This window comes from Scophthalmus maximus, chromosome 14 (assembly GCF_022379125.1).
Source record: "Scophthalmus maximus strain ysfricsl-2021 chromosome 14, ASM2237912v1, whole genome shotgun sequence".
NCBI lineage: Eukaryota > Metazoa > Chordata > Actinopteri > Pleuronectiformes > Scophthalmidae > Scophthalmus > Scophthalmus maximus.
Window position 1 is genome coordinate 11246324 of NC_061528.1, and position 116433 is coordinate 11362756.

General features: G+C 41.9%; 5 protein-coding genes across 9 annotated transcripts; 4 read left to right on the forward strand and 1 right to left on the reverse strand.

Annotated features, from left to right (window-relative positions):
* Positions 1 to 21238: 21238 nt before the first annotated feature.
* LOC118320499 (potassium voltage-gated channel subfamily H member 7-like) lies at positions 21239 to 50993 on the forward strand. The gene is made up of 15 exons (XM_035651347.2): positions 21239 to 21529; positions 21882 to 22112; positions 30056 to 30211; positions 34026 to 34463; positions 35318 to 35529; positions 36469 to 36894; positions 38847 to 39246; positions 39448 to 39648; positions 40969 to 41223; positions 43069 to 43274; positions 43455 to 43566; positions 43717 to 43872; positions 45304 to 45460; positions 47935 to 48115; positions 48813 to 50993. The coding sequence occupies exons 1-15, from the start codon at positions 21454 to 21456 to the stop codon at positions 49113 to 49115; spliced, it is 3510 nt and encodes a 1169-aa protein (XP_035507240.1). The 5' UTR covers positions 21239 to 21453; the 3' UTR covers positions 49116 to 50993.
* Positions 50994 to 53706: 2713 nt separating this feature from the next.
* Positions 53707 to 63977, forward strand: ifih1 (interferon induced with helicase C domain 1). Of its 2 annotated transcripts, XR_004796333.2 has the most exons (17): positions 53707 to 54193; positions 54567 to 54738; positions 54988 to 55134; positions 55663 to 55728; positions 57559 to 57785; positions 58398 to 58608; positions 59617 to 59834; positions 60698 to 60799; positions 60902 to 61025; positions 61127 to 61342; positions 61737 to 61993; positions 62100 to 62249; positions 62376 to 62537; positions 62631 to 62824; positions 62952 to 63045; positions 63173 to 63335; positions 63455 to 63592. XR_004796333.2 is itself a non-coding variant. In XM_035651350.2 (16 exons), the coding sequence occupies exons 1-16, from the start codon at positions 53759 to 53761 to the stop codon at positions 63665 to 63667; spliced, it is 2988 nt and encodes a 995-aa protein (XP_035507243.2). In that variant the 5' UTR covers positions 53708 to 53758; the 3' UTR covers positions 63668 to 63977. The 2 variants fall into 2 exon arrangements, 1 of the variants encoding a protein (XP_035507243.2); XM_035651350.2 differs by lacking the exon at positions 63173 to 63335 and having other exon boundaries at positions 53708 to 54193; positions 63455 to 63977.
* A 305-nt stretch (positions 63978 to 64282) lies between these two features.
* On the forward strand, positions 64283 to 71510 carry LOC118320502 (fibroblast activation protein, alpha). The gene is made up of 26 exons (XM_035651353.2): positions 64283 to 64689; positions 64906 to 64987; positions 65368 to 65457; positions 65557 to 65651; positions 65763 to 65837; positions 65998 to 66050; positions 66166 to 66238; positions 66322 to 66442; positions 66529 to 66683; positions 66867 to 66964; positions 67092 to 67221; positions 67338 to 67376; positions 67486 to 67584; positions 67690 to 67760; positions 67861 to 67914; positions 68123 to 68247; positions 68465 to 68515; positions 68750 to 68848; positions 69151 to 69220; positions 69321 to 69515; positions 69633 to 69687; positions 69794 to 69893; positions 70328 to 70386; positions 70486 to 70558; positions 70731 to 70804; positions 71046 to 71510. The coding sequence occupies exons 1-26, from the start codon at positions 64687 to 64689 to the stop codon at positions 71145 to 71147; spliced, it is 2241 nt and encodes a 746-aa protein (XP_035507246.2). The 5' UTR covers positions 64283 to 64686; the 3' UTR covers positions 71148 to 71510.
* A 1124-nt stretch (positions 71511 to 72634) lies between these two features.
* On the forward strand, positions 72635 to 74672 carry gcgb (glucagon b). Its single transcript, XM_035603806.1, has 4 exons — positions 72635 to 72776; positions 72904 to 73009; positions 73769 to 73924; positions 74156 to 74672. The coding sequence occupies exons 2-4, from the start codon at positions 72915 to 72917 to the stop codon at positions 74274 to 74276; spliced, it is 372 nt and encodes a 123-aa protein (XP_035459699.1). The 5' UTR covers positions 72635 to 72776; positions 72904 to 72914; the 3' UTR covers positions 74277 to 74672.
* Positions 74673 to 76785: 2113 nt separating this feature from the next.
* Positions 76786 to 104857, reverse strand: LOC118282981 (sodium-driven chloride bicarbonate exchanger). Of its 4 annotated transcripts, XM_047337400.1 has the most exons (33): positions 104158 to 104857; positions 103800 to 103954; positions 103506 to 103627; positions 103107 to 103265; positions 102781 to 102842; positions 101386 to 102200; positions 98711 to 98767; positions 97570 to 97571; positions 97050 to 97112; positions 93634 to 93715; positions 90376 to 90528; positions 90063 to 90201; positions 89392 to 89552; positions 88933 to 89118; positions 87862 to 87950; positions 85727 to 85884; positions 85492 to 85579; positions 84828 to 84974; positions 84626 to 84729; positions 83799 to 83973; positions 83551 to 83684; positions 82975 to 83220; positions 82715 to 82820; positions 82150 to 82311; positions 81787 to 81900; positions 81518 to 81679; positions 81137 to 81388; positions 80960 to 81028; positions 80098 to 80271; positions 79061 to 79180; positions 78879 to 78946; positions 78641 to 78755; positions 76786 to 77780 (listed from the first exon to the last, which is right to left on the reverse strand). In XM_047337400.1, exons 1-32 carry the CDS (start codon positions 104850 to 104852, stop codon positions 78680 to 78682), a joined length of 5295 nt encoding a protein of 1764 aa, XP_047193356.1. In that variant the 5' UTR covers positions 104853 to 104857; the 3' UTR covers positions 76786 to 77780; positions 78641 to 78679. The 4 variants fall into 4 exon arrangements, with proteins under 4 accessions (XP_047193356.1, XP_035460482.2, XP_047193354.1 ...); XM_035604589.2 differs by lacking the exons at positions 97050 to 97112; positions 101386 to 102200; positions 102781 to 102842; ... (2 more) ...; positions 103800 to 103954; positions 104158 to 104857 and having other exon boundaries at positions 97565 to 97606; positions 98711 to 98956; XM_047337398.1 differs by lacking the exons at positions 93634 to 93715; positions 97050 to 97112; positions 97570 to 97571; ... (5 more) ...; positions 103800 to 103954; positions 104158 to 104857 and adding an exon at positions 91729 to 92043.
* Positions 104858 to 116433: the final 11576 nt, after the last annotated feature.

Here is a 116433-nt window from a genome sequence, read left to right on the forward strand (position 1 = left end):
GCACTCAAAGTCAAGTGGATGTTAATGCCCCACAGACCCGTCAGTCTGATTTCCCTCATAAAACAGGAGCGCATTGAGCAATAGCTCTCCTTACATCTTTTAAGAGAAAATTGTGGAGTTTAACCTCCTAATATTATCTCTCCTTTTTTCTTTGTGCAAGGGACAGGCGTATATCCACAAGGAATTTGGCACAGTCCACACAGTCAAGACGCTGATAATCCCAAGTCTTTGACTGGGGACTGATAAGACGGCCAATTTAACATAATTATAGACCAGTAGTATGAATAGTAACGATTCATTAATTCAGCACATAGAGCAAGATGATAATTCAAATCTAGCATTTACTCACAATTATAACTCATGGTAATGATTTCATTAAATCCAGCTCAGTTTTTGGCATTATAAACATAATTGTTACACAGTAAAAAACGGTTTAACATAATAAAATTGCGGAGCGTAAATTAAAGGATGTCTGTGCTGCATTAGAGAGGTGAGGCTGACAATTCCCTCTCTCAAAACAAATGCTGTTGACCAACACTATTATTACCTCCACACTTAATTACTTTTTGCTTTTTGGTTTAATTGCCTCAATAAAAATAATCTATAACGCTTTTTTAATTACACTTTGCAAGTGACCTATGTAAAGAGAATTTTATTATGTGCGTGCAGTAATTACCCTGTCACAGTCCAGTTAGGGGCTATTGTCTGGCGGTCCTTTGCATAGCTTTTAATGGCATGACCAGCATACCTAACTACCTATTTACTGAGATCGTAACTTTTTCTATAGTTGCAAAATATGTACAACGTGAGAACATTCGGTCTTGCTTTGTATTAAGTATTCTGTAAAAGAAGAAGAAAGCATCTAGAGACCATCTTGTGATGGGATCAGACCACCCACATCTTCTGTTTACACGTTCACATTGGGCATTAGTTACCTAATTGCATTATTATGCACATTGGTTATTAGTTACTTTAGGCATTACTACATTGGTGTAATCAGTGAGTTATCATGAGTAACAAATACTGCTGGGTAAGATCACACCCATGTCTTAGCTCAACCGAATTCATTTTGATCTCAACTACACATCTGTAAACTTTCTTGATTGATCTTGCACAGTTGTGACCACATTTTACAAAGATCACACACAGAGAGACTCACTGGGTGAAAACAACACCAGCGTTGCCGTGGTTGTCGGTGCAAAACAGCAGCTGCAGCTGCAACTCATACAAATTTAAACCCCATTAGTGGAAATTACCCAATGAAAAGTTTTTTTACTATGATATATTCATAATCATAATTATAGAAATGAAAAGATAAAAAAGAGGTTGCAATCACAGTATTATCATTCGAGGCTACTGTGCCATAACTGGTCCACACACAGTGATATATTTTGATGAGGACTGGTATAGTCGGTCTATAAATTAAAAGGGGGAGGTGTGGTTGATGAAATAACTTTAATTAAGCTGAGGGCATTATGCAATATGTTTGCTGCTAATGAGTTGCTAATGCATACACAGTAATTGTGATGTTTTGTCAGTCTTAGCGATGGCATGCTTACCTAAATATTATTGTGGCTCATAATTGCTTTCCGTTCACTTTGGCTGATCATGCGACTAGGAAGCCGCATGTAAGCTGTAAATGATTAAAGTTTTGTGACTGCTGCCTTGTCGGGGCAATGCTCTACGGTCTTCTACTGCATGGTTATAATTTTGAGAAATTCAAAAATGTTTCTTCAGCAGCACATCTCGACAAGAAGCATTGATTAACAGAGGCACCATTTTCTGCTGAATGGCTGCTGTTAGATGACAAAAATAAAGCTGCTTTGAGTGTCAATACAAATAAAAGAATACAGTACATACTATGGACAGAAAAGCAGCAAATATCAAAGTAATTGTGTGATTAATATTGTGGCTTTACCCACTCGTTAGCCTCCCCTCCCCCAATCACTAGGGGCTTACCCTTCCTTTGTATGGGTGGCCTTGTCAGTCCTCATCCATTTCCCAGCAACCATAGCCTCCCCAATTCTTCCAACTCTCACTGGTATGATAAACAGCAACTCCCCCAAATCTGTGTTTCTACAAGACAGAAAAAGAAATAAACTCACACACTGTGCCTTTTTTTCAAAGCTACATATGCAGCCAACAGATACATATACAGCATTTAAAAACGAATAGCTAATATTCTTGCAAGAACATCAACCAGATCACCAGCCAATATATTCGGATGCCTTAGCAACTGGGAAAAAAAATCTGTCTATGATTGTTTAGATATTTTAGATACAAATATTTTGGTGTATTTTTATGACAAAATATTTTTCGCTTTAACAGATCACACATCCAGTGGAATCTCTATGCCAAAATAAATATCTACATAAAAAATGCATTCAGGCAGTCCCTCTTAGCCAGTATTTTTAAAGATTAACACCAAAACAAACAACATTTAAACTTGCATGAGAAAATACTGAGTGGAATTAACGACGCATTAACGAACACAAATCAGAAGGATCATCTGAGCAGTGTGGAATAGGATCCTGCTGTAGCACTACACTGACCATGTTGAAAGCAGGCGTTCAGAGAAATTCACAATTTCCAGCTGCACTACAGGACAGTCTCAGAAACATAAAGCCTCAAAGCAGATATATCGTCCTCAGAATCTCTGAGCAAGGGCTGCGGACAGCCTTGGGACTGGGGGGCCTTCTTCATGCTGGCTTGCCAGAGAGCCGCCCAAAGCATGGACAATTAGAGGGGTCCCTGGTGCCTCTTTGCTCTCTGTGCGTCTGGTGGGCTGCTCTGTAAGGCACCGGGGGGCTTGAGGAACTGACTGGGATGGCTTGGCTGGCTGGGCCAGAGGCATAGAGCTGGGGGAGGCCTGATCTCAATAATCCCTTTGCCCCAAGAGGCTGTCACACCACTCACACTGCTGGAAGCTAGAATGGAAATGGACCGAGGGCTTTCTGAAGCTTTTACCTGCTAGTGGAGCTCATCATTGTGAGACAGACGTACTGGGAACTCACCGGGGTTCAAACGACCACAGACAAGTTGGTTTTATGGAATTGAACGGAGACCTTTTGATTTGACACGCAGCGATGTAAACACCTGTCTTCATATTCAGACACTCATGTGGCATTTCATGTACAAATCTGTAAATTGATTTCATGCCTAAGTAACACATTTTCATTTGGAAACAAAAGGGCATCATGAGTAGTTATTTTACACCCTATATGTAAACGTCTCATGAGGTCTGAGACTGCTTGACTTAAAAGATGGAGAGGAAAAGAGCAATAACCCCGTTGCGATTCTTCGCTGCAGCCATTCTCTGCTTTCATTAATGTACAATTTCTTCCTGAAATTCCCGAGACCATGTCATAATCTATTGGCCTGGTGGAGTATATATGATGTAGAATCACCTTGATGTACAACTTAAAGTGAGCTGTCCCATATGAATATGGCGACAGTCAAAACCATTGGCCTAATTAGACCGACATGCTGCTGAATGTGAGGGGAAACTTAGTGCAAATGGATAAAGGTCTTTCAGCACTGTGCCACTGGCTGTCTCAGTCCCTTAATGTATTACCACCTGCACCCGCAATCAGCACAGGAACATTTAAATGACTGCGATTCAGAGGAGACCAAGCTCCAAACTAGTGGGAAACACATGAGAGGTGATTTAAGATATTGGATGTAATGAAGCTGACCGTTGGCAGGTCTGCTCTGAATGTGATGGGGGAAATTAGGGGCGGGAACAGGTCAGAGACGTACGTATACTAGGGGCACAGCGGCAAATGAAATGCAGAGTGGAAGTCTACAGTCCACCTTGCTGTTTACTTCGTGTCAGGTAAACATCAACCGCGGTGAGCTTTGGGTGTCTGCAAAAATGATATAATCAATGTTTTGTGTTTGTTTTCCAGCAGGTAGAGTATATTGTGGTGTTCCCTTCTCATCACCTCTGACTGCTCTCTTCCCCACCATCAGCCCTCCCCTTTATAGACTCCAACACAAGCGCAAACAACCTCCCTTGAGGTTGAAAATAACTTATTTTCAATAACATACTTTTTTTTTTTTTCCTGCCCTTATTTAGCTGAAGGAATATATTTCCATCTATAACTTTGAACAATGAATTACACCAAACAAACACCAGGCACAATAAAATGATCAAAAGTGTCCGACAACATTAGTTTATGATGAGAGAACAACAAGTATCGGTGAAAGGACAGCCTAAGAACAAAAGACGAGAGGAGACAGGCAACATCTGGGTATGACTTCTCAGACTGATGGCTGCTAACTGATCCTTGTGATTGTGACTGACAGACACTGACCACCACTCCACTGGCCGCGGCTTCTCCACACTGCTGAGCACAGCAGGTAGTGTGAAGACTCGCTGAGATTCCCAATAAAATGGACATTACAGGGATAAACAACAGCCGGCTTCGCAGAGGTGAATGTTGGGCACGTAGCACTCCATCACACAATGTACCAGGGTTCACTGACTCTGCAGTGTTTCAGGATTGCAGAATACCGAGCTGCACCCAGACAAACATCTTATTGAAAAAGTTAAAAATGACCAGCGGTTCTCGCAAGATATGGTCTTCAAGATATGTGGACCAAGAGCTCACCACAAAAGAAGAGTGAAAATCTGACACGTCGTGGTGTTGAGCAACTATGCTAAAGATAGCGTGCATATTTAAACATGAATGGAATTAGGTTAGAAAAACCATAAAAGCCTTCTTGCTTCTATTTTTTTTGACAGGTGCTCTTGTTAAAAGCATGCTTTCAATTTGTGTTTAGTGTTTGTCCTTGAAAATGGTTGAGATCTATCCACGTGGTTTCAAAAAATGAAAGTATATGTATAATAAAGGTTACGTAAGTGTCGCCTTTATCCTGTAAATATTCCCACAAGCAACGGAAATAAAGGCTCAAAGCCATTTACATCCATAATTTCCACATCCATTAAAGAGATGGATGCTTTGATACCATTGCAGTGTTTATCTGGGGTCTCTGGGGATTCATTAAAGTGAGCACTCCTTTCAAAATATAATCTATTGCTTAATTAAACTTCCCAAATATGAAATTTGAACCCACATATCTGGGGGGGAGTAACTGTTTTGTTGTTCCCTAATTTGCGCAATATTTTAATGAACAAGTTGAGAAGATATATTGTCATTTACATGTAAATAAAGCACCTAACAGCTTTGATTTGAATCATTTTTGTCTCGTTTTTTGTTCTTTTTTTTTGTTCTTTTTTGTTCTTTCGTGGTGGACGAACCTCCCAAGAATAAGAATTCAAGCGCACTGACTGCTTAGTAAATTTCACAGCTTCTAGCACTGAAGCACATCATTACAATGTGTGAAATTTTAATCAGAGATGTTGTGAAGAAACAGCGATCAGCCAACGAACATAATTAATGTCCTCTGTCATAGAGATTATGATGGCAAATTTGAATGTGCAAGTGTTTTAAAGAGCAAGGGGAAATGCATTAACTAAATTACATAGCATGACGTGAATGAGCCATCGTGCTTTTCTGTCAGTTTATGTATGCACAGATATCCCTTATTATATAGGATGCCATTACTTTCCTTTTAATTGAACAGTGTTTTGTTTGGCGCAGGCCTACTGAACTTTTCATCAGCCATGCATAAATTTCATGCATGACTTCTTCATTCGTGTCTCAATCAAAGCAAATTTGCAAAGAGCCACATGCAACACATGACTTGGTGTATATTGAATAATATACAGTAAACCAAACGATAAAGAGAAAAAGAAAATAAGTTCATGTGCTCAAATAATTTTTAAATAAACAGTTAATGCAGCCAGAGTGTTTAAAATTAAATTATAATGATAACTGATCTACAAATGTGTTCATGAAATATTTGATCGCTATATCAAGCCATTGCTTTATTGTTAGGGTTACTCTTGCCAGCACAATTTGTTTTATACGGCTCGCCTGCTCATTAAAATGCAAATTGTGCATATGCTTTCATTTTCCAGTACAATAATCCAGACTCAGACTGTTTATCCAATCATCACCTTCACTATAAAGACAAGCTGGGGTTTACAGTGTAAGACCAGCATATGCACAGACACATGCACACTTACTTGCCCTTGCACACACAGATGTACAAACTTTAACACAATTTCACCACTTTCTTTCTTTCGCACGCATGCACGCACGCATGCCACACGCGCACGCACGCACGCATGCCACACGCGCACGCACACACACACACACACACACACACACACACACACACACACACACACACACACACACACACACACACACACACACACACACACACACAGAGACAGACAGACAGACAGACAGACTTTTGAAGCTCTGGCAAGAAGTGCTCAAAGCTATACTTGACTTAAAACACGATTCTGGATTCATTTTCATGGGAACATATTGACAATCTAGAATTTTTTTTTTATTGTTCCTTCTCATTTAATTTTTCCTTTAAAATAGAGATTAAAATTTGAAAGAGTACTGGCTCAGAAGCTTTTCTATAGGTGGATTTCAAGGCAACAAGCAGATCTGGTCCAATACATAATCACATGCAGAGAGACAAAGCTGCTAAGTTATCCCAGTGGTCACATTGTGCGTGTTGTTAATGTGTCACTAATGCATGTATGAGCGAGAGAGAGAGAGACAGAAAGAGAGACGCTGCATGGGAGAGACTGTACACCTGGCACTGTGCCCAACAGTTGCCAGGGCCGTACTCTCGTTTCTGTCACCAGTGTTTGTTTCACAAGCCTCCTAATCAATTGGAATGCAGCCCCTGAAATAGAACTTGGCACCGGACTCAACTCCACTATTGTGCCTGCTGGTCAATGCTCAGAGAATACCACCCGTCACTCACGTCACTTTCCAATTTCCCCCCTTTAACAGGGTGAGCGGGGGAAGACATTAAACAAATTTTACATCATTGGCCTGCCAGCTTGTAAGAGGAGATTTCCTACTGTACAATAATTTACTCTGGAGTTGTGTCCGCAGCGGGTGCTCTGCCAGGTGTGTGTCCTTTTGTGTTCCGCTGACAAGCAACGTTAATGAAATCAGAGCCGATGGCAGGGAGAATAAAGAGGACCAGTTAGGTTGGTTAGTGAACACTTGCAACGCGGGCGGCTGGAGGAACTGCATTCATTCTAATTTACTTAAGACAGCACTGAGAGGGATCAGCACCCATGTACAATGTCATTAGTCCGTTTGATACACTGTGAGGCACCGGGATGTAAATAGCTGATTTCTCTCATGATTGATTAAACAGTGGATGAACAACCCCCCCCCCCAGTAGAAAACTTGAAGACTGATAGACTAGTGCAGCCGTGACATGCCACTGCATCAGCCTCTGCATGTCGCCATGTGTTCCCCGACTAATCAAGGGCATCCTGCTTCTCATCGGCTCCGTCTTGGCCTGCCAACAGATTCATCACAGGCTGGGTTAAACAGGAATAAAAACACATTAGTGTCATGTTAGACTGATAGAGAGAAGTGCCTGGATAGGCGCTGCACAATGGTAAAAGTCTGACTGCGTATTGATTCGTGCTACATAAATCTTGTTCTCTGTCTGCGCCAGTGAATCAGTCGTGACCCCCAGGGTTAACAAACATTGTCGAGGCTTTCAGCTGGCGTGTGAGCCAACACCGCCCATGCATTGCAATAGCCGTGCCCCGTCTTGTCGTTCCTCAGCCTGCATGGCTTTACTAATTGCTGGCAATCAACAGACAATTTTATGGGGCCGAGAGAGGTGGCGGGTTTCTTGTGGTTTTTGGCTCTAACAAGGAGGTTTGAGGCTCCTGCAGCCAAAAACTATCAACAATGGATGTGAATTGGTCAGCAGGAGTCTGCGAGTTACAACCTGGATTAATTGGCATAAGGGGATCCAGCATGGCCAGCGCCAGATCACATTAAGCTGATGAGATTTGACTCAGTAAACTTTCACAAAGGCAAATCCCTCGTTACAGTGACTGAATGACACTATAGCGTGGAAACTTAACTACTTATCTGTTGCTCCTCCACTTAAAAGACACTGATATATTATATCCACTGCTGATTATACACTGCCACGTATACATTTACTGGAGAAACTCGGAATGAGCAGCTGTGTCCTTTACAAAAGGCTATTGTAAGCTTTTTGTTAAAATGAGCTGGAAGCCACAAGGTACACAGTATGTAGGTTGAGCAATGTAACGACTGCAATATTTTGCAGGTCCCCGATGGCCACTTTTCGTTTTAATAAGTCATGGAAACTTCAGGTGTTAAATTGTTTAATCTTTCAGTAGTATATGAAATCCATTTGTTTGTGGGCTTGGAAGATTACCATTGAGAAAGTAATTACATTATGACTGGAGCTATCATCAACATTTATCTTTCTGACGTTTTAAGACTCACTAAATGCCAAACTGTTCCTCGGAGACAAGAGGTTGATCTTGTGTGTCATTTCAAACACGTTACAGTTTACAATTACTGGATTTTTAAAATTCTAATAGGGTCCATCTGTAAACTTCAGGCATAACACACCATGGCTGTTGCTATGACAAAGTCTTGTATGCTCCAAATCTGAAACGGCATATTTTCTTCTCATTTGATCGATTAACCAAAACAAATGATCAAGTCATTTGCATCATATGACACACATGGGTCTTTAAGTCTTCATGTTCAGGAACTAAATCAGTTCACCTGCTGAGAGGGAGGTGGAGGTGTGTGTGTGTTAGTGTGTGTGTGTGTGTACGCACAAAGGGAGTAAGTTAAAGAGAGAGAGGGAGGATAACAGAATTAAGCTAGATATAGAAAAATTGGGATGCCGTGTCTCTGGAGGCCTCCACACCAGTGCTCACCCTGCTTCCAGGCACACTACACACACCAGAGACCTTATTTACCCAGCAGCCCCAACGAGGCATGGGCCCCAGATCTTATTTACTCAGAGCCTGGGCAACCTTCGGGTGCTGAAGGGATCTGGCCAGCAGCAAAAGCAAACACCCCAGATCAAAAACAACCAAGGAGGAAGAAAGGGGCGCTCAGCCAAAGTCCTGGTCAAGCGCTAATGTTTACACTTTGGTTTGAAGGGCTATGGATGGGCTCCATTTGAAGAACTCCAAACTGACACCCCACTCCAGCCCCCACCCTAAGCCCCCTATAAAAAAAGCCAAAAGAAAAATCTGATGGCTACTACTGTCTTATATCCATATGTCTAGAGTACCTGCGGTAATGTGGACCTCTCTCATCTTTTAAACCAGCACTGCCAACGGTCTTCAGGATCAGACATGGTGTCGGGGGGAAGAGAGATGAAGACAGAAAAAAAGCCCGGCTAATGACTAGCTCTTATGCATCAGTGCACTTACTAATGAGCTTCCAGGGAGAGGCTGGCAGAGCCGGAGCGAAAGCTAAGCCGGGATGTGAGAGGCCTGGGCCATCACTTCCCCGCTGTGATCCCTGCCTTCCCACTCGCAAGGAGCCCCGGATCCCAGCCACTAATGAGTGTTAGAGGGAGAGTCCAAGCTCGCGTCCACCTGCCAGCCTTCAGAGCCCAGCCTGCTGCAAGACAGTAGGGGTCAGACACATTCCTGAGCTCTTAATAATTTACATCATATTGATTTCCTCACTGTTAGACACTCTCACCTGCTCGGGCTCTCACTCCCACTTTCTTCCTCTGCCTCTCTGTCCCCCAAATAAGCACATTCCACCAGAGAGAGGAGTAAGAATGATACAAAAGCATGTAACTTTGCCCCGGCTCCAAACCAGTTAAATACAACATTCAATTTAATAGATTGTGCACAATGTCTGTGTCAGTGGGGACACTGGGCACACTGTGTATGTCAACTGCTGGAGCGTGGGCCTTGGAAATGGAAGACTCATATTGTACTTATTGTCGCAGACAAGGTTTGCTGCGCATAAAAGAAATTTGCACAATGAAAGTTGAAATATGTGTTAAGCTTAAACAAATGACACCAATTATCCCCTATTTCCATGCTGTACCTCACCATGATTCAGTTTAATAAGGGGTGGACTTTTCCGTGGAAAAGTTATCAATGTTAAAAAGAAAAAAAGAAAAAAAGAAGAAGAAACGCCAAATCAAAAGGTACAAAAATGCAAGAATAAAAATAAATTATGCATTTTGCATTCTGCTTAACCTCTAATCAAATTCAGAGAAGAGGACATTAGTATTCTCCCTTTGTCAATATGATGATCTGTATACTCAGCCCTTTAAATATTCATCAGCTCAGAACATAGAGTTCTCCTTACTCTGATTCATAATTCAAATGATATGAATGTTACATAGGTATGCCACCATTTCCACCTCACAAGCACAACTTTCTATCATCAGTGCCACACTTAAGAATGACTTTTAACACCAGCCACGTCTCTTCACTGGAGACGCAACTTCAAAGTATACTTACTCTGCTCTCTAACGCAGATGAGAGTTAACTCCACCAGGAAGGATTTAATGACATTTAACACCGTTACTTTAAAAATCCAGGGGCAAAAATACATGCAATTTCACTATCTATCTATCTATCTATCTATCTATATCTATCTATCTATCTATCTTCTTCCTCCTCTTTCTGCACATCTTTCGTCAGGTTATGTCTCTGGCTGTTTTTGTAGTTCTCACCCTGCCTCTGGCAAGCCCAGACAGCCTTATAACCTCCCTCTGTTAATTCCCAGTGTGGTAATCCACCACACACTGTGCCATAGGTTTGGCCATTCCTGTCGGGTCATTCGGAGAGCATTGGTCTGAGGCCATACAAACAGCATAATCACCATACGTTTTGAAAGGAGTGTCAAGTTACAGTGGGATTAATTGTTTGCATGCATCCACAGCCTCTTTCATGTATACTTACTGGTACAAATGTGATGAAAGTGGTCACGCTTCAGTTTGTAGGTCACAATAAAGTGCACTTAAGTGCTTTCACTGTGCCTATTAACATTTGGAGGATGTAACATAATAAAGCCTTTTTAACTAACTTGCAAGTGAACAGGTAAAACAAGTGAAACTGGCCAACCACTTATGGTTCTCTGACTTCTTGTTTTTGTCTTGGTCAACACTGCCCCCTTCTGTTCTACATGTGTTTGCAATATTTGTATGCACACAAGTTAGTTTTGGAAAATCTTAAATATCCCCTTCCCCGTGATTTTTTTGCAGATACTATCTGTGCCAGCCCATTTACTGAAGTTGACGGTAGCAATAAAGTTCAAGTAGAACATCACTTAATGGAGCAGAGATCCCACAGAGGACGGAGCTTAAATGCTGAAGAAAATTTATTCACCACAGTCTAGACAACTGATAATAAATGTCTAAAGACCATGAATATGTTAAAGAGAGAGTTTATTCACTTACTTTTAATGGACATCATCAAATCTTTTAAACCCATTAATTTTCAGTGACAGATAAACTGCTAATGACACTTTGTGTGCACCATCCATAAAACATGACTCTAATTGTTAAAGGAGGGTTTAAACTGCTTGTCAGCTGCATAAATCTGGTGATTTTATGTCTGACCAATGTTTCCAGTGTTTCACTTGAGGTACAAGAATAAAAAACACATACAAAACCTGTCCGCATAAACATTACATGGCAAATCTACCTTTGTCGTCCGGTCCCAATAATGAAAATGATATATTCTAATATGATATATATTTTTATTATTATTTGTTTTAAGCTGCAGTTCTTATGCAGTGAGAGCACAACAAATCAGAAACATCGCCACACCAAACTCTTTGCAAGATCACATGGAAGCTTTTTTTGATTTCACGTGGGATAATTATGACCACAGGTGAACTCGCACTATAGCAGGTCAAGTAAAACTGAAGGCAGCCTTATGTTCTCCATGTTGTACATGGAAAACCTCCAAGGTTACACATGATGAATGCATGCAAGCACGGGCAGAACCCTTGAACAGGCTCTGCATGCTATCAGCCGGACAGAGTCTGTGTCAGGCCAGCTGCCCTTCTCTAACTCACTCACAAGAGTTGGGTAATCTGAACAGAAGTGTTCAAGGTCTTCACTCCAGCACTGCCACAACATGAGGGATAATATGTATGCTTTTTTTTTTGGGGGGGGGGGGATTTTTAACTATAGATTATGAAAAAAATTATGGTAAATTGTAATGCAAATATGTCAGGCTTCAACAAACTCCATACTTTGATTTACCCACATCAGTGTTCAACTGACAAAGTCATATAGAATATAGAAATTGTGGGGCAAATTTTTCCTTCATCTCACCTGCAGTGAGCAGAATTTTTCCTTGTCATTAAAAAATGTTGGTCCCTTTACTGTCATGAGATCAATTAATAGAACGTGTCTAAAAGACACAGTCACGGTGGCACTGCACAGTCTTTAGGTTACATCAGTCTGCCCAAGTGTAAACGATAACAGATTATTAAACTGATCATGTACTGAGGGTAATACTGATCCTTATTCAGTGACCATCCGTATATACACTGAGTAGTCACTGATATACTGATATCATGTTTCACTGGTCAGGTAAGTTGTTAAAATATTGTGAATTCAGTCTTTGGTCTCTATATGGACTCTAGTTTTCATTCCACAGACACAGATACTGAAAATAAGGTTCATGCAGTACAGTGAATTGTCAATATTTACAGTGAGATGTGATGCCTCACCACCTATAGCATCACTTCGACATAACTTAGGGCGATGGGTGTCCTTATGTCATTGCACTAGAACAGGAATACACAAGGGCAATATGTATTCTGCCACATGAAGATCGTGAGCTTGTGTTGTGTGATATTGGTGCTTGGAAAGGAGCCAGGATACAGAAAAGGGTAGGACAGGCTGCATCTTAAATCTTACATGTGATATGACTTGGCAACCACATGATGTCAGCACAGAGCTATTAATCCCTGTTTACAAAAAAACGGTACATTCGTCAACAGTCAATTCTCATAACCACATAAAAGGATATTTGCAAGAATGCGAGATTTCTAAGTTAGTGAAGTGTGAAAGTGATACGATTCATTATAAACACTAAGATTATTCTAAAGCCAGGAGCCAATAACAGTGCAACGACCAGGACAGTTCCTCACAGCTCACCAGCAACTTGCACTTCTGCATCATTGCAACACAGAGTGAACAAAAAAGAGCATGGCAATAACTACATAAACTACAACATTCAATACAATTCACAAGCAGTAATACAAACCTTTATGAAGCCTAGACAGTCCAACTGTGGTTAAACAAAAAAAACAAAAAAGTACATACAGAACCACCCTCAGAAATGATAATAGGCGTGAACCAACACAACGCTTAAAGTTTAACAGTACTATTGCTAAGAGGTTGCATCCAATTGCACTACATTGAACAGGTGCCCCTTCCATTGCATTCGACTTAAAGATGATGAACTGAATTGATAATGGTGAAGGCAGGGAGAGACTTGCACCATGTTCGCTTTCTCCAAAGGGATTTATTAAGGAGGTCATCCCAAAGGGCCTCCTCCTCTTTCCTTGGACATCAAAAGTCTTAAACATTTGTTTCATAATTAGTCATCCCGGATAATTGCATCTGCATCGTTGACACTACAGAGGATAATAGTGAAGATCAAAGAGAAATACAATATAGCACAAGGGAATATTCATTAAAAATGCTTAGGTGGCTGGTGTTGCTGTACGAAAATAAACCTTTCCCCTCGGAGGAAAGAAGCAAAAAGGCAAAGATGCAAAGCGCCAGGCTCCTTTTTTTCCCTCTTCTTGAGTCGTATATGATTCATGACAGTTCCATGTCAAACGTGAAACATGTAGCATACAGAATCTCCCCAGTGAAAATACATGCACGTGTCCGTCTTCGTGATTTTACAGACTACTTCCTATATATTTTCATATATAATTCAACTATCTATTATGTATACATATTCTAAAGTGATCTGTCCAGGCTGTGTGCCGGGTGTCTTGAGTGGTGCATGACAACATCTGTGTCCATTAGCTTGGATGTGGTGAAATAACTTTTTCTTTATTGGCTGCGCCATTGACAGAGAGAGAGCTGCGGAGACTGTTTGCAGTGAGAGTCGCTCATGTGAGCACCGCCAGACAGACAGAGCACAAAGTGAAAGGTCTTCTCTGAAGCATCAGACAAACAAACCCTCAAACTGCTGTTATCAAGCACACAACGACATGAAGGGTCACATTTGATAATACAATAGTTTCCATATTAGCCACCGGGACCTGTTGCCTACAACAATAGTATAAGACATTTATTTAACCCTTTTCTCAGTCAAGTTACAGTGTATTTAGTGTCACAGGATTTATTTCACAGGTTGAAATGAAAGCTTTCACGAGGAAATCACCACCATAGAGCAATTGTATTCAAAAGTAGCGTGCAATAACGGGGGGGAAAGGAGCAGTGGCACATCTACTGGGGCACACCAGTTTCCATGGTAACATAGAAATCACAGTGGAGATGACTGAAATGAGGTAACGACTTTCATTGAGCCCTGCCAGCAGTTTGACAACTATAGTAATACAGTAAACTGCACCTCCGACAACTTGTCAAGACGACGGTAATAGCTGGAGCTTCCTTTATTTTTCCCACATCTTAACGACATCCATTGTGTGAGTCTCTCCCAAAAATACAGGTGTAATCAGTTCCTGGTCACAAGCATATTGATATTTTTTCCCTTATTATTATCCAAGCTACACAAAGCAGTAAACCAATTGAGAAAAATCCAGAGTAGAAAAGACATTTCCATATTTACTAATTTGTGATCGTGGATGAGTGAATCCAGCCTGCCTGCCAACATGAATGCTAACGATACGAATGTATGAATGCAACTAATGAGTAAGCTTCTCGGAAACAATTGTGTGTTCAGACTCCCTCTCCACTCCACGAGATGCAGTGCTGTTGGTTGCAGCAGGATACACAACAGTTGCTGTTTATTTCATCTTAAATGATTCATCTCCAGTTGGCTCGGAAGGTCAAAGGGATTTGAAATGGTGTTCTTTTTCACCGGCCTCCTATTTTAATTGGTGGCATTTTAATTATTCATGAAGGTAAACTGCTACTTGCTGGGTATAAGTTCAGTGATGGTGCCATTTGCACGTCATCTGGCATTAGGCTTTCCCTGAATAAATGATCTATAATAATGTTTTGCATAGACATAGAAGAGACATTTCCACTGGAGGATGAAAAATAAAGGTTTAATTCTAATGACCTCAGACCATTAGCAAAAGAAAGGTATTTTAAAGAGAGTGATGATTGATGATGGCTGGGAGTTACGTCAGATCTGATCCTAATTATTCAGTTTTTAAAAAATAGTTTCCTACATGTTCATTTCACATTACGCTCACAAGAATTTGGGTCCATGAAAAGCGCTTTATGAATTAAATATTATTATTATTATTATTATTATTATTATATGTAAGCCACACATTCCGCAGTGTATGGCTGACCTACAGAAGATGCATAACTTTGTGATGAATCAGAATCCACAGGACAAAGGCAAATGGCGAAGTAAACCACACAGGCGGTGGTTCACTGTCAGATGACTTTGTGGCCTATTTGCAGGTGGCAGCACATGGTTTCTGTGCCCAGAGACTGCAGCTGCATTCACAGGGGACCCTGCACTAGTTCCCTCACAGTAGTGACGCAGGGCACACATGCTGCAGTGTCTCTGACCCTGCAAATGTACCCTCCTATTGGACTTGTGTTGTACCGTTTTCAAGGTGAAAACGAGGCTTCGTGGCTTAATCATCAAGGGCCTACAGAATAATAAAGTAAAAGACTTTTTTTTTTAAGTGACATCTGTGGTGTGTGGTGTTATGTTGACCAAACTCCTCGTATGGTATCTGCTTGGTCATCAAAAGTATTAACATAAACATGCAAGTTAAATATTATATAATCTGATTGTTGAAGGGTTAAGCAATTAATTGTAGAACCAATGAACCAAAATGCCACATCACATTAATTTAGCATTTGACAGATGTAATTTTGAAAAACACGTCTTTTACACCACATCCTTTGCCCAAATGCGATGGGTCTAACATTTCCAATGGGGACTATGGGGCAAAGAACTGACCTCTGGCAGATTAAATTAAATTGTGAAGTCACATACTAAGCCAAAAGTGCAGGGTGGCTTTTTTTCCCCCTCTCTCTTTTATCTCTCTTTTTTTTTTTTTTTTGCTCACTGAGGGCAGATGGTGGAGAATGTGTGCAGAGGCATATGGGGTAAGGCACAGCAGCAACAGCAGCAACAGCAGCAACAGCAGCAATAGCACTCTGGTGTTTTGCACTAGTGGATTATTCTGCGAGACAGGGTGGTAATGGTTTATATGGACAATGAATAAGCTCTGCGATTGTGCTCATACATGCATGTGCCACAGTAGCAGGGACAGTAGAAGGGGCGAGAGAGGGGGCTACATTGCCGTGAGACCTGGATTAGGCTCTGGACAGTGAATGCTGCTGCTGCGGCTGCTGCTGCTGTTTTTCAAATCGCTCTAAATTCAAAGAGATTAAGTGGAATAAATGAAAGAAAGAAAGAAAGAATGAATGGATAAGTGCAACACCACCACACAGTATCCAGAAAGTGTCGTAAAGCTGTACATTATACTGTAAAACAGATGGTTTATTTTGATGATTTTGTTTTTGGTCTTACTTATGAAAAATAGGTACTTATGTTATGTAATGTGACATTGTTTTATGCAGATATTGTGTTTCCACTTTCCCCCTCCACATAGTTGAACTCGACAGTGAAACGGCAGCTTCTACCAGAGCAGGTATAGGATTCACCTTTATTGCTAAGAAGATGGATGTTTGCTGGCACAGAGGTTTGAATCTGGGTGTTCCTCCTTCACTAAAGCACTGTCCTCCCGTGTGGAATCACTCAAAGCTGTAAGTATTGTAACCCGACAGGCCAATTACTTGTCCTGCAGCCACAGAGTGATGAATGTCATCCAGTTGCTCACTCACAGGCACATCAACCTGCCATTGGCGAAAGATTTAATGCGTCGTTACATCGTGTTTGAGCTGCGTCATTTGAAGCTGAAAGATCAGGTACCGTGTCATTAGAATAAATGCTCCCTTGACATGAGCATAATAAGACCTGAGTGGCGCAGGTTTGAGGTTTCATTCACTTAATTCCATTCCACACGGCTGAGTGGAGTGTAGTGTGCTCATCAGATTTCTGACCTCACCTTCAATCCTCTTCATTGCAAAATTGAACAAAAGTCATATCAGATATAGAAGGAAAACTGCCTCTTAGCAGTACCTCATAAAGGATATGGCACTTTTAACATTCACAAATCATGTATAACATGGAGCATTCAATAGAGTAGAATTACAGATCAAGCCATTGCTCTTTTCGTCTCCACTACGTGAGATGGCAAAATAACTGTGGTAGAATAAAACATCTTTACTTCAAGTGAAGTTGTCGTTTTTTTCACGGCAGTTTATTTTTACCCAGGGGCGCATAGCTCTCCATGGGATGCAGTTTCCACTGTGTGCAGCCCTCAGTAAGCATCACCCCTCACCCACACATTGCTACCCTTTTCTTTTACCAGTCAGCATATATGTCAGTATTAATCTAGTACATTTTTAGAAATAAAAAAGCACTCAACAATTAGATTTCTCACATCCGTCAGGACACTATAAGTAATATTTTAAATTCTGGGTTGAAGAATTTTATCTATCCATTGTATTTTCATCCTAAAATGCGTTTGTGTGAAGTCAAACCACCTTTGATTTAAGGAAAAATAAAATGTTTTTTGAGCCATGCATGACCTGATGTTTGGCTTAGGTTGTGTTTTAGTCCCATACTAAACAATGCAAAACATTTTACAGTTGTTCCGATACAAGACATTTCATTTTGTTGTGGCAAATACACACAAAAGTGAGGTTAAGAAAAACAAAATATGATAATCTTCTAACTTAATTGTCAGTGAGTAATGGCTCTGCTCTGAAAGGTTCGACTGCAGCTGTGTTGTGAATAATGGATAGAAACTACAGATTGGCCTAATGCAACAGTGATTTAATAAAATAGAGCTGACAAAGCACTGTGCCCTGGGGAGGTCCGTGTTTATTGGTCCACGAGGAAAAACAAAAGATCATCTTGCATGTTGCTTACCGAGTAAAAAAAGAAAAGAAAAGCTATCCAAGCTGTATTAGCAAGCAAGCATAATCTTGCTTGCTAATAACCCAACAGTAGACATCATGACAATGTATGACAATTTGGATGGAAATTGGTTAAATACAGATAAATACATGAGGCATTTGATAATAAGGAAATGTGTATAATATTTTGTCTGACATGATCAGTGTGTGTGTGTGTGTGTGTGTGACAAGAATGTAGCAACTACACCCAAGTTGAATACATCAACTTTTCCCAGCTTCCGGAGTTTACAGAAAGTTGGCCTGAACCTGCAGGACCATGGACAGCGCCTCAGTCCAAACTCAACTCATTCTTCAATGAGTCTGACTTTTCGGGGAAATTTTTGTGGATCCCCTAAGTAAAGTTTTTTTTTTTTCTTCACATTTCACAAATATCCATCTATCAATTTTCTGTTGCTTATCCGGGGTCTGGTTGCAGTGGCAGCAGGCCGAGCGAGGTAGTCCAGGCGTACCTCATCGCAGCAACAGTTTCCAGCTCCTCCTGGGTTTTATTGAGGTGAAAGGAATAACAAGATCGTAATAAGCAGCGGAAATTAGTTTCCCCACTAGGGCGGCTAGACTAGGACTAAGAGATTGGGTAAAATCAAATGAGATCTATAATCTCTCCAGTGTGTTCTGCGTCTACCCAGAGGCCTCCTACCAGTGGAACCTCTGACGAAAGGCACCCAAGAGGCATCCTAGTCGTGCCTGCACCAGCTCATCCTACTCTTTTTGACGCAAAGGATCATTTAACTCCAAGCCGATCTCCACCCTGTACAGAAAACTCATTTTAGCTGCTTGCAAGAAACTGGTTATTTCTCTCCATACTCAAAACTCGTGACCATAGGTGAAGGTCGGAATGAAGATTGACTGGTAAACCGAGAACTTTATCAACTGGCTCAACTCAGCCATCACCACAATGGTTTTGTTGGAGCGACTGCTCTCCTGCAGATGCCACCAACCAATCCATCTGCCAATCTTTCGCTCCATCATGCCGTCACTCGTGCCGTCACCGACGCTCTGTTCATTTGATTCCAGCACACCACCTCAGAAAGCTGAACGGATGGTCCGGCCTAGGGCTGGGCGATAAAACGATAACGATATGTAAGTCTAGCTACGCCGGCACTCGTCCTCTGTTACCTAGCAACGTGTGGAATGACACGCCTAATAGCCAATCATGTAACAGTATCAAGTTTGGTTGCGCCATCTCGTTGGCTCGTGTTTCTTAGGTCATAAAAATGCTCAATAATTATCGATATCGACCGATATGAAACACTTATATCGTGATACAGTTTTCAGCTCGAGTCCGGCCACCATGGGCCAATAACAAACAATTGAAAGCTGTTTCTGGGTAGTTTGTGGATAAATCCTGCACAACCCTGTGAGGATCAAACCAGGGATAAAGCACCAGGTGATTGTAAATGTCATACTCGTGAAACAGTGACACTAAGCCTAAACTGAGCACTATTTTAAGTGTTATTTTTTGTGGCCATCTGCAGTATTTGTGTCAGCAGCCAACAGTAGTCACAGGTACACAGAGTAGAACAACTACACAATGAACTGAATCCACTGGAGAGCCACTATTTTCTTTTCTACACAGTTTTAGAAAAAGAGGATTGCCAAATGCCAAATTTCCATCGGTATCTTTCATATATCTCATCTGAATTTCTGTCATCACCTGAAATCCTTGTGACAATCCTCTTTAGCACCATGGATAGCAACGTTGAAAAGCTCCTACGAGTTAAATGTCTGTACTTGCTCTTAAGGGCTGAACAAACCGGAACAAGCCGTTTCAATTTGCCTGGCTGAATACATATCTCCTCAGGTTAAAGCCAAATCCTGTTATCTATCAGGTGAAATAAAATTAAAAATAACTGTGAGGGTGTTATAGGTGTATGTGTAGGGTTTTGGATTGATTTTTGTTATCTTTTACTTTTTTATTTTTGTGCCTAGAGTGTTCTTCAAAAACACCCTTATCTCATGAGATCAGAGAGTAGTCCACAATCAATATTTAATCTTATCACTGCTTTTGGCCGGATATATTTTACAAAACATCACAGAGTGCTAAATTAATTTAGTTTCCTCCTGCAAAACATCCAAACTGTTTAATCTATTCTTGAACAAATGATGTAGAATGCATTAGTAAAAATGCTGTGTTCGACACAGATGTTTCGTTCATATTTTGAACAGATGATGCATTTTATCATCCTCATTAAATGGTGGAAGTTTTACATTTTATGCAGTGATGGACATAATATTGTACATCATGTATGAGCCGATCCAATCTCGTCTTCAGAGCAAAACGCAATATCGCCAACATGTATAATCAATCATCCTATGAAGCTTTAATTAAAAGAAAACACAAGCGATCATTGATTCCGCAAAAGGTTCAACATCAGAAGTAATCGTTACACGTGTAGCTCCATCAATCGTGTCTTTCCAGGTGATGTACTGTAAGGCCACAGCCATGGGCAAGGTAGCCTATAGCTTGGCGCAGAGGCTGGAAATGGGGAAACAGCTATGTCCGGCTCGGCTCTCCAAAAGATCTGAGGCAGTGACCAACAAAATGACAGAGGATCACAGAAGAGCACTGCTGATGGCCGACGGATATAGTCCGCTCTACACCAACCTGGCTTACTCTCCAGTAATTTAGTTTATTGCCATGCATGATGCCTAGAATGACTCTCTGCCTAATCAGTACAGTAGTATTACACCCTGGTCTCTTTGGTCACATTGAATTGCGTACATTTCCACTTTAGCGTTCAAAATAGTCGGATTCACAAAACTAGAATAATGCTTTAATTGAAATGGCACTACTGTACACCATAAGGTCCATGTTTAGTCCTGCACTGTGGCGGGTCGCTGTGGGGGCTACCAGGAACGACCTCGTCCACTCGGGCTGGCATGTTGCGAAGCATGAAAATTCCAGATGAGCGCATGTTCCGATAACGGGCTCGGCGCGCAACAGGCCGTGTGACTTATCTCCCCCCCCCCCAGGGGCGGAGGGGGACTGGGCCCCCCGCGGCGGCCGACGTCACTCCCCCCCCCCCCGGTGCGTCACCCAATGTCCGCTGGATGCGCCCGGCACGCCCGCGCACGGGGGGACGTCGGGGGCGCGTCCGTGCGCGACCGAACGCGAAACGCTTGGCGCGCCGAATCCAAGTCAGCGTCTCGGCGAGGGGGCGGCCACACGCCCGGGCGCACACAAGTGAGCGGGTCTGTCCGAGTGGAGGGAAGCGCCGCGCGTCGAGCGTGGTCCGCGCTGGAGGAGGCATCGCGAGGAGCCAGCATCTGTGACTCCGCGGGGATTTCTACTCGCGAGGGCGCTTCCACCCGAGACCGCGGGCTACTCCGCGTGGAAACATGCCTGTGAGAAGAGGACACGTTGCGCCACAGAACACCTTCCTCGGATTGATCATTCGGAAATTCGAGGGTCAGAGTAAGTGTATGCTCCTGGTCGTACCGCTCCTGCTACAAAGTAAATGATCTGAACATTGAGCCAAGCAATTAGTGAATGGGGAAGTTTAACCTGCAATAGAATGTTTCCTTCTTATCAAAAAAACAAAGGTATTGCAATGATTTTCTTCCATAAGAACTCAAAAAGACAGGCTGAGTTGATGAGGGTTTTTTCCCCCCAATAGGATGCCTGATTTTTCCATACAGTATAGGTGAAATGTTTAAGAGGTGATTATGAAGTCATTAAACTTCATCACTGATTGGCTCTATTCATGGTCTGACACTCTCTGAGCAGCAGGCAGTACACAGTGCATGTACGTTTTCTTTTCACGCAGACCGGAAATTTGTGATAGCCAATGCCCGGGTGGAGAACTGCGCAATCATATACTGCAACGATGGCTTCTGTGAGATGACCGGCTTCTCGAGACCCGACATCATGCAGAAGCCGTGCACCTGCGACTTCCTCCACGGTGACCTGACCGACAAGGAGGCCATCGGCCAGGTGACCCAGGCTTTGCTGGGGTCCGAGGAGCGCAAGGTGGAGATCACCTACCACCGCAAGGATGGTGAGTGAGTAACCCGGCCAAACAGTCACACAGCAAGACCGTAAGCCAAGAGGAGTCTTTTGCTTTGAGTCGGTTGCTCCTGAGAGAGAACCCGCTACTCTCCTCACTATTTCCACTTCATGATGTCCACACATTATTGAGAAAATCAGTCAGGGTGGCCAGCTCTCAAATAACTCCTTTCTGAAGGTTCATGTCCCATGTACCTATCCACATTTTCAAAAACAATAATACATTACAAACATTGTTTTTTTTCCTCAATCCCTTTCTGATCCCTGCTTCATATTAAGTGGTGCGTTACTTTGTAAACGTGGCGCAGGTACAGATTATGGTGAGTACGTGTGAAGTGCAGAGGAGCTCCCACTGTCAGTCTGTCAAATGCAACGGTGGATTGCTCCACGAGAATTGTGAACCAGTGAGGTGGAATTGAAGGGCCCGTCTTTTTGGCACCTGCCTCGATCACAGCAGCATGTGCCTGGGTGACATTAGAAAAAAAGAGAAACTGTCAAAATGATTGGTGTGATGTTCTTCTTAGTTTTTGGGTTCAAAATTAGATCTGTAAACAATTGGTGCTAGCTCAGGCAATAAGATGAAACATGTGCTCGGACGGACAGTGACAGAGACAATGCTCAACTGCTGCCTTGTAAAGTCGACGCTCTCTGACTTTACCAGGAACACACCTGTGTTACATCTTTCAAATAAAACACACTCAGCGTGTATTTGGGGATCCATGATGCATTTAGCCATGTTATGGTTTGCGGCGGAAGGTGTCCAGTGGCTTTAGCAGGCAGTGGATCAATCCACTAATCTGAAAGAATTGCTGCACATGTGATAGGGTACAGCTTTGCATGAAATTGCTCTCCCTTTAATGCTACTCTGGTGATTGTCATGCATTTTGGGACCAATCCTAGTGCCTTGTGTGAATGGTGCACAGCAGAGGCAGCCATCCCGAGTCAGAGAGAATTAATACGATGTAACCGCTCAGTGGCATAAATCCCCAGACCGACCACCTCCTGCCATGCTCTCACATGAGCTTGTCATGGTCAGCGTGAGATAGCTGTACGGAGGAGTGCAACAAGAATAAGGCTTTCCCCCTTTGTATTTTTGCACCAGAGACGCCAACATGTTTTTTTCCCGTGTGTATTGTTTGATTTGAACTCATATTCTTTACTCTGTGATGACTACCGAGGCCTGTACAAACAGCACGACTGTATGTAAAGAATCTAAGGCGGGGGAAGAAAAAAAAAATGTAATATTTTATTTAATCATAAGGAGCCAGGGTTTTAATTTTTAATTGTGAGTTTGATTAGTTTCTAGGCCATTGATACATGTTTAATCTACTATCAGCAGCCATCATCTTAGCCTTTTATTTATTCATTTATTTTACAAGACATGAAGAAACCGAAAGCCAGCTGCCAAGCTGCTAAGATAGAGACAATAGACAATTACAGAAAACACTCTCGGGTCTATCTGTGAGAGCAAGGACAGCTTCGTTTTTCAAGCTACTTCATTTTGTTTCCCATCCTCTCCATCTTACACACATCTGCTGCACTCCTCCCAAATGTCATGTGCCTGTACTGTTTAAAGCGTGGTGGATGAGAACCACAGAAGCCTTCCGACATAATCGTCGCTCCCTGTCTCTTCGCAATCCCCCCTGGTCTTGCATCGCGGCTTCAAGACACAACTCTTAATACTCCTCAGAGGAATTTATAGTGAGCGTGTGTGCTCATGAATAAAGATGTCAGCGTTGACAGTGCAGTGACTGGGAAAGAGCGGCTTACAGGGTAAATGCATTAAACTGGTATGGAGGACACAATCCACACGCTCCCACCGCTATGGAGGAATGAAAGATTCATGGCACCGCCAGAGCGATGGCCCCATCGATTCAAGTCACTCTACAAATTGAGGTTGATGGGTGGAAAGTGGATGTATTCCATGTCTCCTCTCCTAACTCTATTTCAAGTTATCCATCCTCATGTTAATCAGTTAATCCGCTGTATTAAAGCCCTCCATTTAACGTGCACCTACTATGTGTCAGAAATCGCGCGGGCATGTTTGAAGAAAACAAAAAAACGAAATAAATCAGCTTCTACATCCCCTTTTTTTAAACGCAGGGGATGTTGTCACTCTATATATTGGTTTAATTGTTCATTTTACGTATATACCTCTACAGCGTTAAGAAGATTGCCATAGTGTCGTTTTGTTTTCCCCATCCCATCTGGAACTACAGCGGGAGATCCTAAAATGTAAGGTTAGGGTTTGAGGAAGCTGTGTGACATCAGGAGAAACAAAGCTTATACTCTTCACTGAAAAGGCCAAAAAAGTTAAGCTGCTTATGCGTATGCTTAGATATTAAAAGGAGTGGAACAATGGGGACTGCGAGAGCACGGCACAGGCACATGGGCATGTTCTTTTTCAATTTTTGTGCCTCCTCCCATGTGAACAACCAGGATGGGTTCTCTTCTCCAACGATAATACATAATCAATGAGATGAACACTTTCCCTTGCTTGATGGCTTTGTAAAGCTATCCTATTCCACGGGGTGTAATAATACTTTGTACCCGAATGAGTTTTAACAAAAGGAAGCTGACACCGTGCAGCAGAGGGAAGTTAAATGGATAATGGCTACACAACGGCGGCAGCTTAGCTAACCGCGCTGAATGATCGGGGACATGTGGTATGCGTGGGTGCTGGGTTTCATAGGTGACTCCCCACCGAGGGGACTGAAGGGCCGCATACCCCTGCTGAGGGTTTAGTGGCAGGGGAGCGGGGGAACAGGGGACACGGAGTACCCAACGTGCACGAGGTGTGCATGCTGCAGGACACTTGAATGACTTTAGCATCCAAGAGCACATCCATTTTTCATCACAGTCAGCCCCCTTTGGTGTCTCGCTGTATGAGGTGAAACATACAGAGCTTTGCTGATCAGGTTTCATTTGTTTGTTTTTTGAGAGAAATCAGCCTGTCCGAGTGAATGTAACGAAGCGAAGGCCTCATGCTGGTGCTTTCCACCTTTGTTCGGTGGAACGTATGGATGACATACTATACCTTGAGCTCATTTAAAGGAGAGGACAATTCATACCAGCTTCATTATTGCAAATGTCGCATAGTCATTCAGATCATTGATAGTTTGCTAGCCATAAATATGATGTGGAACTGTTTTACTGATAGTGAGGGGGAGCAGATGGAGCTCTGATCACAAGAAACAATACAGGTCTCACTTTGCATTGGACAGTAATGTTTATCCATGGGCTATTTCCATCTGATGGGATGCTTGCACTGGAGGTGTTAATATAATATTCCTCCCCATACCATCTGTGTTTTTTCCCTTAATCTGTTAATGTATGCTATCTTAGATCTTTCCCATCCATCGCATTTAATCTGCCAACATTTGTGCTGGAATTAAACGGAATAAAAGACCACGCAGCAAAATATCATGAACATTATTAATTGATAAACATAAACAAAACGGAAATGTAGTTTGAGCCAGAGCTGCTGACTCTGCCTGACGGCTCTGGAGACACTGAGTGAAGATGAAATTAGGCCAGGCTGTGTAGCTTACAGCGGTCTTTAGTCAGGCGAGATACCGCCACAAGGCCCAAGGACTCTAAACAAAGGGCTAGCTTGCATGGCCTCTCCCTACATGCCCTAGTCCTGATTGGCTATGCCCCAGTAACGTTGTGTATTGGCTTAAGCAGAATAGCCTTAAACGAGAAACATGTCAGATTTCATTATACCAGAGTTACTACCAGGCAGTAGTCTGGGGCTGCGCTGTTTAAAAGCTGCAGTTGCGGGATAGTACATTTGTAGGAAAATACAAAAACAAAAATCAGCGCTTAAATATATTACCCATGTTTCCCCATGAAAGCAGATCAGCTTATGCAGATTAATAGGAAGCCTCAATACATCCAAATCAAATAGTGAGGTTCAAATAAGAAAAAGCTCTTTGAAACCAGATTAAAAGATGTATAGCGGAATTGGCTCCACTATAAAAAAATATAAACACAACTACATAATATATTTCATGTATCTTACAGGCATCTCACATTTCACCTCCTCTGTTTGTCAATGTAATAGTGTCCAAAGGATCACTTGATTAAGCAGAAATGTTTTAATAATTGATGTTTGAAATATAATCTACAGTAATGAAATTTCCACCATGAAGAGGGAGCTAGTCGTAATACACGGTGCATTCATTCAAGCAGGTGTAAATAACAATTCTTGGCTCACAGGGAAACGCTGTGCGTAAAGGTCATGGAATGAATGAACAGCCACTCTTTCACCAAACGGCTTTACTGTCACCGATGTTAACTGTGTCCAGGAGCTGTGGACATGCGAGGCAATGTTGTGCCGGAATAGAATAGGAAGGCTGCAAGCTTCGTGGCAAAGGGAGAGCTTCAGAGAACCTTTGCAAATAGAAAGAAAAACACCGGAGAATGATGCAAAAAAAATCCTCACCAGTTTGACATTTGTCTCATTAAAGAAAGTGAACTGCTGAAAAATTCATAAGCCTATTAAAAGACACATTCTGCACTTTCACCAACAATCACAAAATTGTTACAACCCAAAATAAAATTTCCAGGAACACCAAGATCAGGTTAACACATCTGCACATGTGACTAGGTGTTATTCAGTTTCATGGTAATATTGCGACTGCAGGATTCTCTGATTACTACAGTTACTGGGTGAACCTACAGTACAAAGCATTTGCCTTTGACTAGCATATTCATTAGTGGCCCCCATTCTGTCTCACCTGCAATCATACAGAGGGGCATGACACAATGAATCATAGAGATGGGAACAAAGGTAAAAACTGTCTCTACTCAAAGACAATCAGAAAGAGATTTTGGTGTTTTTTGATCTGTGATCTGACAAGATCTTCATTGACTGAAGTTGTTAAATAAGATGGAAAGCAAACTTACAATAACAACAGAGAACAAAAAGCCAAGGCCAGTCCTCAACATATCTTCTACATCCTCCTGTCTGTCTCCATGACATGAACAAGGACAGGAAGATTGGAAACATACCCCGACCGATATGGCATTTTATTTATTTGGTACGTCATATATATATTTAAACTATTTTGCAATGATTCCTAAGATGTTGTTATGAAAAATGTAATTGTAACTGATTAAAACCAAACATCATAATCCAGAAAATGAGATTTCTCCTGATGCAGTTTTCAGTCACATAATCCATGACATGAGTTTGGTTTGACATATACAGTTTGTTTTTGATTGTAGTGAGTTAAATAATGGTATTTGGCTCAGTCTTGTAATAATAATACGTACGTAATAATAGAGAATATATCTTGAGAACCGCGTCAAATTTAGAAACCTCACAATCTCGATTCATGGCATTTATAATAAAGTGTTTGTTTGATCCATTGTGGTAGAGGTGACTTTCGGCAGGAGACCAGCTGAGAAAGGACCTCCATATGACTTCGCCTTTACGCATGACCAATGTCTCCCCATCTGGTGAGGGAAACTCCAGCCAAAAAAAATATTTCTGCTGAATTTACCATCTCGGCTGCACACAGACCACGGTTCTGCATGATGCACACTAGATATCTGTTGTTTCTCTTGCCAAGAGGACGGCTGCAAAACAGAGGATGCTTGTTTTGACTGTAGTAAAGAACAATATACAGTGTGTTGACACGGAATCACGCAAACTCTGGTAAGGAGACCCCAATGAATCAAAATCTTTTGTTTCATGTGCTCACTGCTGTGTTCAATGAACTAAAGCAATTCATATTTAATGCATGGGTTATCGCGTTCCTCAGAAAAACTGACAACCGCTGACATCCTTGAGCAATGGAGCAAAGACGACATCTGCAGGCACCGGAGCATTTTTGAAATCCCACATTTTCTTCTGTTGTATTTCTACATCTTACTCCCTTCATCTCTACCTTTATCTAGAAGGCACAAGGCCAAACATTTCACACTCTCTATACCATAACTTGGTGCTCCTCTGTATCTTAGCGGTTAAGACACCAACCTCATGAATGTTGCAGGTTTGACTCCAACCAGGACCCTTTCTTGATTCTCCTCATCTCTGAATCATTGTCTGTAATAATTGGAAATATAGCCCCAAAAAACTGGCATATGAGAAAAGCCATGTAATGTACCTGGCCATACAATTCCTAATATACGACACACACCTTTTGTACATTTTGGTGCAGGTGCATTCCAACTGTAGAACTTTTAGTCATGTGATGTCTTCTTCTTGTGAGAATATTGGCCCCCGAAAAATCAACAGAATTAAAAATCATGACTCTGATTTTGGAGGTAATAAGTTTAAGGCTTAATTGACAACCATCTTAATTTATACAGGGTTTGTCAGATCATTAAAAGTCGATGCCGAATAACTGTCTCGCTCCCTGACTTTTTTTCCTTCACTCTAAAAAATGAGCATGCTCTTTAATCACACAGATCAAAGTCAAAACCAAAAGTGTTCCCTTTTACAGGAGGGACAACGTGGAATTAGGTGCAGGATTTCTCGGAAAATGCAGGAAAGTGCTTTTTATGCAAAAGGGGATTTTCTGGGGAAGGACTGGCAGTTCCCCTGCTCTCTAAGCAGCAATCTCCTGCTCTAGAGCATAACATGCCCGGGTGTGTGTAGTCTTATCCACATACAATACAAGTGTCTCCTTTTTTTTTCTTCAGTTCAAATCAAGTCACGTGACACTGTTGAAAGACTGAATTACACCTCTATTTTCAAATAGCGATTCATACTCTGTCCACCATATTAAAATCTAATTATCATATCGACAGTGGTAACAATATGACATTACTTCTGGGAGTTTTGATGCAGAAATCCTTCCAACAGAACTCTGGCATGTTGAGGCGGACCGAGCTTGTTATATTTAGTCAGACAGCGAGCCTACTGCTAATGAATGCTGCTGGCAGGGTGTCTGTGAGCCCCGAGGAGATTACAGTGAGCAGCACTGGTAATATGTGTCCTCTGTGAGTATGGGAGCAACACGACAGGCCAGACAGAGAGACAGACTCACATAGAATGACAGAGGGACTATTAGACATTTTAAAGGCAAGAGCCAAATAACAAGCACCGTTGGCTTTATCATCCTCTCTAAAATGATCCTGGTATACTTTTTAGATATACCACATGTAATGTAGTTTTGAATTCTTGCTGAAAATTGGCATGATTTTTTTTTTTTTTTTTTTAAACGGGTGAAAACTCTGTTTAGATGACTTTCTCCTTCACCAGAAATCATCACTCGGCTGCTCAGTATCGAGTCCAGTGGGTAGAGATTTGTTATTTTTATTTGGCAGTTTCGCCCGCAGGCATCGAGAGCTTTTGCCAACACAGCTATAACCAGTGCATTTAAGAAATGCTGAGATTCCAGGCTCAAGACTTTTTTAAAGTTTAGATCATGGGTTCATGTCAGCTCCACTGCCTCACACGGCGATCAGGTGATTATTTGACTGTGAGCACATTGCGGTCTTTTAAATTGCCTCTATTTTCTGTTTTTATTCCACCAAACCATACTGTGTACACTATACTGTGGCTCTCGCATCATATTTGTCTGACTTCATGCTATGTACTGCGCATTAAAATACACTTAAACACAAGGCACTACTGTACTGGTACAAATAGTCATGCTTACTTATCTTATCCCAGCTATTTCATTGGCTCTGACATGTAACCATTGACCTTTAAATCAGATCAACTTCTCCTCCATTTTCCCAACATTCATGTGAAACCAGATGGAGGTGTTGGCTATTTTTAGAATTCTGTTTGATTAACATTTTTAAAACAATTACTGGATACTTTTTGATAAATTTCCATCATGCGTAACGTTCCCTGTATGCTTTTATTTTGACACAGTAAAGACCTCTTGGGACATGCCACCCCCTTTTAGAGATGACAGAGAAGGATAACGTTTGATTCAGCTTTTTGTCACTGACATTTTGTTTCTCTTTCAGGAACTGACTTTCAGTGTAACACTCACATTATCCCAGTGAAGAATGAGGAGGGCGTGGTGATGATGTTTATCTTAAATTTTGATTACGTTCTGGATGAGGGAAGTGACAGCTCCACAGAGAAGATAAGCCCCGAATCGCCTACAAAGTCAGACCAAAGTGAGTACTTGATGTATCATTCTCTCTTTACTGTAACAGTTTGTAAAAAAAAAAAAACGATTGCTGTGGAGCATACAAATTGGATTTTGTTTTGTCTCCCCTCCAGTGTTTTCTGGGTAAAAGCTGCTTTCAAAGCTAAATCATAACACGATGCCGTACCATGCCTGGCATTCGATCTGTTATAAATCGGTAAAAGTTGTTTCTTCGTTTGTTTTTTCTTTCAAATTAAACTTGCGAATTCTTTGTGAGACGTCACCATTCCTCCAGCAACTTACTGCTTTAAAAGGGGCAGTTATATAAATGGATGGCTGTAACCGAGATAATTCATTAAAATAGCTCTCTGCATCTAATTAAACAGTGGAGCGTTTGATTCGGTTGCCTGTCATGCTCAGTGAAACTTCCAAACATGCTGCCAGTTTTCATTACTCTGAAAAAGTGGAGCATTATTTATTTTTCCCCAGTACAATATATACTTCACATACAGCAGTAGGATATGTTGTGAGCGTGCAGGGCGAGCTTACATAACCTCATCTTGTTAAAACGGCTGAATTCCTTATATATGTCTTATGTCTTTTGAGAGAGCAGTATATGCACTCCTCATTTTTATTTGGATGTGTGTCAGGAGGTGTAAATGTCAGTGAGACTTTCCTGCTCCTCCCTGATTGGGGGCACTGAGCACCTCGTCTCTGACTGGGGCTCAACCATCCACTTCACTCAGCATGAATTCCTCTGAGGCACTGACATTCAGCTTGTGCTGTACTGTGTGTATATAAGTGTGTGCATGCATGCGCATGCATAGTGTGCATGTGTGTGTGTGTCTGTGTGCATGTGTGTGTGCGTGTGTGTGTGTGTGCGTGTGTGCGCGTGTGTGTGTGCGTGTTGCTTACGTTCCTAATCAGAGTTGATTGCTTGTGGCCATGGTTCAGCGAGGGGACACGTGGGTAGATGGGTAGATAAACATAGGATGTGACTTCAGTTTAGAAAAAGTCTTGACTACATGCACACATCACACTTAAAGTATGACCTTACCATTGTCCTTGTCTTTGAGCAGCCCCTGAGCGGGGTTGTGAAGTGCAATGTTCTGCTGAAGCTGCATGCTATCAAAACCACATGCGCACATACCGTCTGTCATATTGACCGTTTTCATGCCATATATTCAGTATTTCTTCAAATGCGTATGAACAGCATGTATATTATCAGCATTTAGACCATGAGTACATACTAATTATAGGCACTGGCACTCTAACTAATGCAGTTCTCCTCAGGTTTTCAGGTCATAGAGTGGAATGGCAGAGCCATACCATTTGTTTTCTCTACCGTCACAGATGTAAAAGAAGAAGTTATTTCTTAGTATGTGAACTGAAATGATCAGGGAGAACATTTCAACCTGGCCTGGTTCAACATTTTAGTGTAAGGGCATCTGAAAATCTGGAAGGCGTTACCTAGCACAAAATTTTACCTGCAAGAGACTAATCCCTCTTTCCCCGAGCTGCCATCAAGAACACCCTACTCAGCAAATTAGGTTTTTACAGTCAGTGACAAACCTAGGGAGAAGTACTGTAGGTAGATTCTGATAGAGTACAAAATGGTTTAAGCTGGAGAGCCAATATAGAAATCTGACCAAAAAAAAAGGTTTTCTTGAAAGTCTTTCAATATAAGGTCCATATCTAGATATTGAGCCTCTTCACTCTTTCCTAACATCCCTGTTTAATAGACAAAGCATCACTGTGCAATTAATACTGATCCTCAATCTAAGGCAGACACATTTTCACCCTACAACCATAACCCAAATACAGACACAGCATTAATGATATGCAGCTAGTGAACAAGCCAAGGAGGGAAGAGTGAACTTCTCGGGTTAAGCCTCAGCTTTATACCTATCGTCTATATAAACATACACAAATACAGAGAAGATAGATCCACAGTATTTCAAATTGGAAGCTGCATCATCACATGTCAACAACATCAGTTCTATCCTCCAAAGTGGTGCCAAGTGCCGTGTAAGTGTCTTTGGAAGTTTCAGACTGACGGTTGTTAATTTTCCCACCTGAAGAGCGACATTATCAAGATAGTAACATTTACATGCATACTGGAGGCAGGTGCACAAAGTGCACACACTCTGCTTGTTACACACACACAGAAGGTTTCTTCTGCAGAGAAGATTTCTCTCTCACTACCTGGCAAATTTTCCATTGTAATAGTAATTTGCCAAGGGGCAGGCTTTAAAAGAGAATGGGAGATGGTGCTCTGATTGATTTATTGCAATGTTGTAACCCCAAAATACAACACAATCAATCACGAGATGAGAACAACTACTAAGTACAAGGCTTTTAAACCATGCACCTGGCATCGCAACCTCTTTTGCACCGTAAACATGAGAAAAATTGGTTTTATGACAAGGCCTAAATGTACTTGTACTCCACCATGAGAGTAGATTGTTAAAATAGAGCCCTTTAGATTCCACAGGCATGGTTCAGAGATTTAAAAGTTTCTGTTATCTTAACTGAGACACCAACAAACCACCATTGCCATCCCAACATTCATGCCACTAATGTGGCTAAAATATATCTTTTACTACGTTTGCGTTCCACTAGATGTCGTCATTTTGATAGACATTTTAAAATGTGAACCGTAAGTTTGTATAATAAAATGTGTCTATGCAGCACCATAATATATTAGACCATACTGTATGCATGCTGGTAATGTTTATTATATATGTATTATCATTATAAAAGGGCTCATCTGTATCTTCTTTTCCTTAAGCTACTCCAACAACAAACTGCATCTTATTAAGTTTATATGAGCTAGACCTTTTTTCAAGCTCACTCTCAAAGGAAATGTCATAGTCTACCTGCAGAGAAAAGAGGGGAAGGTTGTCTAAATCTCATGCCAGCTCAGGATGTCATCAGGGTTACTCTCCAGGAAACTTGTTGAGTGTCACCTGTTCTTTTGGGAGCTGCTAAGTTGTAACATCAGCACATTTGTCCAGGGAATGGAAACAGATGGCAATGTCGTTATGTAAGGAGGGTTGAGGGGGATGAGTGCCACACGAGTGAGGCAGGGTTCACTTTCACTCTCTTCCTATTGTTAATGAGCCAAAACTTTCACTCTGTCCCGAGAGGTCATTAACATTTGCTACTGTGTCCATTCTGAAGATGTGGCTCAAATCAATGAGGCATAGAGAAGCGACTGCACAATCTGCTCCTCCTCATGCTCACAGGCACTAAAAAGAAATATGTTTCAATATGGCCACATCATTTGTTTTTCACTTTATCATCTTTTTAAAGTTTAGTGCATTAATCCAGATTGATCACATTAAATTAACACTAGCACATTGTGTGTGATGCTGTCAAAGGCTATTCTGATGCTAAGCCTCCCTTGCAGACATTACCAGACTTTTATGATCGGCACTTTTGTGACGTTATGATTTCAAATTGATTTGAGGAAAGTACATGGAGACCCAAATGCCTCAGAAACTAGAAACAAAATCTGTTAATTTCCTTATTTAATACCAAACATGTTTTAGCACCTGCCAGGACCTCTGTGTATAAATCCCCAGTCCAATAAGAGACTATCATAGTCAGGAAAAGATTTTTTTAAAAAATTTTTTTTAAATGTGACTGTACACACTGATACTGTATGATACTGCTGATACTGTATGACAGACATTATATATATATATATATTGCGTTTTTTATTTTCATTTTCAATTTTCCCTAATATGTATTTGACGGAAAACCCAGCAGTGACTGCATTCTTTCTGGATGTTTAATTTTTCAGTGCTTCATATCATTTTTTTTTTTGCAACTTTTAGGGAGGAGTAGATTCTTCCGCTTCCGCCAGGCCGCTTTTAGCCTAATGAATACAAAGCAGTCTCTTCCGCAAGAGGACCCAGACGCCGTGATGGTGGACTCACCCAAAGAGAATGAAGACTCAGTGGCCCTACAGACCTTCCCCTCACCCACCAAGAGCATTTGCAGTCCCATTGAGGCAAATGACACGCATGCCCTCATAAGCTCAAGTCACCATTCTTCCCAAGCTAGCGTCGGTCCTGAACCACTCGACCATTCATCCCCGAAACTCCCCTGGGAGAAGCTGTACCAGACAGAGACGCACCAGTCCTCTTCCTCCCTGTCAAACACCTTCCCCAGAGGCAGCATCAACAGCATGAGGCGAGCCTCATCTGTCCATGAGATTGAGACCTACAGCTCCAATTCCAAAGGATTATTCAGGGATCGGCACACGAGTGAAGGTATGTACCACAGTGTGGAGGTAAGGCTTAGATTCTGCGATTAGTCTACAGTGCCACGTGGGATCAACCCATCACATTATAAATGAGTTATCATTAGAATGCAGACCAATGTTAACTCAACCATAATGACACCGGGGTCAATTAGATATTGTATACAGATTCCAGATGCTGTAATAATCCATATCTATATTTATATAGGATTGTTAAAATATTGGCCCTTTAGACAATGGTAGCCATGTCAGAGGTAATCGTGTTTGTCTGCCCATGTAATAATTGCTCAGTGTTATTTTGGACCATGAACGCACACACGCCAACAATCAGCATCAATGCTCCCAATAGATTCCCCTTCTGTTTCTGGCATTTTTAATTGGTTTACTGCACTTAATTAATGCAAAAGGATTGTGCAGTGTATTTAGACCAATGTAGGGATCAGCAGTAAATCAAAAATCATTTAATCAAAGCAGCCTCATATCATATCTAACCATCTCACCATATATCATCGTTTTTAACTTAACCTGCATGAACAGAGGCTTTTATTTTGTGATAGCATTGTAGCCACCTCCTAGCTGGCTAATGTTCCTGTCTGTGCTATTCATTAAGCACACAGCATCCGTGGGAAGATACCAAACAGTTGATGTAATTTAATGTAAGGTTCCAGAAACGCTTCCTCTGTCCTCAGCAGTCTGCCGTACTGTGCATTAAAACAACTTGGGTGCTGCAATATTTCAAATGCATGTCATTGGATTCATTTAAAATATTGAGATGAATGGCCATACTTACAGCATGTAGTCAGTCAAGATATGATCACTTCACCATGGGCACTGATGTGACTGCCGTTTGTTCTAAACCACCAGGCCCTTTTAATCACGTCAAGTCCAGCCTGCTTGGCTCTACTTCTGATTCGAACATCAACAAGTACAGCACCATCCACAAGATCCCTCTGATTGCACTCCACTTCTCTGAGGGGACTGATAAAAAGACTCACTCTCCGCCGACATCTGAGCAAACCATCATCGCACCAAAGGTCAAAGACAGAACTCACAACGTCACCGAAAAAGTCACACAGGTGAGTGGGGAAGTTTGAGTTTTTTTTATGATATTGCAGTATCAAATTGATGAGCAAATTTGAAAACTGTGTGTAGGTCACACCACTACACAACACTAAACAATACTGTTATACCCCTGGGCAAACCGAGCATAAGATACTTCCAGAAACCTTAGATTCAAACTTTCTTTCAGCACAGCTTTCTCATTCATAAATGAAGGCAAACCATCGTCATGATTAAATACTCTCCCTCCCCGCTGACTTCAGTTTGGAGTTTGGAGACACTGCTGAGATGGGAACACTGCATCTACTTCCTGACTGCTAGCATGGGGAAATCTATAATTCATGTGTTGAACCAGCCCTCATCCCCACTCCTGCACTGTTTTCTGCCATGAGAGAGCCTCTCCCTTTGTCTGCTTCTGCTTATTAAGTCCAAAACGGGGGATAGCTTGGCCTTCCTTGGCACATTGAATCATTTACCAGTCAGTCAGGGTTCATGTGGTGAAATTAAAACAAGTGTTTGCTTAACCAAAATATATATATATATATATGAATAGAATATCTATCGGCATAGATCTTTTCTCCACCTCATCATCTGTGAAGTAAAGTGTTTACCGTTTTTCCAACAGTACACAATGTAAGTGAGCCACCAGTTATTATCATAAAAAGATATATATATATATATATATATATATATATATATATATATATATCTATATATAGATAGATATATATAAATAAATAAATAAATAACACAATCCACAATTTTTTTTTAAATAATACCATACAGCAATAATTAAGACAAATTACGGAAAATAAAACGTTCATATTATCAGTGATACACGGCGACTAAGAGGTTGAGCGTTGAAATTGAGCAGAATTTTCTGATATGTCATGAAAGTGTTGCATAACCCGCTGGTTTTCCTCACTGCTCTGCTCTGACCCCTCTCTTACCACCAGGTCCTGTCACTCGGAGCTGATGTGCTGCCAGAGTACAAACTCCAGACAGCCCGCATCGACAAGTTCACCATCCTCCACTACAGCCCCTTCAAAGCCGTGTGGGACTGGCTGATCCTGCTGCTGGTCATTTACACAGCAATCCTCACTCCCTACTCTGCTGCTTTTCTTCTCAATGACCAAGAGGAGCAGAAGAGGCGTGAATGCGGGTACTCCTGCAGTCCTCTTAATGTAGTGGATTTAATGGTGGACATTATGTTCATCATTGACATCCTCATAAACTTCAGGACCACTTACGTAAACCTGAACGAGGAGGTGGTCAGCCATCCAGCTAAGATAGCAATCCATTACTTTAAAGGCTGGTTCCTTATAGACATGGTGGCAGCAATCCCCTTTGACCTTCTTATCTTTGGCTCAGGATCAGATGAGGTATGTTATCTCTAATGCATATATTTTTTTCCTTTTTTTTTTTTTTCTCCCAGGGAGATTTACTGCACATCACCCTGCCATGCTTGCACAGTTATCCATTTACTAAGTCCAGACTTCTGCCCCTCGGCCACTACTTAAAGCCTGAATCGTCCTGTCTCGGCTCTGAAAGGATTACTTCAAATTGCATGTTGTTGTTGGGTTTTTTTCTTCTTCTTTTTTTGTTTTTCCTTTTTTCCTTTTTTTTTTTGAATGGCTCTCATTCTAGAATGCATTTACACGGATTAATGGCTTACCAAATGGCAATCAATGATGCATTTATGTGAGGAGCAGGCCAACAGGGCTGTGTGCACAGCTTACATGCAGATGTGAGATGGCCATTGGTAGGCTGGCTGCCAGGCCTCCTGGCTTGTTTGTTGGTAGGATACATCCCCTCAGGATCTGGACCCACTTCAGTGCTTTATCGTGCTTTGTAGGCACTCCATTACACCAGAAAAGCTCCTGATTATAAACCATAATCATCTTTTCCACCACTGCTGCTGCTGCTGCGACTGCTGAGTCAGTTCAGTGAGTGACAACAAATCAAAAATGTGTTTCTCTCACAAGACAGTAAAAAAAACAGTCCTGAGAATTTGCACAATATACATGTGGCAAGTAAAACGTATGCCTCACCATGGCTATTTGACACGATGACTTGATTTCCACTTGAAAAATGAACTGGAGTTGAGGACATGTCAGGTCTATAAATAAACTGCGACAACCTGAAGATGCATTGCTTCTATAAATAGCTTTTAAAGCTTGTTGTCTATAGTCCTGCTCGAGTGCATTCCCATTCAGAAAATAAAAGCAGCCGAGACGGCAGCAGATGGTTTCCACAAGGCTCATTTAATTTAGAGGCTTAATAAGAGGGTTTTAACCTACAAGCACTTAAGTAAACCTGTTCATTAGAGAGTGGAATACATTTGAAATCATTTTCAATCAATGTCTGGTTGCTTTAAAAAACAACGTCATCTTTGTTGCCGGTAGATTGAACATGCTGTGAGAGGCATTATGTGAAATTGGCACAAAGCAGTGTATTGTACATAATGATAAAAATCGTTTTAGAATGAAGTGAAACAAAAGATTTATTTCAAGCTGTTTCACTTTGAAAAAGGAAGTTGAGTGCTTTGTCCCCACTTGAATCCCTCAATGATAAATAATTCCCATTAGAGGAACAGAGACGGGGGCTGTGCAGCATTATTACAAAATTACTTGGGCAGGTACATTGAAGATATTTTGACTGGAGAGTGCAGTGTGCATGAAGCTATGATTAATATCTAAAGAAAAAAGAAAAATCAGTAACAAAACATAATGCGGAAACTATCATATTTTGTCTTCAGTTGTCTTGCAAAAAGCAAGATTGACGACAACATTAACAGACTTGTTAAGAAGGAGAGCTCATCCATGGACATTAACTTCATTTTTAAAGGTCATTCTGTAATTGTCAAGGGGATAAATGACCGCGCTAATGGGAACAGGGGGATAGTGTTTCCCGCTGACACAAAAGAAGCAACAAACTCCCAGGGAGCCGCTGAATGAGCATCACTACCTGTTCAGTGAGGATTTACCTGTGGGGCTGCTGGTTTCTTCACTTCTGTATTAATTTGCCACTATCCAAAGTGCTGTGTGGGGTTTCCACAATAAGATCTTTTCCCTTTTTTTCCCATTACCTTAGATTGTGTGCGGCTCTCGTGATTTTTTTTCAAGTCTTTGATTTCTTGTTGACAAAGAGAATGTGTCAGAGTCTGTGTTAGCTGTGCAACATTGATGATAGAACTGCATACCAGATTAAATGTGCAAATGAAATACAGATATTGCATTATAATACTGTAATAATATTGTTTTAGTTTGAAAACCACTATTACTACCACTACTGTTTTTACTAATACAATTCCTTACTGTATTTTTTTGCGTAGACTACCACTCTGATAGGCCTGTTGAAGACAGCTAGGCTCCTGCGATTGGTGCGTGTCGCCAGGAAGCTGGACCGCTACTCTGAATATGGAGCTGCCGTCCTCATGTTGCTCATGTGCATCTTTGCCCTCATTGCCCACTGGCTAGCCTGTATATGGTACGCCATTGGCAATGTGGAGAAGCCCTACTTAGAACACAAGATTGGCTGGCTAGACAATCTGGGCGTGTCCATCGGAAAGAGATACAACTACAGTGATCCGAGCTCTGGTCCCTCTATCAAGGACAAGTATGTCACGGCACTTTACTTCACCTTCAGCAGTCTGACCAGTGTGGGCTTTGGAAATGTGTCCCCAAACACCAACTCTGAGAAGATCTTTTCCATATGTGTCATGTTGATTGGCTGTGAGTATGTTACGATTTGTTTCCAGATTTCTTGGAGCAAAACATTATTTTGCTTTTATCTGGCACAGCACTTGATATGGTTAGAGACATAAACCTCTTTAAATCAGATCCTGCACAACAACAGTAAAAGGCAGTAAGAATGCAAAGTGGGCAGGAGATTTCAACTCACCCTAAATAACTTGAACACTATCTGTGTTTCAGCCCTCATGTATGCCAGTATTTTTGGAAACGTCTCTGCCATCATCCAGAGGTTGTACTCCTCTACGGCCCGTTATCATGCTCAAATGTTGCGGGTCAAGGAGTTCATTCGCTTTCACCAGATCCCCAACCCGCTGAGACAAAGGCTGGAGGAGTACTTCCAACACTCGTGGACCTACACCAATGGCATCGATATGAACACGGTAAATACAATTTTAATAAATCCACATATTAACAGTATAAGCCACAATGACTGGATGGCATATCTACCCCCATTGTTTTTGAATAATCGCTTCTCATTAATTTACAATATTCTAAAAAGAGCTTTCTTTCCCTTGTCTGCTTTCCATCTGGATTAACTTCTCTTCATTGGTAAGAACAGGAGGTACCTATTTTATTTCTTGTTATTCTCATGGCTAAATGGTTCACCGTTGTGCTACTCCCTCATCATTACATAAACATACAGCAATTATATCAGATATGTATGATTTCCAGCATAGTTTGAAGTATGTTCAGTATGTAAAGATACTTTATCTGCCTTGGGTACAATCAATCTATTTATATATGGATACACCAGCTTGAAAGAAACTTTTTTTTTTTAATTTAGAAGATAAACTATAAGAAGTTAATGAATGACAAATATAATTACTTTATAATTTTCTGTGGTCACCTTTTATTTCTAAAATATCTTGTAGTTATGGTGAGGTGTGACAGTTTTTCATCCTTGTAATGCATACCACATAACCATTAACCATATAATGTGATATATTTTATAAAGTGGGATAAAGCATGAACGTCTTACCTCTATTAATTGTGGGTACTCATCAAAAACTCTGATTTTTTAAAACTGTAACATGTTATGCCCATAACAATGTTAATGCTGTTGCATGCACTAAATTTTTTTTCCTTGAAGGTGGATACAACATCAAAAATCTGGATTAAATCCTTGACTCCTGCCAATGAATGGGTTTAGGGTATACGAATGGCGGCTTCGTTGTTGCTCGCATCTATCACACAATACACTTCCTCCTCACTGCGATTTTATGTGTTGCCAGTTCAGAAGAAGCGAGAGACTAAGCCAAAACAGAGCCCACATTGTGTTGTGTGTTCAGCTCAGGGGCGGTAAATCCAAGTGGCAGTTATTTAACCAACAACATTTCATAAGAAAATCACACAATACTAGCATTCTTTTTTTATCTTGATTGATTATTTATTTAAATGAGATTTGATTAAGAAACATAACATTGTCTCTTATGAAACAATTAAAATAAAATAAACATTTAATGTACTCAACCGTGTTTGATGGGTCAGTAACGCCTGTTAAATGCTTGTTTTCATACCATATCTTCATCTCGGTGCTGTCGTCAAGCAAAGTTACAACTTATCTTAGTAAAAGCACATCAACCCAAAACATTTTCTGCTCGCAGCGACCTCTGGGCTGCAGAACGAGTATCTCAATGCATCTCTTCGAGGATATGAAACCAATCTTTTGTGTATTTTACTCAGGGATTGTCTCTGCCTCACAGGTGTTAAAAGGTTTTCCCGAGTGCCTGCAGGCAGATATCTGCCTTCACCTCAACAAGAATCTCCTTCAGGACTGCAAAGCGTTCCAGGGAGCCACCAAAGGCTGCTTGAGGGCCCTGGCCATGCGCTTCAAAACCACCCATGCCCCTCCCGGAGACACGCTGGTCCACAGCGGTGATGTGCTCACTGCGCTCTACTTTCTGTCCCGCGGCTCCATCGAGGTCCTGAGAGATGACATTGTGGTAGCCATCCTGGGTAAATACAATCCTGTGTTGGTTAAATGTATAGTAAGCACCAAGCAAGATTCTATTTGTTCAACCCTTTGTCGGTGTCCGTCATCAGTATCATGGATGCAGTGTCTCTCGCACTCTTAACCTCCATCCATTCACTGATGTAGCTGATTGTGTGTTGGACTTAAGCATCAAACCTGTCAAGACACAGAAAATGTGACTTTAGAGAACATAGTTATGGATATGGTGGATTTAATTTGTGACTCTTGTCTCTTTACTGTTTATGTGCAAAGTGTATGCTTTACATGATGCCAGTATGTGTTAACAAAAAAACACAAAAAACCCCACCCCTACCACTCTGTTTCTGTCCTCCTGGCAATTCTCATGTGACAGGTTTGAGACTCTGACATTTCTATTAAGTGGCCCCGTGAAAGGTTGTTTGCCCATTCCAAAGACCAAGAAGACATAGCCGCTACTTTTTTTGACAGCACAGGGAAATGGGTTAAAGCAGCAAAAGAGGAAATATGAAATTTTATATTTTAAAAAAAGGGCAGAAAGAGACAACTCTGATAATGACTTCTGAATGCTCATTACTCTTATTGAAATAATGAGCATTTGTCTCTTTCTTCACGGGTGAACCACAACCAGGTGCTACAGGCCAAGCCTGGATTAAACCTGCCATTATTCATGAGACGGATGCTCTCCAAAGCTGCACCTGACAGAATGGGGTTTAAGCTTAGCAAAAGCTGCTGCATCACACAAAACCTATTATTAACAAACACACCGGAGCAGTCACTGATCTCATAGATCAGCCCATTTATATTTGATACTAACATAACGCTCCGTCAGCACCGTTTGCCCCAATGGGTTTTTGCCGAGGCCGTTATATCTGCTACCAAATTGCCCCAGCATGTACAGTAACAAGGCAGTGGTCAGTCGTTGTTCTCTTGAGATGATATCTGCTCCAGCAACGCATTGTTCCACCGGCGAGGAATTACGCTTGGCGCTGCCGTCCGTCCAAGCTAATGCCGATCTAAACCCTTGTGGTGAGAGCTGTGTGTGGAAGGAGATCCACCCCTCTGTGTGAGGTTGTCCTCCGTGGCAGAAAGGTGTCCAGTGCATGCTGTGAAAGGCTCACGGGCAGCCAACATATCATATCTCTTCCCCCCGAACCCCCCGCTCACAGCGATGGCCAGTGAACCCAGGGGCCGAAGAAAGGGATTTTTTCGTGACGCGTTTTGAAGAGAGCCGAAATGGCTCGATAGTTTTTTCCGCAGAGGAACCTCCGTTCATTTTTTTCTCTCTAGTTTGAAAACGCGACTTTATGACGTCCTAGGAGATTGCTGAAGAACGGGCTTCATTATGACAGCCATCATCAACAACACAAGTCCACTCCTTTGAAGTGCACGAGTAAAGTGTGTCAGTCACAATCAAACCCTCCTTCCCCTCCCACTTCAAAGTTGCTGTGCGTTAGCAGTTACTCCTCAGCATTAATAATGGATCAAAGATAGAAAGACAACTGATGCGTGGGCCTTGGGAGTGGAGAGTCTGTTTGATTTTCATTATCCACAAAAACAAACATGTATGCTGCCCTTCAGTGAGCGCCTGAGGAATTGATGCGTCCCCATAGAAAACACAACACAGATTCCTCTCTGTAATACGCATGACTACTTGTAGAAGTCATTGCAGGTAAAACTGACATTATCCCCTTTTTCCCAGTAACCCTTTTGAGATGATGTGTGTGTGTGTGTGTGTGTGTGTGTGTGTGTGTGTGTGTGTGTGTGTGTGTGTGTGTGTGTGTGTGTGTGTGTGTGTGTGTGTGTGTGTGTGTGTGTGTGTGTGTGTGTGTGTGTGTGTGTGTCACTACCAGGAAAGAATGACATCTTTGGAGAAATGATCCATCTGTTTGCCAAGCCTGGAAAGTCCAGCTCTGACGTGCGAGCTCTAAGCTACTGTGACCTGAGCACCATTCAGAGGGAAGAGCTGCTGGAGGTGTTGGACATGTACCCAGAGTTCGCTGACTGCTTCTTCAACAACCTGGAGCTCACCTTTAACCTCCGAGATGAGTCTGGCCAGGTAGATCATACTAGACTCATGATGAACTGCATTCAGTCAGTGACATTGAAGCATTTACATGTCCATGACCATGGACAGTCATAGAATAGGAAATTGAATCCATCCTCTGTCAGTTTGAGGTAAACAAACATTTGCTATTGACTGCGTTAACTAATAGATTTCAACTCTCAAATTTTGTAGCCCTCCGGCTCCCAAGACTGTGACTCAGATGGCGAGGGCCCTCAAACCATGAAAAGAAGAATCTCCTTCCCACCAGATGTATCTAAAGGCCAGTTGAACCTAATCTGCACAGGTCCAGTACAGTCTTGTTCAGCTTTTGCGGTTGTAAATGTGTTCTTTATTTATTATTGTTCGCAGAGCGCCGCTCGCTGAGAACATCTGTTGTCTGGGGAGCAGAGTGCAGAGTGTTATTCCACTAACTCTGTTAATTGCCATTCTACAGGGGAAAACGCGGATGAAGACGTAGGAAGAGAGAGGGAGTCTAACTCGTGCCTCAAGAGTTGTTCAGGAGTCCTGGGTCCCTCTTCGCCCAATCCCCCAGTCCTCAATTCAGATCTTATTGTCAGAGAGAAGACGGATAGAAACGCATCTTTTGAAGGTATTTTATCTTATTTTATTAATTCACATTCACTCTCTTTTCCTTTCTTTTTTGTTTGGAGCATCCTCGTTCAACGTACTTGTGCTTCCTGTAGCACTACTTAATCTCTTCTCCTCAGCTCTGGCAAACCAATCATTGCTGGTCGATGTAAAGGGCGTCGCTACCTGCGTGTGCCAACACTGGAAACCTCACCACAGACACCAGCCTTAAATCTCTGCTATACTGTGAGAGATTGAAACGTAAAAGTCCCCCACTCTAGCGTTAACATGGTAAAGAATATGGAAATCACGTTTCAAAGAAATCTACCTGGAATGTGTGCTAGAGAAAAGATACATTAGTCAACCTATTTGTAAAATGGGATTGAATGAGAAGGCTGCCACTGTTGGCCTGAACACAATGAGAAGTAACACAGTGCAGCATGGGCACCAGCCATTCCCAAGAGCGGAATCAAAACAATAGCTTGATATTATCATTATCCAGTTTTCATACACAGCCAAGAGAAGTTGAACAAAACAAGCTTCACAAAATCTGTTTTTCGTTGCATGGTCATTGCCATGGAGAGCTTCTTATTTTTTCTGATGTTTTTTGTGTGCACACCCATGCATATCAACAACAGCCAATCCACTGATGACAGGGATTGATTCAGCTATGTGCTAGTTTCAGGTCTACAGCATTCCTCCCTGTATTAGAGGGCCAATCTATAAAGACGTATTATATGCTTCATAGAGATGTGCAACCTTAGTTTTGTCAATAAAACGAACTACAGGAAGTGCTCAGATCAAAGATAGAAAAAGCTGCCACTGACCATAAGTGAACATTTGATTTGGAAATCCCAGAGGTTTGTATGAACATAGCACCTCCACTGACAGGACTCAGTAGACAGCTAATACGAAACGGACAGTGGGAGAAAAGGAGAGAAAAAAATTGAGTGACAGACTGAGGCTGTTGTTAATTTCTGCTGCTGAAGGCTACTGGAAATAAGGCCACGTGAGGAGAAAGTTAAGTGGTATCAATGGCGAAGGCAAACAGAACAGCCAACAAGGATGCTCATATCTATACGGCTCATCGTGGTTGTACAAAGCCTCCGGCACAGACTGCCGCACAAGATAGAGTAATCACAGAACTAACCATCTGTTTAAAATCACAAAAGAGGCTCAACTCTCGTCGCTGGACAACAATTTGAACACTTCCAGCTGCCCAGCAGAGATAGCAACAGGGTTAGTGTGCTACTGGAAAACATTGTACCGACAATCGCCACAGTACAAGGTGTGATAGATAACAACAGAGAGCCTACACCAGCTCTCATGTATAGATTAATTACACTCTAATTCCGTTGGATTTTTTTGGGTTGTTTTTTTTGTTAAGTGATGACGTTGGTCCGACCCACATGAGGAGGATGTAAACCGTGTGTGTGTTGGTTTGGCTTCCCAGATCTCCGCTGTGATAAATGGGCCTGTAAGAAGCCCACAGAATACCTGGATGAGTCAGCACAGTTCCAGGACCTGAGAGAGGACGATAACTCTGCCAGCGAAATCACCTATGGAGAGGTGGAACAGCGCTTAGGTCAGCTCCAAGAGCACTTAAACAGGTAAATATTGTAAGAGTCAGCATGCGGAGGGTTGGTCTGACCAGTGGTGAGTGGATTATGATGCCGCACTCCATTCTTAAAGCATCAAGTAACTAATTGAACTCAAACTTCAAAAAATAAATTCCACTCTTGAACATACATCAGTTTAATGAGAAACACCTAAATGACAGAAACCATCTTTGGGAAAGAATAGTCATTTCACGTGTACTCCATTTCCCATCTGCTAATATTGAAGCAGTAGGGTATATGACTGTTACGGCACCGAGCCACAAGGGGTCGCTATTTTCAAGTCTTCTTCAATACAGCATGATGTCAATTTTGTAAATTACAGCTCCATTTAGAGTAAAATAGACGATAAAACACCGTATGCATTGGAGCAAATGTGTGACTGACGGCTAGAACCGTCCGGTGCAGGTCGCCTGTGTAGGTTGACGTGCAGTGGACGAACTCTCAGTCAGACCCACCACCAGCTCCTCCAAATATGGTTGCTTCTGGTTTAAAAAAACAACGACAAAAAACAGATGGTGCTGGCCAAAAAGCCCAAACTCTTAAATTCTTCAAAATGGCTGTTCACAAACCAATGGGCGACTTCACTGCGGGTTGACACCTTAGATACAGTTGTTGCTTCAACTTGTGATGATATGTCATCCAGAAAAGTCATTCTCTGATTGTGGTTTGGAACATGTGTTGATTTGAAAGACTGGGGGATACACGAGCAAATGCTCCAGTATGTCCCGGGTGTTGTCTTTTAAGCTTCATCAACCACAATGGAAAAAGCCAGACGGCAGCGTTGAGTCCCGAAAACCCAGTCACGCTCCTCTGATTTGCTTTGACATAACTCACTTTGCTCTTCCCTCTTGCCATTGTCCACAATGTCATACAGTGAAAGCAGCACACAGAGCTTTACAAATCAAACAAATAGTAATGGTCCGAAATCAGACAAGGATCGAAAAGCCAGCCTGTGCAGACATTTGTCAAAGCACCTTTCAGGCTGGGAGGACAGGGCATCTTGATGTAACACAAGGAAATTTGTAATTATTCTTATTAATTATCCCACCATTACATTTTCAGTCGTGACTTAATTTTTTTTTTGTAAGTTGTCACCTCCCACACTGCTTAAAAAAACCAACTACTAAGCTACGTGTCCACTGCCATCGCTGGCAGCGTATAGTTCAATTGCTATTGTAGTGAGTAGGTGGAGTAGGGAGCTGGCAGAAGCTGCTGTCGGAGGCTGGATCTACTGGAAACAGGATGTACCGCCGTGGATCCAGAACATATCAAGCACGGGAATTAATTGGTCCAAAAGTTTTGCTTGTACGATGTTGCAGCGTAATGTTCAGAATCTGGAGGCGGCAGCGATGTGCCTGGCTATCTATCTATCTATGTATCTATCTATCTATCTATCTATCCATCTATCTATCTAAAACTGATTAGTAAGGACAAAGTATGTTTGAAACCTCATCCAAAAAAGAAACCCTATTCTGCAGCGGAACTCATTGGGATTTAATCAATATATATGTAAGTACACTATGCATTTCCAGAATTAATACTATACATTTTAGTCTCATTATTTGTTGTAGTTGTTGACTTGCTGGCCATAGTTTCCACGACACACCTGCAGCCAGCAGAGCACCCGAAATAGTCACACAAATGAACAGCGGGTGGTATTTTTAACTGGAATTATTACAGACAAAGACAGACATTATCAGTAGCAGTGCCTGAAATACTGGGCTGGCTTATTACAGTTAGCACAAATAAGACACTTTATCCACTGCACTCTATCCAACCTGCTTTTTTTTTGGGGGGGGGGGGGGGGGGGGGTTTCCCCCAATGCTAGCTGGCTGCAGGATGAGCAACACATCTGTCATTTTGTGTTTTTGTGGCTTTGACTAGTCTGAAAGGATATGACAGGGAAAAACATGCTGATGAAGCAGTTTCCTCAACAATTCCATATAAATAACCAAAAAAAAAAAATCTGTCTGTTACACCTGCGATGAAATATCTACCCCATGGCTGCTTTTACTTTGCCCTTAGACATTACCAAGTCATTACCTTGGAAACAAATGCTGCCTAACCGCAAACAAGAAATATGACCAATTTGACATGTATTAAATGGGATTCACATCATTAAAGGGATGATCAGCATTACCGGATTTTGCCTGATGGGCTAAATATAGAGCTTGGATGAAATCTAGTCATAATTAGATTGACCAAACCAGTGTGATACAGTCATTTCCACAGTAAATGCTGAAGTCACACCTCCCACACAAAGCTAATTATCACTCTAGCAGGAGCAGCGTCTTTTGTCTACTACCCTGGCAAAAATGTGTCCCCTCGCCCATACGTCTCTTTGTTTGTCCACTGTTGAGGAGCAGAAGCGCCATCTAGTGCTCAGTGCGGGTACAACCAAGTGTGTCATCAGCCCTTAAATGATTGATTGTCTCTCTGTGTGTCGCGCTCTCTTCCCTTTTGAGGCTGGAGTCTCATCTGATGTCGGACATTCAGACCATCCTGCAGCTGCTACAGAGGCAGCCGACTCTGGGACCTCCAGCCTACAGCACTGTGACTGCCAGCCCAGACTATCACAGACCTGCTGTGAAGGCTCAGCCAGTTGCACTGCCTGAAACCCACTTTTTCAGCCATACGGGAAATCAAGTAAGGATGTTCCCACTTTCTTTTCTTTCTTTTTTTGTCAGGGTATTTTCGCACATGAGGCATTGTATTTTTTTTTTTTTTCTACGCTGAAGTCGAGCATCAGTTGTCTGTTATAATCATCGATCGCAGTCTCACCAAGTCATTGGTGATGATCAGGGAGAAAAATCAGATAGTGTCTATCACCTGATAAGCTCCCACTGTTCCATAAAGCTTTGCTCCCGCCCACTTCACACTGTTACTGATGATGACGGTCTTGATTTGTTCGTTTGTCCGATAGTTTTTTTTTGTTTGATTTTTGCAATAACATTTGAACAATCCCAGGGAAGAATCTGAGCCAGAGTTACGTTTCCTCTGTGTCTGTCAACTTCTCTGACACATCTAAGTTTTTACTTGAGTAACACATGTAGTTTTTTTTCTTTTGTACGTTGAGACAGCTTAGCTTTGATACATAGCTTTGATTACATTTTTTGTACTGTTAAAAAGACAAAAGTCTTGTAAGCTTATTAGTATTTATTTACATATTTTTATAACCTTCTCATTCAAATATTTTACCAAGAACAGGTTACCGAGCTGAAATAGAACCTCAAATGAATACATATGTTGAATGAATTAACTTGATTCACTTTTAGAGGGATTACAAGTCTTTCCGTCCAATGCAGACTTCTAAGGTATGTTCATGTGCCACTCCTCTTGTTAGGGCTCCAACAACAAACTGGACAGCGGCATTCAGGAATCCAAAGACTCTCTGTCGAGCTTGGCCAACATGAATGCACCCATTGAGGACCGCCTTACAGCACTGCTTGTACAAAGACAGACAGAGCCACAACAGCAGCAGCAGCAGCAGAAACAACAGATCCCAGGGCATCAACAGTCTCCATTGATCCTTCTTCCAACTGAAATCTCTTCCACGCCCTCCTCCTCCTCCTCATCTCCTTCTGACTCGAAGCGCAACACCACTGGACTCCACAGACCCCCAGACCCAGATTTTCCAGGACAATAAACCTTTCAGCAGCACTTTGTTCTAATATCTGGGGTTGTAATGCTGTAATTACTAAGTAGCAACTTTTTTTTTATCAGCATGCTGGCACAGACATCTGTATTGTTTATTTGCAATGCCTTGGTAATAGAGATAAGATTTTTTTTTGTTTATTGTCATGATGCATGTGGTTTAAACACCGTTCTCTGCAGTGAACAGCGTAATAAGTGTTTCCTGCAGTTATCAGTGTAGTAACAGTGGTTACATATTGTAAAAGTAGTTCTAACACCACTGGAGCCCTCTGATCGAATCTATAACTCACTCATGTTTCTCACTGAAAATGTAGATGCCAGACCAGTCAGGGGGAAACCTCTTCAGCCCAATAGAGATTGACCTCATACAAGGATAAAAATTCCTCAATCACAAAGTACGTCTTAATAAAATCTGCATAATCAACAGGGGTGCTGGTTAAAGGGCTCCACCTGGCTGCGCTGGAGCCCTACAACACCTAAGGAAGCATTTAACCAAGCTTTATATTCCAATGGGATTATATTCTAATGGACTTTGACGTCCTTCCTGTGACTCTGCTCCAGCATTTAGGTCCCAACATACAACTGGTCACATTAGAGTGGACCACCATGATGAACACCGTACGACCCACTGGGTCTCAGTGCATAGCACTGTTACAGACACAAGCACCAATGCACAAGTCTTATCAACGTCCTTGACCTTCATAGAGATGTTTTCCTCTCTCAGTCATTTCTTGCAAAGTGAGAGGAGCTGACTGACCTACCTCACACTAAACTGGTATCAAGGATACAGGCATTAGTCCATCCTACCATGTGGCTTTCTTCCTGGTGTCAGCTGTGGGTGCTGGGCATGCTTGTTAAGGATCCAGGAAGAGACCAAAAACCATGGATTTATGGCAGGACTCTGCCTGATATGGACCATGCTCAACACCCTCATCACTGTTGAACATGGTAATTGCAGTTAGAGCTAATAAGAGTCTAAAGCCCACAAGCGATACATATACAGACGCTTTCTTTTGGGGGAACCTGAGCATGCATGTTGACATAGTACACAAATCATTTTCTGCAGCTTTTAGTGTAATACAGCATTATTACAAAGGTGTGAGAACAGTTTTTCTTATCTTTAGCTGTATGCCTGTCTTCTCTGAAGTGTGACTCAGGGGTTACGGTCAATTGCACTGCAATATACAGTTCAGTATCGAGCATACTGTAGTTCCTCTTTAAACAATGTGCATTATTTCTTCGGTCACTGTTGTGCACCTACTGTATTACATTAAGCCAACAGAACACACCATACATGCTTGTCCGGGGCAGACATAATAACATGCTCTTAGCCCAGGGCTCGGCCTCTGACGAACAAGTATGGTGTAGGCATTTCTACAAGGCAGTGCATTTGTTTTATGTCTCTATATTTACTGTTTTGCACTGCTTATGAGCCCAAAGTAGCACATTCAAATATAAAATGATGTCAGCGCACTCATTTAGGATGCATCTAGAGGGTGTGTTGGGGTGGGATTCTGAACACATGGGCAGTTAATACTTGCGCATATACAGGCCCCAAAGGGGGTCTCGTGCCTATACAAGCAATCCAAATGCTAATCAGCATCTTCATGTAAACAGTAAGTAACCATACGACGAGTCATTTTATTTCCCTTTACTGTTTTTTGTTGGCGATGTACATTAAAGATAATATGTTGTTAGACAGTTGTTAGGAAACAATACATCGTATTGCCAGATGTAAAAAAAAATGTATTTTTTTTTACTGAGTAAAATATATGAGAAACTCTTAGTTTACAGTAGTACATATGTTTGTTTTGAGGCTGTGGGAGCAATAAATTAAAACACGCATACAGTTGTGGCATCGTTTTTCCCCCCAATATCCCGGATTTACAATTGAAATACAACATTGTCTTCTTCAATGTGTAAGGAATATGAATATGAATTAACCAGGGGATTTTTCAGGAATGTCTTCAAAGGTAATAACTACAGCTGTAATAAAATGTAGTAAGTTTAAATAGTAAATATAATTCAGTCACATTTCAATAATCCCAATTAGTTATATTTGGCAGTTTGGCTCTGTTCTGGGACCTCCCTGCCCTTCCACGTACAAGATAGGGTGAGCACATCTCCCTAGTCCCTACCATTCCATGGGCCATCATGGAATGTGAGCTAGGGAATGCAGCCGCTAAACACCCCCTCAAATGACCATGTCAGGCAAACCACCCTGGCATTCCATGCATTGCCTGGAGTGCGGATGAGCTGATGCAAGTAAGACTGGAGAAGCACGCTTCACAAATTTTTGGCACCCTAACCGACTAAGTGTCTTCGTTTGGTGCATCTACTGCCATGTATGAAAGTTTATTTCTCTACATTAGAGAATGTTTTTGACCGACCACAGACATGCACTGTTGCACGGTTGCGAGAGACAGCTTGGGCAGCTCGCTTTTGAGCATGATCTCACTCAAAATTTGCACAAAAAAAAAAATAATGGGAATATAGGTTGATGAGGAGATTCTGCAGTGAATTCTTAAATCCACTCATGTAGGCAACCTTATGGAAAATACTCTGCTGATATGCACCCCATGCTATTTAAGAGTGCCGTTGTTTGTCTTATTGTTGCTATGTTTTTCATTAGTTTGCTGTGCACATATGTTGTAATGACCCATACTAACTCTTAAAATTTGCCAAAGCAAAATTATTATTTTTGCCCCCCTGTCAAGGCTGAATGCACGTTCGTGCTCATTCCTCTGGCACCAACACTGATGTACACTGAGTACAAGTGATAAGCAGGGTCCTTTTCCCATGGGCCGCCACAGAAACTGATTTCTTTTTGCAACCAGCGGAGTCGCCCTCTGCTGGTTATTCGAAAGAATACAAGTTCCAGGCACTGTCATCTTCTTCATTTTCTGGACCGTTCATTTTTATACAAAGCCTTTGGTTGGAGCCATGGCAATTCTAGCTGCAGCCCATTAGCAGAGGGGGCAAAGGCAAAAGCAAACCGTTATTTTATTGGATTTTTTTATTTGTATTTTTTGTGTTTATTTATTTTTGATAAAGCATCAACTAGTTTGGGTTCAATGGAAGCAGACGGAAAGTAGTGGCAGACACAAGTGCCTGTTCAAACAGCTGTATGAACCCTGAACCCTGAACCACGCCCTCCCGCAGCAGCAGGAGGAAGAAAGACAAACGGGTGACTGCGCTCACCTGCGTTCACTCCCAGCTGCTCGGGTGACGTCATCGTTCGGTAACGCCGGTGTCGGCCTCGAGGCGGAAGAGCTGCCGCGGCACGAAGCGGGGGTCGCTCCTGCTGGCCCCGCGGAGCCGGCTGCTGCTGCTGGGGGCAAAGCGGGGGTCGGTAGGACAGTATAGGACCGGAAGCAGGGTGCGAAGATCGGCCGGGAGCTGCTGGGGCGGATTGAACGGATCCATGTCCGTGAATGGATTTCGCTCTGCTTCAGATCACACGTCCTGATAATCCATGATGCAGTCGATCGACCAAGGATCCTCATGGAGGACGGGGGGGGCGAGGAGAGGCAGCAGGGTGACTTGAAGTAACCTGCGGGGTGGCGTGTAGTAAAAGCAAGGAGAACTGGCAGGTTGAAGCAGCTTGAATACAGCGCGCAAAATGAGCTTGGCCAATTGAATGCGTAAAAGGCAATCAGCTGATTAGTCAGCTGATGTGGGCCGTCCCTACTGTCAGCTGATGTGCTGCGTCGTGGCTGAGCGAGACTTCGTGGCCTGCCTGAACTAACGCTACGCTCGTTTTGTTCCCTCTGCGTGGAAATATTGCGGGACTGTCATATAATAATATAATATTACTCTGGATGAATAAACCAGGATGATTCTCATTCATCGAGGTCAAAGTCGGGGAGTTATCCACAAGGGTCAAAGGTGCAGGACATGGGAGTGAGAAGGATGAGACATCTTCGTAAACACCCGTGTGTGTGTGTGTGTGTGTGTGTGTGTGTGTGTGTGTGTGTGTGCGCGCGCGCTCGTGTGCGTGGGTACAATGGGTGTGTAAGGCCTTCTTCAAATAATTATATAATAGTAATATTATATTGATACAGAGAGAGGCAGTGGCGGGAATGCCAAGCCCTTATTACCAACGCTGTCACTGGATGTCACATTCAATCTGTCCTTAGTGTTTAACCACAGAAAAAACTGCTGTAAATGCTTCAAATATCTGAACATATTGTGTTTGAGTTTTAGTCTTTTAGTCTGAATACTACAGGGGTAAAGTAGATTGTACATTGCTGAAGTTGCTCCAAAGCTTTTAGAACAGTTGACCTTTGACAATGAAGTGCTCCCCCCTCCATAGAAATAGCATGGTTAAAGTGGAGACCCGCTGGTTTTCTCAGGCTTTCGAATGCCCTTAATTGCAGTACCATTTTATTTTATTATATTTTACTTTTATCCTTTTATATTTCATTCTTGTACTTTCCTTCTTGTTTTTATTTATGGCACAGCGCAACACTTCTAGGTCAACGCTGGCGCGTGACTCGACTCGTCTGCTGCGGTCCAACACTGCCACCTAGTGGCCACTTCAATTACCGACGGGTTCGTTGGAAACGAAAGTGAAGTGAGTTTTTATTTCCTTTGATATCAACCACATGAAGACGTTTGTGACCAGATGTCGCAATGGCGTCCCCCGCAGATGAAACATGTGAGAGGCTCATCGAAGACTTCCGGCCGCGGCTGCGGCAGCACATCGTGGTGGAGCAGCTCCTGGATCATTTAGATCTGATCAGAAGTGACCAGAGGGAGCAGATCAGACAGAGGGCGAGGGCCGAGGGGAACATCGCAGCCGCGGACCTCCTCATCAACGCGGTCACCGGGAGGCCCCATGCCCCTGGGTGGTTCCGGGCCTTTGTGGATGCGCTGTCGAATGCGGGCTGCGACTATGCAGCGGACCTGATGCAGGACAACCTCCCAAAACCTGAGGTGGAGGAAGAGAATGATTCATGTGTCCGGCTTATTCAGTTACTGTCCCCCAGTCTTGTCGAGATGAAGACTGACGATGTGGGTCTACACTGTTTCTCTGAAGGCCTTATTACCCAAGAGGACTCTGAGATTGTAAGTACACTGTAATAAAAAAAAGTGGGCAGGCGTCCCACTGCTCATATCCTGTGTAAACTAAAACAAAAAAAAACAATTCCATTTCGGGACAATCGGCCCCTTCAGCTATGATCCTAGAAATATACTGTAATTCAAATATGAATTGTATAATTTGAGTCTGAAATGGCCACGCAGTGCATTCAGAATGATCATGTGTACATACAGTAGGTTCTGCACTTTGTATGCAACTTCCGTGTGTGTACTTTACCCCTCATCCCACTTTGACCACAAGGTGGCAGACAAGTGCACTCACCTGGTCAGCAGAGCACTGCACTTCACTGATGATTGCACAACCAGTCTAATCCATTTGATTGTGTTCGTGGTGTTGCAGATTAAAGCCGAAGTGACGAGCAGGGGGTCCAGGTGTGGAGCCCGTGAACTTCTGAGATGCATCGTGAGAGGTCGACCGGGGTGGTTTTCAAAATTCCTCCATATTTTGCGGGAAACCGAGCACCAGGCCCTGTATGAGCTGACGGGAGGGTCACCTGGCAGTGACAAACAAGGTGACTTAACTTAACTGGCGCACACGCCCATCATAAGGAATATTATCATCCCGCAAGCTGTTGATTTAAAAACACGTTTTAGCTGCCGAGTCCTCATTCCAACTTTGTGAAAGCTCATAAACTTAAGACAGAAACAAGGATGGTGTTCTGAGTTTTATTAAAAGTTCATACACTCAGATCTATTTTCTTACTAATAGTTTAGGGCTCTTATTAATTCATTCCAAAATGTTGTCATTCGTTTACTGCTAGGCACGGATGAGAAACTTCCTCCGCCGAGAGATGAACCTGCGGGAAGTGAAGCGGCCACGGAGACGAGTCCAGCAGCATCTGAGAGCTGCCTTAGTCCAAAGTTAGCGGCCATCGGCGTAACCGACGATCCTCAGGATGAATCCACAGGTCTCACAGACACAGAGCACCTCAGCTCGATGATCAATATCAGAAAATATATATTTAGAGATGTCAGTTGTAACAGCTGGGACAGCAGTCAGGGGAATCCTGATCCAGTGCATGTTGAACACATTTAGTCCAGTAACCGAATTGGGACATTCACACCGCACAGTGGACATGTCACTTACACTTAATGGTGTCAGTCCATGTAGACCATTCTGAAAACTGTCCATATTTAGTTGTTACCATTAGTTGGGCATTGATGAAATCAAGGGGAATTCCCTTGTATCGTTCACCTCTCTAGTACTGAGGAGGCACCAGGAACCTTAGAGACAGAAATTGTATCTCAAATCTCCAGCAAGTAAAGCTGAAGCTAACTGCACGGTTTAGGATTAGAGGTGAAATATGCTTCTTCTCCTTTTTTGGGGGTAATTTGGATGAACTGACCCTTTGACAGCTGGTACTGCCATCTGGGCTCAGATGCATCTCCTGCCTTTCTCAGCTGTGATTTTTACATTCGCGTTGATGTCTTTTCAGACCTGTACGAAGGACCGAGCGCTGGATCCGAACAGCTGCTAAAGAGCCCGGACCCCTCGCAACCAGGTTGGAGATTCAACCTTCGCTCACCACAGATACTGTTGAAGTGTTAAGCGTACAATCTAAAAGAGATTTTGTTCTGCCTTAGTAGGTCACACACACAAAACAAGTACACGTTGAGAAAAATGTACATTGGATCAGTAGATGCCTCGTAGTATCATCAGTGTGTAGTTGGAATGTTGAAGTGGAACATTTTTCTCTCCTGCCTGCTTGACACCAAAGAATATGTTCCATGTGTGTACCATGATCGACCACATGGAGGTCAGAGAGGACAGCTCTTCAAATTCAAACCACATGCTGACTCCATATTGCCAGAATGTGGGGGAAATGTAAAGGGAAATTTTGTATCCAAGTTGCTGTGAAGTGGGGCTTTTTCTCCTCTTCACCTCTGGGTTTCTGTCGTTTTTTTATGTTTGGTGGATCATTTCAGTTAGCTGCTGCCTCCGCATCACGTCTCTTTGCACAGGCATCACATGAAGTGCTTTTCTGACATTGTGTTCACACGATGAATGATGCTTCAAGAACCCAGAATGGAAAAGTGGCACATGGTGTGGACCGACGAGACAGTTGAAATGAAAGAACAGATGTGAAGGAGTGTCTTTTATATTAATAGTATGCGGTTACAGTGGATTTTGTCTCATTAGTTTGAGTAACACCAGCCTGCTATTGGCCGGAGTGCATATTTCAAATAGGACAGATTACATGTGAGATTGTTCCACCGGTCTGTGAGAAGAGCTGCGTGTGCAGAATTATTTGTGAGCCCTCAGAAATTAGTTCCACTGGACCAAATCTCATTACCAAATAGGCCTGGGGGTTTCCGCTCTTCATGAATCACTATTAAACACAGCTGATTGTTGACTTCCCTTCTCCAATAAGTTCGGTCTCAGGGAGCTGCTGGCAAACACTTTGGCGGCTTCACCGGCCACTGTTTACTTCTTATTGTCTATCTGTCCATCAGCGCAGGCATCTATTTACTTTATATAGTTGCTTGAAACAGCACTTCAACCTCTGACATACCAAGTCTGAGAGGGAAAATTAAAAGCTGACTGCACTGAGAAAAAAAGAAAAAAGTGCCACTGTGGGGGTTTGAACTCATAACTCGGGGGAGATGTATAACTTAGAACCAGTAGAGCCGAAGAGGAAATGGTTGCAGAGAGGAGGGCTCATGGTTCCTTCATCATGATTTAGCCACAGCCTAGACAGCAAATGAGTCAGAGCTTCCCAGCAACTTAAAGGTTGAGAGAAGGGGATCATAACAAATCTGCTGTCCTTAAGAAAGTTAGCAAATTCCACATGGTGAAATGACAAACCCCGAGCAATTTGACAGAATCTAAACCATTAATAAATACATGCAGATGTTCCGCGGGTGCAAGGGAAATGGTCCGATCATCTTTGGAAAGTCTGAGGCAGTTTAATTGTCTCATGTCGCCGTTTGAATGCGAATTCCAGTTTTAGATTTGTTATGATGTTGTAAAAGGACAGACGACACATTTATTTGTACTTGGACAATGACATCGGTTGCACACACTGGCCAACTTTGGACCAGGACAGACCATAAAGCCAAATTTGGATTAGAAATTGTGCCACTGAGTGCAGAGCGTTCATTTCTTACCTACCGAAGACTTTGTTTTATAGGTGTTCCACTCTGTGCTTATTTCTGTTTTGTGAAGTATGTTTTGACTTTTCAATAGCAGCCGTAAGAAAACATTCCACTACAACACTAAAAACCACCAACAGTGGCAAGCGCAGTATTTTCCTGCTGGCAGTGCCTGTAATTGTGGGTTGCTGACACGGACAGAAGTTTTTGTCTGTGTAAACCTCTGCTCTGCATCACAGATGGGACTGCCCCGGCAGCCGCAGCTGGAGGCCCAGAAAACACTGATATTGGTCTTCGAGATTATCAGATGGACGTAGCTAGACCTGCCTTGGAGGGGAAAAACATCATCATATGCCTCCCGACAGGAAGCGGTAAAACCAGGGTTGCAGTTTATATTACCAGAAAACATCTGGACGGCAGGAGGGCCGAGGGGCAGCCGGGGAAAGTGGTCGTCCTCGTGAACAAGGTACTGCGACCTAAGTCTGGTACCTGACTTATGGCTTTGCACTGTTATGGTAACCTACTTCTGTCCTCTTTCACATCCAAAGAAAACATTTTATCCTTCAGTCAGTTTGCACATGTGGAACAAGCCACCACAAATTACAAACCGTAAGGTTTAGATTTCCCCTCCACTTATTTGGCACATACAGTTTGTGATCTACCCAGCCCTGAAAGGGAAAAGGGTTTTCTAGCTATGAAACTATTTCGTTGAGTGACTGTATGTGGATGAAACTCACCAGAGAACAGAAGCGTACTCGTTGTGTCTCTACTCTGACAATGAGCAATAAAAACTTGTAAATCATTGTTGTTTAACTCAATTGCAACCCCGCCCTTTTCAAAGTAAAAAAAACTAAAAAAAACCTTCAGGACATATTTATGTGCCCCACATTGTTGTTAACAAGTTTGCTTAGCGCTGCAGTTACTGTGGTCATGAGCAGACACACACTGAAATCATTTGTGCTCATAGAATCTATGCAGACATTTGTTTATCTTGGATGTATATTTATCTCTGTTTGTTGAATTTCTCGACTTCGCAGCACCGTCATTATAAACGTGAATTTGCACTGGTTTCTTGCAGATTCCTCTCGTGGAGCAGCATTATTCCGCTGAGTTCTTGCCTTTCCTGAAGCACTCGTATAAAGTGGAGAGAGTCAGCGGAGACTGCCAGCTCAAAATCTCTTTCACAGAGATTGTGAAGAAAAATGACGTCATCATTTGCACGGCCCAGATCCTGGAAAACTTCTTGGAGCGGTCCAACAAAGGGGAGGATGAAGGGGTGAACTTAAGTGGTAAGGTCTTATAAAAGTTAATAGAATCCAGCACACGATTTTCCATTCACTGATTTTTGTCAATTTTATTTTCATTTTATTTTTTGTTTCGGTAAACTTGATGACACAAAAAGACAAAAGCAAGGCTTCTTAAAACATTTAGCTGAAATCTGCGCGGGTTCAAACCTCAGACACTGACAGGTTTTGGAACAAAAAAACAAACAAAAAAACACTCGGAGGACTCATCTCCGCAGCATCTCCCCTGATGATACCTGACAGGATCTTGTCAAAGTATTCCAGCTCTGCTGTTCACTCCTGTTGGCACTCACCACTCCAAGGTGGAATAGCCACCTCAGTGGAACATATGCTGTTTGCTGAAACGCCTGAAAGCGTGAAGGTTTTTTTTCCTAGCTCCTGGTTTCCAGGCCACACGTCTGTTCAAGCCATCAGTGTGTGGCTGATCAAATTCACATGAGAGCTTCTATCACCCGCAATACATCAAGCTGCCACTCTCCGTGCTCATTTTCTCGAGGGACACATTTGTCTTACAATGAGTAAACGTGTGTATGTGAATGATAATAATCCACATACGCAAGTGGCTTGCACTTTTGTAAAATAGAGAAGGAGCTCGAGTCATTTTCGAAGTAAACTGTTTTCCAGCACATGGTATTGTGTGGCTTGAACTGCTGCGTCAAAAGTTCCAGGAAAACTCCTGGTGTGTGTGGGAGGATCTTTCTTACAGACAGATGCTATAATCTCTGAGGGACAACCACATTTATTTAATTTTTTTTTAAAACGTGAAAAGAATACAATTTGAGTAAAGGATTCAATGAGGTCAGCCATGGACATCTGGAAAATGTTACAGTGACTTACTAAAAAAGTCTTTGTGTAATTTAACCCTTTTTTTGAATCCAGCAGTCATGATGCTGCAATAAAGTCAACGTTTGTCCTTAAAAATGATTCAAATACTACTTTGCAACACTTGCAATGCATTGATGTATATTTTTGTTCTGTCTTCTGCTCATGTAGATCTGACACTGATTGTAATAGATGAGTGTCACCACACTCAGAAAGGAGACGTCTACAACCATATCATGATGCGCTACCTGAGGCAGAAGAGCAATAACACAAAGCTGAAGAAGGAGCAGAAGGAGCCCGTGCCCCTCCCTCAGATTCTGGGCCTGACCGCCTCACCGGGGGTCGGGGGCGCCACGAAACTGGAGAAAGCGGAGCAGCACATTCTGCGAGTAAATCCCTCTCTCAGCTCTCTGACACAAGTGTTGGCCCACATTAGCCCGCGCAGACAAAATATTAGTCGAATCAGTCTAACCAGGTTTGGCCTCGAAAATCAGCACCCAGGAAAGGAACAGATCCTCTCTGACATAGTCTGATTAACAGCTGAATATATTCAGATCAAACATAGAATCATAAGTACACTCTTTAAACAGATGTGTTTACAGCTAACTCACTAATGTGTCTATATAAGGACCACATCTTTTGTGTTACTACTGTGTTGGGAGTGGCCACCCAGTGGTTTGTGAACTGGCGTTTTGAAGCCTCGAGTTTAGTATTTTGACCAGCGCCATCTTTGTTTTTTGGAAACGGAAGTAACCATATTTGGAGGAGCGGGGGGGGTGGGCCTGACAGAGTCGTCCACTGCACGTCCACCTGCGACCTGCACCCATTGGACGGTACTGGCTGTCAATCTCGCTGTCTCTATGCCCAATGAGTATGGTGCTTTACTGTCTATTTTCCTCTATATTAGACCATAATTTACAAAATGAACATCATGCTATATTGAAGAAGACTTGAAACTATAATATAAACAATCTGATTTGTTTTAGTTTCAGTTTTCATATCTGTTCATCTAAACCGTGCCCCAGTTTCTCTGCCCTATTCATCAAGGATCCAGTTTATCCAGTCGCGCAGCTTCCAGTGTTTGACACTGCTCTTGATCACCTGGCAGCCATAAACGTTCCTCCTGCCACAAAAGAAAAGAAAAAAGATGCCCTTTTGTTTGAACTCAGTTTTACACGTGCAAAACTTTAGTTGAAACAGTCAGATCTGTTTTTGATTCCTTCACCACTATAAATCTGTTTTTGTGTCATAGATCTGTGCAAACTTGGATGCTTCCAAAATTATGACGAGGAGCCCTGGGAAATACAAAAAGGAGCCAAGGAAAATAACTTTAACTGTTGAAGACAGAAAAGAGGTACAGGAGATGTCAGAACCCTGTGGTAGCCTTTTAATACATTCTCTCTAAGGAATTGCAGTAACAGTCTTGTGTGTTGGGATAATCAAATCAATTTTTCAGGATCCCTTTGGTGATGTAATCAAGAATATCATGAATGCCATTCATACTCATGCCCAGCTGAGCCCCAGCTGTGACCTTGGTTCCCAGAATTATGAACAATGGATCGTTGAAAAAGAGCGAAAAGGTGAGCACAGCTTATAGCGTGAATTATTATCCTCACCTTCAGGGATACTGAGCCTTTGTCCATGTTAACAAACTCCCCGGCTGTTTCAATCCATTCTCAAGCTGCGACCGGGGAAGATCACAAAGTGCGGGTTTGCGCTGAATACCTTCGAAAGTACAGCGAGGGCCTGAATCTCAGCAACACCATCCGCATGTGCGACGCCTTCAGTTTTCTCAACGAATACTACGAGAAGGAGATAAAGAGGAAAACCTCCCCAGACGAGGAGCAGTTCATACAAATCACAGAAACGGAGCGCTTCCTCTTCAATTTGTTTAAAGGTGTAGTAATGTTCTGCCATAGTGACTTGTCGTACTTCCAAGAGAATTAAAACAAAACTGTTCTCTACTTAATTGTGACTATCAATACTGTTATATGTCCTTTAACATTTTAACTCAATACCTTGGCATTGTGGAGAATATGATTCCGCTAACATAAAGCTAGAAGCTGCTTGGCTTAACTTAACATAAAGACTGAAAACTCTAACCATCCAAAAAAGCTCTTTCATCAACATGTTTAACCTGGACAAAAAACACCCTTAAGTTGGGCAAGAAGTAGATTTACTCTCCAGTCGACACGAGAGGGGCGGGCTATTAATCTTCTCATCTAGCTCTCGATGTATTCCCTTAAATGATGTGATGAATTAACCTCCTCTTTGAAATCCATGTCCTGCAGAGAACAAGGAAGAGCTGCAGAGGCTCGCAGAGAATCCACATTATGAAAATGACAGCCTGTCGAAGCTCAAAAGTACAATCCTGCACGAGTTCAGCAGCAGGGAGGAGGCCAGGGGGATCATTTTCACCAAAACACGCCGCAGTGCCATTGCTCTAAGCCAGTGGATTCAGGGAAACTCAAAGTGTGCCGACATCGGAGTGAAAGCCTCATATGTCATCGGAGGAGGAGCCCAGAGTGTCGTTAAGCCAATGACCTCTGTGAGTTCACACCGCGCTCACTGTCCCACATTTGCTTTTCTGGCATCATGTGCACTTAAAATCCAATTTACACGTGACCTCCCTAACACATGCTCGTGTTTATCAGGCAGAACAAAAGGACGTGTTGACTAAATTCCGCAATGGTGACGTGAACATGCTGATCGCTACCACTGTGGCAGAGGAAGGTTTGGACATACCGGCCTGCAATTTTGTTATCCGGTACGGCCTTGTGACCAATGAGATTTCTATGGTGCAGGTCAGTGATGAAGAGTAAATGAGTAGGGACCAGTTGTGATTATTATTCATCATTGCTGTTGAGTAATTCAGGAACTTACAATGTATACCGTACTGTTTGTACTGACTCAGTCATAACCTTTTGCAGGCTGAAGGTAGAGGAAGAGCTGAAGACAGCAGTTATACTGTGGTCGACGTGAAGAACTCTGGTGTGACTGAAAAAGAGCGTGTCAACGAGTACCGCAAGATTATGATGGACAAAGCCATTGACAAAATCCGAGCCCTAAAACAAGAGGACTACGAGAAACGGGTATGTTCACTATTTGTCGTGTCTTTTGAAGTGAAATTCCCACGGTGCTGTAAGACTGTTCTCAGTGATGGCTTCTTTTCCCTCTTTCATCAGATCTATGAGTTTCAGTTTCAGGCGATAACAGAGGAGAAGGTGAGAAAGAAGAAGAAGAAGCAGAAGGAAATGAAGAGTGAGAATCCCTCCGATGTGAAGTTTAGCTGCCGAGGCTGCAGCAAACACGTCTGCACCGGTGAAGACATCCAGATCATCGAGAACATGCACCGCGTCAATGTCACATCACAGTTTAGGTACCCATTACAATTTAAAGTTCACTTTTGCATTATACCGAACTTTTCTGTGTATGTTAGTTGATATAAAACTGTATGTCCGTTTTGTGATTCTGCTCTGATTATTGATCATGCCATTTTTTTGCAGTCAACTTTACATTCAGAGGGAAAACACCTCTCTTCAAGAGCGACTTATTGATTATGAGACCAATAGCTTCATTGAATGCAAGGACTGTCGTCAGGTAATAGTATTTTAGAAAAGTTGGGGTTTTTATAAGCTGGTATTGTTTGGAGGGGCGGGGGGTTCTGAATCTCAAATAAGTAGTTTAATATTTTGGAAAATATATTAATTTGCTTTCTGGTCGATAGACATGTAAACTGCATATAGCATGGCAGAACTCCGAGGGACTCGTTTCAGTAATCAAGTACAACTGACTCTGAAAAGAATACGAGAAAAGTGGGACATGAGACGTTGTGAGAGAACATGAGTCATATGATACAACAACTACTGCAGAGACAGTAACTCCCTCATGTAACTACAGCTAATTTCTGCCTTAATTATATTTCAGCTGATGCAATGTGAGCCTTGATCGTTTGTGTTGTCAGTAGCGGACAGACCTTAATTGTTTTGACCTCTGTTCTCCCGTGCAGAGGTGGGGTGCGATGATGTTGTACCGTGGGATCGAGTGCCCCTGCCTCCACGTGAAAAACTTCGTGGTGACTCTCAGTGGAAAGAAGATCGCCAAATGCACCGAGTGGAAAAAGCTTGCCGTCCGGTTTTCTGCCTTTGACTACGCCGAGTATGCGAGCAACATGACCGAGAGCTCGGATGAGGAGGAGGAGGAGGAGGAGGAGACTGAATGAATGAATGAATGAATGAAAGCGGAGTAGAATTGTCAGTGTTCAGGGGAAAAACATGGAAAAGCATGAATTTGAACTGTTACTGCTATTTTTAATTTTTTTTTAACGGTTACACTGTCATAAGAACTGGCGCTTGGCACTTTTATCGTTTACTGTCTTTTTCCATAAATCTCGTACTTTTGCTGTTATGCTATGTGCTGAATGTACAGGTGAAACACTGTAACAGTCACAAAACATACAGTGTAAGTGTGCATGACTGGTAGAAAATGAACTTGGCGGAAAAAAGCAACTAATAAAATAATGAATAAATGTCCTCTCAAAGCCCTGAAGTCTCTTGAGATGGGAGCCAATGGGAGCCCCTCCGAGCCCACCTGTCACCACACATGCAGACAAACAGATGCTGATGAGTTGAAATCCAACTGTTAGTGAGTCACGCGGCTACTGAGCCAGTCAGGCCTATTTATAGAAGTAGTTTTTATTCTTTTAAAGAGGTTTTTTGTTTCCGCTCTTAGAATAGACCAGTGATCTGATTGTCACACACACACACACACACACACACATGAATCCTAAAGTGTCAAAAGTATCCACTTTGGCTTTTATTATTATTTCTTATACAATAATAAAAAAGTCCCCCTCTTAATTATCTTCACTCAAGGTTTGTCTCGGTCGGCGACATGAGAGTTGAACTGGGAGGTTTGCCGAGTGGCGAGAGGAGCCACTTCCTACAGACCAGCCACTCGTGCGCTCTTGGAGAGTCTCGGGCTGCTGCTGCTGCGGACTTCTCCTGAACTCCTCTCCGAGTCGGGCTCTGCTCAGGAATGCTGCGGGCAAGAAGGAAGAGGTGTTTTCTTGTATTGCCACATTAACTTCACAGTCATTGTGTGTGTGTGTGTGTGTGTGTGTGTGTGTGTGAGAGAGAGAGTATGTCAACTGGGCTGCGCGTCCACGACGTCACCTCGCACTTCGCCGATCTCTGAGGATCTCTGGACACTTGGGCTCTGCAGCAGGACTCCGTCTGCATCATGGTCAGTAATGTGTCCCGCATCATTTGGTTAAAAAAAGAGTTTTTGACACTCCAAAAAGTTATTTGCTCAATGGTGGGTCGCCTCCTGTTGGGAACGGGAGGCTCATTTTTTTTCCCCCCCTTTGAAAGAGAGAAATCAATGTGTTGCCGAATGGAAACCTGCAGCTCGAGGTGTGTGACATGGTGTGTGTGTGTGTGTGTGTGTGTGTGTCCGCAGGGCTGCAGCAAAGTGCTGTGGGGGGCCGTGGGGGCGGCTGTCGTCATCACCATCATAACGATCCCGGCAGTTTATTACAGCAGCAAGTCTCCTCGTTTCTCCCTCTGTGACAATGACCCCCATACAATGGCCAAACTATGTTTCTGTGCATGACTGATACATTTCAAGTATTATTATATACTATATATATATATTATAAAATCATAATTTTTTTTGCTGCTTAAATGTGTACATTTCTTAGTTATCACTTTTGCTTAAGTGACAGAACAGGAAATCATAATATGATTTATGTCTATCGTCAGTGTCACTGCTGGATGTTGCAAACAGCGCCACCGTGTGACGGTTTTTTATACATTTATTGTATTTCCAATTTCACAGCAAAACTTTGCCAGCCTAGTCTCTGACACTGTTATGAGCGACAGTCTGTGGTCCTGCATTAATGAGGCGTGCGCATCCTTTCAGAGCACGATGGCAACAAAAGGCCGTACTCCTTCGAGGATTACTTCAACGACTCCATACGGTGGAGATCCTACGATTTGTATTGGATTTCAGGTGACTCCTCCATTATGCCAGCGGTTTGTCGTTTGGAAAACGTACGATTCCTCGCGTTGTGTCTCTCACGTGCGTATTTGTCGCTCTTCCAACCTGCAGATGCGGAGTACCTGCATAAAACGGGGGACGGGAATGTCTTTCTCCACAACGCCGAAACGAAGGAGCAGTCCATATATTTGAGCAACTCAACCTTTGTAATTTTAGATTTTTTTTTTTGAATTTGCCAAATTTGCAACAAGGAGCTCAATTGTATCAAAGCTGAATAACACTTTATGCTTATTTTGCCACAATCCTTTTCACTGTAGGCCCAAGTGGATGCCACGAATTACATGCTGTCCGGTGATTACAAATACATCGCCTTGGAAAGCAATTACACGAAGGTCAGAAACGTGTGAATGTCCTTCAGTGATCTTTGTATGTCGGTTTAAAGCGAAACCTTTTCTCTTCTAGTCGTTCCCTGTCATTGTCGCCTCCAGCTTGATCTGAGCAATGATGATTACAAAGGCCTGAAAACAAGATTTCTGCTTTAACCTCCAACAGAAATGGAGACATTCATACACGGCCTCCTACTCCATCTATGACAGGGAGAGATCGTGAGTAGCCCATGTTTTACTGTGATGGCTTCACTCTTAAAAAGCAGGAATTGAGAAATTCTAATCCTCAAAAATTGACAGAGACGTGAGAACGTTTGCACGTATGTCATTGCAGAACATTTGTTACGCCTGTGACTCTTCCAACTGTTGTGCAGTACTTCACCTGGGCCCCAACAGGACACACATATGTAAGTTAACAAATCTCAGTACGTATTTGATATGTATTTGGAGATAAAGTCATCAACAACTGAAACTACGTTGTGTTTCGCAGGCTTACGTCTCAGACTTCAACATTTTTTTCAAAGCCGACGTCGGCGCTGAAGCTGTGCAAGTGACTCACAATGGGAAAAAGAATGAGATCCTTAATGGTGTCCCCGACTGGGTATATGAGGGTAGGTAACATTTATTATTTCAGAGCTGCGCATTTTTTCTTAAAGATTTTTTTTAAGTGGTTGTTTTTTCCTCTTAACAATTTCAGAGGAAGTGTTCGCATCAAACGGGGCAATATGGTGGTCGTCAACTGCAAAGTTCCTGGCTTATCTGGAGTTTAATGACACAGAAGTTCACAAAGTGGAGTTCTCTTGGTTTGGATCCGAGCAATATCCTCAAACAGTGTCTGTTCCATACCCGAAGGTGGGCTGTACTTATTGACAGGCAAAATATGAGTTAAGAGATCAGATGTTATACTTTACACTGACAGTCAGTGTTTATTTGAAGTATATTTGAATCCTTCCTGGCAGTTCTCTGTTATTCTTTTAATCTATCTTCCACACACTCGATTGTTCATCAAGAATGTATCTTGTGTGTTTTCTGCAGGCTGGATCGAGCATTACCAAGGTCAAACTGTTTGTGGTTGATACCTCGAATCTGTCCCGCCGCACACAGGTGGTCGCTCCTGCATCCGTTTCTTCTGGGTCTGTAGATTCTGCAGTTTACAGCGTAACTTAAAATCACGCCGCGTTCAAAGCAGAGGCAAATATACAATATCTTCACGGTCTGCCTTATGTGAAAGCCTTGTCACTTTCTGTTGTCTTTACTCAGTGATCACATTTTGTGCTCAGTGACCTGGGTTACAGACGAACGCGTCGCTGTGCAGTGGCTCACGAGGACGCAGAATCACGTGGTCGTACAGATCTATGACTTCGATGGAAGCAGCTGGAGAGAAAAGCAGGTAACTGTCACTTCCCTGGTCACCTGTCTGCCCAGGGAATCTTAACCGGTCTCCATTTAAATGATATAAATGATTACATTAACAGCATAGTGTCTTAATGGCTCCACTCTCTATAGAAATTCGACCAAACAAGCAAGACGGGTTGGGTCGGCCACGTGAGTTTCCAAAATGTTATCACCATCCGTGTAATTAATTGCTCCTCAGCATTTGATTTGATGCATGGCCATAAAATACTTCCGTTTTTGTTTTTGTTTTGTTTTCCAGTATGTGCCCTTACCTCTTTTCTTTGCTGAAGATAACCTCAGTTTCTACAAAGTGATGAGTGACCCTCAGGGCTACAAGCACATTCACTATGTGAAAAATGTGAGTATTTTCAGTTGAAGTTATTGAAAGAAGAAAAGTCCATCCAGTCACTTTTATCATGTATTTAGTTTTGAGTATTATATTCACTCAGGGTGTTTTGTTAAGGGCAAAGCCACACCTATTACCTCAGGGAAGTGGGAAGTCATCTACATATCCAAATTAACAAGAGATGCCATGTGAGTGATGATACCACACACTTCTAACTACACAAACCATAAAGAATATTAGAAAAAGAAATACGTGTATTTCTGACCCGTGTAAAATTATTTCCCACAGATATTTTGTGAGCAACGAATACCAAGGAGTACCTGTGAAGAGAAATCTTTACAAGTGAGCAATTTTCTTCTCGTTGACAAATTAATGTCAAGATGTGAATGTGGTCATGGACCCCAGGAGGACTATTAAACCCATTAACCGAAGCTGATTGGGATTAATTAACAATAGCAAGGACGGCCGAGAGCAAATGTACAAAATATTACAGCAGCAGCACCAACTGAAGGACATAACTGACGCCGGTCTCTGCTCGTCTGTTCATCAGGCTCATGATTGGAGGCAGCACCTCTGCCCCTCAGTGCCTCACCTGCGACCTGTTTCCGGACAGGTGTCAGTACAACTCAGCTTACTTCAGCTCTGACGCCTCTTACTACCGAATGGACTGTTACGGTCAGTTACACCCACCACCACGTGTGCCCCCCCCCCCCCCCCCCCCCCCCCCGCGCTCCTGAGCAATGATTCATCCATGGTCAATGTGTGGGAATTAATCTGTGGTGCGCAGCATCTGTGAACCATAATCTGAGCTAAAATAGTCATGGTTGAAGTCGTACAGAAGTGACTGATATGTAATCAGCTCTTTGTATTTCCTATTTTTTGTTTTGGCCAGGACCTGGATTGCCCCTCTACACACTCATGGACAACCGGGGCCCAGGTGCACGTACGTATACATACAAAATGACAAGGTTTCATGAACCCAAGACAGTTATGTGTATGTCATTTTTTTAAATTACAATTGCATATTTACAGTTCATTCATATCATCATCCAGTCAGCTCATTGCAGTCAACCAGTTTTTCCGTGTCAAAGTCTGGTGCCACCGGTGATGATTACATATGGACATATGCTAGTATGACTATAGTTATCATTCTTTTATGTTTTTTCTTTTTTTTCAGAGATTTCCATCCTTGAAGACAACAAGGACCTAGAAAATATTCTGACAGAATTCCAAATGCCAAAGATGCAGTATGGCACACTGAGGGTTGCAGGGTTTGGTGAGACGGCACATGCGACCCCCTCCAGAAATGTTTGAAGACATATCAATATTCTGCTGGATAAGGATGTCATTATGTACAAATATACAAAATGTTTTTTGACACAAAACCTAACTGTTTGGACACAACATGTTTCCCACTTCACTGATAAATTCAAAATTAGGTTTTACTTCAAATTTGATCTTTAATGTTTAAAAGGGGACATCCTCCCTTTAAACAAATCAAACACATAATGTCGTTGGTGGATTAGTGTTGAAATAAATACTTGACATTGCCCAACCTTTTCTTCTTCTGGCCAACAGATATGTGGTATCAACTGATGCTGCCCCCAAATTTTAAGAAATCTAAAAAATACCCTCTTCTCATCGATGTGTAAGTGAACGACCCTGCTCAGTGCTTCTTCCATCCTCATATAATCCAGTGACCATTTGTCAGTGTGCTGATACATACGGCTGCTGTGTGTCCCGTGTAGGTACGGAGGCCCCTGTAGTCAGAAGGTGAACTATCGTTTCAAGCTGAACTGGGGCGCGCACCTCTCCAGCACACACGGGATCATCATCGCAAGCTTCGACGGAAGGGGAAGCGGTTACCAAGGTGATGAAATAATGCACGCCATCTACAAGCGCCTCGGGACGTTTGAAGTGGAAGATCAGATAACTGCTGTGAGGTAACGTGACCTCGATGATGTGACACGCACCAATCATTTAAGAAAATGTGATTTATTATCAAAGTAGATATCTGGGTTAGTGGATCTCCACGTATATAATTGATTTGTGTGTTATAGGAAATTCATTGACATGGGTTTCATCGACAAAGACAGAATAGCAATATGGGGCTGGGTAAGTTGCACTGTATTTTGCTTCTTTCTGTATTTCTCACATTCTTACCTATTTACATATTTAATGTCTTTTGAATTAACAAAATTTCATCAATTCTGATTTTCAGTCATATGGTGGATATGTTACCTCAATGGCCTTGGGTGCTGGAACTGGACTCTTCAAGTGTGGAATTGCAGTTGCCCCAGTGGCTAAGTGGGAATATTATGGTGGGTGTACATGTGTGCATACTAATATATATAATGTATTTCCATAGTCTATTTTGAGAGCACTGAATTCTGTCTTTGACATCTTTCCTACAGTCTGTGTCAACAGACCAGTGTGTCGGACTTAAGGCAGATGTATTGGTAGAAATGGAATGTAATACTCCAGATTATGTTTTCATTTACATATAGTCACCTGCAACTGATAATTGTGTTTTAGCCTAGAATTAGCTCTTTATATCTCTTTATATATTCTTCAGTGACATTGTTATTGATATTAATATATACAGATTAATGGCCAACCGTTTTGGCAACTACATTACCCACAGTGCAACTTGAAGTGTTATTATCCGACAGCTGCAAACAGACTTTTAGTAAAAAAGTTTTTTTTGTATTTTTTTAATAAGTTTGAAAAATGTGGTTTTGTTTTTCTTTTGCAGACGCAGTGTACACTGAACGCTACATGGGCATGCCTACAGATAATTCAGACGCTTACACAGTAAACATCCCACAGTTTTGATTATTATTTTCAAACTACAGCACATTTCTAACTTCCTGGGAGTTATTAACTGTTCAAATCCCTCTTTTATTTTAACAGAACTCCACAGTGACGGCCAGAGCAAGAAACTTCAAAACTGTTGACTATCTATTGGTCCATGGCACGGCAGATGGTAGGTTTCATTCAAACACTCTTCTGTTCAGTTTTCAATGAAACCTTGTGCTGGCACTATTTCTCATCAGTGCACCAGGTTACACGGCGATGCCTTGAACAAATACACTCCATTCGCCTTGATGGAAACTTTGATGTTCGGTCACGTAGTGAACGCACTGTCTTTCCTGTAGACAATGTCCATTTCCAGCAGGCAGCGCAGATCTCCAAAGCTCTGGTGGACGAGCAGGTGGACTTCGAGACCATGGTAAATATTGGCTCAGGGAAGTGGGACTAATATTGACCTTGATGGTGTTCATTTCAAAAAAAGAAAAAAGGGGGGGGGGGGGGGGGGGGGGGGGGGGTTTCAGAGCGAGAAAAACATGCTTCACACATTACATATTGTCATTCACATTCTAACGATTTAAAATGTGCGTGTCATTTGATCACGTTACAAGGAATTCTGAATATTTACCTATGCACTATTATGATTTTGATCTTAATTTCAGTGGTATACTGACAAGGACCATGCCCTCGGTGGATCAGCCTACCGTCACGCGTACAACCTGATGAGTCACTTCCTGCAGAAATGCCTCCATAATCCCAAGTAGATGTGAAGAATGTGAGAGCATTTATAGTGAAGATTACCACGGTGTCTTTGTTCTCCGATTAGTGTTTCGTATCGAGTTGATATTGTGAAGTGTCAGGTTGAACAACATGTTGAAGTTTTTTTTCCATGTGCAATGAATATTCTGTTGCTTGTACAAATTAGTGTTTTTTATGAAGAGTTATGAAACCTTTGTTTTTTTAAATATGTGAACCATATAAAAGCCATTGCATGGATTTATAGTCAAGACGGCAGAAAATATCTAAAGTGCACTGCCCTGATTGTTTTTATGTCTTTTTTTGGGGGGGTATCATTTGTGTTGTAGTCATGTTGCATTGACGGTAAAATAAACATTGTTTTGAAATAATAACAGTTTCATTATTTTTCTCAGTAAATATATATTTTAGTCTAAATAATTTTTCCCCCTCATTGTTTTTTCAATCTTTTTATTTAAACTGCATTTCAAATTTATTATACAAACATTACAGAACGGATGAGGTTTTACTTGGTATCAACAAAACTTCAGAGACAGACAGTGTTCATGATGCAAGGATTTCACTATTGATGCTGAAGGTATGAGAGAAAAGCAGTGACATTTTACCAATGAATTCAGGATGTAAGCATCACCTTTACGTCAGTCTTCAGAAGTAAATCAAAGATACAGAGACAACGAGCACTCAGAGAGTGCAGACCTCCGCCAAGGCTGAGCAATCGCCCAGCTTCATGCTGTTTCTACCAAAACTTGCAGTCACTCTTGCAAGCATCTCTGAAATTCTGAATCATTTTTGGAAAAAAAATGTCTGGGTTGGGGTCTCAGATTTCCTTCAGAAAAGAAATGGCGGACCAGTAAATACATATTGAGATCCTGTCTATTGAGTTCAAATATTTGGCAAAGTTTCTGGAGGCTGTGAAAGTCCCCATTTGATATGATTCTATACAGAGAGCAGTAATGAGTCCAGTGTCTGCAGGTTGAATGACACCACAGTGCTTGTGATTTCAACTGATTTCCATGCATTGTTATTGTAAGAACATACGTTACACTTGGAAAGAATGAAGTTGTACGCACATGTATAATGTGTCTCCCCCCTAATCAACAACAAATGTTTCCTGATATGGCCATATGAAGTAATACTTAAACATATAAAGCCATCAACCGGCCGAGGTTTTAACATGAAAATTATGAAGAAAGAGTATGAGATAAAAGTAAGAAAATATATGTTGCACTCATGGTTTGTCTAAATAATCAACACGCCTGGCAGCTTTTGTTTTCATGTCAATGAGAGGCAGCAGTTTAAACACTAGACACAGTATTTATTTGTCAGGGTTAGGGGTCATGTTTGATCGTGACACCTAAAGTAGAAGCTTTTAACACTCAGATGGGGGTTTTTTGTACAGTCAAACACATTCAGTGGACTGAGACGGAAGCTGACTAATGGGTTGAGAGAAACGGAGGACATGCTGAGATTTGTGTGACGAGGGAGTCACCTGAGAGAACGCTCCTCAGCTCCGCTATATAAGAGTGAGCAGATCAAGAGGGGACCATGAAACAGCTGCAGGAGCCAAGAAAGACGAAGGGCAGCAGCCAGCACACCTCGCCATCCCTCTTTCAGACGCTCAACGTAAAGGAGCACAGGTGAGAATTCTTTTTTCGAGTTTTTTTTCTGAGAGCCACAATATCTTGTCAAGGCCAACTTTCATTTTAATATGCTTTTGTTTAATAATGTTTGTTTTTTTCCTCTGTGTCTTCGCTCGTATATCAGAAGCTCATACGATGACAAGCGCCAACACTTTGGCCGGACTCCTGCTCCTCATCATCATTCAGAGCAGCTGGCAGGTGCCTGACCAGGACACAGATGGAAACTCCATGTAAGAGCATCCTCCTGCTTTTTTCCCCCCTCCTCTTTCTCATTGGCTCATTGATGACACCATCCTGAGCATTCAGTTTTATTCATGATTTAGATTTTTGGTAGCAATAAACCAGATATTGCAAAATGTCATTGTTCTTGCACAGTGACAATAAAGATCTTCAACTATTCTAACATAATTTGTGTGTCTCAGGGGAGCGCTCATCAAATCTATTTTGCTTTTTTAATTTTAATTATTTTTATTGGTTCCATCTAAAGGAACACAAGAAGAGACTTGTGCTTATAGAATGCATTGCCCAAATTAATCTTAATTTCCCCTTTAGGGAATTTTAATTGAGATGATTATTTTTACTGTTGTGCATTAAACACAGGAAAGATACATTAAATATATTTAATGCTTTATTTGTAGTTACATTTTAATGATATTATTAGTGTGGTTTCACCTATTGCTTGTAAGGAAGTGGAGCACTTATTGATGAATGACAAAAGTGTACCTGAGTATTGCTTTGGCTCGTTGAATCTGCGACCATCAACGAGATCCAAATGTACAGTCGTGATTACTGATATGAAATGTATGAGTAGTGATCAGTGGATGAGGATAATGGAGCAGGTGTGGGGAAGACTTTGGCAAACAGAAACCCCCTCAGGGAGCTTACAAGAGAAAGAGAGGACAGAGGAAAGGGGGCAGGTATAAACACATGACAGGAAGAGGAGTGTTTGTGTCCTGCTCAGCTCAGTCGATTCAACAACTCTTTCTCAGGTTACTGACTGAAAACTCCCTGATGACCGAACCGATTGAGCTCCCAAACATGAAGCGACACTCAGAGGGGACATTTTCAAACGACTACAGTAAATACCTGGAGACGAGAAGAGCACAAGACTTTGTCCAGTGGCTAAAGAACTCAAAGAGAAACGGGTGAGTTTGTCCTCATTTATTACTGAATCTCTTCAATCTGGTGCATAATTTGAATTATTTCAAATGTCAACATTGTGATATATTGAGAAAGTCTGGCTTTGATTGCATCAATAATCTATACTGTAATATGTCTTGGTGTGATGTCAGATCAAATCAACCTTCTCCGACAATTATTTAACCCTTAGTGCCACGGTTACATGTTGAATCATCTTAATGTATCTGTGTCTACAGGAGTCTATTTAGACGCCATGCAGACGGCACCTACACCAGTGACGTGAGCTCCTACCTGCAGGACAAGGCGGCCAAGGAGTTTGTGTCCTGGCTGAAGACTGGCAGAGGCAGAAGAGATTAGACTCACCAGCTCCACACATTAGGCAACCATTCCCAACTGACTATGTGCCATCAATTGTTTCACAGTGTGTATCAGCCCTTTCCTTGGTCATGCTATTAAATTCCCATCATAAGAAGCTCTGTCAGCTTTCAGGAAATGTTGACAAAATGCCGTATGTTTGAAACGTGTGTCAATCATAAATGCTGGGTGAATTTCTATCGAGCATTCACGTCATGATTTCTTTTCTAAACATTTCACATTTTGCCATTTTCATCTTCCTTCTGACATGAACGTTTTAAAAGAATCCACAATCACATCATTGATCTAAATTGCAAGTTCGATAATCACATGCAGCTTGTCCCCATACCTTCTCTTATAATGCATATTTAGTTTTCAATAAAGAAATGTGTACAATCAGCGAGTTCCCTCTTGGTTTGACAAGGATCACTCTTTCAGATAATACATGAAAATGATTTTTAAGGCACAGGATCCACCTGTTGATGTACAGTGAATTATTAATTACTAACAAAAAATAAAAAAACATGGTCAATTTAATCAATAATAGTTTCAGAGAACATTTTTACCTCTTCATCAAATATTATTATGACTATTGGTGTTAATGTTTGGCCAAGAAATTGAATTTGACAGCGTGCACCACAGTTTATTCTGTCACGCTCTATTAATCCTCTCGTTTATGGAGGCAGAACAAAGACCTATAAACAAGCTGGTCTCCGGGAAGAAAATGTGCTTTGGGATTGCTACCTGATAATAAGATGAGGTGTCAACCGTCAGCTGTGCACTGGAGAAGGATTTCCCAATGATGCTCTGACTGGTTATGCTCAAGGAAAGGAAAGAAAGGAAACTTATGTCACTCAAGTTGGACTCATTGGGAACAATGACGCGGGTCGCCGCTCCTGAGTTCCTCCTGGCACTATCAACGATCATTCACGCGAGCCAGCAGCTTGACACGCTTAGGGATGTGCCACATCTCTCAGCTGTCATCCGCAGATCATCAAACCATCTGTTGATTGCAGGAACCAGGCCCTCACTAGTCTAGGTCAAATCCCCGAGGGTAACAAATGGGCAATTCTGCCTGGAGACACTGGATGTTTCCCTCATGCCATTCCCGAAGCAGGTTCTGCAGCGTGTCGCCGCCATGTGCGATCACATGTGCACCCACCTTGTCATTTGACAGCTCAACTGACGTGATGTGGTTTGACAGATACTGGTTACTGATTGACAGGGAAAAGTCTTTGAGTAACATTTTATTCAAATCACATATGCAATTGATGGAATTGATATGAAATAATTAAACTGAACTTAATGATTGTTAATGATGGTTAACTCACAGTTACTTCATACAATATCTCTCTATATAGCAGCTGGTATAGCTTAGTGGGTTACACCGCTGACCGACCCCTAGGCAAGGCCCTTAATGCTTCCTGCCTACCTCTGATGTGTAACCAATTATTGTAGGTCGCTTTGGACAAAAGTGTCAGCAAAATCGATGTAATGTCTATATGCCATCGAATTAGCTGGAATCCAATTGCTGCAATTAACTCGATCGGGTGAGTGAGTGAGTTTTCATTTTTTGATTTATCGATTTGTGATATTGGGCTGTATAAATAAATTTGACTTGACTACTCAAATAAGACAGATGAGGTGAACCTCGTTACTTTTACATTACTCCTTAAAAGATCACTGTTACTTACCATTTGCCTTGATGACTTGTGTCCCTTTGAAAATAGTTATTACATGATACTAATTAGCAAATAAGTACTTTTATCTGGCTTAAACTTGTCATATCATGATAAACCTGATTGCACAATGTAATGACGATCAAAAAACGACACCATCCACACTTATATTGGTCCGCCATCAGCCCTGATTTCACCATGTTATTCTCTTGGCCACCGAGACGCAGTTTGCGGAAAAATGGTGACCCGAAACCGTCACTTACAGCGTAACTAAAACAGGAAGAGAATATAGTTCTCCCGCTATCTATCCCCAGTGATGGAAATTGCAGACGGTGGAATAACTGAAGTGACAAAAACAACTCAACCTCGCAAGAGAAAAAAAGAATCAAGTTGGCGGAGAAACAAAAGCTGCATCGGGAAAAACAACATGCATTTAGCCTTTTTTCTTCTAGATCAGTAAATAACACAGCCAGCCAACGTATTAACACTACCAGACATTAAACTCTGGGTTATGTGTTCAAACTGGGAGATTCATGGTTGTTTTCTGCTTTGGACAATAGCCATGCTGCTGGCATTGAGTTAGCCATGATGCTAACGCTGCTGCTAGTTAAGGCCAGGAGCCAATCAGTGGCACTTAATGTATGAAATAAAAATCAATTATCATTAAATGATGAGCAATCAAACAGTGATTTGACCAACAGAAATTCATGATATAGCCCGAATAAATTCATCCATTGAATCATGAGTAATGTTATTAGTTATTCATTCATTACATTTGTGTTTTGTGCCCTGATTATAAAGTAGTATATTAGACAATAACAAGAAAAACAAGTGTCATATAAATTTATTAAATCCAAAATACATTGACTATATATATATAGTCAATGTAATTTTAATGAAAAAGCGTCTTAATTTAGGACAAACCAAACTTCATACCGACTTTAAAACACAAAGTGAGATTATATATATTTTCATTTACAAAATAAGCAATACATTGACACCAGGAAGCAAAATACTGTAATTCACTGTTAGGCTACAATGTATTCTGCAGCAAACATATTTCTTTTATTCCACAAAATAAATATAGATAAATAATTTTCTCATATAAATATTGGACTATAGATATTTTACCCAAAAAGCACTTTTGTATTTGGTTCTGAAAGGATGTACAGTGTACTGTCCTTTTCTAAATGCTCGCTCTCTCTAGGCTTGCTAGTCACAGTCATCAAAAAGGTCCCATAAACACACATCAGACTTTGCAGGCTTCTTAATGCAATTGGATTTAGTACACAATTATGTAGGACTTTTTAGAAAGCTTCTATGTGGTTAGTGATCTTGGGTTTATAAGATATAGAGATCTTCATATTTAATTTCACATCATATTCAATGTCGAGAGAAAACCTGAAGATTTGAGAATTAAAGGGAATCATTACATAGATAGATGAAGAAGCCAAGGTTATGGTGGTACGGTGGTTTCTCAAAATATAAAGTATATGACAAACATTTTAAAACAACACCAACCTCTCTCAGCAAGACCAACCTTTTCATATTCAGTGAAGCAATACAGTGTCTAAATTTGGAAAAAATTACACAAGAAAATTATACAGTAGATTTTTCACAGGTTCATGAACAGGCAGAATATGTTTGACACATCAGATAACACGTACGTAGATTTACAAAACTTACACTTGACGGATTTATAATCGGCAGTACACAGTTCACACACAGATGGGACAGTGACTAAAGACTCACAACGCTTTCCTTCATCTTCTTCACCTCGCGTTTCTCATGTTGCTCTCTCATTTCGGTGGGGAAATAGTGTGGTAAACTGGACAGAAAGAAAAGATAAATGTGCAATTGGATGGTTTCACACAATGGCAATACTGCATTACTAGTAAAAGTACTATGTTGAAAATGTTACTTTGGTAATATGACAGTAAAAAAGGATTAAATAAAAGAAAGAAAAAACACATTGTATAATCTTTATACCCTTGCACAGAGCCAGGCTTAACTGTCATCCAGTGTTTGCAGTCTTTGTGCTAAGGTAAGCTGACTGGCTGCTGCTGAGAGCTTCATAAACTGCATGGACATTAGAGTGATATCGATGGTTTCATTTATTTTCAACAAGAAAGCAAAAACCCTAAGCATGTTCCTTTAAAACTACAACAACCACAACATAAACATGTGTGTGTATATCAAGATGGGTGGACCTGACGAACTAAGTAGGTAATCTACAGCATGTTGGACTTCTTCAGTGCATTAAATAGACATGGATTCAGAACATTTAAATATGCATAATAGTGAGTTGTTTCATCTGAGTTTTTATTATTGTTAGTGGACATTTTTCTTTATACTTCCAAGAAAGATTTATGCAAACTGCCAGAGATAAATATGAAGCACACATGCCATTAGAACATGAAGCCAAATAATTAATGGGAACATGGCAGCCAACCTTGCGGACAAATAATTGCAATATTTCCTTCAAATGTTTAACTTATTAGTGCCCACGCAGGTTTTGGTGTTTCTTTTTTTGGGGGGTTGTATATTAGTGGAAGTTGCCTGTATTTTGGTCAGAGGGATGTTACTTTTGTAACATATACAACAACCAATTGTATCTTTTTTGTTCTTCTGTGCCAGCAATAACTGTTTGCACATTTTGTATTTTTTCCACAGGGCAAAAAGTCTTACCCTACATGTGCTGAAAATCTCGATTCCTTCTCAAATGTCTTAGCTGTTGGCATTCCAAGTGTTTCCAAAGGAACCTTTTGACATTTCATCTGTGATGTTAATGACAGGTATTCCTCTGTGGAAAAAGAAGCCAGATCATAATATACACATTTACAAAGTAAAATTTATTGCACATTGAATGGAATTAGGAAACTGTTGAAATTTACTTTTAAAACTTTACACATGTAAGGTGACATACTTGTACCCTTCTAATGGCACTTGCACTACTCCCTCATCTTCTGCCAGTATGCTCTGCTCCTCCTCCTCCTGAAGATTGAATGAAACTGAGTGTAAATGCATGTGAATATCAATAAAAGGAAATTAACATTGCCTGGCCTGTTGTGGCGAAAAAAAGTGCGTCGTCTGTGACAGCGACAACACCTCGTCGGTGTCCTCGAGCTTCTTCTTCTTGCTCTCTGGCATGAGGTCATCCAGCCAGCTCAGCTCTCGCTTTGTGAAGATACAGTCCATCAGCTTCCTGATGAACACGAGAGCTAACACCTGCAGGATTGACACACGGCATCAAAACAGCTGAATCCACACAAATCACACGTGTTAATGGAGGTGGATGCTATTCTGAGGATGTAGATGGAGTTACATTTAGGTCAAGGGGATGTGGGCAGCAGTGGTAGCATGGAAACACGCAATGCTGAAAAGCGCGTTATGCAGACAGAAATATAACCATGTGCTGGGAAAATGTTTCCTTGTCAATCTACCTCTAACTTTTCATGTTTTTTACAGGAATTGGTGCATTAGTGTAGCATAAAGAAAAGTTATGTGGGGGATATATAAGATAGATTTTGTCATTATATGCTTAGATTTTATTGTATTTTTTGAATTCAAATCACTATAATTGCAGTGCCAAGAATATTTCAAATATTTCACACCAACAAACGAGATTTGAGTTCGTTTTTACGATTTTTAAAAGGTCGTGGATATGTCTCGTTAGGTGAGCTACACACGACTTTAAATAGCTTCTGAAAGGCTTCATATCTTTTTTTCCATGCAATACATTGTGAATATGAGGCTCTGTACATTTCATTTGTTATTTTTGGGAAAGTTGAAATATGTTTGACAGCCAGCACATTTCAAAATATCATGAGATAAAGATGTCAAATTTATTTTTGGCAGGTGCAATGGTAAACAAAAAACCTGCAGAATTGACTATATCCATGTCTATTTGATCAAAGATTAAAGAATAGAAAAGAAAAAAAAAATTGAACCAACACTGAGAAACTAATGTGATTCTGACCATGTCATTTCAAAGTGTTTACATTATTTTGTCGGACAACTCCTATATTGATCACACAATAGATGAGCTGAATAGCTGACCTGCACTCACACACTAAGCCCTGTTAACACTTGTGCGTCTAATGAAAGACGGGCCTACAGGTTGTATAATTGGACTGTTTACACACCATCATAGGAAACACAATGGCAGCCTTGGAGGTCTTGATGACCCAGAGCAGAACCAAACAGCTGAGCTGGATGATGGTGAACAGGTGCACCTTCCTCAGGGGCACGTGTCGCAGATAGATGAAGTCTGGCTGGTGCTTGGCTGGCATACCAAACAGTCTCAGGCGGTCAAAGAACTGCAGAGGAGAAATTATTATAAATGGTTCTAATAAACACCAAGCTCATGGCTTATGGAGAAAATCCAACGTCCAACAATCTACAAGTAAAAGTTGCCGGTGTGTTCGCGGGATGTGCTGCTCCAACAGACTGGATCTCCAGATAAGCTTATTTATGTCGCGATTTAAATATAATTTTCTCAACCAAGAATAGAAAGCACTCAACATTGAGGAAAATAAGAAGTAAACAGGGCAATTAAATAACGGTCAGGTGCTCTGTAAATGCTGAGAACACACTAGTGGCCAATTAACACTTCTTATCTGGGCAACCAGACAATACGGAGGCGATTCCCGATCGTGGTTTGGAGGGAATTAACAGTCTGCGCAGATTATCTAGCAGAAGAGTCTTCACGTTAGCAAAACAGACCAGATCTTTATCTAATCTCAACCACAAATATAATCACAGATCTTAGGATAAAATCCAGTGCAGGTTCTTATGCATGTGTTGTGCAGATCATTGTTTTTTGGGGTGAACAAAATTCAGTAGATAAAAACTGTCAACATCCTTTAATTACATTTAATATTATAATCCACAGGCGATCACATTGTTGCATGCTTGTTTTTCCTCATGTACAGTAGTGAAACAGTAAAAGGTGAGAAAAAGGGGGGGGGGGGCTGCATTAAATACACTGAAACTCAAATCATTTACCTGAATGCCTCGGAGAGAAGATGCTCCCATGTAAAGGAAGACTCCGTACAACACCGGCATAGGAATGAACTGAAGAACAATAAAAGCAACAATGTTAATCGTCTTAAAGAAAAATAACAGACATGTACAGTCCAATTACATCAAAACAGACAACTGATACAAAAGAACGTGACCGACCTTCAGCACAGATGTCATGAAGACAGAGCAGCCCATGAGGGTGAAGATCATGAGGCCAGTGAAGCGTTGCTCTCTGATGCCGAGGAACTTGGGCTGCTCGCCGGGAGCCGAGCACTCCGACTCAAGCTTCAGGCTGTTGACGTGGGAGATGGAGAGGACGGTGGCTGCTACGAACCACGGCAGACCCATCAGGGAGCACACACCGAGCATCAAACCGACCATGAACAGGTCCAAGTGGTACCCGCAGCCTTTCTGGAGGGGGGGGGGGGGGGGGGCAGCGCGTAAAGCTGAAGGTGATTCGGATGCACTTTCAGCACGTCTATACAAGCCACCTCACTAGTGTGGCTGAGACAAACTCTGGCTGAACATCTTGGGCTGTACCTTGAGTTTGTGCTCCTTCCTGTTGATGATCACAGCAGTGATCTGCTGGTCCATAAAAATGAGGATGGTGCAAAGCAGAGCCGGGAACAGTGTAATGACTGCCGTCCACCAGGGGTTGGGCCCCAGCGGGTTAATGAACCAACCTCGATCATCCCTGGTTGGCTGATTAAAATAAAACAAATGATTGTAGTTTGTTTGACACAAGTAGAAGCGTATTGAAAAAAATATCTTAGCATTGTATTTATAAAATCTGATGAACAATTTCTTACCTTAAACACACTGGGAACCTTCAGCTTTGGGGAGGGAATCCCTAAGGCATAGTCGACTAACACCATCGTAAGGATGGTGAAGAAAACAGCAAAGTCACTGATGATGGCCCTCACCTGATAGAGATGACATTTTTAATGTTAAATACTTTCAATCATAAAGTTTTTCATTTGTTTCAACCAATGTAAACTCAAATAAAAAGGTTGCAGGGAACAGGACTCCTCAATTCCCATTTTTTTTTATATCACGCAGTACCCACATTAGGCCACTAGAGTGCACCACTGCACCATGCTTGCACAGCTCTTTTTGGCAGAGAAAGAAACATCAAGCACACTAATGTGAAGATAATGGAGGACGCACAGTACCTTTGTAGGGAAGTAATTGCTGAACTTGAACTCCTTAAGGAAGGCGGACATGAAGACGGTCGAAAAAAAGAGGAGGACACACCAGAAGAGGACGTCAGGAACATAGGGTCCATGCGGGCCACAGGCGCTGCCCACAAACTCGCCTTGCTTTTCAATACAGGCCTGTAGAGAGGGCAGTTACTCAAGATTATCATATGATTAGCAATAAAACAGCATTAGCAGATGATTCAAGGCTTCAACATAAAAGGGGTTTATGAGCATCCATGTCCATACAAAAAAGAAAAAAACTTAAAGTACAATAAATGTGCTTTTAGAGTGATTTGCGATGAGTAATCCAATATAATCCAGCCCACATGCCCTTAATCTCCTCTGTCCAGCTTCCTCCATCTGGGAGAGCAGGCCACTTTAAGGTGGAAAAACCTTTTCAGTCTGTCTTTGTGTAATTTAATAATTCCCTCTGTTGTATGTATATTCAAAACAGTTTGAATATGACTAAGAGTTTACTCTACTATTTTTGTAAATCTGTTTGTTGTTGTCTTTGATACAAAATTGTCATGGGTAGTACCTTAACCTCCAACGCCTCCCAGTAGATTTCTGAGGCAGTGATGTTGTTATTCTCCCAGAACTTCAGGGTGCCATTGGTGGGGTCAGAGGGCTCAACACACGAACATCTGTGGAAGCGCATTGAACATCTGGGTGAATAAATAATCCCTTATCTGTCAAGGATTAACTGTACCTCTAAGAAATGTTCTGAGTAATTAGTGTTTGTTTTTTTAATACTTTAAATCAAATAATAACCCTCTGTCTTAAGAAGTGTGCACATACGAGTACATGCTCAGTTTGTCCAGGTTGTTGTTCTTGTTAAAGGGAAAGTGTTCACCCAAGTGGAAAAGTTTCTCCAAGGCCTCGTAGATAAAGATGATGCATATGAGGGAGGCGAAGGCTTCCTCTGTGAACCGCGTGATGTAACAGACGAGGGAACTGGCATCTGTGGCCACCAGCAAAATACAGAGGAAAGCCGTCCACAGACCGATACACGTTCGCAGTGACAGATAGGATAAGCCGTACTCCCTTTGTGGAGATAAAAGAAAAGGGGAAAAAAATCATTGTGGGACATTACTGATATAAACCACATCATACATTGATCATTTACTGTTTGCAATGTAGCAGATTGGAGGAAGTCATTATCACAATGAAATGAAATGACCTGTTGTCTGTACAAGTGCAACATCACCATAGGAGGCCAGATGTTTGCGAGATATTTTGACAGAACTCATCCTACAGCAGGCTGATGCACATTATACACGTAATCACAAAATGACGCAATAATCCAAAGGCACTGGTCATTAGTGAGATGATATATATATATTTATATATCCGGTCGCATGAAATCAAACATACTTGCAGAATTTGAACAGTATCTTTTCGAATACAAGCACCGGCCCCGTGCTGCCCAGAATGGTGAGGGGCTGCCCGGCAAATAGGGAATAGGCTATTCCAGTCAGCGAGGCTCCGAACAGCGACTCAATTGCACTCTGGGAAATGGAACAAGGACAGAAAGATTACTGGGTAAAAGTGTTTTCTTCAAATTCGCTGTCGTACTCAACCGCAATTGTGTTAACATTTGGAGGAAGGAGCAGGTGCTTTACTATGCGTCCTTCCGTTGCCTCGCCCAGTAGTCCTCCGAAGGTGATGACAGGGGACATGCAGGCACAGTAGAGGAACAAGAAAGAGGCCACACACTGCAAACTGAAGGCATCAGTGTAGTCAGACAGGTAGCTGGGTGCCTTTCGCTTGATGTCCAGGAAGAGGCCGCCAAACCACCTGGGAACATTAAGAGACACTCATGTTGCTTATTCAATTGCAATAATTCCAGTTTCAAAAGAATAACTGACTCTTTAAAATTGTTCATTAAAAAATCAAGTTACTCCTTTATGATTTTCTGATTCCTTAATTTTCCTTCCATCGCATTGTTCCACTTATGTGATTATTCCTTGTAACAGAAAAGTATGGTTGCAAATAGAGCAGTGGGATGTTTCTATGGAAACCACTCTATGACTACTACTGGTACTACAGACCAAGTTAACCCAGAAACAGAGGGTGAGCTTCACAGCATGCAGTTTGTAGAAAGTGGGATTTTCAATGTTTGTGAAAAACCTGTCAAAAGAACTTAAAATGTCTTTATTCCACACAATACTTAGAGCCAAATGCCAACATGAATATATTCATATGAGAAACTTGACATCACTTTTATCAACACTCAAGGAATAACTCTAAATATTGAGAGTAAAATATCAATATTAATATTAATCATTATTAGTTCTTCAATTTTAAACAAAGTAGTGAATGTTGTGAGTACAGGCTCCGTCAGTGAGTCAGTTCTATTTACTTTTTCTCTGAATAAAGACTTTCCAATACTCGTTAGATAAGGACACATTTGCACATTGCCCTTCCCTCTGTGACTCCCCTACTGTACCTTCCTGTGCGTTGCAGCTCTGGACCACCATGGCCACCGAGTTCCTCTTCCTCATCACCTTCAACCATACCGTTGGGCAAAATGTTACTTTTCTTCCTCTTCTCCTGTTTTAACAAACAAGTTAAAAGTATAAATTCTGTGTTATAGAAATGAACTGAACAAGAAGAAAAGAAGATGAGCAGCTGGACAAAGTAGTACTGACCTGAGACGGTACATTTTTCGGTGGCTCTATCCGTATGGACGGGTCCCACTCTCCTGGGGGCAGGACTGTCACTTGATCGAGGAACTCATCGATCCCAGCGATCAGATCATTCCGGTCTTTAGCTTTATAGGCGACATCATGGAAAACCTGGAAACCGAAATGCGTGGTGGGCTCTTGAATTCAGTCCCGTCACAAACCCCTCTTATTGCAGTTTGGTTCACAGAAACGGAGGTAAATTAAACGAATGGGATGTTTGCCGACTTCTATCAGAATTGATGGGGTTTAGTGTCTCCCGTCAACTAAACCCCATGTAAACATGCATTACATTCCACACAAACTTAAATAGTCTCAAATCGTATTCCTCAAATCTCCTCGTACCAAAGAGTGTATGATAAGGTCTGTCAAAGTCCATCTTTTCCTCAGTGGTGATGGATGACATGAGGAAATGAGCGCAAACAAGCTTTGTGTCTCATACTTGGGAATGTTCCATCATTTCAGGGATTTGTTTGAATCCTGGAGGTCCGTGAATCTCTGCAAAGTGCCTTCATAAGATCTGACTTCAACATTCAAACCACTTCACCCTCTCCTTGTTAACATTTATGCATAAATGAACCCCAGCAGATGATGCTGACTGGTAATAGGGTTCTCTTGAAGGAATCCTTACCTCGTCTGTCATGAGTGTTGCAATGGACCTTCCAATCTCGTGATACTGAAGCCCTCTACCCAACGGTCCCAAGAGAATGAACAGAAACCTGAAGGCAAAAGCGGATCATTTTCTTTCAAACTCAACCACCATATCTACACATTGACTGTACTGTAAGGGCATTAGTCGCCGGCATTAATCAGCAGGGTTAATGAGAGATACTTTGAGCAGATGTACAGTATCCGCCCGCAGTGACCTTGTGGTGATGGGGACTTCAGCCAGACCGTTGAGCAGAACCGCTGGTGAAAGGCGAACGAACGCCACCACGGGTTTGTTCAGAAATTCCAGCTCTCCCACTAACACGTTGCAGGCTTCAGCACCCGCCGGGATCTTCTTCATGAAATGAAGGTCTATCTGAATGAGAACACAAAAGTACAGTGTTTAGATTTTCGTACAGAGGCCAAGACTTTCAGCTAGTATATATATATAACTTGTATTCAACTTTTTTTTAAATTTTTTTTTGATTGCTGCAGTTTGCATTAGGACAGCTGCAGTCACTTCACTTCACTTCAATCAGGACAGAGAAGAGAATGAAGAATGATTGTTTATTACAGATTTTACAGATTATATGTGATGACAAAGTCTTGATAGAGTCTTTGGCGCTTAGACTTAATGGGGAGATATTGTTATTGAGGGCATCTGCCCTGAGCCGCAGTAACATAAATCCCCTCATGGAGTCCAGACACAGGAATGACATTATAACTACAACCGAAGCATGTAGTCTAAGAGCAGACTTCCTGACTGAACTTACAGGCAAGTACTAGGTACCTTAGGTACAAGGACTAGGGTAGTCTAGAACCATCTTCCTTGTGTATAACCTGATGTTCATACAGAACTCACCATAAGACATTAAACCGTCATTGTCAGGTTTGCCCCCTCAGTACCTACTATGTCTGAGAGAAATTCATGTAGTTCCACAAAGATCATAAGCAGCAAATGGATCCAGAAATACTGGCTGTTTGTCATCAGACTGAATGAATTATAGTGAGTTACAAGTTAGTGCGACCTGTGTTGAGACACCTACATGAAAGAAAAGAGGAAAGAAAGACACTACGCATAAAGAAGGAAAATTGCCTCAAAGCCACAATGGTACAAATGACAAGCAGACAATGAAAAACACACATTAATATTAATAGTCACTGTTTTATACAGTTCTGCATGTTTTCATATTGCGTTCAACAAGACCTCAGCTTTTGCAGGCGAAATGGCACTTTCTAGATATTCTTACTTCACTTTTTCTCCTCACATTAATCCACAAATGCAATGGATTGTCATCGAAATATAGTCTGTCCAAGCTGTGTGTGTCACAGGACAAAACTCTGACAATAATTCTCACAATTAAATATTACTAAAGATTATTGAAATACACTGTACAGTACAGTACAGTAAATGTTGTTTTAACCGGTTCCACAATATTTTTGTAGGGACAGGGCATCTTTCACTGATGCATGACATTTTTATAAAAGCTGACCCTCGAATATTAAACTGATCCTCGAGTACTGTATTGCACGCTTTTCACTCTTTCACGCAGTGGACCTGCACTGAACAGAAAATCTCTGAATATTAAACGTGTTGATTTTTCAGTGATAATTATGTGGAGATAACAAGTGTTGGAGTGTTGTTTGTTCATATGGCTCCTGGGAAAATAGAATTATCAAACATAATTACATACGAATAGAATAGAAAAGAATAGAGCTTTATTGTGCACCAGAGTGGACATTCGTATAGTGTCTTCTTTTTTATCGTCTTTTTTAATCTTGTATGTTCTATTGCTTTGATACTCTTTTTTTATTTAATTGCTTTAACGCAATGTCATCCTTTTCTTTTTGTTGTTGTCATTCTCTTGTTTGTATTTACTGTTTTTACGTGATGTTGTCCTCTTATTGCTTTTATTTCTCATGTGTTTTATTAGTGTGAATGCATTTCTGAAACTTCCCAAGTATCCTGTGTCTGCTTTGTCTGAAATAGTACTTTGTAAAAAAAAAATGTATATGTATACCTTGTATGCCTTTTATCATATTCAACATTGTTATAACCCAAACCCTGACTGGACGACCTTTCCATTCAAAAGACCAACAATGACCCTCTGTTCATTATTCGAAACACAGAATATGGTATTATTTGTCATATTAATACAGTATGTGGCTACAGTTACATGTACAATACCATATCCTGACAGCATCACACTTAAGTCCATGGTCTGAATCAAGTGTTAGGTCACATTTGACATTGGTGCAGGATCGATGAGTAAAAGGTGTACAGATATGCAAACAACTTGATAAACGCAGTATGTATAACAGTGCAGAACAGTACAGTCTCTGTGTGCTGTACCTTGCTGAAGTCCACAGAGCTGTTCTCTCTAGTGCCATCCATTTTCCCCTCTGGACCCGCTAAGTGAGACTGAGAGGACGACATCTGACCTGGATGATCCAGAGACGAGAGTTATGACTCAAGTCCAGAAATGTCTCAACAACATTAATTTCAACAACTGGCGATTTTGCTTAATGTTATGAGACTGACAAAGTACACACAGTATCTCTAGAAAGGAAAATAATACAGAGGATCACATGCAGGTCACATGGAGGTCAGCTTCCACCAGTGTCCCTCACTTATCATGATTGTAACATGATTGCTGCCAAGCTGACAGACAGATCAGGCCTATTTAACATATTAAGCTCACAAAGGATGAAGTGATGTTTACCAGGCTGCAATTCTTTGAAATTAGCATTAGATGCCACACCAGTGAAAATATATTGTTGATATCTTGAATCCCATGTTATAATTTAACAAACACATTGATGTGTTCTGCACACACCTAATTGTGTCATGTGGAATTCTGGCAGACCTAAAGCTTGTAAAAGACAGTTGGCAATGATATAGGCAAGAAATGCTTCTAATTGTGAGTCTGTCCTGGACTCAGTTCTTGTTCTGTGAAGACCAACAACAAACAAATGTGTATATTTATAGAATGTAATGTTTTTTTTTCATCAACCATTACTCAACCTATCAAAAATAACTTATTACGAGTTGCCAGTATCAACACACACCATGAGCAAAACTGTATATTGTTTTGTTCTAGGTATAGGCTCGTATGGGTGCAAGGGCATGCTGTGTAAATCAGCACCTGTAAACTTCAGTGGGCCTGTGGCACAGTGAGTGGAACATGTGCGAGGTAAAAACATATGCATGTGAGACACATACACACAATGCACATGTATAACATACACACACTTAAACACCACTGACCAGATTCCCTTGCAGAATCCAATAAAGCAATGTTTACGATTTTCTATCTGCTGTCCTATGATGTTAATCATGCCCTGACCCCTCGGGTGTATCTGGCAGCCCCCGTGTTGCTCTGAAGTCCTTATGCTGGAAAAAACACAGTGCACAGAATCTCACCGTTCTTGTCCAGGTGGAGCTCCGACGTCCGTCGGCCCATGTCAGCAATGGAGCGCACTATTGGTAGGCGGTTAGCCAGTTTCTTATGGTTCTGGTGATGGTGCTGCTTCAACAGCGTTTCCCGCACCTTCTTCCTGAGCTCATCGCCCAGTGGTGAGTATAACTCCTGGTGGTCCAAGACCATGTCTGAGGATGAGACACACACAGGCTATAGTTGGACTCATGCTCAAGGGATCTAGCTGTGAGGATTGTGTCCCTTCAAATACACAATGCCTCACAATTTTTTTCCTCTGCAGTTGAGAAGTAAGACTATAAAGTTCACTCAGGGGGAAAAGTGCAGTTTACTTAGCAAGGAGCCTTCAAACTTCAGACAATCGTTTCTGATTCAGAGCTTGGTAGTCAAATAAAACAATAACTCTGTCACTTGGCACCACAGCGCAGCACAGCTGTAGCCTATACCTGCAATCTCTTCGATGGTATTGGCCCTCATGTCGAGCAGCACAGTGCTGTTGATGATGCAGCTCCGCAGCTCAAACAGACTGTGTAGAGACAGAGTGGCCACGTAGGGTTTACTCCATCGCTCTCCTCCGTCCTCAACATCCTCCTCAAACTTCAGCCACCTGAAACAGGAGAGTGAGTTATTTTGCGGAGGAGCCTGCAGACGGCAAGCTGGCTGGCAATCTGTTCTCGCTGCTACAACACTCGTTCATCATGGCCCCCCGTTTCTTCACATTAGCTCTAATGTATAAATATATATATATATATATATCCATCTCTCTCTCTCATTTATTTTCCTTCCTTATTGCCTCAGAGTATGAGTGTAAATAAAATATGTCTGATTTACCATTTTAACAGAAGAACATAATTTACATGATAAATAAACTCTACATCTTGATTAACACTGACAAGAATCAGAGAAAACAAGGAGTAACACGGAGTTAATTCCTCTTGCCAATACAAATGCATTGCAATTATTTAATGAAACAGGAAGACAAACACCAGACCCTAATCTACATCTCTCATCAGTGTAAGTGGGATCACCGCTCCATTCAATCAGAGCTTTCGGTAATGACGTGTAGGTCATGACTGTGTGTAAATGCCATGTTAATGACGTGAGAGTCGGACAGTACCTGGCACTTTCCCTCCAATCAGAATCCTCTCCATCCCTCAAACAGATCTCATCCATCTCGGTGAAGAGGTCATGAGGGATATGCTCCTCGTCATCATCCTCAGTACCCAGCAGGAACTGCACTCTCTGGGACGGAGTGTCTGGGAACATATGGAATTGAATGAGGAGTTAAATTTGTGAATTATTGTGTCATATATTGTCTCTTATATTTTATATCATTGTACTTTAATTAAGCTATTCTTGAAAGGAGGTAAAAATAAAGATTTGAATTGAAATTGTCTTAAGATAACAAGAACCAAGACTGTGGGCAGTACCATAAAGAGCAGACTCTGTGCCCTCAACCAAGGTGAGGGCCCGGTCCCTGCTCCTCCTCCTGTGCTTGTTCCCATGGTGACGGTGCCTGCGATGGCTGCGGTGCCTGGTACTGCCCAATGGGACATGGACCCCGATGTAGAGAGTCCTGTGGCCTAGGGACAAGACACAGCAGTTAAAGGCAGGTCAACAGCCAACTGTCTATCTGAGCGTGTGTGTGTGTTTGTGTGTGTGTGTGTGTTTGTGTGTGCGTGCATGTGTGTATCTTTTCTCAGAAGCTTTAATGATAATCATTATAATTTCACTGAGTATAGTTCAGCTTTACTTCATTGCCATAGTCATGAGTTTCTGCATCATCCTGTATGGATTTAATGTAATGAGGTGCATCGCTCTAAAGATCATATGTAATAATGTAATGCTTACTGCTATATAATTCATAATGCCACATTCAGCATCAAGTTACACACCACCTGTTATGGCAGAAAAATAGATAATTCTGTTCTATAACAAAGAACAAAAAATAAATATTTTTCTTATGTATGATATATTTTCAAAGAAATATCTCACTGAAGATATAGAAGACCCCCACCCCCCCCCCCAAAAAAAAAGGAAAAAAGGAACAAGTCGCCATTGTACCAGCCTCATGAAAAAGCCCTTAATTATAGTCTACATCATAAGTAAACATATCCTTGTTGTTGTGCAGGAATTTTTTAAATATTATTATGATATTTCATGAACTCTTCAGACTTCATGCAAATAATTTGTTATGTAATGTGTTGGCCCCATAACTTAATACATTAAAACTTGGGTAGCCTGGTTAAAATTGTTATACATTGTTTACATTATGTAAAGATGAAGGCTTGTAACTTTGTCAAAAACTGACATTAGAAGTTGTTATGAATAAGGAAGGAGCGAAAAGGGTACAATATAATAAATACGTTTCAAACAAAACAAATATATAGTTATGAATCCCTGTTTTATTGTGAAAGATCATTTGCGGTCAGAGGAAGTAGAGTGGAGTTTTATTGTGAAAGATCCATTGCAGTTAGAGGAAGTAGAGTGAAGTGACTGGGGGCTTGACTGACTAAGTCACCGCGGGAAATAGTCCGTGAAAAAGTTTGTGCAAACAAACATCTAGTTGATGTCTTAAGATCATCCACTCGACAGTCTTAATCAGGATACTGACTCTACATATCATTCATGTATAACTGGAGGTGTTTCTACCAGAAGTTTATCACTGTTGTTCGAGCGTTCGTATTAGCCTCACGTGTGTATTCGCTCGTTAGCTTCCGGTGTTGATGTTTATTAGCATTCATTAGCAAAGTGACCGGACTCTTAGCCGCTGCACAGCTTACCGCGCTCGCGCCGGAGGCTTTAGCTCGTCGCTTTCCACGTGGAAACCTCGAGAATGTGTGAGACTTGTGCTAGAAGCTGTCCAGCTAACGGACAGAGCTCCGTCTACTTCGCGGGAGACACCCGAGACCGCACGTCATCTCCGGACATCGGTTCATCGGTCCGACCGCCACCTTGATCTTCGTGGGAGACCGAGAGGCTGGAAACGTCATCAGCTGCCGAGGACACCTGCTTCCCCCTGCTCTTCGTCCGAGGCCGGGAGACTGTTCAGGTTACAGCTGCAGGTCGGACTCAGAACTGAACTAAGGTACCACACTTTTAACCAGTTGGTCTGTTGAGTGAAACGGCCAAACGGGTTTGGGCCACTCCGCACCCACGTGTGCGCGCGCGCGCGCGCCCACTGAGGTTGTGTATGATTTTGAATTAGAGGTAATCTGAAGGTTAAGTGTTGATAGCCCGGTTCTGTTAATTGTTCTTCCCATTTAAGGGCCATTATTATTGTAATTCAGTGTAAAGAAAGAGAGAGGACACATTTCACTGGCACTATTATTTATTTTTATTTAGTTTAACATTTTAAAAGTAAAGAGTTATTGTTTTAATTCTTTAGTTAATTTGTTATTGTGTATTCTTAAAATCTGATCTGCGTGAGGTTTCGTTATTCATTTGGTTCCAACTGCTTTAAGTTTATGGGGGTTAACTATTGGTGGTTGGTGACAAGTAATATTTTATTCTTCGTACAGCATTTGGTTTGCTTATATGACTATAGGTATAGGAACTACTGTATTGTATTTTCATGGCAATGAATAGCGTCAGATCAAATATATCATGTGCAAAATAGTTGTGAGTATCTATTTAGGCATTTATGTTTGCATCGCGGTGTTTTTGAATGACTGTGCATTAGAGACTCGGGGCCTGCAGCTGTGTGAATTTGTGTTACCTGGTCGTTGATGTATGTTTCCTTTCATTTTATATTTCAAATGCATTGCACAACCGTGCATGAGTGTTCCTGTTTGTGCTGGTGTGAGACTGTGTGAGCGAGATAGCAGGAGAAAGAGAGATAGCATCTTCTTCATGCACGTACAAGTCAGCCCACTCAGCTCGCTCTAGTTTGACATGAGGATTCAGAAAACCACATGCACTATATAATGTACAGTGCTCTACGGTATGATTGCTACAGCTATGCCAAAATGCTTGTAACAAAAGTAATAAATTCCAGATTTTCCAACAAAAAATTTAACCTTTCTTTTTTGATATTTGAAACCAAAATATGCCATTTCCCATGCAAAGGATGATGTTGTTCTGAATATTGTCAATTAAAACTTGGGGAAATCCTTTTAAATACTGGTCCAAGAACATCTTTCCAGTTCAGGTAAAGTTGAGTTCAATAATCACTAAACCTGCTGTGGTGATAAGATTAGCACATCCAACAGAAAGACTCACTTGCACTGTGATGCCATACATAAAGTCTACCAGCGTTATATATATTTATATATATATATATATATATATATATATATATATATATATAGTGTAATGGTCTGTGATTCCCTCAAAGGAAAAACAAAAGGCCTATATTCATATTTACTTGAAGTTTTCACGGGTAGTTTCTCTGAAAGCTGTGTATCATTTTTGCAGTGCAGACACAGATGGGGACCGGTCACAAGTTGCACTGTTGGTACTCTTGTTATGATTACCCATGTTTTTCGGTGCTTATGAAATCACTGATGTGGATTTATCTCACCTACAGTCTCTGCCTCCCACTCTGGCTCTTCTTTTTTAACTATGAAAAAGCTGTGGGGAGGAAACCTGCAGCTGTAAGCGCAGAGTGGGCGGACTCAGCTGCAAGCAGCCTTTTAGTGCTTCGGGCTGTTTGTGTTTATGATGCATTCAGTGTCAGTTCGAGGTACCTTCGAGATCTTCCTGCTCAAAGTTAGTTCCCTGCTGGGACCGTGCTCCGCCTCTGTCCACCACCGCCTCATCGTCGTTTCTCTGTCGGACACATTTAAAAAACAGACTCACACACAAGCTCATATTTGACTCAATGAAATTATAAACATGATATCTTCCAGTTTACTGAAGTATCCTGAATAACATAAAAATAGAGATTTTGGTTGACTTGGTGTTCCCTCACAATCTAGGGCATTGTGAACAAACACAGGGTCCAACTGAATAGCAAGGTTGCCATGGAAACTAATTGGATCTTGATGAGGGAAACATCTTAGTCCAAACAGAAAGCTTTTTATAATGGGAACAATAAATTGTCTACCTACAATTAAAGCTTTGGTTCAGTTCTTGGTGCTTCATTCACAGCGGCCTGTGCAACGTTGATAATGGGAGCCCTGTTCAAAAGACGAATCACCGCTGGACTTTGTTTTGAAAAAGAAAAAATATGCGAGTATTCTTCCTAAGAAGCCATTCGTTATTTCTCATCTTAAATAGTTTTTTATTTGTATTTTGTTTGCTTCCTTTATTTAAAGAAATGTAAAATTCATTCATTATTCTTTCTTCTAAAACCCACACTACCTAAATCATTTGTTCTTGGAGGACAGTTAAAACAAAGAAATATTCATTAAACTTTATTCCAAATTAAATAAATATGATATGTGATGTTATATTACTTTTTCATTGCAGCAGACATGAAGATTATAGCACTGGTCAGTACAGACCTACAAACCCAGAAGTGACAGATATCAAAAAAAGAGGGAGAGACAGAGAGAGAGTATAATCCTCAACGCAGAGCTTTTGCCAGATTAGAGTCCTGAATGACAGCTGGAAATGTCATTGGGGTGTTTGAGCATTTTCCTACGGACCTTGCTGTCCAGCAGCATCATGAGGCTGGGCTCCTCTCTGGACCATGTGGCTTCAACAAAAGAACGGGAGAAATACAGCCAGACGGACGGACGGACAGACACTGCCAGAGCAGGAGAAGACTTGGAGTTGATGAGAGTCACTGAGAAAAACCATCATTCTGTGGAGCAAATGTTGGCCCGCTTATGTAATAACCAAGAGAAGAGGAGTGAGGAGGTGGCAAGAGAGAATCGGCACAGCAGCAGAAATCATTATTGGTCAGTGCACATGCAACACCTGCTTGTGCCTCATTTTTGAAAAACTTCAGGTTATTCATTGTTTTATAGTTTTTCCAACATATGTCATGACCCGTCTCACTCATATCCCATTCTTCCACCAAGTTTCATGGAAATACACTCAGTATGTTTTTGTGTGATTCTGCTGACCAAAACATATCAATGAACAAACAAATTGACAAGGCTAAAAACATAACTTCATTGACACAAGTGATTAAAAAAAAAAAAAATTGAATCTAGGTTATGACGCTGTGAGAGTAATTTCTAGGTGCAGGTGGACACACTGACAGCTGCTACCGCAGACAACAGATTCTATCCTCTAGGTAACTTTTCATGCTTTCAACCACTTGAACTGATGAGCCTTATAAACAATAAATTAATAAAATATGTCTACGCTGAAGGAAATCTCCCATGTAGTACAAGCGTCTGTCCAACAACTGATTAAATGTTTACTGAACAATCTGCAACGCGTGTGACAAACTCCCACTGCCCACATTAAGACGTGATTACTTTACATTGCTGGGCGACTGTGCCGGTGTTGATTAGTGCAGCGAAGGCGTGGACTTAAAGAGTGAAACCCATATGCAATTTTCTTCAAATCCCGTCAGCAACAGCTGGGATTCAGAAAAGTAAAGCAAATGCGCTGAGAGCAAACACTGGCTGTTCCTCAACAGAGCCAAACAATTTAGAGGCATTTATCACAGTAGCTATTTTTATCCCGTAAGCTCACTTGATGTCAGCTTTTCCCTGTGCCATCTTGACCACCAGTTGACCATCGAGGCATTACGATAATGAAGGCCGCTGCTTTTCATGGCTTGCGGCGCCACATGGCTGACCCAGCCACAAGGCTGCGGTTGATAATCTGTCTACCAACACAGGGCATGGATCAACATCCCCGCTCAGATTAAAGTGCCAGTATTTGTTACTAAAGCACCAGCCACATTAGCCCATATTAAATGAGCTATGTGTTCACATACATTGGGGGGGGGGGAAACATCCATCATATTAACTATAACTTAAAGATTGTCTTTTAAATCTGAAAAACATCTCCAGGGAAGAGCTTGTATATTTTGCCCCATTATCAGTTGAGCCCTCTGAAAACAAAAATACTGAATAATGGAGCAACCTTGAGTCACACACACACACACACACACACACACACACACACAGCTTTTTGTGTGTGTGGTTTAAATTGACTGGACAAAGAGAGATACAAGGCTGTCAACACATTTTCACACGCAACAACAGCAGATTAATAATATTTTCAGACACGGCAGAGGCAAAATAGGCTCTGATCTGAATTTGATCGGATTAACGAATTACGTTCTCCAGACACACTGGTCTGAAGAGAAACAGGAATTCAATGAAGTATAACTGAAAGTGTTCCGTGGCCTCGTGGTCCAACGACACCTCGGGCAAATTCAAACACCCACTGCTACTTTTTCGACTAAAGATCTAACGAACCAAGTCTTTAGGCAATTTTTCCACATAATATAATCAGTCATGCCCTCAAAAATCCTCTCAGGCCCAACTCACGTCCTCCATTCTGAGGACCAGCTCCTCCCGTCAGCTAGGGACCAATGTTTTATATTGCACTATATGTACATTTTATGGATAATGGATGAATGTTTTTGTTGTTTTGTGATTGTGTTGTTAACATACCTGCAGGCACTGTGATGCCCAAGGCAAATTTCCTACTGAGACAATAAAGTCCATCTTATCTTATCTTTATCTTATCTTATTAGCTTCTCGGCATTAAAGTCACGTTGTAGAATGGCAAAACCAACACAGCTGAAGTGACATGACAGGATGTGGCACATACTGTGCTCGGGTCTGATCCCTGCGGATCGCTGTGGCAATTTTGGAAAACATCTGTGGCAGCGATGTCATGAACTGCGCCAGGCCTTCATGTGTCGCGAAATGCACTGTAATCCTTAAATGTCACCGCTAAAAACTTCAACATCCTGTACGAGGACACATTAGTGCTAAACAGAATGTCTTTTTTTTCTTTTTTCATTGCTGCTATTTAAAGTATTTTACAGCTTTGAGCTCTCATTTTGGCAGATTTAATATCTGCCTCCTCAACTAAGCTTTAAATGAATCAGTCGTGGTGAAGCGGGGGAAAGCTCTTTCTCTCTCTTGCACCACTGTCGTTTTGTTTTGTTTTTTAAAGCTTTCACACTCATTTTTCATGGAATTCTGACCTTTGAAAGTCAACAAGAGCTCGAGTCTCGTCCTACCTGGTATTTGAAGAGCCAGGGAGCCTCCGCGTTTTCAGAATGCATGAGCTTTCTCCGTGTCCACTGCTATTTAATCAACTTAGTCAGAGTGCAGCGCAGTAAAAGCTGAGCTACGCAGCGCAAAACTCCCGCTGCCCGGCTTCACACCATGCCTGATAAATGCAGGACCCCTTCTGTTGTGTCAAACAACTGCAAGTCGTGATTGAGCATCTATCAACAGAGCAACCAGACTGTCATCATGAGATTATTGCTGTGACATCATTGCTGCTGCCCAGCAGCATTTTATCAAAGACAAAAGCTTGATTCAAACTGAGCCACGTCTTTTTTCTGTTTATTGTATATATCTTATAGGAAGTATATGGGTATAAGCTTTTCATGTGGCATAAAGTCAATTGTGTTTCTACCGCTCCATCAGAGTTTAATCAAAGAAAAATACTTTGATGCCATGTGTTTGACAGTTTTAGTCATTTCAACTTTGATCCCTGTGATAATTGAAGCCATTAAGTGTAACTCACCAAACTTCTACGTCCAAATGATGAGCCAAAGGAAGAGTTCATCTGAAAGATAATAAGTCATCACTTTAGTTTCATGAGTATTGGTAGTATTCAGTGTAATCTATAAAAGTTCTGAATTTTGGGAATCAGTCTACGGAAAACATTTTCAGATACTGTATCTTGCTCCAAATCAGATGAGGATTAACTCTGATGCTTCTATTTTTATTTTTTCATGTTCAGTGACTTTCAAGGTCAGGTCGTGACCTTGCATTTTGAAACCACTAAAAGTAGTAGCAGAGCAAACCCCTTAAAAAGCCTGTTGATCTAAATCCTTCAGCTAAATGAAAAAAAAAAATCAGTTCCAATGTAAACGGCAAATGGATAATGACAAAAGAAAATCTCCCCTCCAGCATGATCAGCAAAGACCAATGGGAAAGGGCCCAAATCTCTCTGAGAACATCCCCTGAGAATTTAACAAAGAATTTCACCAAAAGAAATGATAAAACAGTTTGAATTTGTGTAGTGTGTAGCTGTATCATTTTACGACTGACATTAACTTCAACATATCTCTCAATTTATTTATATAATGAGATCACACTGGGTCACTTTTGTATGAATTCACAATAGGACATCTGTCACAACAGGGATTTGTCCTGTTAAAAAAAAAATAATATGTAGCACAAAAGTAGGGCCCTCACCTAATCCAACAGAATAAAGTACAAGTTGTACTGTAAAACTGCCTCGTGTTGAAACGTCAAAGAAGCACCAATGACAGCATCCATGGTATGAAGTCACACATATTGTGTCACTGGAAGAATAAAGCTTGAGTCAATAACGCAGCGTCGTCGGTGTGGTGCAGGCTGAACATACTGTCAGCGGAGACAAAAGTTCCTTTTCTCAGAGTTGAGCTCCACAGTGACCTGCATCTGCAACAGCATCACCGCCTGTGGACGGATGCTGACTTCAACACTTGAATCTAACCTCCTTCACATCGCCTTATTATAGACACAATGATTACGCGGAACAGGCGTCCTGACATATTCATCCCCTACTTAAGTCAACATTTGTCCCGTGAGACATATTCATCCCCTACTTAAGTCAACATTTGTCCCGTGAGACATATTCATCCCCTACTTAAGTCAACATTTGTCCCGTGAGATCTTTTACCGGTGGCAGCAGCGGCTCGATCTGTGCGCCTTGGTCCCCCGGTGTCTCCATCGTCTCCTCGCAGCTCCCCAACGGTGTGAACGGCGGGATGGGCAAGAGATCTCCGCTGCGTGTGTGTGTGTGTGTGTGTGTGATCCCACTGAGCGACCACACAGCGGTCACACGTGTATGTGGTCGTCGGTCGGTCAGCGCTCCTCAGACGCTTGTGTCACTCCGCAGGAAACATGCGCGTCCCCGCATGGCACCGCTTTGACGCGGGCGCGTCACTGTTAGAGATGTAGAGCCCACAGACGCACGCGGGGATAAAATCGAATTATGATGAAGACCAAAACTGGAAGAAAGTATTATTTGAATCAGGGGGAGACGATGAATATTTTTTTCTCTCTCTCCAATCGTGAAATGTGTTGTTGCAGGTTTTATTCTATCTCGTAGGTTGTTGTTGTTTTTTGGTTGCTTCTCTGTTTTGTGTCTCCACAATCATTTCACAAATTCTCTAGGTATTCTCTTGGAATAAAAATTTGTTTTAGAGGCTGGAATTTTAGACTTGACGGTATAAAGCAGTTATTCTGCGCAGTCAAGCCCATTGTGCAATATATTTTTGGTTCAAATTGTGATTCTTATGATTCAAAAAACGAGTCTGAGAGACATTTATCGATCTTATGATGTATATCAACTTCTGCCTGTTGTCAGGCAGACTGTTTGCCAGCCTGAGCTGTGGTGTTGGTCAGAGCTGCTGCTGGAAACGCACCAGCAGGTTTCCTTTAATAACAGTGAAGTGCCGCCATCTGCTGCAGATCACAATACATGCGTGTATCCAGAGGCTCTGTGATTGAGTCATACATAGAAGTTCGTTTATTAATAAATGTAGTAGACTGATTTTTTTTTTTTTTAAAGAAGAAAGAAAGAAAAAAGATCAATCTTGTGCGCTTCAGATTTCTCTCATAGCTGCTGTGCTGAGGAAGCTGTTTGATTACAGGACCTGCATTCGTTTATCGCCATCTGCTGTTTATCCCTGGGAAGGCCTATCACTGACACACACACACACACACACACACACACACACACACACACACCACCTTTCTCATTCCACTGAAATTAAAACTGAGTATGTTGCCTCATCTTTCGTTAATTTAATAACAGTTTTCAACAATTTCTCCAAATCTCGCAATTAAAATGTCAATGCATGGGGGCTAAATTATTCAATTATCCAATGAATGTAATCCAAAAAGCCCTTAAATTAATTCGAACAGAATTCGTACTTTCTCGACACATCTTGTAAAATGCACTCGCAGTGGGTCTGTTTCTGTCCTTTGCGCATTTTCGCACAATGTGACTTCGACGATTGTGACTTTTCTTTTGATATGTCACATTCAAACAAAAACTTCACAGTATTTAAGTGTGTTTAACTATAAGCCAAACCATAACAATAACGAAGACAAGACATGTATATTATTGGCAAACTAGAGGCCCAAAGTCATTCCAACCACATGTTGCTGCAACAAGTCAGAGAAATGTCCATTCAGTCAGCTAGCCTTTTTTTAAACAACCACCTCAGAGATTTTAATAATCTTGAATAATGACGGATAAAAACAAATGTTACACACTGTCATATCTACCTCCCCTTTTAACCGCAGGTTCTCCAATTAAACAAATGTCTCGGAAACCAAAAGTGATGGGAGAGAAAACTCTTTCTCTCCTGAGCATCACGATCATTTCTAGCTGACAATATTGGGATTCAAATATTTCCCGTTTGAGTCACTTGTCTGTAGTCCTCTCGTCGACTGGCCCTTCAGGGCGTCTTGTAATAACCGCGTTGTGTTTCTGGCAACTGCAGAAAAACGCTCCACGTGATAATAAATACGTAAAATGAAATACGGCCAAATATCCCCTGTTCGTCTCTAAGTGAAGACTGTTATCATGTGCGCATGTCTTATAGTAAACTACTGAGTAAAACATCACATATACTGACGATTACATCTTTTTATTATGTTTCAATCACGTTACAGCAGATACAGGAATTTTCACAACAGCATACAGCGCGCAGGCTATATGAAAAAGAACCGTCTGAAATGAATAGATAAATAAATAAATAAGACGCTACGTCTACATTATATACCAACATTTATAACTTCTTTAACCACGTGTACCATGGGTGTACAGCAGTGTCCAGTGACGTCATGAACTTTTGGTTTGCCTACAAGCTTCGATAAAGTACAAAATACATCGTTTTTTCCCACTGGCATTGATTATCATGCCAGTATTTGCTACACAAGTACATTTCATGGACAGATTGTTAATAACTTATTTTTCCCCTTACCAACAGTTGAGGCTACTTAACAGAAGAGGGTTTTCTTTTTTTTTTCTCTTTTTTTTTTTTAAACACTATCGGATTCCATACATCCAGCCACTATCACCAAATGTCCAGTATTATGTACATTATATTTATAATTACAGCGTGAAAAGAAAGCACCCGACCGACCCATGGACCCCGAACTGAACAGTCCGTGGAAAATAAATTACACTTTGGACATTAACTGAGGAGGTGGCAGTCCTTATCATCTTTTTTTAATCATTATTATTTTTACGCATGGACCTGTAGATAGATAGCTAGATGGATAAATGGATTGTTTTCCCCCCGCCTTTGTTTTAACTGTGAGGATAGAAACTATAATAACCAATGTCCTTTGAGCAGTTCTTCTCACACTCCCTCGGTGCCAGCAGCTCAGATTTTAACGTGGACACTGTCTCTGAAACCGGCGTGGCAGAGGGAGAGATCCGTCTCCTCTTGGCCTGTTCGAAGATCCCAGAGTCGCTGGAGTCGATGGACTTGATGGAGGACGGCGTCTCTATCCAGCTCGACTCGGATGTCATGTCTTTGGGTTTGGCCTCGTCCGACCCGCCGATGGGTGACCTCTCCGTCGGGATGGCGTCGCCCTCCTCGGCCAGGTAGTTGGCGCCCGCTCTGCCACCGATGGAGTTGGCGGGCCAGCAGGAGAACACCGAGCTGGGTTTGCTGCTCACGCCACAGTACTGCGGCGGCGTGCGCCCTCCCCAGCCGGACGGGTCCGCGTAATAGCCGAGCGGCCGGTTGGAGCAGCCCGCAGTCGGCAGGGGGAGAGCCTTCACTCCGGCCGCCGCGTAGGACAGCAAGGTGGCGGCGTTACCGGCGAAATCAGCGGCGTCGTATGCCGAGGCCGCAAAGTCCAGTCGGTTGTTGGCAGGGGTGACAAACCATCGCTGCGGGGGGGTGGCCACAGTGGGCTCGTCGCTTTGCTGCGGGGACAGCAAGCTGTTGCCGAGTGGGACGCTGCGCTCGGTGCCAGGGCCGGTCCCCACGCCAGGGTGAAAGCGAGACTTGGCATAAGTGCTGACAAATTGGTCCTGCAGGAAAGAGCTGTGCATGGCGTATCTCGCACCCGGCACGATCTGTGCGCGCGGAGAGTCACCGGGCGATGGAGTGAGACGGTCAATGTCGCAGCCTGTGTAGACACTGAAGAGATGGGGAGGAAACACAGAGACAATTCAGAGACGGAGGCGCTCTATGGCTGCCCTTTCCAAAAGCAGAGAAGACCAGTATCCGCTGCACTAGTTCATTTATTTCGTTTGGAATAGCACAGCCCGTGAGAGGGAGAAAAAAATTGCTTTCTTCAAAACATGCCAACTGGCTAAATGGGAAAAAAAACAATACAGGCCACGTTATGTTGCCAAAAAAATATTATAAATCGTATAATTTATAACTTATTTTCCGGACAAAACCGCACTCACGTGAATCAACAGGCTATAACAATCACAGAACTAATATTCAAAGGATGTTTTATTGATTTATTTTATCACTATATATTATAATTCCATCTATTGGCCTGGAATCCATTGTTTCAGTCGCAGTAAATACAAAATCGATTCAGATTCTAAATCTTAATTAGTTGCCTGAAATTTGGATAATAGTAAATAATAAGTTTAAAAAATCTGCAGAATCATATAAAGTACATTTCAATTTTTTGAGAAAGAAACTGCCTTTTTATCCAAATGAATTCACAGCAGCTTGTGTGACAAATGAATACAAATCTCACGTGTCATAGTTGTCCCGAAATCCTTTGGCAAAGGGATTGTGGTCGATTTTCAGTTGCGTAATCTGTGGAAAAAAATAATGGATCGATCAGCAGACAAATATCTTCAATCCCATAAGAAAAGTTTAATATAAAAAAAATGTGTGTTTGTGAATTTAAGACATTTGTCTCTCGGTCTTCATCCAAGTCCACATCGAGCTTCTTATTTAAAAACAAAGACGTAAAAACAAATTCTAAAACATGAGTTTGATTATTGAAAATCGCTCAATTACGCGACAGGCTCGTCTGCGTCGTGTCAGACACTAAGCAGCGGCGGTCAGTGATCGTACGTCGGTGTTCTGGTAAGCTGTGACGGCGATGAACTGCGTCTCCGTGAAGGTGAACGTCTGGACTCGTCCCGGTTGGCTCGTGTCCTCTGTCCCGTCCTCGTTCACTTCCACCACATGGAGCCTGGGCTGGTACTTGTGGAGCGACTGGAGAACCACCATCTGGAGGGTCCGTGGGAAGAAAGTCACTGTCAGACTTTGGGTGGAGGATTTCACAGATCCCTCTTAACTTGACGCGTATTATGTTGCAAACCACAACAAATGAAAAATAAGAACTGGGGTATAAAGTAAACGAAATTATGTCTAAATAGTCATTGCCTGTTTCCAACTGATTTGATATTATTATAATTAAAAGGATAGTTATGCAAAAATATTTGTCATTGAAACACAGCGTTGCATTACCTGCCCCGTGTTGTTCGATGCACCTTTATTGTTTGTGAGCTTCAGTTTCCCAAATGATATTTCCTGACGCATCCAGTGCGCACCGGTGTTCGGGGAGTCCGGGTGCATGTAAACCCTATTTCCTATAAATAACACGCAAAAGAATTAGCAAAATGAAACAGTGGTGCATTATTTATTATAATCGACGAATTAAATCTTCCATTCAAAATCTGTTTTTTTTTTTTAAATCATTTAGCATGTGGTTAAAAATGAACAGCTTTTAAAAATATTGTGGAGGAGAGGAATACACGATACCTGTTACATTTGTGTCTGCTTTTCCACACGGCACCCACTTCCCTCCTTGAAATCGCCAGTGATTTGGATCAGCAAGTATTACATCCACAAATATATTATAGTGAGCAGTCGGGTCGAGGCCGGAGATGTTGAAGCTTAAAAACGGGAACATTCGTCTGTGGGGGAAAGAAAAAAGGATTTTAAATTTAGAGGTGGGACAGGAGATTCCTCGTTTTCTTATCAGTTAGTTCTGGTCTCACACCAAGTCCTTCATTCTGGGGGTTTTTTTTAGCTGGGAATTTTTCAAAGACTGTTCCTGGAGGTGTGTGTGTGTGTGTGTGTGTGTGTGTGAGACAGATATACGCCCGTGCGCTCTTACCGTCCTTGCTTCGTGATGATCATCTCTGTCTGGTGCCTGTGGAACTTCAGCCACAGGGCCCTGTTGCACAGGTACACCTGCGCCTTCCCCGGAACCAGTCCCGCTTGCGCCGAGGAGAACTGGTAAAAAGCCCCTCCTTGGTAAGTGTGTCCGTACTGCTGTGCGTAAGGGTAGCCCGCGGCCGGGTAGCCCTGAGGAGAAGTGTTGGTCAGAAGGCTGTTGTAAGCTCCATTCGTTATGACCGGGTGATGGGCCATATAGCGGCTCGGACTCCCGATAGAAAACGCCGGGTGCGCGGGTCCATGCTGGCTCGAGTACGGGAACATGGCACCGGGAGCTGCTGAGACTGACTGAGGTTGTTGGGCAGACGGAGAGAAGATGCACCTTTCTCCTGCAGATCCATCGAAATTGTGACGGATGTCAGAGACTCCGTGAAGATCAGGAGAGAGTTTGCCCCTCTGGACGTCCCCCGATGCGTCCTTGGAGTCGGGAAAATTGTCTGCCTCTGACTGATTCGTCATCTCCCTGGAGTTTTTTTTCAGGGGTGAACTTCTCTCCAGGTTGTCACTTGCAGATATAATAGGATGGTCCTGCAGCGAGAGCTCTGGTCCGCCGGCGCTCGGAAAGCCACTGCCCACATTCATAAATTTCTTGGAGAGATCACTCGCTGGCGAGATGCAATTGTCGACCTGCATTGCTCGATGGGAAGCCACGATTATAGCTCAACCTATATCATAAGCCTTTGCGCACGCCTTTCCCAATATATGAAAACGACTCGCTATGGCATCGACGTACCAAGAGGCAGCAAATTAGCCAATTGACACCATCCTGCAATCGGGAAGGATTTGCTTTCCACCATTCTCCCCGTTGCGCTAATGAAACAAGTTCTGCCATTGGTTAACTCGACGCTGTAATTTAATTAGACGGCTCATAATTAGGACAATACGAGGAGCGCCGTGAGCAAAGTGATTAGTTTATAGTGTGACATGGGCCTATATTTGATTACAACATATGGACTCTTTTTCCTAATATGAACAAGAATAAGACAAAAAATTAAATAACGCAAAAATAAAAGTGTAACGGATGTAAATATTCTTTCCCACCATCAGCTTCATCCTCAGTTGCGTTATTTACCTATTTATCTGCCATATTTACCTATTCATGTGCCATGAGTGCCAAAGTATGTCTGCCCGAAGAACCCAAGATATATTATTAACACGCCAAAAAATGACAGCCCGTGACAGGCAGTGCATCTGATGCCTTAAAATGTTTGTGATATAGCGTGAAATCATAGCGTCCCACTGAAGATGTGTTTATGAGTCCCAGGGCTGGTGAATATTTCATGCACCGAAGTTATGAACCGGTGCACTGATAACGCGGTGGTCTGGTGTGGTCTGCCATGGCAAACACAGCTCACAGGAAGTATGGGAAACCCTTAACCCTGGGACTGATTGTTTAAAACAAATTTAATACTTAAAATGACTTTTTGTGTTTTTACTGTAGAGTAAATAATAACGTCCAATTAAAAAATCATACTCATTCTTACTGGATTTGAGGTTTTCAGGGGAAAAAAAGTTATTTCAGATACAATAATACAATGATTTTTTTTTGTTAGCAGCATGGGTTTCAGCAAATTGGTGCATTAAAAAGAGATAACAAGTAAACCACACAAAAAATTTCCATTATGTATTTACTTTGACAAACTATACCTTAAGTCCAAACTCCAAACTCCACGATTATGGAAATGTATCTGGATGAGGATGATGAAGTATTTGAAATATCAGAGTGGCTGCAGAGCGAGAGTCTGCAGCCAGAGCAAACACCTGCCTGCCAAACTTACTGAGAAGTTTATTACCAATAACCATTGTACCATAACCACTGTAACGGTTCGATGTACAGTAGATTCTCTGATTGCAGGTCCTTTATGAATTCTACCGGATGTATATGCTTCCCTTTTCCACCGAAACAATAATTCTATGCAAACATAATGAGGCTAAAGGTGTGGTGTGTTTTTTTTAAAACTGCAGTTTATGGAGAAATCTCCAATGCATTATATTATCCATCACTCATGTATGAGACAAAATAGAAACACCTTGGAAGACAAAGCCAAGTCTTGTGCAGCAGCAGCTCTCACTACGGCATCACAAAGGGAAGCATTGTCATTTCACTGAATAACTTCTCCTACACTGCAGAGTTGTTAGGCAGTAAGAGTACATTGCACATTCTGAGCCGGGCCAGGTTAAGACAAAAAAAAAAAAAATGGATCAAGGCCCGTCTCTCCACTGGTGGGTAAGACATCCACCAATGTCTGAACAGCCATTAATCTGTGAAGCTAACAAGAGGGGTCATTACAGTGGGACTGCAGGGCCCAGCAATCTATTCCTGTGAAACCTATACAAGCACAGGCTTGTCTGTGCCCGAGCAAAAGAGGTCACTCGCTGCTCTCCTCATTACAGGATTATGGTTGACTTCCAACACTGATCTTTAATAAGCAGCACAGGCTCGCTTTAACCCCCCCCCCCCCCCCCCCCCCCAAACCAATTGTTGAATCACCCGTGCAGCAGCTCAGTGTGTCTTCCCTGGTGCACTGGTGCCTGTTTATTAGACTATTGGCTCAGTGATAGTGGGCATAACCGAGGAGGGGAGGGGGCCGATGTCCATGACCAGCCTCGTCCCCAGGGGTGGTGGTATTACGCAGGTCGGTCTCTCTGCTCCTCTGCCCTGCATCAACACTACATTGACCAGCTGAGCTCAATGCACTGGCTCCCGATGAACACTAGTTCTGCTCTAGAACAAATATACGTTTGAATTTCAATTACATGAGGTGCATGTATATGTCTAAAATTTGACAGGGCATGTAAAATATTAAATACATCCTGACCAAAAAACAACAACAAACCTCCCTATTACACCTCTATTAGAAACACCCATCCTTAATCTGTAAAAATATAACAAAACACAATAATATTTATTTTTTTAAAACATGTTTTTCCAGTTATTAATCTTGAAAAACAGATTAATAACCCCCCCCCCCAACAATATATCATAATTTCTTTATCGTCGTGCCATTGGAATCTGCTTGCCACCTGGGTCTAATCTAATCAATGTGAATGACAAGGAGAGAAGCAGCCTGAAAGTGAGCACCAGCTTAGGGACTTTACCTAATGCCCGGCACTGTCACTTCAATGATGTGATCACAGCACACAAAATGACAACGAAATTATAGCCAGCAAGGATATGGGGACATAGTGTGCTACTCCAGTCAGGTGAAATTGCTTTTTTTTTTTCCGACTATGAAATGGCATGTCTCTTGTCGGATGGGTAAACATTTCCTTGTCAGGCCAGTAATAAGGAATGAGGCACACTGGGCTGAACTAAGAGGATAGAGCCAAGGTTATTTGGGATTCATGACAGGTAGTGGCTTATATTACAGCGGCACTAAAAATTTCATGGGAATGCATTTAAGATGGCCTTTAAGTTATTTATATGTTGTTTGCCAGACGTCACATTGCAATTTCCATCAATAAATCAAAGTGAAGTATTTCCTGCCTTCGTCCTTTCTCTTTGATTTGAAAAAAAAGAAGAAGACAAAACCCGTATTTACCCTAAGTCTTTAATTACCGAGCATGGCTAATCTGGTCAAGTTTGGTGCTGCTTTGTGTAATGCTAACATAACTATTACCCCTGCGGTTTCCTGCCACCAGTGATCTGCTCTGTCAGAGGGAATCGGGGTGCTCCCTGACAGAAAAGACAGCTGGAGGCCCGTTAAGGGGCAGAGTGGACAGTTGTGGCTTTTAAAACCTTATTAGCCGTCCTCCCTGGACACACCAAGACACGCGTCTACGCAGAAGTGCACTCCTACACCTGCTCATTATTGATGGCCTTTAAGGGTCGCCCAAGCCAGGCCAGACCCAGCCGCAAATCTCCACCACAAAGCTCACAGCAAATTAACCTCAGGACAGGTGATTATGACTTTGTGTGGTGGAAATACAAGGGACGCACTGACGGGATTGTTCAGCCAAAACAAATATTTATACACATTCTTTATCTGGAGTAAAATAAAACTACAATTGTAGCATATCAAAAGCTTACCATTCGATTTAGGTTCAATTTATATCTCTTCTTATGCAGTATTTACTCATTTAAATACACTATTCCAATTACTTTTTAAAGTTAAGTTCACAAATTCACGCTGTTCCCCATGCAATTCGGCTTTTATTAGTGTTGCCAGAAATCTAAATAACGGAATTTCAATTGTATTATTTAAGGACATTTTTCTCAGTTGTTATTGTTTTGCCAGCTCATACACTTCTTTATTATTCAACATGCAATTTACTGCAAGGTCACGATCACGGTTCCGTGCGACAGATCATTAATATGCCGTTTTGGTGTTCAATACAATTATTTGCCATATCGCCTCATTTAGGAAAAGCACATATTGTTGTTCAGTTATTTTTAACTAATAGTGTCTCTGTCACTGTCAGTTGTTTCTACATCACAGGACAGTGACAGCATGATAATTAACACGCTTCTATGGAAATCATAGAACAATTCCGTGGGGAAATGAGCCATGAGCCATCCACACTGCTCAGCTGAGCTCGCCCCTTTACAAAAAAATAAAAAACTGGAATAATGTAAATACACATGATGGTATGTAAAACTGATGAATAATTATAGATGTGTGAATTTGGTCTCCAACCAACTCTGCCGCAAAGTAACACTTGTATGGTAAACCTTTAGGCACTACAACCCTGGAGCGTAATCTTCACGCCCTCTGGTGTGCATTATGTGGCTTATAGCAAATGGTGAGGACATAATGTCACGGAATCACAAAGTTAACGGAGAGGCTAACGTCCCTACGAAAACTACTTTTATCACCTGCTACTGACCTGTTATCAACTGTTTGGTTTGTTGCTAGTCTCTTTAAATATTCAAGAGCCTGTGTGACCCAGCGAGTGCAGTGGGGTTTGTGACCATTTTGTTATTTCTGCTGCCATGCACCGTCAGACGTCTGCGAGTGAGGAACATGGCCACTGTCCCCAGTATGCCCACGGCATGAAAAATTCAGACTAACTCCACTTTTTAAGCCATTTCTGATGAAAAGCACACGGAAATGAAACTGACTTATGCCAAATGAATGTCATTGAATCGCCGTGATTGTGAGGCTGGGATGTTTGTAACTTTGAAATTATTTATAAAACATCAGTTCCATTTTAAGAGTGGCCATGCCATGAAGTGTGCACTCACTCCTCAGAGAATCCTCGGACGTGTCCTGAAGCACTATCAGCCTAAACCTGAACAATAGAAAAGAGGAGGCTCACACAACTTGAGCTTTCCCTTCTTTCTTTTTTTTTATGTCAGTCTATGTTGCTTAGACAGGATGAAAGTAAGCACCAATTACCCAGTCACAGCTGTGTCTGCCAGCGTATTGTTGAATCGATAACAAGGTTGACATTATGATGACTGTTTAATCTAAAAACAACAACTCAGAAACCTCCTCTCTGACGAATCGCCGTCCAGCATTCGGTACCTGCATATCTTCTTCTTTTTTTTTAAACCATAGTAAATTAGGGATTCACCTGTAAAAGAAAATTCCCATAAAATAAAGCATGAATGCTGCACAGATGCCCTGAAAGAAAGACAAAATTCTCTGTTTGGAGGAAGAAAAAAATATTTGGGGGAGAAAAGGAGCAAACAGGCGCCTGTCGTGTTACAAGAATAATCTTCATTAAAATCGCAGGCAACAACACCAGGCCAACACACAGCTCATTGGGAATGCAGTGTGAAAAGAGAGGCCCACGGATTATCACTCTGCGTAACTTGTGTTTAATTTATCCAGGAGCAATATTGTCAGGAGCCCTACCATTCCAAAGAAATAGACGCCGGTGAAAGCCCGAATAAGACTCGGGGAAAACCCCAAAATAACTCGGGCTCCGAGTAAAACGTCGCAAAATGGACAGGGCACACTTGAGAAAGCATCAGAGGCGTCTTTGATATGTTTAGCGCAGCTTCACAGTTGTATAATATAATGCTTTGGGGTTGTTAATATTTCAAAAGATGACTTCTAAATGGGGATGACGGTAAAATGGCCCCAAAACAACCAGACATGATACACAGCACTTAACCTTTGCTCTGAGTCTGAACTATTCTCCAAAGCCTGCACCTTTTGCAGCAGATTGTGCACTAGTGTCGTCCTTAAATCCAGTAAGATAACAAGTAGGAAAACAAAATGCATTCGATTATAAGAAGTAACCCTAAACCAATTTCTCAGTGCTCTGTGGTGTGCTGTTTTTTTTTTTTCCCTACTCCTCCTCCTCCTCCCCATGGCTGAGTGAAATGGAATTGCCTCTCACATTCAAAGACAGCTCTAGGAAGGTGATAATAGAGCTACTCCCTGCTGTCTGCAGGCAGGAAATAGGAAAGTGGCATATGGGGCCAGGAACCAAATAGAGAGGAAATGTGACCAGGCAAGAGAAGGAACTCAAAGAAAGGTTAATGATCAGCTCTGAATTCTACAGGGGACGAGAAGCAAGTTCCAAGTTGAGAGGAAAAAAATAAAAGGTGACGCGATTTACGTCTCCACCACTTGTTTCTAGGCTTTCACAAACAAACATGTGGAAACCAGTATATTCAAACTTTGGCAATGGTAAAGCTGATAAAGAAATATGGGCATTTTGTGTGAACCACGACCCGATGTCCTACTGTCGTCTGTTCCCCGGCCTGCAGCAGTTCCGCGAGCCTTTAGAAAAACTGATCCCCTCCTTAAATGACCAAAAAGTTGAGCTGCTTCACTGGAAATGAATGAAATATTGGACGCCATACACTCATGCATGTGTAAGAAAAGAGGAAGAAGAAGGGAAAAAAATCATGGAACAAATAAGAGCGTTTAAGTGGAAGTGAGTGAAAACATGAACACTTGTGCTGTGAACGCAAACCAGTGGGTGTTTTCATCGTTGGGGGCCAATGTGGGCTACACGAGCAAATTTTCACCCTGTTACGTGGTTTAACGAGTTTGTGCCCTTTCACCACACAAGGCTGGATTCTCACCCTCTAACTATCATTTTACGTCTGCTGTAAAGGAGGGATCCATTTTGAAGTCATTTGCACTCAGTTTGTGCCGCTACTGAGCGCCTGATAACGTTCATTGTAACTCGTCTATTATATTATCTGAGGGAGCGGGCGACACCGAGGATGGAATAAGGAGGAAAGTGACCAAAAACTGTCATGAATACTGTTGAATTTAAATGTGAGGTACATATCTACCATCAGAATGACTAGATAATCAGATATCAGCAGATTGAATTGTAAATCTAACGCCGGACTAAAACATGTCGCTGGTAGAGGCTGTTGTAGCAACAGCTGGACATTAGAGACAAAGCAACATCACACAGGCCGGCTTTTTCCAGATCTGACAGCTAGATCATTTGAGGCTGACAAGATAACACTTAAATGCAAAGGTGACATGACACTGTCTCCGGAGCCAGATGGATCGATACTCGGCTTGGCTCGTCAAGATCTGAGCAGTGGTTCTGCAGTCGTGTTTTTGTGGTTTTTGTTGTTGTTGTTGTTGTTGGGTTTTTTACACTACCGTTTTGAAAATACGCACAATGCCTGGTATGTTGACAGTGAGCAGATTTCCTTTCTTATGCTCTAACTGAAATATTGATTCATTCAATTTTAACAAAACAGCCCAGGATTCCAGAGGAGACCTAGAACCTTTGACCTATCTGTACATTTTGGCGCCGAACCGAATCGGCAGCTCCTGAAATGCTTCTGCAAGGTGCAATGAGCGTAGCAGCTGGTTCGGCTAGAAAACACAGAAAATGTCTCGGTGACTGAAAAACTCTGCGCGCGAAGGCTATTAAAATTCGCCAGTAAGTGGTTGCGATAATTAGCAATAAAATGACCAATGATCCGTCAGCTCGTTGCCGCAGTCAAAAGGTACTCGAGAGAAGCCCACTTTTCCAAAACGTCCCCCAGTGAGACGGCCAAGAAGTCCCGTACATCGGTTAGAAAAACTCGGCAAGTTGCCTTGGTGACCATCCAGGCTGCACCACCGACTGGCACTATCTCTATTTCTTTTTTTTTTTCCCCCCTTTCTCTCCCATCTACATCTATACACTTAAATAAAAAATCAAATCCATCTCTCAAATATTCAACAGTCCCTTTTCCCTGGGAGAGGTAAGGGAGTATTGTTGAATAATGCAACCAGACAGGGATCTCCCTGAGCTGGTCTCTACAGGCATCACTGAGCAGGTCGGATCCCACTTGAGTAGCATCTATCACGGTGACATCATCATTCACACGAGGAGATATGATCAGACAGTAGCACACAGCTCTACTACTTGAGCCAACTCTAAAGCAGGCAGTGGTGTTATCATTTAAACCAATCCGCCGGCCATCTGTTGAATCATAAATCAACGACTGCCATTTCCAAATCAAACACCATCAGTGTGCCGTCGTTGCTTTCTCCTGGACGAGAGCATTTTTATTTTTTTTCCGACAGAAAAATAATTTGGTAGCTTTGCGAGACAGTCACGTGTCCTCTTTTACCTTGTGTGATTGTGGTGGGTGGGTAAATGTAAGAACCCGCAGGGACAAGAAACTAAGGAAGAAGAAAACAACATGTACATGCAGCAGCAGCAGCAGCAGCAGCAGCAGCAGCAGGTCTCTACCCTGCAGATTAGGGCATTGGGAGCACTTTGCAGGTTGTTGTCACAGGTATGACGAGGGAGAATTGCGCTTACTATCCCCAGGTTACACAAGGTGTGAACAAAATGGGCAGCCAATTTGTTTTGTGCTGAATTAGAAGAGGAAAAAACATTACAGAAATATGCTTCGGTTTATCCACATCTGTCTTCCATTTGCTTTGAGCTGTCTGTTTACTACGTGTAGTTCTGGGTTTCCTTTTCTTTTTTTTTCCCTTCGGTGTTGCAGTAGCCTGGAGGTAGTTCTGCACACGTATGTTCCGGTTCAAATGGTTATTCAAAATGGACTGCAAGTGACATCAAATCAACAGCTGAACACGAGACACGGCATCAAAAAAGAAACGCATCCAATGTGACCAGCTTAATCAAAGCGCAAGGACAAAGACAGAGTGTGAGCATTGGCACAGGAATTACTGATCTTGGGGGAATTGGCAAGAACCAACTGCAAGCAAGTGTATTACATATGGCGTGCCATTTTCACAGCTTCCACAAAGAGAACACAAAAAGTGTTATATCTCACTATCTAAGACTAATAAACAACCGCCCAGATATGCTGAATCTTTTTAATTCTGCAACAAAGACTAGAGGTAGATGGAGCCCGTGGAAGACTTTTTCATTTCATATCTGAGCATTGAGCACTGTGAGATGAGAAGCCGGCCCGGTATAGTCTGAGCTAAGCAGAATAGACTCATACACTAAATGAAGCCGTCCTCCCACTAATTCTAAGAGGTGTCAGTCAGGATGACTCTCGGCTCCCATCAAGCCAGATGGTTTCTTAACACTGAATAAATGAATTGATTTGAATGCAGCATCTCGAAGAAAGAAAAAAAAAAGAAAAAAGGTTCATATTCTTCTGCATGTGGCACCGAGGTGGTCAGCATGAGAATAAGAAAGGTGTGATCTGCTCACCCGGAGGAGCCACACGCTGGATCTCCTCAGCTCCTGCGGACGTGAACATGACCAATATCTTCGCAGTGTTTGTCTCTGTTATGTTGACGAAGTGTTAAGACGAGGCCTTTTGTCGTCACAATCGTACACAGCTCACGCCTCAAGTGTTATCGTCTGTGTCCTACACCACTCCACTTTATTACTATCATTAGATGGATCACTGCACTTTCCCTGTGGTGTGAACTGCTATCAATTATGTAGCCATCTTTCAATTATTGTATATTGTTTTAGTACCTGCTAATGAATTGTGAAAACTACCGTGTTATGGTGTGATTGTGCCAGGCAATAACCAGCTACTGTACACTTAAGCACATTTTTCAATTAGGTCTGGGTGGCGATTTTTCGGTCATTAAGCACATTTGGTGTAGGGCTGTCCACCTTACACTTAGCCAAAGGTGTTTCTGCAGTTTCTGTGAGCCGGCAGCATCCCGGCCCCGATGCAGAGCCACTGCTGTATGTAAGCGGACTCCGAAGACAATACAAGAGAACCCACTGTGATTTTCACTGGGGATTTTGATATTCACACCTGTGCTAGGTGTTGTTTGGGAGTCTGATAAGCATGTGTGAAACCGAAGGGGTGACTAGAATGGGGGCCGTATTTGAAGGGACAGATTTTTATTCGGATATATCCATCAAGGATAGAACTATTGTTTTTGTATTTTCACATAAAACAACAAGAAGGGACAAAGCTAATCAAGCACATTGTATCTTAGATACCAGCCATTTGTCTAATTGAAGCTGCACGTGGCCATATGGCCATGTGCAAAAAATAGAATGACCAATAACAATACATGAGGATTCAAGCAGCGTGTGGAAAAAAATGAAATATTCCCAACATAATAGCGAGTCGCTCCACAGCTTATGAACTGAGGGTTTGCCTCAAAGCTGCTGCCACAATTCTACTATGAAATGTTCATTTACCAAACGGTGTATAAGGCAAAAAGGAAGAAATCACAGACCTCATTATTACAGGATCAGAGGCTGAAAAACAAAGTGCATGGGAGTCGCTCCTCCTCTCTCTACATTGGTGATGTTCAGAGGCAGCCTGTTACTGGAGGTGTTAATTGGCAAATTCAGCACAAGTCAAGAGTATGTTCCCTGTCGTCCTCGCCGGGCGAGGCTGGGTCATTAAACCGAGAATGGATTCTTTCATGCTGCCTTAACCCCTGAATTGCGAGTTGCCATTCCACAAACATCCCCCTGCTCAAACCCACCCTCGCGTGCCACGAAGAAAAACAACCTAGATTGATCTAACGGTGACAAAAAATAATATGGCATCTTGAGAGCCAGACTTTCAGTCCTTAATTTTATTTTAATTTTTTTAAAATTTGGCAGCCAAATGTCTTTAAAAAAGTTCAGCGGTTTACAAATGCCCGACACTCCGAGCTCTCCCCTGGTAAACATAGAAGCGTGGTCTTTGCTGCCGTGGCTGAACAATGTGAATTTTCGAACAATGGCGTCAACAAACCCCACTGATCAGTGCTTTTGTGTTCTGTGTGTTGAACACAGTCCCCCATCCCCCTGAAATGTGAGCCTCCTCTGGGGTTCCGGGTGCGATCTCGCCACTGCCTCTGTCATCACTTGCTGTGAGTGCCAAATCTCTGCTCCAGAAATCAGGGCTCTCAGACCAGCACCGACGCAAACACAATGGAGCGGGGCCGCTCGGAGACTTTGCACATGGCGGCGATGGCTTCAACACGTTTAATCGAACACAAAGTCAGCACCAGCACTTCTGCACAGAGAGCACGCGGAGCCCAGCGCATGGCAAGACAACTGTGAGGTGATACTCTCAGCTCGCGACGCCATGAGAGTTGGCAGTCTCTCATGCCAACGGTGACCAGTGCACAGACCGTTGAATATGCTTCTCTCCTAAGTTGTTAATTATCTGAATGATTGCTGTGAGGAGGGCACTCTAGCCAGGTGACCTTAATCCACTTGCTATCTCTCTGTTTTGTTTTCGATTTGATTAAACCCCTTTACCAACTCTTTATTTTTTTTCCCCACTTGCGTTCTTGGCAATGGCATGACCTGATAAACATAGTTAGATTTTTTTTTTTGATGAAGATGAATTGCTCAAAATTATATCTTACACCAGATAACAAAAAGGTGTGTTGGTTTGTCATGGAGGTTTGTTTGATTATCAATTAACATCGTCACTTTAAACTTACACACGGGTGGTGTCAATGGGAAAACAAAAACGACATACTTTACAGTGCATTCATAGAGTATTCTTACCCCTTCACCTTTTCACTTTTGTTATGTTGCTGCTAAAAATGGTTAAAATTCATGTTTTGCCTCATCAATCTACACTCGATACCCAATACTGACGAAGCAAAAACAGTATTTTAGAAATTATCGAATAGTATTAAAAAAGAGGGAAAGAACCTGAAATATTCAGATCCACAATTTTACCAGTGATTTCTGTCTTCATCACACAGGACTTTTGGCGTATGAGGCGACGAGCTTTGCACATTTTCTGCCTCTGAAGCTCTGTCCGGTTCGGATGGGTGTTGTTGGTGAACAGCCTTTTTCCAGCTCTCCCAAGAGATGTTTGATTGGTTTCAGGTCTGGGCTCTTTAAGCTCCAATAAGTGCCTTCATGTGACTTTTACTGTATGAGG

What these genes read in the sequence shown, in the direction of transcription:
- LOC118320499 (XM_035651347.2), top strand. Translation starts at nt 21,454, where the DNA reads ATGCCTGTGAGAAGAGGACACGTTGCGCCACAGAACACCTTCCTCGGA. An exon ending in TCACCGAAAAAGTCACACAG is followed by an intron (nt 35,530 to 36,468) that starts GTGAGTGGGGAA and finishes TCTTACCACCAG; the next exon opens with GTCCTGTCACTCGGAGCTGA. An exon ending in TTGGCTCAGGATCAGATGAG is followed by an intron (nt 36,895 to 38,846) that starts GTATGTTATCTC and finishes TTTTTTGCGTAG; the next exon opens with ACTACCACTCTGATAGGCCT.
- ifih1 (XM_035651350.2), top strand. Translation starts at nt 53,759, where the DNA reads ATGGCGTCCCCCGCAGATGAAACATGTGAGAGGCTCATCGAAGACTTC. An exon ending in ACCTGGCAGTGACAAACAAG is followed by an intron (nt 54,739 to 54,987) that starts GTGACTTAACTT and finishes GTTTACTGCTAG; the next exon opens with GCACGGATGAGAAACTTCCT. An exon ending in AAGAGGACTACGAGAAACGG is followed by an intron (nt 62,538 to 62,630) that starts GTATGTTCACTA and finishes CTCTTTCATCAG; the next exon opens with ATCTATGAGTTTCAGTTTCA.
- LOC118320502 (XM_035651353.2), top strand. An exon ending in TGGAAAGCAATTACACGAAG is followed by an intron (nt 65,838 to 65,997) that starts GTCAGAAACGTG and finishes AACCTCCAACAG; the next exon opens with AAATGGAGACATTCATACAC. An exon ending in CCTGCATCCGTTTCTTCTGG is followed by an intron (nt 66,965 to 67,091) that starts GTCTGTAGATTC and finishes GTCTTTACTCAG; the next exon opens with TGATCACATTTTGTGCTCAG.
- gcgb (XM_035603806.1), top strand. Translation starts at nt 72,915, where the DNA reads ATGACAAGCGCCAACACTTTGGCCGGACTCCTGCTCCTCATCATCATT. An exon ending in GACACAGATGGAAACTCCAT is followed by an intron (nt 73,010 to 73,768) that starts GTAAGAGCATCC and finishes ACTCTTTCTCAG; the next exon opens with GTTACTGACTGAAAACTCCC. An exon ending in AAGAACTCAAAGAGAAACGG is followed by an intron (nt 73,925 to 74,155) that starts GTGAGTTTGTCC and finishes CTGTGTCTACAG; the next exon opens with GAGTCTATTTAGACGCCATG.
- LOC118282981 (XM_047337400.1), bottom strand. Translation starts at nt 104,852, where the DNA reads ATGCAGGTCGACAATTGCATCTCGCCAGCGAGTGATCTCTCCAAGAAA. An exon ending in TGAGCAGGAAGATCTCGAAG is followed by an intron (nt 90,529 to 93,633) that starts GTACCTCGAACT and finishes TCTTGTCCCTAG; the next exon opens with GCCACAGGACTCTCTACATC. An exon ending in GAGCTGCAACGCACAGGAAG is followed by an intron (nt 83,974 to 84,625) that starts GTACAGTAGGGG and finishes TAATGTTCCCAG; the next exon opens with GTGGTTTGGCGGCCTCTTCC.